Source organism: Alosa pseudoharengus, unplaced genomic scaffold (genome assembly GCF_046254945.1).
Source record: "Alosa pseudoharengus isolate Yale_2024_CS ecotype anadromous, Long Island Sound unplaced genomic scaffold, YU_APseudo_1.1 YU_APseudo_1.1_scf_16, whole genome shotgun sequence".
Lineage (NCBI taxonomy): Eukaryota > Metazoa > Chordata > Actinopteri > Clupeiformes > Clupeidae > Alosa > Alosa pseudoharengus.
In genome coordinates, this window is record NW_027468630.1 from 37,682,078 (window position 1) to 37,826,256 (window position 144,179).

Sequence of the window (144,179 nt, forward strand, 5' to 3'; positions counted from 1 at the left end):
TAGGAATACAATCAACTTCAACATCACTCAACAAGCCTGTGGAGAATAAACACACACACACAAATTCACACACACACACACACACACACACACACACACACACACACACACACACACACAGAGGAGGATAGGGAAAGGTGGGGTGGGGAACCTGAAGGTTGAACACATCCCCTTCTGCAGAATGCCAAATCTGACAGCAATTTTGTTTACCAATCAAACAAAGTCGCCTATACACTCCGGGGCTGTATGCTACTTTAGTTTTATTATGTTTTATTTTTTTAATTATTTTATTTTCTTTTTTTATTAAGTTTTTTATAACTAAGTCAACAATTGTTCTGTGGCTCCTGCTGTACAGTGATATGTACTTGATGGAAAGACAACAGAGTAGTAGCTGAAGGCGAGGCTGACATTTTTACGGAAATGCCTGCCAGCTGTAGTGATAGATTTTCTTCAAAGTTTTTCTGGCTGTAGCTACCAAACCTAGGTTCAACACCAGATTCTGCATTCACCAAACTTGAAATAATAAGAAACTACTGACAACAGCAATGTCAATGGCGAAACAGTGTTTTCCACCATCCTGCGTTTTTTGGAGTATACAATATGTACTTATTACAGTGCATGAAAATGCACTGTACTGTTCTTCCTAGGCAACTCCTTATTACAGTGCATGAAAATGCACTGTACTGTTCTTCCTAGGCAACTTCTTCTTCTTCTTCTTCTTATTACAGTGCATGAAAATGCACTGTACTGTTCTTCCTAGGCAACTTCTTCTTCTTATTACAGTGCATGAAAATGCACTGTACTGTTCTTCCTAGGCAACTTCTTATTATTATTCCGCTTACCACTTTTTCTATACGCAATTTCTCTTGAACAGTTTAACTTAGAAACTTCATTCAAACTTTGTAACGTAGGTCTTCAAACAGATCGGGTTGCTATGTCTTTTCAACTTTGAAACTTTTATACTTTTTAAACTATTAAAGAAAAACTTTTTAAAATTCCCCATAGACTTAACATTGCCGATTATGACATCATAATATGGGCATTAAGCAATTAGAATCCTATGGCTTTAAGCATACAATCTGGGTCAATTGACCGATCCCAAGCCCCACCTCCCATTGTCAGTCCCATAGTTACTGTTGCTAAGTCGGACAAGTTTGCAGGAAAGTGTGCGAGAACGCGTGTTCAACATGGGGACGCAGCACCCCCATTTAGCCGAGTGCAACAGTATATGCTGGATTTCTGGGTGTAAATTATATATTAAAAGAACAGAGGCTAGAAAGGCCTTCAATATGCGGAAGGACACATTCACAATGTCCACTGTTATCAACGAGGTGGAACACCACAAATTGAAGCCAATCCGGTGTTACGGATCTTAATGGGATGCATGTTAACTGGGGATAAGCACGTTATCACGAGCAGGTAGTTTACCTTATTTGCTACAGATGTGGTTCTGATTCAATAAACAGGTCTGTGCAAACATATGGTGTTGACGTGTCCATAACAAAATCTAACCATATTTCGAGGATTAATTGAAGACGGGACCAAGTGCTGCAGATCCAAAGTTCCCACGCAACTTGGGAGAGTTGCTAGCCTATAAGCAGCTCATGTTGGGGAGGTGGATATAGCTTCGCTTCGGTAGGCCGATAGCCTTTATTATTTTGAATGGCTGCTTTAGAAGGAAGAGTTCAAATAAACATGATACAAGTGTATTGAAAAGAAACCACTAGATCTATCCGAGTTTAAACCCCACGCACGACATATCTGCATGGCAGGCAGACGCTATCAAGAGCAATTGCAGACGTGATTTGTCTTGCACTAGACTTCATCAGTGCCCGCTTAGGCTGTACTTAATTTAAACGTGGGCAATGTAGTATGGCTAATATTGGCGATTTCGAGACTGCATAGTTTTGAATCGGCACATGATTTGATCTTTAGAAGACATTGCATGGCTATCTCGTTCAGCCATCATGCATCGCAGTAGGCTATTAGCCTATTGCGTTTGTTGAAAAAATAATCGTTATCTTATTTCTGTGAACAGTCTTCTATCCCAAGTTAAACATGGCAAGTTAGCCTGTGCCTAAAAGCTGGAAGTAGCCTATTCTTGTTGTGTGTAAGGTGATACGTGATTGAAGGTGTAGCCTATTTGCGCGTCTTCAATCGTATGAGTGTGCGAGTTCAGTTCCTGCAAGGTAGGTAGGCTTTTTTGCGTAGGCTTATGTTGCCGTTTCAACAGTGGAAACCAAGTTTAGTTATGTTTTTGTGTGTAGTTATGAACACAAATAAAGGGAACATTTTCGTACACACTCAGATTTCTTTACTGAAAATAGTTGTGCAAAGTTAGGCCTATGTGTGTTAACGTTTCACACGGTCAGGATATCGGATGTCACTTCTACAAGTTGCCAGGCATATATTTGAACCTTTTTGAGCTCTTTAGTTATTTAGTTACTTTGGCTACTCACAAAAGAAGCATTATAGCATTCGCATAACCGGTGTATTGTCATACAGAATGGACACTAGAAATTTCAAAATTGACCGCAACTCAACTGTTTCCTCTGCCCAAAACTGTTTCAAAATAAAAGTCCTCACTACAATAATCCACTGTTAAACAATGTAACCCATTAAACTACTGAACTTTTTACATTCAACTTTTAAACGGTCTACTTTTAAACTATCATTAAACTATCTATCTATTAAACTAGCTGTCTATCAACAACTTTTAAACTATCTACATTCAACTTTTAAACTTTTAAACTATATACATTTACTAGCTGTCTATCAACAACTTTTAACTTGTCATCAACTATGTCAACACTTTTCATCAACTATGACTCCTACCCACTGTAGGTAGTTAGCATGGTTATCAAAGTTAGCATGTTAGCATTGCTAACATTGTTAGCATTTTTAACAAAACTACTAAAAATGATTAGCTAGGTTAGCTAAGTAACATGGTTAACATAATTAACATGTTAGCATGCTAGTTAGCATAGTTAGCATAACTGCTAAAAATGATTAGCTAAGTTAGCTAAGTAACATGGTTAACATAGTTAACATGCTAGTTAGCATTTTTAGCAAAACTGCTAAAAATGATTAGCTAAGTTAGCTAAGTAACATGGTTAACATAGTTAGCATGCTAGTTAGCATTTTCAGCAAAACTGCTAAAAATGATTAGCTAGGTTAGCTAAGTAATATGGTTAGCATTGTTAGCATACTAGCATGTTAGCATGCTAGTTAAAATTTTTAGCAAAACTGCTAAAAATAATTAGCTAGGTTAGCTAAGTAACATGGTTAACATAGTTAGCATGCTAACATGTTAGCATGCTAGTTAACATAGTTAGCATAACTGCTAAAAATATTAGCTAAGTTAGCTAAGTCACATGGTTAATATAGTTAGCATGTTAGCATTGCTAGCATAGTTAGCATGTTTAACAAAACTGCTAGAAAATGTTAGTTAAGTTAGCTAAGTAGCATGGTTAGCATGTTAGCATTGCTAGCACTGCTATAAAACATTAGCTAAGTAGCATGGTTAGCAGAATTAAAAATCTTAGCATAACTGCTAGCAAACATTAGAGCCGTTCCAACTTTCAGTTATCGTCAAATATCTACCTATACACAGCCATTAAACTATTTGAATGTCAACATTCATTCAACTTCCAGTCTGTCAACAACTTTTAAACTACTTACCTTCAACTTTTAAACGGTCTACTTTTAACCCTTTCGTGCCCCTGCCGAACATTCCATTTTTGGTGCTGGATGACCTCCTCACACAAAAAACCTTATTTCTTGAGTATAATACATACCATCAATGGGAAAAACATACCATTGTAATCAGAAGGATCAGTTCTATGAAATGGTACATATGGTAATGTTGATATAGTAATGAACAGTATTTGAAAATCCAAATGTATATCCGGAATTTGTCAAAATTTAATTTCATTCACATAAAAATTAATTTTCATCATATTTCTCTACAAGATAGAGAAAAGTATAGAGTGTATGAAATGTTCAGCAAGTTGTGGGCTATTTAACAAACAAATTTAACTGTAATGGAATATCATTAACCTTTCAAAAGTTATGATAATTTTAGTGATCAGTGTAAAAAAATGCAGGAAACGGAATTTAGAATGTTGACAGAATTCACATTCACTTTCTCACCAACAACATAAAAGTATGCATAAAAACTAATAATCAAGTCAGAAACAATGGTTTAGATGTATTTGGTCTATAAGAATAAACCATTTATTTGTATATAAGCAAATGCTACAGTCAATAAGAATGACATTAAAAAAACATACTGTACCTTACCAGTAATACAGGAAGTAAGTATACTGTATTCATTGAAGACCATTTCGGAAAAGAGACATAAAATACATTTGATTCAACAAATACAACTTCCTTATATAAATCAGTATAATATGAAAATTATATACATATATAAAATTTATTATTATTCATGAAAAGCTAGGAATACAATCAACATCACTCAAAACTCAATGTGTTCTAAACATTTGAAAGTGGATTACATACTTAGAACAAGCCTGTGGAGAATAAACACATACACACATATACACACAAACTCATACCCACACACACACACACACTTACAGAGGAGGATAGGGAAAGGTGGGGTGGGGAACCTGAAGGTTGAACACAGAAGAGCTATGACTGATTACTAAACGCATCCCCTTTTGCAGAATGCCAAATCTGACAGCAATTTGTTTATCAATAAAGGGCCATACAAGCTACTTTAGTTTTATTATGTACGGGAACAGGAATTATGTATTATTTATTATGTACTGCTGTACAGGAATATGTACTTGATTGAAAGACGACAGAGTAGGAGCAGCTGAAGGTGAGGCTGAAATTTCAACGGAAATGCCTACCAGCTGTTGTGATAGATTTCCTCCAAATTCTTTCTGGTTGTAGCTACCAAACCTAGGTTCAACACCAGATTCTACACTGCATTGTCAAACTTGAAATAACAAGAAGCTACTGACAACTGCAATGTCAATGGAGAAAAAGTGCTTTCTGGTATTCTGCGTTTTTTGGAGTACACAATATGTATTCATCATTTGGTCAATGTCCCCTGATCCCTGCCAAGACTTGGATCCCCAGTAGCAATGGATATTAGGGAGGGAAGTGAACCCCATGTAAATGATCAATCCCAGAAACCTGTGAAACTCTTCTGGGGTCTTTGTCCCATGCCCCTGCACTGTTTGCATACGATGGCCTACTAAGCACAAGCTCCCATTCCTTCCGGTTGGTAAAACCACATATGCCTGGGACAACAATGTGAGTAAAAAAGAACATAACAAGTCTATTTCACACAGTTTTTTAGTCTGCACCATCCTACGCACGGCACATAAATCTATACCTTCTTCCTCCATCCCCTCATGGTCTTCAGCATTGTGAGCGCAAGCTCATGAGCAGTCAGCTACCTCTTCAGGCTTGCGAGAAGGTCTGTGTAGGTCTTGTCATCCTCCATCTGAAACAAGAGTGAAATCATACAAATACCTTTATTAATGCAAAAAATAAAATCACAAAACTACAGATTTGTGCATGTATGCACACAAAAGAAGAGGTAGCCTAAACTATTGAAGCATCCTCAGAATATAACTCGAAATATTTCTAAGTAGGCCTATGAAAAGTCATTGTATTACACATGGGTTTAGCTACCCTAAATCTGATTGCCTGGCTGGCATCAAGATAAAGACAGATTACATTTCACCTAGTAACAAACTGCTGAAATGCAATAATGACATTTCTGACAGAATATGTGATTTCACATCATGTTTTCTATAACTAAATATTGAGAGGAGTTGTGCTTTATCTATTTCAAGTCATGCCATCTTAGAAAATGTTGAGACAAGCACGTCTGATGTTTGTCATTTAGAAGTTAGCAAGCTAAACTAGAAATGCAATTCCAAGTAATTACCAGTGCATGAAAATGCTAAAGTTGTGATGTAAAATATCATGTATAGTTAAAACAGATAATAAAGAGATGGTTACTACGGTGATGCTAGGATAGACATGGTGGTTGCATAGCTTAATAAAAGTTGATAGTTTAAAAGTAGACTGTTTAAAAGTTGAATGTAGATAGTTTAAAAGTTGTTGATAGACAGTAGATAGTTTAAAAGTTGTTGATAGACAGCTAGTTTAATAGATAGTTTAATGATAGTTTAAAAGTAGACCGTTTAAAAGTTGAAGGTAAATAGTTTAAAAGTTGTTGACAGACTGGAAGTTGAATGAATGTTGATATTCAAATAGTTTAATGGCTGTGCATAGGTAGATATTTGACGATAACTGAAAGTTTGACCGGCTCTAATGTTTGCTAGCAGTTATGCTAAGATTTTTAATTCTGTTAACCATGTTACTTAGCTAATGTTTTATAGCAGTGCTAGCAATGCTAGCATGCTAACCATGCTACTTAGCTAACTTAACTAACATTTTCTAGCAGTTTTATTAAACATGCTAACTATGCTAACATGCTAACTATGCTAACCATGTGACTTAGCTAACTTAGCTAATCATTTTTAGTAATTTTGCTAAAAATGCTAACTAGCATGCTAACATGCTAACTTGCTAGCATGCTAACTATGTTAACCATGTGACTTAGCTAATCATTTTTAGCAGTTTTGTTAAAAATGCTAACTAGCATGTAACATGCTAGCATGCTAACTATGCTAACCATGTGACTTAGCTAACTTAGCTAATCATTTTTAGTAATTTTGCTAAAAATGCTAACTAGCATGCTAACATGCTAACTTGCTAGCATGCTAACCATGCTAACTAGCTACAGTGGGTAGGAGTCATAGTTGATGACAAGTAACAGTTACAATGGCTAAACAGTTAAAAAGTTCAGTAGTTTAAAGGGTTAAATTGTTTAACAGTGAAATATTGTAGTGAGGACTTTTATTTTGAAACAGTTTTTGGCAGAGGAAGCAGTTTAACAGGATGTGTAGTCTTAATAGGGCCAGTTTGTATGCTTAAAGCCTGAGACTGGCAGTTGAGATCCAGGTGGCCTGAACACCTGCCATAGGATTCTAATTGCTTAATGGCCGTATTATGATGTCATAATCGGCAATGTTAAGTCTATGGGGAATTTTAAAAAGTTTTTCTTTAATAGTTTAAAAAGTATAAAAGTTACAAAGATGAAAAATACATAGCAGCTTTGTCCGTTTGAATACCTACGTTACAAAGTTTGAATGAAGTTTCTAAGTTAAACTGTTCAAGAGAAATTGCGTCTAGAAAAAGTGGTAAGCGGAATAATAATAATAAGAAGAAGAAGTTGCCTAGGAAGAACAGTACAGTGCATTTTCATGCACTGTAATAAGAAGAAGTTGCCTAGGAAGAACAGTACAGTGCATTTTCATGCACTGTAAATAGTTCACTACAGACTGCACTACAGATAACAACCGGAGGAAAGGCAATAAGTTAATTACATTTCTGACAGAATATGTGATTTCACATCTTATTTTCTACAACTAACGTTACATATTGAGAGGAGTAAAAATATCGCTCAACTTATTTCATGTAAGAACGCAACTTAGAAACGCGGCGCCCATTGATTTATTCAGCTTTGGTTTGCTATACTGTCTTGCCAATATAATGCTTACCTAACAAGCAAATTGGAACTAGAAAACAAACTTACCTATAGGTTATATACTAACAGGTTTTTAAATGAAACTGTCAAATGAAAATAACTGACATCAAAAGCAAACGATAATATCGCAAGCAGTTCAGAATTATACAGTTAGCTAAAGTTACGTGGCGATGCACTAGCCCCCCGCTAAGCCATAATGTTGACGCTGATGAGAAAGCATATTACTGTCAAATAACATGATTTAAGGACTTCACATTAAGATAAACCATAACTAGAACCGATGTAAAAACAATATTACCTCAGTTTATCCAGCTGTGTGGTTTCCAGTCGAGGTAAACTCCAACTTAAGTGCAGGTGGTATCCGGCTGTCCACGTCAAATGCACCGACTCAAGTGAAAATATTTTTTCAAGACTCATCTTCAAGTATCCAAAACATTTCGCGCCATAAACCCCTTAACCAATCATATCAAATTGAAGCTTATGTTGTCAGCATTACGGGGAAGATTTCAGAAATAAAATCAGTCATTGGACAGCTGAGATATTAGACGATTGGCCATCGTTACTTTTGTAACGAAATTAGAACGGTCGGGCTCGTAAGGGTTAAACTATCATTAAACTATCTATTGAACTAGCTGTCTATCAACAACTTTTAAACTATCTACTGTCTATCAAAAACTTTTAAACTATCTACATTCAGCTTTTAAACAGTCTACTTTTAAACTATCAACTTTTATTAAGCTATGCAACCACCATGTCTATCCTAGCATCACCGTAGTAACCATCTCTGTATTATCTGTTTTAACTATACATGATATTTTACATCACAACTTTAGCATTTTCATGCACTGGTAATTCCTTGGAATTGCATTTCTAGTTTATGTATTACAATTATGTACTCATTTGGTCAACAGCCCCCCAATACAGTACCCTACAGTGTCCTTCCACTGACATTACCCTCAATTCTACGCCACCTCATGTCCCCTCATGACATATTTTTGAGGTGGTCCATTAAATAATGCATTTTCCTAAGACAATCTTGATTGTATTCTGTAGCTGGATCTACTACATGCAGAGCAGCCAAAGCCTTAAAACAATTACGCGACATAAACAATTTAGCCCATGATCCCTGCAGAGACTTGGTTCCCCAGTAGCAATGGATGTTAGGGAGGGAAGTGAACCCCATGTAAATGATGAATCCCAGAAACCTGTGAAACTCTTCTGGGGTCTCTTCGTCCCATGCCCCTGCACTGTTTGCATACGACAGCCTGCACAAGCTTCCACCCCTTCCGGTTGGTAAAACCACATATGCCTGAGACAATAACGTGAGTAAAAAACAACATAACAAGTCTATTTCACACAGTGTTTTAGTGGCAGTCTGCACCACCCTACACACGCCACCTAAATCTATACCTTCTTCTTTCATCCGCTCATGGTCTTCAGCATTGTGCAGCAGTCAGCTACCTCTTCCTCTTCAGGCTTGCAAGAAGGTCTGTGTAGGTCTTGTCATCCTCCATCTGAAACAACAGCAAAACCATACAAATGTAATACCTTTATTAATTTAAAAAATAAAATCACAAAACTACAGATGTGTGCAAGTATACACATACACAAAAGGAGGCCTAAACTATTGAAGCATTCTGAGTAACTCAAAATATTTAGAAGTATGAAAAGTCATTTTATTACACATGGGTTTAGCTACCCTAAATCTGATTGCCTGGCTGGCATCAAGATAAAGACAGATTACATTTAACCTAGTAACTAACTGCTGAAATGCAATAATGGAAATAATGATATTCCCAGGTGGCCTGTATGCACCATTTCCACAGACTGCACAAGCTGAAACCTGCCCTCATGACGTCATTGCAAAGACGTGATAGGGCAGTTTGGAAGGAATCTCCCCATGACGATTATGACAGGATTCTCATTCTGCTTCCTTATGTTGGAATGTGCAAAAATTCTTTCACACAAACATATGGGCATTTGTGGGTGTTTTTGGGCGGTAACCAACAGTGTTGGGCAAGTTACTTCAAAATCGTAATGTACTATGCATTACTTATTACTGTCATTTAAAAGTAATTTGTTACATTATAATATTAGTGTCTCTGAATTGTAAGGCATTACGCTACTATTGCATTACTTTCTTTAAGTTACTTTCACCAAAATATCTAGAAATATGGATTTGCCATTCTAAATGCAGTTTATTACGCTCAATGCAGCTTGCTCTTCCAATGGAGGGAGATGTGGTATAGCATAATGACTGAGCTAGGCTTAAGGCAACAGTAGAATGCAATAGGCGCAGTGCTCATAATGCAATACAAGGAACAATCATAGTCAGAATGTTAAAAACTGACAAAAGGTCAAAGTCTGGTAAATTGTGATAGAAAAACTGTAACTTTAAGGCCTAGGCCTACTCATTAAAACCAATAGAGAGCCTACTATATTGTAAATCAAAGCTTAAAGGAACCGTATGTAAGATTGTGGCCAAAACGGGTACTACAATCACTTTCAAATTACTGTAGAGCGGTGTATCCCCTTCCCCTCCCCTCTGACTGGCAGAGTTGGCAACCGGATGACGAAACACTACTGACTTTGTGATTAGTAGATAGGTGGAGGGTGGCGCATTAGGCCAAAACACAACATGACAACATCAACATCAGTTGAGGGCTGCAACTTCACTTTTTAAATGACAATATCCTGGCCAGACTACTGTTGTCAGTGATATAAGTATTTGAAATGAACATGATTTCTTAATGTCTATAGTGACATATCAGGGCAATTTTATGATTAATTGAAATACAATTTTTACATACGGTTCCTTTAATAAAGACATGTCAAGATGGTGGCCTGCTGGCCATTTCGGTGCCCTAAGTGAGTGGCTTTGAGTGAGTGACATTTAAATGATAACTCAAACACCTAAAGTAAAATAAAAGGCCTATTATTTACAGACCATTACTGTGTATTTTGAACATTAATTTCTGAAGAAATGCTGTTTTACTTATAAATGGTGCACTGTCACTTTAAGAGCATTGATCTTTACGTTGTCATAATGCCCTTTTGCCAGCTCTTGTTTACAAGCCTTATTTGTTTGAAATATGCACAATGTTAAGTTGTTTTAAGCAACCTTCATTGCTTTGGAAATGGAAGTATGCAATGACATGTTGCTTCACATTTCGTTTTGCGAATACAAGTGAATTATGAGCCTGGTATCCACCTAGCTATCTGAATGGAATGCGTTTCAGTGCTTCATGTGCATATGCGTTTCAGCATATCATGTGCTTCATGTAGCCTAAATGCTTGGAAAACGAATGATTGAAGACCCACCAATTCTATAAATGGTGATTGAGAGAACCCAAAAGGTATCAAACTTGCATGTAACATCGTGTTAGTGCATTTTGACATTGTAAACGTTATTGATGAAGAGTGAAACGCAGTTTGCAGTAAAGCTACTATTCATTGGTTACATTTGGGTGCCCCCTCTGTCCTTTGGTGCCCAACGCAAAGTGCGTGATGCGCGTGGTGGGAGCGGTGGCACTGCCAGGCTACACAATCCTTTTCTGCATTTCTATCCCTTTATTCTCTTCAATTTAAGTTCACAGCACAAAGCTGACATGCACAACAGCATAGTTTGTGTTTTATCAAGAATCAAAAAGATTAGCGTGGCACTACTTTAGATGTTTACTTGTGCTATTTCGCGAGCTGAGAGATCTTTCGGTTTCGCACACAAAGTGCACTAACTATTATGTTCTTCATAGCCTTGTCTCTGACAAGCTGAAAATAATGAGCGTAGGCTTATGTCCATCCCGCAAATAGAGTCCGCCTGCGAGTCTGCTGCAGCCACAGTCATATTCAACCAGTATCAGGAGATAACGTTCTACTATTATATTTTGCGCGGATTTTTTCTCTTCTGTTGTTCTCGCGTGGTGTTTGCGAATATGTATCAAAACAAAACAAGCGCTTAATTTTGGGTTAAACTGCATTGTAACGCGCGTTACTTAAGTTTGTACCGAGTAAATATTACCCGATTTTTTTTTTGTAATGCCTTAAATTACCGCGTTAACGCAAACAGCAATATATTACAGTAATTACATTACTTTTGTAACGCATTACTCCCAACACTGGTAACCAAGTACGCCATGCTGTTGGAGGTGCAAACAAACACTGCATCGCCATTGAGATCACATAGTAAGGAGCTGGCTTGAGGGTTATAAAGGTATTTTTACACATTTATTTTATAGCCATTAAAGCAATGGTTTGGAGTAATTTCACCATGAACTCAAGCCAAACACCCCCAGAAGCTTTTTCCCCTTGGTCGAACGTTGGTCGAGTTAGCGTTATCTCGTAAATTACCCCACTAATAATGCCCGGAATTGTTTTACTGTAGTACAAATGTTCTGTATTCATAAAATGAGGCATTGGAAAGTTTGTAAGGATACCAGGAGTTTATATATAAATAACACTTGCCTGATGGCTTCTACTCGCTGCTACTGCTACCGCTGCGTTGGCATTAGTTCTGTGTTTTGGGAAAAGCCCTTTCAATTTTGCCTGCCTGCAAGATGCACATGTATTGTTGTTGTTTTAAGACTCAGTGAAAAGCAGGGTAAGATCTAGCCTGACGTAGCCATACTCAATTCTAGTCAGAATATGAGTCTGATACTGCTCCATTGGGACGTAATTTTGGGGCGTGTTTGGGGCGTGTTTCAACCCTCCGTTTTTAAAAATAATTCTGTTGAACACTGATATGGTACAAACATGTTATAAACAGCTGGGAAAGGCTGTTGCAAATCACTCGAACAGGTGGTCAATCAGAGATTTCAAACAAACGAGGGAACAACATGTCACAATGCAACACGCTGTTTTCCCTTGATGAAAGTGAAACCATGAGTTTTCCCACATCTCAACTTTGGCCAAAGTTTTCAGAAATAATAATTTTCAGTGATAAAACCTCATTGAAATAATATGCATTTTCCATATGGGATCTTAGAAGCATCTGTCTCCTTCTAGCCACAGCGTTTTTGTTGCAAACATAATCAACCTAAGCGTGCTCAGATGCCGTGATAGACGACACGCTGTTGCTCACCTGTCCATCATCGTAAAGCCCGATTTGATTGGTCCGTCAGATTTGGGGCGAGCATAGTTGCTCCACAACGGAGCAATGCCAGACCTAACTTCCTGACCTCAAATGTTGTGGGCGGGACTAAGTTCGGCTGGCACCCAGGCTAGGTAAGATGATTACAGACAGTGTGTTTCCAAAACCATTTAGCTGATGTTGAAAAATAAACTAACATTTATCTCGTTTTGTAGTATAATTTTGAAGTAAATGTTTGCCAGCAAAAACTTAGCATAATTTTAAACTGAATTGACCAGTGAAAGTGGCTACCGCTCGGTTTGTTTTCTATACCAGCTAACTAGCAGCTATGTAGCTGAAATTGCAAAGGGAAAGCATGCATCGTTATATTGAATCATGTACAGTATACTGTTATTTAGTAACCTACTAGGCCACATGGGCAAATCCGTTTAATGTCCCCTCTGTCTCTGGCAGTAGGCTAGTTTACGCAAGCAACTCCTCGAGGCACTAGTAGAAGAAGGCAGGCAGGTAGGCTGTCATGAAATATGCTTCCTACTTCATCTTCCCGTATCCGTAGTGGTCCCTAATGTGATGTTTGTTGTCGCTTTAGGGCTGTCAAAGTTAAGGTGTCAGTGTTACAAATAAAATTAATGCAATTGCCGCTATTGAGATTAATCTGCTGTATCCTCTGTGTTGAGATCAATTCTAAGGCTTGGATGGTGACCAGGATATCAAATTAAACTAGAAGCTATCATACACATGTTAGTGTCATTCCTGACATCCTAGAATGAAAGCTCACCTCTCATCAACATTTCGTTTGAATATGTGTAATTCAGTATTTAAAACAAAGATGACATACAGTTAACAAACAAAGAACAAAATTATTCATTCCCCTGGCAAATATTGATTTAATGTTGATTATCTCTTTATCAATATGCTTGTTCTGACTGAAAATGACACTGCCACAGGTTTGTAAGACAATAATGAAACATGGAATCAAAAAAAGAAGCGTTTTCATCTATTATATATAAAAATTCGACATGCCATTATATATAATAACAATTTTCCAGTTCAGTTTTGAAAAACTAATGAATAAGTTATGACTTTTATTTTGAAAGATTAGCGAATGGCGACCATATTGGAATTTTCGTTACTGTCGCTAGTTTCACGTTGCTGCCTGGTTGCTGCTCTGCAGACAGCTATTCCAAAGATTGTCTACTAGCCGTCTCTGGCTAATCTGTTCGAAGCAACTGAAGGAGAGGATATTCAACTACAATATCTCACCGAGAGTAATGTTAGTGAATCTTTGGCACTGTTTGTGTACAACATACCAAGAGAAACAACAGAGTCGATCAGTAACTTGGATAGATGCTAATGTTAACATCAGCCGACTGGCGGCTACCGATATTAGTCACGTAACAGGATAACTTGGTGATGGTGAGAGGTTATTGAGGCTTTGAATCATTCCAGACAGATTTGTTAAAAACGTAGCCTATAATTCCTGACTCCAAATGCAAGGGACACCTACTCAATGGCAGAACTCCCGGTGCATATCACAAAGTTTTGCTACGGTTTTCCAGTTGAACTAGAACAGTGTCACCGGTATAGATAACGCGGGTAAGCTAGATCCCGCATTGTCCGTCGAGTTAAGGTGGCATACGTGAATGCAGCCGCCATTGCTGGGGCAAAACACCTTACTGTCTATGGGAAACACTTGCCTGTTTTTGTGCCCTCTGGTTTATCCTGGTTTCCTTGCGCGTGCATGCGCTCATAACCTAATACAGAGTTACAGAGTTCTGACATTCACAAACAAGTTGTTTTAGGCGGGTTGAAGTCGTTTTTCATACACCACGAGCGCTCCATTACAGACAAATGTTTTGCAAACTAGCATTAAACTGGATTCGATCCTGCTATAACAGAATCAATCCATGTCATTTCTCCTGGTGCGCGCCTCGCAGCCTATAGAGCAGTGGTCCCCAAACTTTTTCTTCCGAGGGCCAGCTCACTATGCCTGGCTCTAAGAGAGGGCCAGAGACTCGGAGTATATCAGTACCCATAAATAGCTTAGCACTGTGAACAAAGGCAGTCTACCTTAGTTAAATATTCCATTACATTTAGTCTATAGGCTATTGCAATTTAATACCATTGTTATCTGTGTTTATATTGCCATCTTACCATATCAGTGTAAAATGTAGCTCAAATGAAATAATACTAATAATAGCATTCTCAAAACTATAAGCAGGGAGTCCCAAAAGTATATTTTGAACTCTGAACTTTGCATACACAGCTGAAGTTGTGAACAAGCAATATCCTACAAATAATTTAAAGTTCTCAAACTATGAGTTTTATGAAGTGGTGGCAGAAACATCTGAAATGACCACCATTCTAACTTTCACTCACCTGATGAGAACTTTGTGAACTCTGTATGAATATTTGAACGAGTGAATAAAAAATATAAATAATTATACCAGAAAGTTCCAGAATTATGACTTGAATAGAAGTTAGTTAGTTATTAACAATTAATTGATAAACTTTTAGAATACTTTGAGCACTGATGCAGTCAGCAGAGGCCTCTTACATTGTTTGCAGGTAAAGTAGGCCTATAAGGGGCACCAACCTTGTTTTGAGATAAATGTCTTATATTCGCGATGTCTTGGATAAGTATTTCATTACCCATAATCATGAACAATCCCACAGTGATGCCTCTGATTGGTTGAAAGTGCGTAAACTTTCTCAGCGAATACCCAGAGTCTTTTACTGCGAAAATCTTAATGTGAATAAAAACTTTCTAGACGAACATTGGTACTTGTATCAACAAGGATTGTGGTTTATATATCACACAAACTTAGTCAGGGCCAATACACCATCAAATAGAACACTGTAAATGCTAGTTTAAACACTTAACTTTTCAGGTAGCCGATATCATTAGCCTTTCAGACATTAGAATGTCATTATAATGCTGCTAACATTAGCCTACATGCTGCAACACAAGTATGAAATATATGATGTTTTAGTGACCTTGTTGTTTCTATGAACATGAATTGTTGTTTATAGGCAACATCAACTTAGTCGAGGCATAAAAAGCCCTGTATGTCCTCATTAAAGGAGAATTCCGGTGTGATATTGACCTAAAGTGTGTTGAAACATGATACTGAGTGTGAACGTATGTCTCATAGCCCACCTCGGCTTGTCCCCTGCACTCCAAAATCTGGCGCTAGTTAGCCGATGCTACCAACAGCTTTTTCAATGGTGGTGCTTCGGCATCGGGCTAGCCATGCAAATAAATCACTGTTTTACACCATTTACAAGGGTCAATGTATCTCCACACTTCATTGGTAGACTTCCGAGGGCCCTGACATTTAAAACGAGACATTGAGAACTTTGAAAAAGCTCTGGTAGTTTACTTACTAGACGATTTATACAGACAGTATCTTCAAGAAGTTTAGCGTTTGCAGCCATCTTGAATTTAGTCACGATAAGTCGAGCGACGAGTAAGAATGAACAGGTATGATAAGGGATCAGATTCCAAAAATAATTCAGTGGAAATGCATGGATTCCAGTTTCTTCCAGTAGCAGCGACTGGAATCCATGCATTTCCACGGAATTATTTTTGGAATCTCTGTGGAAATCTCTGAGGAAACGAGACGTTGCCAAAAGTTTGACATTATCTTTGCTAAGTGAAGGCTATATTTTATTAGGCCTATGAGGTAAAAAGCAGAGAAAGCAACATGTGGTTTAGTCTGTAGCCTACTGCATCAAAATCTAAGCCTACACATTTCCTCTCTTTCTTACTCGACTTCTTTCTTATCTTCAAACGTGTTCTTAAGTGACACCGCGAAAAATTATTGCATGGTGCAACAATCTAATCTTAAAATAATTACAATTATTTATGTCTCTGTGTGGTATATAACCTACTTGGGATGCTTACATGCAGATGTCAAAGTGTTTCTATTTTCGTATTGATGTGAATTAATGTGTAGATCCGAAGTTTAAATGGTAGGCCTATAGCTGTGACGTGCAGTCACCTGACATCACCGTCAAATCAGAGGATATTTCAGAACTATTAACGTGGACAGCTCCCCTTAAGAGCATCTTAAGAGCAGTGCACGCGCGTTCACGCTACGAGCAAACCAAACAAACGATCGTAAGATGAATCGTAGAAAACCCTTGTAAGAGCGTGTCTCCGTCATTATCGGGAAAATGGGCACTGGCTTGTCAGGCTATAATTTTTATGTTTATCAGTGAACTACCACCATTAGCAAGCTGGTGTCTTGCAGATTCACGGGCTGTGCGTGAGTGAAATGACTCATAATGTAGCCTAGGCCTACTGTAAACAGAGAACAACGTGTGGAATTGGGTTAGTTAAACAACTACAGTAGCCTATGTCGTCGGCTTATGACATTTTTGGAAAAGGTTTGCCTACTCTGTTTTATGAACTAGGTCTACTACTATAACATAGTAACCTAAACAGAATATGAACGTTCAGCCTTAGATTTTCGAAGCTGCCAGGTTATTGAAATGAATGGACCATGACATGGTTAAAACGGGTTTGATAGCCTACTTCATTAAACATGAAACAACTTTAAACATTTTATTCTCTATCTCTAAGCTGAATACTATTGCATGTTCAGATAGGCTAACTGCCAAGTGACCTTACCGTGCTCCCAAACGTCTCCTGCAGCACTGTGCCTGCGTGCACCTTCTGAGAGTTCACTGAATGTATGACGTCACAGATTGGTGGCCGCAAGGCATTTCAATTAACACAGAAAATTGTTATATTTGTACATTTCTAATTTCACAAACTATTAATGAGACATTTTAGGGAATATTCACGTTGGAACTAGCGGAAGTATTACACATTTTAAAAAGTAAAAAACGGGTCTTGTGAAAAGGGCACTTGGACATCAAAGGGGCAAAAGGGCAGGTGCTAGAGCCCCTGTAGCCCCCCTTCTCTGCACGTGCCTGCCCGTGAATATTTCACTGTTTCAAGGACGAACTTAAGAGTGTCCAAAGGGGTGACAACAACTTTAAATCGGGTCACATTATTGACTGTTGTCAATAGGGGACTAAGGGATCAGTGGGGTATACTATGAAGCACGTTAGACATATCTAGGCTATGTAGACATAGCGAGGCTTCACAAAGCCTTGACTCAGGGGTATACGTTAAGTAAGGGATAATGTATAGAACGCCGGTCATTACTGGGAAAATAAGTCCCGACAGGGCGAACCGGACCCCGACGCGCAGCGGTCTTGTTCCGCCCTGAAGGTAATGACCGGCGTTCTATACATTATCCCGCTTATTATACGGCTACTTGCCAAAACGAAATAATAAACTCCCCGCGATAAGACTTTAGCCTACATAACCTAGCCTATTTGTTACCGTTCATCGTGGCATTTGCTGAGAAACAAATAGTTTTCAACAACACACGCTGCTGAACTTGAATCAAACATTCTTTAGAACACAACTGATCAACCGTCTGCTTTCACGTTTGAATGAAGTTCCAGTCCTTGCGTAGTGATATGAAAGACGTATCAGAAGCACAAAACCCGTTGCCATTGACAGCGGTAATTATATGTTTGCAGCGGTAATTACATGAATTTATTTACCACTAGAACTTTGGGAAATCCCATTCAAGTCAATGGAGCGTTTTACTAGCATTGTGAAGAGCCGTATAATAAGTGATACTACGATAGCAGTTATGTGATATATTTGTCAAACTAGGCTTTCAGCTCAGATCTGTGCGCGTTCTCGGTGTTGGGATGACGTTGGGCAATCGTTAACCGTGGAGACGCACAATACCGCCTCAATTTAAAAACAATTACTTCCGCATTCATGAGCGATAGCTTATTCTACACTGCGGTCATTTTTTGTGTCTAACCTATAACCTCAAATAAATCAATTGTCATCCGTTGTTGTATGGTATGCACATCCATAGTGGGATATTTGAACGCACAGCACTATTAAAGCGCATTCGAGATCCAAAATGTTATAGAGGCGGAGCTCCTCCTGTAAGATATATGACAGAATCCTACACGTGAGAGAACTTTGTTTTTCAACACAATTGATTGGTCAGTGGGCGGTAAATTACACGATTTGAGCTATAACTTAGCACATAACCTCCTCCCGACCAGGTTTGGTTGACAGCATAAGATACCATGGTGATATAGCTCTAAAACAGATCCACACAGCATACCCTGGCTTTTTTTGCTTAAAGCGCAACATACCTCGCTAACGCACTAATCGAGATTCGTAGTATACCCCACAAGGGGCCCTTGGGCCCAAGCCTTTGCATGGAATCATTGCCTCAATATCAACAAATCAGGATGTAGGCTATGAATCTGATTGAATTAAAGTATTGACCATCCCCAAAATGCACCAGAATACAGGAAATCACATCAAACAAATTAAAAATGTTCTGGGGGAGGACCCCACAATTAGTGGGGGGCCCTTAATGCATCTTGGCCCAGGGGCCCGAAAGTTCATAATACGTCCATGCACCAAGCATTGATTTACCTTTTCACTAGTTCCAAAGAATTTATGAAAATACAACTTAAAATAGCCTGAGGTATACTCAAATTCTAGTCAGAATATGAGCAGAGAATGTCTAATAAGGGAAGAACTTCCACTCTCGGAAAACTTCCGGTTTCTGAACTGGTTGCAGTTCCTTCTGTGGTTCCACATGAGGGCACTCGCAGGCGAGTCAAAAATGAATGGAGGTCTATGGAGCTGTACGCCTCAAAATTCACTTTTCTCGGGATATAATTTTTTTTCAAGTAATTTGAATATTGTATTCGAAAGGGGAGGCAAAGAAAATACACTTGGTTGAGTATTATATTTTTTAAATACAATGCTAGCGTGTTATGGGCAACAACGACCCAACCTGTAAGAAAACGAAAGGACATGACTCCCGGATTATTTCACTTTTGATTGATAATCCATATCCATTTTGCGAAAAATAAAATAAAACCTGAGGGTTTTTCGTTAAATAGGTGAAAACAATAAATTTAGCCATGTAGCTCCATAGGACCCCATGTATGTTGGACTCGCCCGCGATCGCCATCTAGGTGAACTGCAGCCAAATTCGGTATGTATAGGATTATCTCCGTAGACGGGCTCTGACATAGCCTAAGGGAGGGGGGGGTCACATGACACGCGGCATGCGCTATGAAACACATTACGGTGGGTTTCTACACAGCGAAACATCTCGAGAATTTCGACCAGCGAAATTTCGCCTCGGGGGCGTGACGGCCAAATCGCTAACCTTTTGACTGCAGTGTCTAGCCAGTGGTGGCAAGTAAGCTAATTAGGCTAATCAGCTAGTTCAAAAGTTTAAGTACTTAATGAAGATATCCAGGGGTCTTTATACCTCGACTAAGTTGATGTTGCCCATAAACAACAATTCATGTTCATATAAACAACAAGGTCAATAAGACATAATATATTTCGTACCTGTGTTGCAGCATGTAGCCTAGCTGTCTAGCTATGTTTACAATGCAATCCAATGTCCAAAAATACTACCAATTGGCCTTTCAGCTAGCTAAAAAGTTTGAGTGTTTAAACATATAGTGGTCTATTTAGTGGTGTATGTGCCCTGACTAAGTTCGTGTGGCATATACAATTCGTGTTGATACAAGTGCCAATGTTCGTGTAGAAACATTTTAATCACATACAAATTTTTGTGTTACAGCTCAGGATGCCATCTTGGTCAGACTTTTTTGTTATTCCCGCCTCCAAACACAAACATGCGAACCTAATTGGTTCTCGAATAGTCCTCATTTGAATAAAGTTAAACTTTCGCCAACTTTGTTTCGCCTGCCTCGGCGATTCACTCTCATTTCGCCCAACCAGGGCGAATTTCGTCTCCATTCAACCTCAATGAGAGCGACGCAAAATTTCGGTGTGTGGAAACCGACCATTAGGCCCGTTTCACACCGGGTGCGTGGCGTGAGCGTGTCAGTTTTTATTTCGGCTCTCATGTTAACAGGTTAGACCTTGCACACCGCCTGCGTGACACGCACGTCTCGAGCCGCGCCGAAAACGCGTGCAGGCTAGGAATAGGACTCACGCCTATTTTTCACGCCACACGCAAGTGTGTTGGAAGCGTTTCCATTTAAAACAGTGAAGAAAAAAGATTACGTGAGAGAGACGTTTTAATTGCCGTTGCAGCTCCACAGACACGCTTCTGGTAGGCAAACACATAGAAAACGCCACGCAGCCGCCATGCAACAGACACGTGGTGTTTGCAAACAATCACAAACAATCTGAGGAGGTAGTTCTCTGCGAACATATGGCCTTCATGACATGCCACATCGGAATTTACGACCTCCGATAAAGGAAAAATGCCCCGAGCCGACTTGACGTCACTATCATATTTTCCAACCACGGCGGCCTCCCTTGCAACAACACAAGGCGAATTTCACTCTCATTAGTAATACGCAAGGCGTCAACCACAACAATAATTTTTGGGATATTACCTCAACCAAGAGCAACCTAGCGAGCGCAGCGCATACCGTGTACGATGGGAGCAGAAAATAGTGTGTCGGGATGTGAATAACGTAACATTTTTGCAGCCTTATTTTAAACAGATGTTCGGGGAAAGCATATAGCCTGAAGTCTGATTGGACATCTTCAAGTCTCATGAGAAAGCATGGTGGACAAAATTATTTTGAAATTCTAAACAGACTTTAAAGTAAACAAAATCTAACTAAGAAAAGTTCAATGTATAGCCTAGTCTAAAGGTGAAAAACAAACCATCACTCACTGGACCGACATTTGGTTTTATTGAGGCTGCATAATTAATATATTATACATATATTATATGAATATTTCAAGTTTAATATGTGTGACAGACTATTATTTAGTTGAGGCAGGGAAAGGTTAGAAATAGGCTAAATTGTAGGCTACAAACATCACACAAAGACCCATTTGGCATGATTCAAAGTGATGGCTTATTTATTTTTGGCAAGGTGACAAACGCTGATCTGCGCATCTCTGTGCATGCTCTCTCCCAGCGTGCATGCAAACTGTTCAAATGTGGATGCAAACCTATTACTTTATAACTAAAAGTAGCCTATACAACAATCTCTGGATTATTTTGGACTATTCTGTGGACGATTCTGCATAGGTTTAGCCTTCAGTAGCCTAGCCTAATCCACACAATCTCTGCACCTTATTTAGCGACACTCACCTCCAAAATGAAGAGATCTCTTTTTATTTGGGATTTAATTGGCATTTGAACGGCAAGATTAATTCCTTTGAATCTTGGACTGATAGTTTTACTATTGGGGACAATTATTTATTTTTGCCTTGTTTAACATGTTTAGAATCCCAAAGTTTCCTGTTTGAAACAGCCAAGATGAGGCGTCGTCTCACTGATCAAGTTAGTTTCACATTGGTTAGTGCAGGGATATGCCCCATTCCTATTCATTATCATTGCAGGCTTATGGAAATATAAATACATATCCAACCCAAAACTAACTTTACCCTGTTGGACAGCCTACATTTTTATTTCAGTTTTTCAAAGATAAACATTTAAATGTGTTAACAAGCTAGAGAAAAGTAATTTCGCTTGTTATTGTTGATTCAGATTTTAGATTATGGGAGGTGATCCACAAAAGCCTATATGGTCGGAACAATGGGATGTCGGAGCAGAGCGGAGCTTTTTTCCAAACAAAGGGAAGTTGGACTAGTGGGCTATTATAGGAACAAAGGGAATTTTTCGGGTTATTGAGAGGACGGAACAATGGAGCGTCGGAGAAATGACATGGCACCACTGCTGCGCAGTCTCCTTGTGACAGCCTACTACCATGCAGCCTGCAACATTCTCTAAGATCAAGATAACATGACGTGTATTTGTATGTGATGTACTTCCCCATAGATAATGCTTGAATTGCCATGAACACAATCATCTAAGATGCACTAGAAACAAGGCTTGATTATTATTTATGGGACAGCCGTGGCCCACTGGTTAGCACTCTGGACTTGTAACCGGAGGGTTGCCGGTTCGAGCCCCGACCAGTGGGCCGCGGCTGAAGTGCCCTTGAGCAAGGCACCTAACCCCTCACTGCTCCCCGAGCGCCGCCTTTGTAGCAGGCAGCTCACTGCGCCGGGATTAGTGTGTGCTTCACCTCACTGTGTGTTTCACTGTGTGCTGTTTGTGTTTCACTAATTCACCAATTGGGTTAAATGCAGAGACCAAATTTCCCTCACGGGATCAAAAAAGTATATATACTTATACTATATACTATACTTGATTAATAACTCAAACTTGCCGAGAACCCAGACACCGCTTGATTACATTTAGACTTGAGCTGTTGCGCAGTTACATTCGGTCTCGTTCAGTAGCCTGATGCGCAAAGAGTCGCAGCCAGACTCAATAGATTTCTGTCAATAGATTTTGCTCCCGTCTTTATACCGATCATGTGGATATGCCTATTTTTCTCTAACAAAATTATGCAATAGGCTATGAACAGTCACTTTCATGGTTAAGACGAATGTGTTCAAATTAAGGTTAATAATGCAGACATTCAGGAATGCTCTTTTTTTTATCACTTTAGGCCTATACTTCAACCGGTGTATCGTCATAAAGAGAAATTTCTCTGCATCCCTTTTTAAGGGAACGCAAGCTAGCATTATATCATTGATTCTAATGGGAACGATAGCTAGTAGTCACACGTTACATCTAGTTCACAGGACATTCAATCCTTTTACTAACAAAACTGTTATGAAGAAATATGTAACTGACCCATGCCGAAACTGTACCACTGAAACTGTGGAACTTCAGTATAACATAGCCAATTATCTCACCTAGTTGTAAGAAATACGTTCGTATTTCAAGTGATAAAATGAAGGTGTGACTTATGTTTAGTTGACGTTATGACATAAAGTTAAACGTAGTTAAACAGTCAGCCATGGGCAGCTGGAAACACTCCTGTTAATAAACTGGAAAGAGCTAAAAATAGGAATGTAATGGTCACTTTAACCCCATGAACACACAGATATCTCTCACAACAACCTTATTCACGTATGTTCAAAGATTTAGTAAGTATAAGCCCTTTTTGCCCACTTTGATGCAGCTCCATAGGTTTCCATTCAATCCAAACAGTGATATTTCCACTAAAAAGGGGCGGGTGCATGCAGCACATGCAAAGTTCTTGGATGTGCCGGTTGTACGTATAGCCAAAAATCATTGGCTTGAATTTCTGATGAACAGTTTATTTTAATACAGATTGAAAGTGTGATTTGTCATTCTCTTCAGTGTTTCTTCTAGATTTATTTTTAACAGTGGGGGCAGGCCATCCCCCCACACATTTTATTAGAATAGAATATCTTTGTTAACCTCTATTTACACACAACACAATGGCTCATGCACTAATTAGGCTTTTTTACTATGGCTTAGACCAGTGTTTCTCAAAGTGTGGTCCGGGGCCGCAAGCTATCCCAAGTAGTCCGTGAACAAACGTGGTCAAATATATAGATGAGTTGTTTGCAATGTTGAACCAACTTGTATGTTAATCCAAACAGTTAAAGTAAGCTATGCCAGTTGAATCATATGAATCCTCTGACACAATAAGCAAGGTGCAAAGGCAATAAGCAAGGTGGTTCAGTGAGTAGGCCTATTGTGAATATACTGTTGAAGTAGGTCTACTCTTTTTTTGTGGTCCGTGAGTTTTTGTTTAATTGGGTAAGTGGTCCTTGGTCTGAAAAGTTTGAGAAACACTGGCTTAGACTCATAGGATCTATAGCCTATTAGTGTTGCACGGTGTATCGATACTAAAAAGGTATCACGATGCCTTCACGCAAAAAACGATACGATTTCCGACGTTTTTAGAATCGATACTTTATTAAAATAATAACGGTCTGTATGAACTGCTGCTCTCACTGCTTCTTGCACGCATCTAGGCAAGTGGGCGTGTCAAGCAGGCAGCTCTGAGTGAGTGAGTGCGCAGCAACGTCAACATAGTTTTTTGCCGACAGTCCTCGGCCTTGTGGATAAAACAAAAGGTGATGTGAAATCTGGAACTATTTCAGATACATCGCGAATAGTGAAGGCAAGCCATCAGGTACACAGAGGCCCGTTTGTAAAATATGTTTCAAAGTCATTTAAAAGCAGTATGCTACGCATGGAACTTGGCTAAACACCTCGCAGACATATCCCAACATTTTTAAAGAGTTCAAAGAACGACAGGTTAACGAATATGCTAGAAACACAACTACATGGTTAGTGGCAAGTTCTTCTCTTCTGTTTTGTGAAAGTGAAACGAGTATGGTTCTCTGGGATAAAGCGAACCTTCCTTCATCAATGAATTTTGACGAGACATAACAAGCTGTAATCATTTTGACGAGACATAACGAGCTGTAATCATAGGGTGCTAACATGATGAAAGCGCAATGTTCACGCCAGAATAACATTACCCAACCCTACCAAACAATCTATTTCATGTTCGGTCAGTACTACTGGTAATATTTGTCATGGCATGTAGACTGCAATTTGTTCAATAATTATTGCCCAGATGTAGGATAGGTTACCCGAAATGCGCTAATTAAAGCCCACAGCATATTACCATCAAAGCGTGTTGAGTCCTAATAATAATAGTGGCTTATTGTTACGTGGTAGCAAATCATGTTATCAAAGAAATAGACGTAATGTAATGCACACAGATATATTGCAACAGGTAACAGGTGTAAGCCTATCTGACGAAGACCTGAGTGGTTCAAACGTCGTACTTGTACACTGGGCGCAAAGAAGACTATCCTCACATTTTTCCCTTTGCAACTGTCAAAGAAATCCCATGAACACGGGAAGGCCTAGGGTAGCCTATACTGTACATCAGATGGCCTAAAGATTAGGCCCCTCTGCATAGCATTCAGTGATTTGCATGCAGTAATTTCAACACTGACCTTGATCTAGCCTAGTTTGGCTATTTAAAGCTACTTTATTGCCAAAACACAACACAACAAATGAACTATAACAAGGACTTAATCACACAAAGTAGGCCTACTATTTTACTGACTATAAAAAATAATAATTATGTAGGAAGTTTAGAAGTTTAGAACCCACAATTGACCTGCACACTACAAAAGTGCACCGAATTCAACACAAATGACTCAATACACTTGGAGGAGGTATGAGTCCTTTCTTTTCCAGATATCTTAGGATTTCGCCGTAGTATCGTTTCAGTATCGAGCATCGTGATATTTATGGCAGGTATCGTATCGAAGTCATAATTTTGGTATCGTGACAACACTATAGCCTATAGCGTAATTTGAATGGAACCTATAGCATAATAATAATAATAAATATAGCTGCAAGCAGCAATGAGGGGGCCAAGCAGAATAGGCCGGAGTAGCCACGGTGACAAGATAGAACTCAGCAGACACCCGGGATGAACAGGGCTGAAACAGGGCTGAGTATTGCCACCGCCTCCGCCAGCCAGCCCCCCCCACCTAATCACCTCAGCCCGTCCCACCCCGTCCTGCCCTGCCCTGCCCTTTCACGCACACATAAGAATTAACTGGATGGAACATGTTGTCATCAGTTTCACATCAGAAAATAAAAGATGAAGATCAAAATGCAATATTGCTAATTGCAGCACCCCCTACAGGTCAAAGGTCACCAAATGTTTTGAGCGTCCTCCTAATGGGGTCATGAATATATGTATTTAGTTTGGTTATGATACATGGCAGGGTTGCTGAGATATGAGCTCACTTCCTGTTTGGCGGCTTCGCCACCAATTTCAATTGGCTTTTACGGGTGAATGCTTTTGTCAATTGTTCCAGAGAGCAATATATTGATAGGATATGGTCTGAAGATGGTCTGTGCCAATGTTGGTGAAGATCAGATGAAATTTGCGACCTGTGAAAACTTTTTGATGTTTTTGATTAAATCTAACATGGCGGCCGAATAAATTACGATGACATCACAAGTTGGCTTGGGTCGGCCTAAGGACCTTCAGCAGTAGTACCAGACACCACTAGTGCGTTTTAATTCTAAGCACAACTGCTGCTACAGGCCAAAAGGCATGTTTCTTAATTACAGCGCCCCCTAGAGGTCAAAGGTCACCAGATTTATTGAGCGTCCCCCTGATTGGGTCCTGAGTCCATGGACTAAGTTTGGTTATGATAGATGAATGGGTTGCTGAGATATGAGCTCACTTCCTGTTTGGCGGCTTTGCCGCAAATTTCGATTGGCTGTTATGCGCGAACGGTTTTAGTTCCGAAGACAAAAAGCAATGCATTAATGAGGCATGGTCTGTAGATGATATCTGTGAAGTTTGGTGTCGATCGGACAAAATTTGTGACCTCTGATACGTTTTAAGTGATTTTGATGTAATTCAAAACGGCGGAAAATCCAAAATGGGCTGCCATTGACTTCAATGATGGAATAATAATAATAATAGGGAAGAAAACGTAGAAACACAATGGGTGCCTTCGCTGCTTGGCCCCCAATCATAGAAACACAATGGGTGCCTTCGCAGCTTCGCTGCTTGGCCCCCAATAATAACACGGGGGTCGTTACTTGAGAGGGACAGGATTCAGGATCTAAGGACAGGCCCATCTTCTGTCTGACATGCATTAAACCACATGTCACTGCTTGAACAAAGTTCACGTTGACAATAGAGAAAACGCTTAGCCTACTTAGTGTATGACAGAAATTAAGTTTTGTGCCAACATGTTGTAGAAACACAACCCACAACACAACCTATTTACCTTCTTTCCTACCAGTCATTACTTTTTTCCTGCGTCGAATCGCGATTGAGTGCACATCTAATGTAACAGCGGTGTCTCCCCGGAGACATCCACTCTCCATGTTTAATTTTTGCTGTTGTTGTGAGCGAGCTAATAGGCTACGATATGGGAAATACTTTCAATACGATTAGCTCCAGAAATGAATGGGTTTTCCTTAGCTTGTGCTACACCTTATCACCAAGTTGTGCGAAAATTCTTTTTTGCGATATTGACAAAAATGCATAGCACATGGAAGCTCTTGATAGCGCATGCCACTAACGTCTATAAAAACAATGTATGTATGGAATAAAACTAGACAGGTATAGGAACGTCACCTATTACCAACCGTCCCGTATTTCCAACCTCTTATGTATATGTGTCACTTAATATTTATTTCTATACAAACCAAGACGGCGGATTCTTAAAGAAATGCAAGCACCCACACCATAAGTGTATCTTAATTAGCTGTGTACCAAAAATTACATTTCACCCTGACTCGAAGAGCTGTAAACAGTGTTGTAAGGCTGCGTGTACAAATCCGCTTGGAGCTCCAGTGGAATTTTGATTTGCGACGAGAATTCTCGGTCTAACCGTTGATGTGCTGTGAGAAAGGTTGGAAATAGGCACCCACCAGCCCAGCACTAAACTCCGAGCGTGGGAAACAATATCGGGTATTTCAGGCAGTAAAATCCCCGGTAAAAACCAAACTAGATTTTGTTCAAATCTACACACCTATGGCTACTGAAAAATGTAAGGTTAATTTATCAAATGTTATTTTTAAGTATTAAAAAACATTGTTGTTTTAGAATTTTCGAACGAAAGGGTTGGTAATTGGTGGTTTTACGATACCTCAGATTAGAATTTCTGTTTATTGTTAAACTGCAATTTTCTGCAGCCAGCGGAGGGCATTTAGCCTACTATGCGTCCGGACAATATTTTGCGTCTGCCCTAATTCTGAAGCAGTGGCACCGCTACAAAATTAAGAGGAAACACTGAGAAGAAAGTTAATGTTTTAAATAGGCTACACCAATACAATATACTGTATAATATGTGAAGTGAAACTGGACGAGCCATAATAACCTCTGACTAGTTTTATTCATTGTTAAATTGCAATGTGAGCGGCAGCCAGCAGGGAGGATACATCGGCAGGATTATTTAAAAAGCAACTACATTGTGCGTCTGCCCTGATTCTGATACCATGGCGGTATTAATTTTGCTGTGGCGGGCCGCCATGCTAAAATCAACTTTGAAAAATGTATGGAGTAAATGAGCAGTTGGTTATGTTTACTGTATGAAGACATGTAGTCTAAAGTTAATGTTAAGGCTAACTGCATACCATCCTTCATTCATTCATTCAATCTTTATTTATTCTCGGAGGTTCATTGAGGGTAGTCCTCATTTTCAGTGAAGCTGAGATTACACAGTAACAATGGAATAACAAGAGATGTAGTATAATAATGGTGGAAAATAAAACAAAATATAACAAATAATAAGATAACCTACATAACATTATAAAGGAGGAAGGGGAAAATAAAGAAAATATTCATAATAAAATAATAACAATAATAAAATAACGTTTACATAAAACAGGTACAATTTGACATAGGAAGTTTTGTGATTACAGATCTGAATTGATTATAGGAAAGTAGAAAGTTCATTTTTATGTTACATTCAGGCTGTGTTCAGTTCAAAATAGCCTACTGTAGACGGCTTTCTTTTTGTAGCCCAAACAATCATTATAAGGCTTACCCCACAGTCACATTAGCTACCTTTGATTAATAGTCGACTAATTCTCGGGTCATTCCACGTCAGTTTAACCAGGGCCCACGCACTTAGGTCTCAAAAAATTCTGAAAAAATTACCAGGTGTACCTATGTTACCCAGGAGACACACTGTAAAATTATTCTTATGTAAGATCAATACTTTCCAAGATACAGCCAGTTTTACAGGGGGAGGGGGTGTCGGGTGTGTTTTGTTCAGCCTCTTTTTTTTGTCAAAGTTCGTCAAAGAAGCCTACAGCGCAAGAACTAAACCATGTAGGAGGCTCACATTTTGCATGCTGGTACATAAATAGGAATAGTATGTAGCAAAATCGTCACGTTTGGTCTGGATAATCCTGCGTGGTCATAGCTGTCCCTCAAAGTTGATACAAATTTTATTGGAGTTTTTGGCTGGGCTCTGTTTAAGCCTTCAGAAGACATATTTGTACTCAACATAGGCTCTTGATTTATTTTCCTTACTGAGATAAGTAGAAATACTCTCACAAAAAGCAATGAACAGAAAATAAATCCCTTCAGGGTCTGAACAGCAGACCTCACAAGTCTGAAAAATCATTTTGGTTATCATTTTCAGAGCACCTAAACACCTTGTGGGAATATACAAAGATTTTTTAAATATGTTTTTCTTTATTCTTCATGATGTCTTCTTTTTGAAAACACCAATTTGACTTGTCTTATGCAAATCTTTCTTTTTTATTTTCCACCCTGAACATGGGCAAAATGCCCCATTGACATCAATATGTTTTATATAGAGTCACCACACTGCCACCTGTGGTTGTATAGAGTAACCTGTTGTAGCTCTATACAAAACATATTGATGTCAAAAAGAGGCTGAACAAAATCGACACCCCCCTCCCCCTGTAAAACTGGCTGTATCTTGGGAAGTATTGATCTTACATAAGAGTAATTTTACAGTGTCTCTCCTGGGTAACATAGGTACACCTGGTAATTTTTTCAGAATTTTTTGAGACCTAAGTGCGTGGGCCCTGGTTGAATTGACGTGGAATGACCCTCTCTGTGATTATCAAATAGTATTTTGGCTTGAAATGCACATCCCCAGTGAAAAGTTCCCTCCCATTCCTGCATGTCGGTCAACTTTCGATTTAAAACAAGTTGATGGTGATTTATTAGCAACAATAAATTACTAGATAGGCCAATAAAAGATCTTCATATTCTGGAATCATCATGAAGTACCATGACAACTTTAACAAAAAGTTGATGCCTGTTTTGTTCATGCATCATATTTAATAAGAATTCATTCACGTCTCAAGAACTGTCAAATATGACCTTATTGGCCCCAGCCGTGGCGCAACTGGCTGGGGCACCTGCACTGTACGCCGGCGACCCGGGTTCGATTCCCGCCCCGTGGTCCTTTCCAGATCCCACCCCGACTCTCTCTCCCACTCACTTCCTGTCACTCTCCACTGTCTTGTTGCATAAAAGGCATAAAAGCCCCAAAAAATATATACTTTAAAAAAATATATGACCTCATTATCAGAGTCTATAAGTGTGAATATTCCACGTTCATATGATATTTTTAGGCCTTGGTATAAGTCAATAATGTCTGCAATTTGTGTGTATTTTCAGATATTTTCACTAATAAGCCAATTAGATGCCCCTTTACTGGTGAACACAAAAGCATGTTGTCTGTGGATTGATGGATGTTCTGCTGAGCTGGCAGTTTCTAAGCAATGAAGATCAATCAATCCACATGGAATACATAATTTGTGGCCATAGGTACCTGATTGGCTTGTTTGTAAAGATGTGGTCAGAATTGAGCATAACAAAATGTGGAAAAAGTAAAGTGCTGTGAATAGTTTGTATGTATGTGATACACCAATAGACCTCTGAAGTTTGCCTACAAAAAAGCTGCCATCTTTGAGATCCGTTATCTAGTGATTTTTCCTATGGGAAAATAACATGGGGGTTTTTGAATTATCGCACCTGTTTAACTTTCGCGGGGCAAAGAAGTATGAAATGCAGACGTTTGGCTCAACACACTTGTGATCTTTGGTACGCTAAGACGGCAAACTTAGATTTTTGAGCTTTAATTTACACCCGGATCTCCTTATATGGGCAAAGATGGCAGCTTTGGTTCTTTTTTGTAGGCGAACTTCAGAGTTCTATTGGTGGCAGTCAATTAAGTGTATTTTTGGCTTGAGTAGCATCGGCCATTGAAATGATTGGGGCAGTATATCCTCACTCTCTCCTGGTCTAATACCTCCATGGTGAGGACACAGCATAGATTGCATAGCTCTTGCTTTAGGGTTCAATTGAATTGAATTGATTGACATTTTCTAAACTTCTAATCTTTGTTCAGTTCAGTGATGGAGAGGATGGCACTGCATTTCTGCCCTCATTGTGGTACCCGGCTGCAACCAGACTTCAGATTCTGCCCATCATGTGGAATGAAACTGTCAGGAGATATTGATCCTGGAAGTCATGGATCTGCGGGATACACAGACAACAATGCTAAAATGGATGGTAACATACATATTTTTGTAAATTTCACCTGAATTCATTCTTCATTAAACCTACATTAATTCACAGAACGACATTACCCACATTATAGATATAATAGACTTAAAATCCATAATTCAAAGGACTTTTCGGGGGTTTAGTATCATGTGCATGTGTATTTAATTTGAATTGTTTAGGATCTACTGCTTATAGGTGTGAATAGCTAGTAGGCTAGTCAATGAATTTCTCACAGTGTTTATTTGGGAACCGGAGAAATCTGAGAGCTTGTGTTTGATTAACTCTGCAGATCCACCTGGCACTTCTCCCATTCCCAATTGTTTATCTGATATGGTGTGGTCTTTACACAATGATAGATAGAGGGAATACTGTCAAGGCACTTTAGTAAACAAGCACTGACTACTATTGATGTCAGTATTACAGCTTTGTTGCTTGACCTAAATAATGAGAAAAACGGTGGTAGTGTAGTGGCTGAGGAGCTGGGCTTGTATGCACTGAAAAGTTGTGGGTTCAATAACCAGATTCCAGCCTTGTGCCCTTGAGTAAGGCACTTAACCCCAAATTGCTCCGGGAACGATGGCCCTTGCAATATAATTGACATATAATTTAAACATACAATTTAGACATACATGGTCCGTGTATCGTTCGTTCATTTGATATTGCCATGGTGCCATGGTTAGACTATCGGCTGAGGAAAATGAGATTCTGTCGCTCTGTCCGAGTGGACATTTAAATAGGCTAGCCATTGTCTTTAGGTTAAATTGTGAGTGGTAAAGTTATAATCGGACTGGTAGTCTAATTTAACACTGCAAAACAGAAGCAGCAGCTGCATGGTGAAGTCAATAGCCTAGGGCTGTAACGATACACCAACCTCACGATTCGGTTTGTATCACGATTTTTGACCCACGGTTCGATACAAATCTCGATTTTTCTTTTTTTTTTTGGGGGGGGGGTAGACATTTTATTAAATAACATTTTAATAGCCTCCCTTAGAACACCAGAGGATTACAATATAATATATCTATTATTTTATATCCTGATATAAAAATATTTTTCTGAATGACTGATATTTATGACAGCACACTTTATGCAGATTAGCCTATAGCCTAGGCCTGCTATTTTTTTATTACAACTCTACCTCTTTAATTCAGCTGTCTGGTTGAAGCCTGGAAATATTGTAAACAAAGTAGCATAGTTGGCTAGCTTAGCCTATCATAGTCTACTGATTGGACTGTTCAGTTTTCCCATGTGTGTTTAAGTTTCAAGGTAATACTTGTTCTCCTTGGGACAGGCCCTTTTGGGAAACGTTGGTATTGAGATGATCAGTCAACTTCAATGCAAGAGTTTTATACAAATATGTGCAGCATGCTAATGATGCTAAGCGGATTTAATAGTAATTTAGCTAGTCGTCTTCTATGCGTCCTTGCTTTCACGATTGTGAATGTTTTATTTAAGTCGCGCGTGTTCATTGAGCAGGAGAGGGAGGGAGTGCGAGAGAGAGCGGGGCAAGGAGAGGGGGTTTACTTCTATACCAGGGGTGTCAAACTCATTTTGGTTCAGGTTTGGTTTGATACAGCCCATCTGATCTCAAGTGGGCCGGACCAGTGAAATAATTGCAAAATATCCTTTGACAACTCCAAATCTCCAGCTTAGTTTTTTTCAGTAGGCTATGCTTTACCCTTCAGCCTACATTTGTAGCCTACATAATCACAAGGGATATATAGATTATAACACATTTATTCAGAGAATCTATTCTATTCATCAATCTAATTAAACCATGTTAAAGCTACTGTTCATAAACAAATTACACAAATAATATAATAGTCAGTGTTTCCCACAGAATTTGATTGAATTTGTGGCGGTAGCATGACTTGGACAACACAGTTAAAAGGCTGCTGATGTGTGGATGCAATTCATAATGTTTTCTACGTAGTTAGTTAAAATAAAAGTTCGTACTTCTCCTTGGGACAAGCACTTTTGAGTCTTGAAAACACTTTTCCTTTCCATTGATAAGCAGCTGTAAGTAAGCATGCTAAACTCGACATCCAAACAGTATTCTAACGTTAGCTTTGAGATACTTGATTGCATAACTTTACTTAGTTTAGTCTCCTCAATGTACTATGTTGTGATAAAACCTTAGCAGAGTTAACTTTAATGCAGCAGTTTTGAACAAATTTGTGCAGCATTGATGCGGATTTTATAGCAATTTAGCCCGCCATCTTCTATGCAAGTTAATAGTACAACCCAGATTCCAAAAAAGTTGGTACAAGGTACAAATTGTAAATAAAAACGGAATGCAATAATTCGCTAATCTCAAAAACCTATGTTGTATTCAACAGAATAGAATATAGACAACATATCAAATGTTGAAAGTGAAACATTTTGAAATTTCCTGCCAAATATTGCCTCATTTAGAATTTCAACACATCTCAAAAAAGTTGGGACAGGGGCAATTAGAGGCTGGAAAAGTTAAAGGTACAAAAAAGGAACAGGTCAATTGGCAATAGGTCATTAACATGATTGGGTATAAAAAGAGCATCTTGGAGTAGCAGCGGCTCTCAGAAGTAAAGATGAGCAGAGGATCACCAATCACCAATGCTGCGCCGACAAATAGTGGAGCAATATCAGAAAGGAGTTCCACAGTGCAAAATTGCAAAGAGTTTCAACATATCATCATCTACAATGCATAATATCATCCAAAGATTCAGAGAATGTGTGGAAAAATCTCTGTGCGTAAGGGTCAAGGCCAGAAAACCATACTGGATGCCCGTGATCTTCGGGCTCTTAGACGGCACTGCATCAAATACAGGCATGCTTCTGTATTGGAAATCACAAAATAGGCTCAGGAATATTTCCAGAAAACATTGTCTGTGAACACAATTCACCGTTGCCAGCTAAAACTCTATAGTTCAAAGAAGAAGCCGTATCTAAACATGATCCAGAAGCACAGACGTCTTCTCTGGGCCAAGGCTCATTTAAAATGGACTGTGGCAAAATGGAAAACTGTTCTGTGGTCAGACGAATCAAAATTTGAAGTTCTTTTCGGAAATCAGGGACGCCGTTAGCCTAGAAATCTAGACGCGCCCCTACATTTGCTGCCAGGGCTAGTCTAGCAACTCTCCGTTGGCTTGTGAGCTCCAGAAATCGAAACTCAATCAGGCCAATGAAATCGTGTATAGAGTCGTTAGGTGGGCTTAACATAATGATTGATGGCAGAGTTGCAACGGTTTGGCTTGAATTTCCTGCTACTTGAAAACAAATAAGATGGATGTTGCTGTTGGCGAACAGTGTGACACGAGTTAAGCTTTTATTAAGTTGGCAAACGTTTGAACTAGCCAACTAGCTCCGCTGGTGGGAAACGCATGGGACTCATAGTGCTGCCGCTGTCCTATTGCGTGCAGAGGGAATTTGAAAGACAACTGATTATCCCGCCCCTCGGACTGAGCACTGCAAACGGTGAGTGCCCAGACCCTACATTTTAATGTGGGTCTGGCTCGTCAGGCTAGGACGCCGTGTCATACGGACTAAAGAGGAGAAGGACGACCCAAGTTGTTATCAGCGCTCAGTTCAGAAGCCTGCATCTCTGATGGTATGGGGCTGCATTGGCCTACTGGTTAGCGCTTCGGACTTGTAACTGGAGGGTTGCCGGTTCGAACCCCGACCAGTAGGCACGGCTGAAGTGCCCTTGAGCAAGGCACCTAACCCGAGCGCCGCTGTTGTTGCAGGCAGCTCACTGCGCCGGGATTAGTGTGTGCTTCACCTCACTGTGTGTTCACTGTGTGCTGAGTGTGTTTCACTAATTCACTGATTGGGATAAATGCAGAGACCAAATTTCCTTCACGGGATCAAAAGAGTATATATACTTATACTCATTAGTGCGTGTGGCATGGGCAGCTTACACATCTGGAAAGACACCATAAATGCTGAAAGGTATATTCAGGTTCTAGAGCAACATATGCTCCCATCCAGACGATGTCTCTTTCAGGGAAGACCTTGCATTTTCCAACATGACAATGCCAAACCACATACTGCATCAATTACAACATCATGGCTGCGTAGAAGAAGGGTCCGGGTACTGAACTGGCCAGCCTGCAGTCCAGATCTTTCACCCATAGAAAACATTTGGCGCATCATAAAACGTAAGATACGACAAAGAAGACCTTAGACCGTTGAACAACTAGAATCCTACATTAGACTAGAATGGGACAACATTCCTATCCCTAAACTTGAGCAACTAGTCTCCTCAGTCCCCAGACGTTTACAGACTGTTGTAAAGAGAAGAGGGGATGCCTCACAGTGGTAAGATGTGGAAACATGGCCTTGTCCCAACTTTTTTGAGATGTGTTGTTGCCATGAAATTTAAAATCACCTATTTTTTATCTTTTAAATGATACATTTTCTCAGTTTAAACATTTGATATGTCATCTATGTTCTGTTCTGAATAAACTATGGACTTTTGAAACATCCACATCATTGCATTCCGTTTTTATTTACAATTTGTACCTTGTCCCAACTTTTTTGGAATTGGGGTTGTAAAACTGGTTTACCGTGACCTCCCTAGTGTATATATATTTATGGCTGTATAATGTGTGCATGTTTGGATAGTTTGGCTACATGTGGTACTGTACAGTCCTTCAACTCCCTTTATTTAAGGTCCCCCCCTGTGTTTATTTACCCCTCCTTGGACTAATGCAACTGTGGCAGAAGAACTTCGCTCTACTAAAGTATATGTGACAGTAAAACTTGAAACTTGAACTTGAAACATATTAAATGTACCAGTAATGACCACGGCTGTCTATTTGGCTTGGTAGATCTAGGGACACTGTCAACTTTAAAAGCAGATCTTGACTCAAAAAAGGTTGACTGATGTAGACTGTGTTCTCTGGCTAATACCGCATCCTTTTATTACATTCAGATATGAAAAAGTTTGAACCCTGCTCACCTCACATACACTCACCAGTGAGGATGACTCGTCAGACTGCTCACAATGTTCAAAGCCACCCTGCAACTCCTCCATCTACAGGTATGAATGTATTGGGGGCCTAGCACTGAAGGTGCAGGGCCCAGTTGCACGAAGCACCTTAAGTTAAGATTTCCCCTTAAAACCTGATTTAGGGCCCCTTTAAATTAAAATCAGGTGTACAAACACTCTTAAGTATTCTTAAGGTTTCCTTAAAATGTTCCCTTAAGTATTTAAGGTTTTGTCCTTATTTTGTAAAAAATCTCTTAAACTGTTGCACAAATGACCTTAGCAGCCTTACTAAGGAGGAAAACCTAAGACACCTCTGACTCTACCTTAACCACATTATTAACGGAGATGATGCTGATAAATGAAGTATATTAAGTACTTTTGACAATTGAAAATAAAACCTCTCCACTAATATGCTTACTCTGTCAAATAGGCCTATCAGAAACATGCCATATTGTTATTGTGTGGTACATAACGTTATTGGTAGAGATTGTCTTGGTAGTGTATAGGTCTAATTGAGTGCCTGTCACTTTAAGACGTTCGTGAGGGAACCCTAACACAGTTAAAAGCCTGCTGATGTGTGGATGCAATTCATAACATTTTCTACGTAGTTAGTTAAAATAAAAGTTCATACTTCTCTTTGGGACAAGCACTTTTGAGGCTTGAAAACACTTTTCCATTTACATCGGGATTTTGCAAGCATTCAGTGTCACAGTCAATGAAATGAGACCTGCATGAGTAACAAAATTGACAAGCAGCAGTAAGTAAACAGTATTCTAACGTTAGCTGTGAGATACTTGATTGCATAACTTAACGAGTAATACAAGCAGCTGCAAGTAAGCATGCTAAACTTGACATCCAAACAGTATTCTAATGTTAGCTTTGAGATAGGGCTACTGCTTGATTGCATACTGTAACTTAACTTCGTTTAGTCTCCTCAATGTACAATGTTGTGATAAAACCTTAGCAGAGTTAACTTTGATGCAGCAGTTTTGAACACATTTGCGCAGCATTGTCACGATGCTAAGCGGATTTTATAGCAATTTAGCCCGCCGTCTTCTATGCAAGGCTTCTATGTGGCAACAACGATCCTTCAACAATCGTTAATGTTTTGTTAAATGCACATGCAGAGGAAGGGCAGCGGGCTCGTTACGAGAGAGAGTGGGGCGGGGCAAGAAAAGGCAGCTCAAGGATTTTATCTTATCTCTAATTTAAATAGTACAACATAGAACATTAATGTGTGACGGCCGGTTTTGATTTCGTGGCGCCCTTCCACTGATTAGTCAACTGATGGGAAACACTGATAATACAATTGCCACTTGAAATTACATACTCTTGGCCCTGAATCTGATCAAATTGGTCTCAAACAGAAATGAGTCAAATGTAGGGCTGGGATAAACGATTATTTTTTAAACGATTAATCTAGCGATTATTTTTTCGATGCATCGATTAATCTAACGATTCATTTTTTCAGTCCGATTCGATTTCGATTCGATTATCGATTATCTCCCCATTAATTCACTAATAGCAACTTGTTTATTTACATATCTGAATGAAAAAACATGAATTCTTTAACATTGCAATATATGTTTATTGCTCTTAAGATTCCAAAATAAAAGACTGAAGTGCAAGTAACTACAAGTGCAAAGTAATGCATTCTTAGTCAGAGGTAGCATTCAATAAAGTTCAGTAGGCTAGTGTATGTCTAATTGAGTGCCTGTCATTTTAAGACGTTTGTGTGGGAATCCTTGCAATTAACATTAACACAGTTAAAAGGCTGCTGATGTGTGTATGCAATTCATAACGTAGTTAGTTCAAATAACAGTTCGTACTTCTCCTTTGGACAAGCACTTTTGAGTCTTGGAAAACACTTTTCCATTTCCATCGGGATTTTGCAAACAGAGTCAATAAAATGAGCCCTGCACGAGTAATACAAGCAGCTGCAAGTAAGCATGCTAAACTTGACATCCAAACAGTATTCTAACGTTAGCTTTGAGGTAGGGCTACTGCTTGATTGCATACTGTAACTTAACTTCGTTTAGTCTCCTCAATGTACTATGTTGTGATAAGACCTTAGTAGAGCTTAAACTTTAATGCAGCGGTTTTGAACAAATTTGCGCAGCATGGTCACGATGCTAAGCGGATTTAATAGCAATTTAGCCCACTGTGTTCTATGCAGTGCTTCTATGTGGCAACAACAATCCTTCAACAATCGTGAATATTTTGTTAAATGCACATGCAGAGGAGGAGGCTGTGTGAGTAAAAAGTGCAGCTCAATGAAATTATGTTATCTTATCTTTAATTTAAATAGCAGGCCTACAACATAGAACATCAGTGTGTGGTGGCCGGTTTTGATTTCGTGGTGCCCAGCCACAGATTAGTCAACGTATGGAAAACACTGAAGGTGTAAAATTAAAAATATTTAGCAGCACATGTTATGCTTGACTAATCGACGCTTATATTTCTGCGTCGACGTCATCGATTACGTCGACGCGTTGTCCCAGCCCTAGTCAAATGGTGTAACCTGTTACACCATTTGACATTTCTATTTAAAATCAAAATTTGCAGGCATTATTAGGGACAACTATGTACACACTTCACCTTTATGTGAATATTCAAACACAGTTTTTTACATTAAATTCAATATTTGGTTACACTTTACTTGACAGTGTCGACGTAGAGTGACATGACACTGTCATGAACGTGTCATAAACAAGTCATATAATAAACGTTTATGACATAACACTTCTGTTATTAAGTGACATTTTTTGTCATAACAAGTTAAGGTTAGGATTAGGTTTAGGGTTAGAGTTAGGGTTGGGGTTAGGATTGGGGTTAGGATTAGGGTTAGAGTTAGAGGTTAGGATTAGGGTTTGGATTAGGGTTAGTCCAATATTTTATGATTTATGATTTATCAATATTTTAAGGAGGTCATACCATTTGACATGTAACCTAAGCTTGCCTGACCATGGCCTAAAAACACTTAATTATGTTACATTTTTAAGAGAGTTACTAACCTTGACTCATAGTAGTTGAGGTCTTCAAGAGGTCCTTCTATGTCACGTAATTTCCCCTCACATGATCCTCTGACATAATACTTACAAAATGGCTCCTTAAATTGACATTTCAAATGGTTGCTGTGACAGACATGAACAATGGGGTTTTGTTACTTTTATTAATTAGAACAGTTCATGTGCAAGATCATGCCAGATTATTTTAGAAGGGATTTTGGAGAGAATTACTCTTCTCTCTGCTTCCCTCTGACAAGTGCTTCTGGAGCATTACCACCCACACCACACGATTCAGAAACAGTTTTTTCCCACAAGCTGTCAGAATCCTAAATGGACTTGTCCCATGTACATGATGTTTTATTGATGCTTCGCATGCAAGTATAGTGGTTGTGTATGTGTGGGTGTATATTAGGGATGTCACGATTAGAGATTTCGGTGGTACGATAATTGTCTGAAGAATAATCACGATTTCACGATTATTACAATTATTTTGCGGGAATATTTTTCACAACAGTACTAATGTAGAAAATCACACAAACACATTCTTTAGAGGTTTTGATCTTTAACGGTTATTTATTGCTGTTTTTTCACAGTAAGACACCGCATAGTAATAATAAAATAATCACTCTGCTTTGTAAACTACAGTATATCCGCATTTCCCTTTTGGATAAAAAGTCAAAGGCTGTAGTAGAACACACCATTAGAAAGTGTTCTAGTATTTCCAGTTTGTGCATTGTTACAACATTTGTTTTGGAGGTAGATAATGGAAACATGGAATAAAAATTTAATTGAGAACATATAGAGAACATCCTAAATTCTGTTCCACCCTCCACACACACACACACACACACCGAGTGAAGATTATGGCTAAATGTCATGTTTCTATTTCATACATTTTGAAATTCATAAAGATGATATATTTTGTTAATGATTTATAGTATTTTATGATGTGCGTAATTACTAGTAGGTAAGAATATTTAGTAATTTGAATACTTCATATTGATTTTTAATCTATTACACTTAGGCATATCATTTATGTAATGTGGAGGTCTAATTGAGTGCACATTTGTGGTGTCTAGGTGTAATTGAGTGCCTGTCACTTTAAGAAATACGTGAAAGTATTTAGCCTTCAGGCTAACAGTTTTAGGCTAATGAAAAATAGTTGCGCATAGTACGTAAGGATATGTGGATGCAATTAATTGTTTTTTCTGTGTCATTAGATAAAATAAATGTTCAAAAAAAATAACAAGTCAAAGAAAATCTTTCTGGGATCATAGAAGAGATAAATGTTTCGCAATGTTCCTTTGTGATTTTGGTGAGCACTAGAAGCTACTTAAATGACATGACGTGAGCTAGCGAGATAGTTAGCAAGTAACTCCAGATGTCAAAGTTTGCCAATAGGTTGCGTAGCCTATTTCTGAAATGTCATTAAACCCAACCTAAATGAACTAAATCTTATAGCTTAGGCAGGTTAGCTATACAAACTTGACAGATGCAAGTGAGCAAATCAACTTAACATTCGCCTATTATTATTTGTTGCTGGGCAGCCTCAGCATCACTTAAACTAGCAGCCATGTATTGCTGTTTTTGGCATGACAGCTGCAGCTTGAAAGTGTGAGGAAAGACGCAGGCTTTACTAGGGGTGGGGAGGCACTAGAAACACACGCCTTGTTGCGAACACGCATCTTACTGCAAAACAACATTGTCATTCTTAAAAGTATCGATAATAAAATTAGGAATTGTGAGGGTATTGCTGTGCATCGTTTTTTTGGGCTGATATAAACTAGGGGTGTAAAGATTAACCGATACGTATCGGTATCCGTTTTTAACGTGTAAGATACGGCTACATTGATATGTGAAGCCCCGTATCGGAATAAAACTGAAATGAACCGGTCGTTATATCGATTTACTTGTTACAAATCGGTTCATAACCTTTTCTGCTCGCTCAGACTCTGATTTACGTTGCAAGCAGCGCGTTCATCCCACTTCCTGGTTTGAAACTACACGTGGCACGGATTTGTGGGGAATGAAGTTCGTTTTGGGCTACACTCATTGCCCAAAGTAGTCAAAGGACTTCATTACCCATACATCTACTGCAACTTAAGCACGTGACAACTCGCACTCTGTCGGTGTTTGACAGTTTTTACTCTTTTGTTTGTCAAAATCTAGCGCGAAATTAAACACTTACTATAGCATTCCTAAACGGCAACGATAGTCTGTAGAGTAGGCCTAGCCTTACGTTTGATGAAGGGATTTCCTTAAAGTTAAAGAATAATTTGACCCTTGCTGCTAAAACGATGTAGGCTACAAATTATTATTATTTTGCTCATATTCACTCAGACTTGATTTTATTTTGGTATTGTCTTACCTCAACAATAGGCTACAGCTCCTTGAAAACAATCAGATATAACTCTAGAAAATCTATAGTCTATAAAAATGTATTTTTATGTTGTATTTGACTGCTTTGTTTGGCTGAAATTACTATTCTTTTTTTCATTTCAATATGATACAAACCTCAGTTTAGATAATCATATTCACACATTTGTATTTGCCTAATTGACATGACCATGATAATTGATAATATAAAATGAATGTGCACCTTAAGCAAATGATAAAAAATCTTTCAGAATGCTTTCCATTCTTCAACTGCATCGAACTGCATCGAATCGCATCGCATCGAATCGTACTGAATCGTTTTTTATGAACATGTATCTTTTCTTGTATCGAATCGTGCCCATGTATCTAGATGTGAATCGTATCGTCTTTTACATGAGAGATTCACACCCCTAATATAAACCATTGTTGATAGTGTCTCGTTGTTCTTCTGCCAAGATGACGAGTAGCACTTTCTGTCAAGAGCAGCCAGGTCCCTCTCTTTTCTGTTCGAGTGCACCGTTGGTGTTACTTTGTTTTGGTTCTGTGCGAGTTGCGCTAATCTGTCTATGGTACCGGATGTACGTTTTTATGAGTGTCAACGGAAAGGCGGTGTAGGAGAGCCTTCACTATTTATTAACCGTGACATTTCACACCGTGGTTAATAGTAAAACTGGTTTACCGTGACATCCCTAGTGTATATACAGTATATTTATGGCTGTGTAATGTGTGCATGTTTGGAGAGTTTGGCTACATGTGGTACTGTACAGCCCTGCTTCAAATCCCTTTATTTAAGGTCCCCCCTGTGTTTATTTACCCCTCCTTGCACTAATGCAACTGTGGCGGAAGAATTTCGCTCTACTAAAGTATATGTGACAGTAACATATTAAATGTACCAGTAATGACCATGGCTATTTGGCTTGGTAGATCTAGGGACACTGTCAACTCTAAAAGCAGATCTTGACTCAAAAAAGGTTGACTGATGTAGACTGTGTTCTCTGGCTAATACCGCATCCTTTTATTACATTCAGATATGAAAAAGTTTGAACCCTGCTCACCTCAGATACACTCACCAGTGAAGATGACTCGTCAGACTGCTCACAATGTTCAAAGCCACCCTGCAACTCCTCCATCTACAGGTATGAATGTATTGGGGGCCTAGCACTGAAGGTGCAGGGCCCAGTTGCACGAAGCACCTTAAGTTAAGATTTTCCCTTAAAACCTGATTTAAGGCCCCCTTAAATTAAAATCAGTTGTACAAACAACTGACTGACTCTTAAGTATTCTTAAGGTTTCCTGAAAATGTTCCCTTAAGTATTTAAGTATTATTTTGTAAAAAATCTCTTAAACTGTTGCACAAATGACCTTAGCAGCCTAACTAAGGAGGAAAACCTAATATACCTCTGACTCTACCTCAACCATATTATTAACTGAGATGATGCTGATAAATGAAGTATATTAAGTACTTTTGACAATTGAAAATAAAACCTCTCCGCTAATATGCTTACTCTGTCAAATAGGCCTATCAGAAACATGCCATATTGTTATTGTGTGGTACATAACGTTAGTGGTAGGCTAACGTTAACAGAATTCATGTGGATGTCTTGTTAGCCTACCATGAGCTTTGGTTTGGTTTTGTATAGGGATGTACGATATTGGCTTTTTTGCCGATATCCGATATGCCGATATTGTCCAACTCTCAAATTTCGATTCCGATATCAGCCGATACCGATGTCGATATGTGGGTTATTTTTCCTCAAAACTAATTTAGGTAACATCACATATCTCCTGTTATGGAATTAACACAACATGCTTAATGTTATTGTGATGCCCCACTTGATGCATTCTTGAATGCAACAAGGCTTTCCAAATGTTAACATTGTCTGTGCAAAATAAGAAAAATACTTCAACTTAATTTAGGGAAAAAGTGCCATGTTTATTTTATTTTTTTTTAATTGTCTCAAACAACAGTTTGGATTACACTCTCCCTGAGATAATCTTGACAATGCCCACAACAAATAGGGCAAATTTGACTTCTTCACAAATGATAAAACATTGTACCTGAACAACTATGTGCAACATAGCAGAATGTAAAGCCAACTAAAATAACAGGCATAGTGTATGACAGGCTACCCTTTTTCTGTGTTAAATGAGCCTGCATTTGTAGGATGCTTCATGAACTGTTTCTTTAACTAAAACTCAATCACCTTAATTGAATGAATGCACAAATATGAGTCATGGGTGTCTGTTTTTACAGACAAGACAGACCCTCACTCTAAACCCGTCCTTCCTCATATACAGATATCTAGGCTATATTTAACATTTATTTTATATTTGGCCTGTTATGAAATCATGTATTGAACAATTTAAGCACAGCTCAGCTTTAAGAAACTCAAATAGCCTAGATGCATGCTTAGCATTTTGTGATCATGAAGGCTACTTTCACAAACTCTTATAGTCAGCTGTCCTCTGATTTACCGATATCTAGGCGACATTTGTAATATTTGTTTTGTATTTGGCCCGTTATGAAATAATGTGGAACAATTTAAACACAGTGTAAAACTTAAATCCCAAATTTGGAGACATCCACGTATGTTGAAATTTACTGCAAATTCAAAACGGGATTAGTCTGGAACGGCTAACTGTACAGGGGACTGCTTTACACCTTTCTGTTCGGTAAGGTCTGCTGTTTATTCTGATATATGGTTTGTCATGTGTTAAACGAAGGGTTCTGAAGTATTCCACCGAGATGAATGGGTAGGGAGATGGACGCAAAACCTTCAGTAGAATTTATGATTAAATTGAATGATATTATTTACTTTTCTCGCGAACCGTTCACCACAGCAATTAGCGGCTAACATCGATTAAAAGCTGAGAAAAAGCTCTTTCATGTGATACTTGTGATGTCTGTGTGATGAGTAGGATGGGTTAATTTGGACGCACTTTCTTTCTTGCGCTGTCACTTTCTCCACTGCGTAATTTGGCCATAGGCCATAGGCTAAATATATATCGCTATTAGTAGGACGTAAAGCAGAATATTTAAAGAAGGGGGCACCAAGCCACCGTGGCCTGTAAACCTCTGATTTTCAAAGGGGTGTCACGGCCAACGCAAGGGGTTACTACGGCCACGAGCAAGTTTGTTACTGCAGCCATCCACGCTTGTTTGTATGCTTCAAGACGCAGATTGATGAGGTCATCATCTGTGCGCCGGTAAACGCTTCAGGAGCGCATAGGCACTATTTGGGTGTAACGCAAGCATTATGTTATCGGTTTTAAGGCAAAAAAAATCCGATAACGATATTAACAGATATTACATTTTTATGCTAATATCGGGCCGATAATATCGGTTGGCCGATATTATCGGACATCTCTTGTTTTGTAGGATTCTCTGGTTGTTGCGTTGTGTTTTAGTTCTAATGGTTGTATTGAAGATGGTCAATAAAGCTTGACGGCGGAATCAGGATCGGCGATTAGATGATGATTTGTCTGATGTTCCTCGGATGTTCCCAAACATCGGCCTGTCTGACCTTCCTGCTGTTGCACAGGCCTAAGGCACAGTTATGTTATGTACAATAGTATGGACCTCTCCCCGTTGTATACTACACACAGAAGTAATATATGAACACATCAGAATACAGTAAGAATACCCCAGAATTCTACAGTCCCCCCTCTTGATCAATTAAAAAAACATAGATTTTTTATAGATCAAACAATCGTAAACAGAGTCTGATGTGTCCTAACAAAAAATAGGAAAATAATAAAACCAAGCATTACTTCTCAGGCACTTTAAGGAAAAGAAAAAAAGTGCAGGCACCTTGAAAGAAAACTTAAAAACTGATTATGTTGCTGATGATTATCTCACATTCTAAGGGTCAAAAGAAAAGGGAAACAAAGTCTTTTGGAAGTTCAGGAAACCGGCCGGCAACACTTCAGTTCAAAGGCAAAGTCTCTGTCCCAGATGTTGTCTGTGGTTCCCGGCAACCTCATAGGCACATGTGGAGTTAAAAATAAAGAGCAGTATCAGTTGAAGGATAGACATGAAAACAACAGTATATATATAGTCATCTATTATAGGGGTTTAGCATCCTCCCAACCCTGGTCCCCCATCATTCTCAAAAATCGGCAATTGTAATTGTATCCTCAGATTAAACATTCCACATATCAGTAATCACACATATTTAATCATAAAAACAAATATAGCTGCAAGCAGCAATGTGGGGGCCAAGCAGGCAGTTCAGCAGGCCAGATTTGCCATGTAAGTCAAAGCCGTTGCATCAGACATATAGCCTTAAGCAGTCACAGCAAGTTCCATGCCATACAACCCAAGATTGGCTGAGTTACAAGGTCAAGTTTCACATCAAAACATAACTGATTTTGTGGAGCTGAACCAGGGCTGAGTCTCGCCACCCCCTCCCCCAGCCAACCCACCGCCGCAACCGCCCCTGCCCGTCCCACCCCGCCCCACCCTTGCACGCACGCTTTAGAATGAACTGGATGGAACTTGCTGTCATCAGTTTCACGTCAAAAATAAAAGATTGACTGAGATATGATCACACTTGCTGTGATTTAAACAGAGAGGTCAAAAATTGACGTCATAGGGTGTGTTGAACTCGGCTTGGCCCAAGGATTCCAATGATGCCTCATTTTGCCATTCGGGTCAACAGGTCAAAAGTTACGTCCGTGAACACAAATCCAACTTTGGCCTGTTGGTGGCGCTAGAGCGCTTGAGGTGCCGGCATGAAACTTGGTGAAATGAATTATTGGACTGTCCCCAATTAGTGTGCAAAATTGTATAACTTTTTACCAGACGGTTCTATGGGCTGCCATTGACTTCCATTGCAAAATAATGTGCATCAGCAACTACTGGCCAAAATGCATTTTTGTCAATTACGGAGCCCCCTAGAGGTCAAATGTCACCAAATTTCTTGAGCGTCCTCCCGATGGGGTCGGAGGTACATGTACTAAGTTTGGTTTTGATACATGAAAGCGTTGCTGAGATATGAGCTCACTTCCTGTTTGGCGGCTTCGCCGCAAATTTCGATTGGCTGTTACAGGCGAACGCTTCTGTCAATTGTTCCAGAAAAAAATACACTGATAAGGCATGGTCTGAAGATGGTCTCTGCCAATTTTGGTGAGGATCAGCTGAAATTTGTGACCTGCGAAAATTCGTACGTGTTTTTGATTAAATCCAATATGGCGGCCGAATAAATTACGATGACATCACAAGTTGGCTTGTGTCGGCCTAAGGACCTCCAACAGTATTATCAGACACCACTAGTGAGTTATAATTCTAAGCACAACTGCAGCTACAGGCCAAAAGGCATGTTTCTTAATTACAGCGCCCCCTAGAGGTCAAAGGTCACCAGATTTCTTGAGCGTCCCCCTGATTGGGTCCTGAGTCCATGGACTAAGTTTGGTTATGATAGGTGAATGGGTTGCTGAGATATGAGCTCACTTCCTGTTTGGCGGCTTCGCCGCAAATTTCGATTGGCTGTTACACGCGAACGGTTTTAGTTCCGAAGACAAAAAGCAATGCATTAATGAGGCATGGTCTGTAGATGATATCTGTGAAGTTTGGTGTCGATCGGACAAAATTTGGGACCTCTGATACGTTTTAAGTGATTTTGATGAAATCCAAAATGGCGGAAAATCCATCATGGCGGAAAATGACGTCATAGGGTGCGTTGAACTCGGCTTAGTCCAAGGATTACAAGGATAACTCATTTTTCAAAATCGAGCCAACGGGTCAGAAGTTACGTGCGTAAATGCATGTCCAACTTTGGCCTGTTGGTGGCGCTAGAGCGCTGGGGGTGCGGACTTGAAACTTGGTGAAATTAATCATGGGGCACTGCCTAATTAGTGTGCCAAATTTTACAACTTTTCACCAGACGGTTCTATGGGCTGCCATAGACTCCAATGGCAGAGGAAAGATGTGTAATAATAATAGGAAAAGCTAGAAACACAATGGGTGCCTTCGCAGCTTCGCTGCTTGGCCCCCAATTATAAGACCTGTCCAAGTCTATCACTTTTCATAACATGAGTTTGTGTCAAGAAGAGTCCACTACCACAACACTCGGGCATGCTCGGGTTCTCGAAGGAAGATTCTACTCTCGGATCCCTAACCTTTCATTTTCCCTCTGACCTCCCCGTCAAAATGAAAGTATCCCATGAATCTTCCCCTCTCTAGTTCACACCTTACCCCAAAATGAAGATCGGCGGCAAATCAGATAGAACTCGTACCCTCCCCAAGCCCATCATGTTATCGGCGGGTCTACTAGCTTGCAATGGCTCGCATGTATCCACTTTTCTTTGCCCTGGACCTTCACTGCCGACTGTGTTATCAACAAAATTTGATACGGCCCGTCGTACTTTGCCTCTAGCGCTAACCCTTGGGGCTTGTGAATCATCACCCATTGTCCTGGCACTAGAGAGTGCCTACCTTCCGGGGGGGTCTCTCCAGGCTTTCTTCACTCGGTTAGCCGCTGTCTGGACCGCCTTCGTCAGTTGCACACAGTAAGTCAGCATCGCATCGGATGTCAGGTGGATGTCGGCTTTCCTCAAATCAATCGTTCCTGGTGCCGAGAAAGGCCTGCCAGTCACGATCTCGAATGGGCTGAGTCCAGTGTCTCTGTTGCTTGTAGCTCGCATGCTACACAAGACCGCTGGTAAGGCGTCAACCCAGGGAATGACTTCTTGATGTTTCTTGGCCAGCCGTTCCTTTAAGGTCCGGTTCGCTCTCTCCACCTGTCCCGACGATTCTGGATGGTAAGGGCAGTTCAGGGACCAGTGCACATTCAGCATGCGGGCCACCTCGGCGCAGACTGCTCCAGTGAAGTGTGTTCCGTTGTCCAAGCAGATCTGTTCCGGCAATCCGTATCGGGGAATGATGTCTTTCACGAGGACTTTGGCAGTGTGTAGTGCAGTTCCAGATCGTGCAGGGAATGCCTCAATCCACCTGGAGAACTTGCACAGGACGATCAGAACATCTCGGTAGCCTTTGCATTTGGGAAGAGTGATGTAATCTATTTGGAGAAATCTGAAGGGTCCTGGTGGAGCTGGTGTCTTCAGCATGGGCAACTTAACCTTCTTGTCGTGATTGTTTTGCCGACAGGTGACACCGCTTGACGACGTCTTTGGCCATTGCTGTGAACTTCGGTGACCACCAGACCTGTATGAATCTGTTCCTCATCTTCTCCACTCCCACGTGTCCAAGCGAATGAATTTGCGCCGCCAGATATGGCAGAAGACTTTCTGGAGCCACTTTTCGTGTTCCAAACCTCCACAAGTTGTCATCATGGAGCTTCGCCGCATTTTCAATCCAAGTCAACTTTTCCTCTCGGCTCGAGCTGTTCTGCATGTCCATGATGTTGGCCAAACTTTCCCGTTTTCCCTCTTCAGATGTTTCCTTGACCTTCTTTGTCCTTCTCATCATGCGTTTCTCGTCGTCATTTTCAAAAATTTTCCTGTTACCGTTAGATCCGTCCGTGTTTCCATTTCCGTGTCCATTCTCGTTAGTCGTTTCGTTATCCCCTCCATCTCTTTTTCTTGCGGCTGTTCTTGACGCCGCATCCGCCAATGCATTGCCTCTTGCTTCAATGGTGTCTTGCCTTGTATGTGCCTTTACTTTGATCATTGCCAGTTCCTCTGGCAGCTGCATTGCATCCAACAATTCTGTCACAAGCTGTCCATTCTTGATGGGACTTTGTTTCACACACGGAGGTGGTTTTCCAGTCAGTCTGACAGGTTCCATTTCCAACAGTCCACAGTCATTCTTTCCCTTAGCCCATGCAGGATGTTCCAGGAGATCCTCTCTTTTTAGCCTTCTCAGGTTCCACAAGACTTCTCCATCTCCTCCTCCAATGGCTATGGTGACTGGGGCTGTCTGCTTCAGACTGCATTTTTCTCCGGTTGGTCCACCAGCTGTCTTGATGACGCCTGACAGAGGTATTTTGTGTTTCTTCAACAGGCTGGATGAAAAGACTGTAAGTTCAGCACCAGTTTCAATAATGTGTTCTTCAAGCAAGGCAGTAGCATAGAGGGTGTTGTCTGTTCTCGCTGGTTGGTAAAGCACAGACACGCCATTGGCGGTGGCTACTGTGCACACAGGGCATATGAGTGCCTCGTCAGCTGACTCATCCCAGGCATCCCAGTCCTCCATCGCTGGCCTGGTTGTCTTTGTCTTTGGCCTTGTTACCGGAGCAGTCGCTCCCTGGGCAGCATCGGATGTAGATGCCCCGTCATTCACTGGTGTGGGTGGGGGTTGGGGAGGTGGGGGTGGTTGTGGTGGGGTAGGGAAAGAGTTGACAGGTGTGTAAGGTGGGTAAGGGCTTGTAGTCAGTGGCATTGGTAACAACAATGGGGGAGGAGGTGGTACTGAATCTATGGCTAGTGGCTGTGGATAGCCATACTGGAGTGGAGCAGTTTGATGATGGTTGGTTGCAGACGTTATTCCTTGTCTTTGTGGATTGTAGAAAGCAGTGGCTGCTGATGGGGCCAGAATGATTTGTTTTGTGTCACCTGCTGGCTGTCGATCAGGTCGGGTGCTGTTTCTTGGCCCATGTGGGGTTCCCATAACAGCAGCATTCTGTCCAATGAAGCTGCCTTTATCAATGTCCACTGCACTTGTATGTATGGGAGGAGTTGGCTCCTCCCCGTTGAGTGGGCCTCTGAGACTACTCCTCTTCGCCTCATTCCACTCTGTTCTGGCAACACATCCGCTTCCATGAGTTGCTCCTCCAAATCACGTCTCTCAGTCTCTGTTCTCCAAATCCTGTCTCGGATCTCTAATTCCAACTTCTCTAATTTCCTTTGTAATTTTTTCTCAAATTTGCCAAATTGTAATTTCACTGCCATCCAATCTGACAACTTAGTTTTCCTACCAAGACCCATATCTGGATTGTGCTAATATCAATTAATTAGATTTCAAATTGTACTATGTGTTTCGTGCAGTGACGTGATCCTTTTAAATATATTTTTTTTAATTTTTCCGTGATGTGGTAGTGATATAGTGAAAACTTTTTACTTTGAAAATTTGGTCAGTAATTTGTTCGCCTCTCAATTGTTCACACGTTGTCTCTCTTTTTCTTTTATTTTACACTCACACTCACACACTCTCGCTCTCTTAGTCCCCACAGAAGAAAAAGAAACGGGTCACGGCACCAAATGTAGGATTCTCTGGTTGTTGCGTTGTGTTTTAGTTCTAATGGTTGTATTGAAGATGGTCAATAAAGCTTGATGGCGGAATCAGGATCGGCGATTAGATGATGATTTATTGTAGATGGTACAATAATGAATAACAGAACACAGGCTAAGTCTCGAACAGTAAAACTGTGCAGAGTCTAACAGTTGTGGTTGTTATTAGAAGCGGCGGCTGAGCCTTCCGACAGAAGAAGCTCCTTGGTCGCTTCCTCGATCCGTCTCAGAGTCAAAACCTAGGACAAAGCCTGTTATACTAAAACATACAAACGAAAATCATGCCAACGTGGCAGATGCCCACAGGTGTACAAAACCAGGCTCTGGCCGGATGGATACCAGCCCGAATGGCCCATGTTATGTCTGATGTTCCTCGGATGTTCCCAAACATCGGCCTGTCTGACCTTCCTGCTGGTGCACAGGCCTAAGGCACAGTTATGTTATGTACAATAGTATGGACCTCTCCCCGTTGTATACTACACACAGAAGTAATATATGAACACATCAGAATACAGTAAGAATAGCCCAGAATTCTACAGTTTGCTAGGCAAAACGTTAACAGGCAAGGCATCCGTTAACAGGCTATGCATCCATGGCCTACTGGGTGGGCCATTCGTGGCCTACTGGTTAGGGAATCCGACTTGTGACCGAAGGGTGGCTGGTTCGATCCCTGGTAGGAAAAATAAATTGTGGGTGGGGAGTGATCAAACAGTGCTCTCCCACGTCCACATCCACATCCACGGATGAGGTGCCCTTGAGCAAGGCACCTAACCCCCAACTGCTCTCAGGGCGCCAGGATTAAGGCTCTGAGGGTGTGTGTGTGTGTTTGAATGGGTGTACTGTGTGTGTGGGTGTGTTGTACACTACCCCGGATAGGTAAAATGCAGAGAACAAATTCCTTGTATGCAAGTATACTTGGCCAATAAATCTGATTTACATTTACATTCATTTACATAAAAAAAGTTTGTTTTGGTGCACCGATGTCAGTCAGAATCATCTCTAACTAGCCATCTAGTATCAGTTCATGTCTATAACATGAGATAGATAGATAGATAGATAGATAGATAGATAGATAGATAGATAGATACTTTATTGATCCCCAAGGGGAAATTCAAGCAAGGGGAAATTCAATTTACTTGCTACCTAGATTATTTCAGCAAATATATTTAAGGTAAGTTTAATGATAAGATCATTAAGCTTTTCTGTGTTTGGTGGGTTGTTAACTAATGGCATTGCCTACTAACCAGCTAGTTACAGTTGTTGAACAATCTCGGAAACTATAGAATTTTTGTGCAGGAAAACCCCTTTCAATGTTAATCCCTTAACGTTTTTTTCCTTAACTAAGGAACCCATAAGGTATTCTGTGCAACACCCTTAACTCATTGAGTGCCAAAAACGTAATATTACGTTTTTCCTTCCCATGCGTTGAGTGCCAAAAACATAATATTACATTTTTAGCTTTTTTTTTTAAATTATGAAACTAGACACTCTAACACACCTTATATGTGATTTTGGGAACTCTGTGATGAATGGAAATGAAATATATGACGATCGAAAACTCATGAAAACGCACAATCTGGACATTTTATCTGGACATTTTATCATAACTCGGTTGCCGCTTTGGGTCGAATCAGTGACGCATGCACGTCAGGTCAAAACCAGGCCATTTCCGTGGGTCTATCACTAGGTGGCAGTCTCGCCAGGTCTCGCTGATCACTTCCCGGAAAGTTTACACAAGTAAGTAACAGGCAACACTTCATATTTCATGAAAGACGTTATATCTCCATTTCTAGAAAAAAACTGCGATTTTGATGAAAACTAGCCACTGTTTAGCTTGGGATTTCTCAGGAACAGAGGCGTGTAGAAATACACGGTTTGCAACCACCGAGAGCTTAAAGTCTCACCTCTAAACGAGCCATTGTATGTGTTCATAGCTATAACACAGAATATGCTGTGGCTGTACAAAAATCATCAACAATGGTCTAGCTTGAGCACTCTAGGACAAAGCTCCCGAAAACAGCTTGGCATTCAATGAGTTAACCCTTTCGTGCCCGTGCCGAACATTCCATTTTTGGTGCTGGATGACCTCCTCACACAAAAAACCTTATTTCTTGAGTATAATACATACCATCAATGGGATATACATACCATTGTAATCAGAAGGATCAGTTCTATGAAATGATGTAAAATACATATGGTAATGTTGATATAGTAATGAACAGTATTAGAAAATCCTCTCCAAATGTATATCCGGAATTTGTCAAAATTTAATTTCATTCACATAAAAATGAATTTTCATCATATTTCTCTACAAGATAGAGAAAAATATAGAGTGTATGAAATGTTCAGCAAGTTGTGGGCTATTTAACAAAAAAGACTGTATTGGAATATCATTAACCTTTCAAAAGTTATGATAATTTTAGTGATCAGTGTAAAAAAATGCACAAAACGAGATTTAGAATGTTGACAGAATTCACATTCACTTTCTCACCAACAACATAAAAATATGCATAAAAACTAATAATCAAGTCAGAAACAAAGGTTTAGATGTATTTGGTCTATAAGAATAAACCATTTATTTGTATATAAGCAAATGCTACAGTCAATAAGAATGACATTAAAAAAAACATACTTTACCTTACCAGTAATACAGGAAGTAAGTATACTGTATTCATTGAAGACCATTTCGGAAAAGAGACATAAAATACATTTGATTCAACAAATACAACTTCCTTATATAAATCAGTATAATATGAAAATTATATACATATATAAAATGTATTATTATTCATGAAAAGCTAGGAATACAATCAACATCACTCAAAACTCAATGTGTTCTAAACATTTGAAAGTGGATTACATACTTAGAACAAGCCTGTGGAGAATAAACACATACACACAAACTCATACCCACACACACACAAACTTACAGAGGAGGATAGGGAAAGGTGGGGTGGGGAACCTGAAGGTTGAACACAGAAGAGCTATGACTCATTACTAAACGCATCCCCTTTTGCAGAATGCCAAATCTGACAGCAATTTGTTTATCAATAAAAACAAATTCGCCTACCGTTACACTCCAGGGCCATACAAGCTACTTTAGTTTTATTATGTAAGTTTTTTATAACAAGCTCCTGCTGTACAGGAATATGTACTTGATGGAAAGACGACAGAGTAGTAGTTGGAGCAGCTGAAGGTGAGGCTGAAATTTCAACGGAAATGCCTACCAGCTGTTGTGATAGATTTCCTCCAAATTCTTTCTGGTTGAAGCTACCAAACCTAGGTTCAACACCAGATTCTGCATTGCATTGTCAAACTTGAAATAACAAGAAGCTACTAACAACGGCAATGTCAATGGAGAAAAAGTGCTTTCTGGTATTCTGCATTTTTTGGAGTACACGATATGTATTCATCATTTGGTCAATGTCCCCTGATCCCTGAAGACTTGGTTCCCCAGTAGCAATGGATATTAGGGAGGGAAGTGAACCCCATGTAAATGATCAATCCCAGAAACCTGTGAAACTCTTCTGGGGTCTTTGTCCCATGCCCCTGCACTGTCTGCATACGATGGCCTACTAAGCACAAGCTCCCATTCCTTCCGGTTGGTAAAACCACATATGCCTGGGACAACAATGTGAGTAAAAAAGAACATAACAAGTCTATTTCACACAGTTTTTTAGTCTGCACCATCCTACGCACGGCACATAAATCTATACCTTCTTCCTCCATCCCCTCATGGTCTTCAGCATTGTGAGCGCAAGCTCATGAGCAGTCAGCTACCTCTTCAGGCTTGCGAGAAGGTCTGTGTAGGTCTTGTCATCCTCCGTCTGAAACAAGAGCGAAATCATACAAATACCTTTATTAATGTAAAAAACTAAAATCACAAAACTAAAGATTTGTGCATGTATGCACACAAAAGAAGAGGTAGCCTAAACTATTGAAGCATCCTCAGAATATACTCGAAAAATTTCTAAGTAGGCCTATGAAAAGTCATTGTATTACACATGGGTTTAGCTACCCTAAATCTGATTGCCTGGCTGGCATCAAGATAAAGACAGATTACATTTCACCTAGTAACAAACTGCTGAAATGCAATAATGACATTTCTGACAGAATATGTGATTTCACATCATGTTTTCTATAACTAAATATTGAGAGGAGTTGTCCTTCATCTATTTCAAGTCATGCCATCTTAGAAAATGTTGAGACAAGCACGTCTGATGTTTGTCATTTAGAAGTTAGCAAGCTAAAATAGTTCACTACAGACTGCACTACAGATAACAACCGGAGGAAATGCAATAAGTTAATTACATTTCTGACAGAATATGTGATTTCACATCTTATTTTCTACAACTAACGTTACATATTGAGAGGAGTAAAAATATCGCTCAACTTATTTCATGTAAGAGAACGCAACTTAGAAACGCGGCGCCCATTGATTTATTCAGCTTTGATTTGCTATACTGTCTTGCCAATATAATGCTTACCTAACAAGCAAATTGGTACTAGAAAACAAACTTACCTACAGGTTATATACTAACAGGTTTTTAAATGAAACTCTCAAATGAAAATAACTGACATCAAAAGCAAACAATAATATTGCAAGCAGTTCAGAATTATACAGTTAGCTAAAGTTACGTGACGATGCACTAGCCCCCCGCTAAGCCATAATGTTGACGCTGATGAGAAAGCATATTACTGTCAAATAACATGATTTAAGGACTTCAAATTAAGATAAACCATAACTAGAACCGATGTAAAAACAATATTACCTCAGTTTATCCAGCTGTGTGGTTTCCAGTCGAGGTAAACTCCAACTTAAGTGCAGGTGGCATCCGGCTGTCCACGTCAAATGCACCGACTCAAGTGAAAATATTTTTTCAAGACTCATCTTCAAGTAATGAAGTAGCCATATTCAAGCTTCATTTCGCGCCATAAACCCCTTAACCAATCATATCAAATTGAAGCTTATGTTGTCAGCATTACGGGGAAGATTTCAGATGATTGGCCATCGTTACTTTTGTAACGAAATTAGAACGGTCGGGCTCGTAAGGGTTAAGTAAACCCCTTACCTAAGGACAAAGCCTTAAGGGAAAAAAACTTAAGGTGCTTTGTGCAACCAGGCCTAGGACCCCATTGTGTTTTCTTAATATTGGGGGCCAGGCAGCCATGTTGTGAAAGCATCTATTGTGTTTCTACTAGGGGTGTGAATCTCTCATGTAAAAGACGATACGATTCGCATCTAGATACATGGGCACGATTCGATACAAGAAAAGATACATGTTCATTAAAAACGATTCAGTACGATTCGATGCAATGCAATTCGGTGCAGTTCAAGAATGAAAAGCATTCTGAAAGATTTTTTATCATTTGCTCAAGGTGCACATTCATTTTATATTATCAATTATCATGGTCATGGTTGTCAATTAGGCAAAAAAAAAATGTGTGAATATTATTATCTAAACTGAGGTTTGTATCATATACTGTATTGAAAATGAAAAAATAATAGTCTACATTTCAGTCAAACACAGCAGCCAAATACAACCTAAAAATACACTTTTAGAGACTTTATAGATTTTATAGAGTTATATCTGATTGCTTTCAAGGAGCTGAAGCCTATTGTTGAGGTAAGACAATACCGACTTAAGACACTCTGGGCCTTTTCTCATATAGCCTACAAGAATAAAATAGGCCTACATGTCAATGAACTCTCTGGGCTTATTTTGTTCCAACGGTAGACCTAATATGCAGAAACCTATAATGCCACAAGTCTGAGTGAATATGAACAAAATAATAATAATTTGTGTTCGTTTTAGCAGCAAGGGCCAAATTATTCTTTAACATTAAGGAAATCCCTTCATCAAACATAAGGCTACTCTACAGACTATCATTGCTTTTTAGGAATGCTATAGTAAGTGTTTAATTTCGCGCTGGACTTGAAAAACAAAAGAGTAAAAATTGTCAAACAAACCACCGAGTGCGAGTTGTCACGTGCTTAAGTTGCATTAGATGTATGGGTAATGAGGTCCTTTGACAACTTTGGGCAATGAATGTAGCCAAAAACGAACTGCATTACCCACAAATCCGTGCCACGTGTAGCTTCAAAACAGGAAGTGGGATGAACGCGCTGCTTGCAACGTAAATGAGAGTCTGAGCGAGCAGAAAAGGTGAACCAATTTGTAACAAGTAAATCGATATAGCGACCGGTTCATTTCAGTTTTATTCCGATACGGGGCTTCACGTATCGATGTAGCCGTATCTTACACGTTAAAAACGGATACCGATACGTATCGGTTAATCTTTACACCCCTAGTTTCTACCATTTCTTATTATTATTCCTCTGCCATTGGAGTCTATGGCAGCCCATAACTGGTAAAAAGTTGTGAAAATGTTTTACACTGATATGGGACAGTCCCGTCATTCATTTCAGCAATTTTCATGTCAGCAGCTTGAGCACTCTAGTGCTCCAGCGCCATCAACAACTCAAAGGTGGACTTGCATTCACACGTAACCTTTCACCCGTTTGCCTGATTTTCAAAAATGAGGTATCCTTGGAATCGTTTGACCAAGCCGACGTCAACACACCCTATTACGTCAATTTCCACCATGATGGATTTTCTGCTCTATTGGATTTTATTGAAAGTGAAACTAAATTTTCACAGTTCATAAATTCTCCTATTGTCACCAAACTGGACACACATGATCTTCAGACTATGCTTCACAAATGCATTGCTTTTTGTAGCCATATTCAAAAGCGTTTGCCCATAACAGCCAATCGAAATCAGCGGCAAAGCCGCCAAATAGGAAGTGAACTTATATCTCAGAAACTCTTTCATGCATCAAAGCCAAACTTGGTAGATAGACTTCAGATCCCGTTAGGAGTATACTAAAAAAGTTTGGTGACCTTTGACCTCTTTGACCTATAGCACTATAGTTAGCAAAAATGCATTTTGGCGTGCATCTTGGATTTTGAGGAAAACACAAAAACATTTTCACAGGTCAAAGATTTAGTCAGTTTGTCACGAAACATGGAACACATGATCTTCAGATACATATGCCTTACATTAGATTAGATTAGAATAGAATAGAAGCAACTTTATTGTCATTTAGTAGAGTACAAGTACAGAGCCAATGAAATGCAGTTGACATCCAACAAGAAGTGCAAAAGAAGCATTACATACCAAAGTGCAGGTTGTGTACAGTATTCTGTGCAGTTATGTAGACGATAGAGATTAATCTAAATCTAAATAGTAAAAATAAAATAAATATTTTCAATGTCACGTTCCAATATTGTCCACCACATAAAACAAATCATTTAAAAATAACATACATACAAATCCAGTCCTTAAATACAACAATGTTAAAAAAAATACATTCAAATCATTTATAAACACATTTAGGCTAATAGTCATTCAGTGCCGAACCTGACAAAAGTAATGATAACAATATTCAAGAAGTTATTTAGTAATACATTCAGAGTCATTTTTGTCAAGTGTCAAAATATAATACAATAACGATATTCAATAAGCAAGACAGTCAGTAATAAATACATTGGCATTCAGTAAAGTGTCAAACCCATAAAAAGTAGAACTATTGTCCGCTTTACGTAAAAAAAATCACAGAGTGTGAGTATGAGATGTCAGAGTGTGTGTGTGTGTGTGAGAGAGAGAGAGAGAGAGAGAAAGAAAGAGAGTGTGTGAGAGAGTGAGGGTGATGTGTCAAGTCTGTAACAAGTAGGACCAATTTGTCCAACAAATATCCATGAAAAACATGCACTATTCAATAATGCATTCAATAGTGCAATACATTCAGTAAGGCATACAGTAAAGTATCGAACCTGTAAAACAGTACGACCATTGTCCGCTATACATAAAAAATCACATAGTTGTCTGTGTGTGAGATGTGCTTTGAGTGTGTGTGTGTGTGTGTGAGAGAGAGAGAGAGAGAGAGAGATCTTCATCACTTTAGCATAAAAAGTTACATTTCGGTTTGCACTAGTAGGCTATGCTGCTTTTCTTTGTCTCGTTTTTCCTATTGTTTAGAAAACTTTTTCAACTCAACTACTTGAACTGCTCTATTTCTTATCAAGGCAACAACCTAGTAATTATGTGAATGATAAAAAAAAAACTACAATGTTGAATGGCCAAAAAAGGACAAATCATGGAGGGTATACCACACCATTACCTTGGTGTTAGGGTAGCCTACTGCACATACAGTGGGCATCGCTTTCAAATGACCACTTCATTCGCGCATTACGAGGCGGTGCGTGAAGGTGCGTGAAGCTTTAGTACCACTTTCAGCCACTGTGCGTCGCTCTGCCACTGTACATCGATCTGCCTGCCGCCCCCCTTCTGAAAAAGCAGGATCTACCATTAAACATAATTGTTGCCGAGAGTAATCCCAGCCTACGAATTCAATAACTAAATAAATCATGCATAATTAAACATTACCTTGATTTAGGCTACTTGGTAGCTTAAGGCTTGACTACACGGTGGTAACGAAAATCGAAATTTGTTATCTACATTATTGTCAGTGTTTGGGTTAACGCAACTACGCAAATCAAAACAGTGGTGTGATAATTGAGCCAGTAGAGAAATAACTGTTCAGAATGAATCTGTAGCCTTGGGTAGGCTTCTGCAGAAAACAATGTTGTTGCCGATTTAATACTATCTGGCGACGTTTTTAGGCTACGCAATAGAGGCTTAGACAACTATGACCCACGTTTTGGTTTCGTAAATTAATTTGCCCTACTTCTTGACTGCAATGTAGTCAATTGACTGCTTGACATGTCATTTTTATTTTTCTGTACAATAAACAAATACATCTGCTTTATGCCGCAGAATTACATTCATATTTGGCTGACTTCTGCAGACGCGCCACTTCCCTCCCCATATTCTAAGATTGATATAGTAGCCTATACAAAAAGCACTTCATATTATCATAAAAAAATAGTTCAAACGAATAGCTATTTGCAATTTGACAAAACACTGGTCCTCATTTTGCGAATGCGAGGACGATATGAGCCTGTTGCATTTAGTTAGATGTCCGAGTCACGCATAATGTTTGAAAACGACTGGCTCGTAATCACAATAATTTAACGAGCACGAGCTTGACTGAAGTGACCACCTCGATTGGCTGACGATTGTAACGCGGGAATTCCAAACACCTCTCTTCCGATGATGACTGACAGGTGACAGGTCGGAGAATGCGTGCGCTACACAAGTAGTGCGAAGGATGGAAGATGATTAATAACTGAATAAAAAGGCCTAGCCTAAATGAATAAAGAGTAAGGCAAAACAAATAGCCTAGTAGCCTAATGAAACATAGGCCTATGGATTGATGCAGTAGCCTACCTTTGCAACATTATTAAATGAATCTGTCACCAAATCCCTAGGCTTCGTTTGCAAAGAGGAGAACATTTTAATTTGATTCACAATGAAAGGTTACATTTCATTTACATGTTAACAATGAGTAGTTTTGGTTGTTGTTGGTGGCGTTATTGCATCCCTTTTATGAATGCAAAATTGTTCCCTCGCGATGGGAAGCTCCTGTTGCGCATAGGCATTTCAAAACATCGCAACGTAAAATGCCACAAAAAAGCTGTTTATGAATAGGTCTTAGTGAGTTAGGAGTCCTCTCGACTTAAGCTGTCCCAGACTTAGGTGCTACTTTTAGGTCTAAAATGCTTCGTGAATTACTTTTTGTGAAAAAATTAGGAGTCCTAAAGTTAGGAGTGACACGCCCATTATTTTTAGGAGTTGCTCCTAAATTCGCCAGTTAGGAGCTACTTTTAGCCTTAAAATTCTTTGTGAATACGGCCCCTGAATAAAAAGGCCTAGCCTAAATGAATCAAGGCAAAACAAATAGCCTAGAAGCCTAATGAAACATATGGATTAATGTAGTATCTTTGTAACATTATTAAATTATTCTGTTACTATGCCTACGTTTGCATAAGAGAACATTTTATTTGATTCACAATAATGTTACATTTAGTTTACATGTTGACAATGATTAGCCTAGTTTTGGTTGTTGTTGGCGGCGTTATTGCATGTTAGTTATGCCTACAATGCAAAATTGCTTCACGGCAAAATGCCGCAGGTTTGTGATATAGGTCTGTGAGTAAGGAGTCCTCTTGACTTCTTTTAAGATGTCAGAGGTGGGAAGGTGTGATTTGTTGGGGGCAGGGCGGATTAACTGGGCACAATTGTCTGATGGCCCCCCTTCCCCCCAGCCAACGTGAATCGGGTGGTTAGTTAATAGGCCTATCGTGAAGATTTTTCCTGCCATCTAAGGCACGAGCGCATCTGTGAGGCCAAGCCTCACCAAGTAGCTCGTTTGTTTACAACTAACATTCCATTTAATTAAACTGCTTTATAGGCTATGCCGAAATAGTTTTCAACATTTTGAATATTAGTGTCGGGTGAATTGAAATGTTCTCAAAGTAGCCTTATGGCTGAAAGCTGCTTGGGATCCCCCCCGTCAAGCAATATAACCATACAAACGCGCTTCCTGCACTCATTGTTTCAAAAGGAGTAATTTTGGATTTGTCAGAACTGAAGAGCTGTGGACGGCACGGCACGGTATGCCCAATGAAAATAAATTAACGCAATGCAACACAACACAGACCCTCTTCTCTCGCGTCAGTCACTGACATGAACGAAACACAGAACCCGCTTCTCTCACGGCAGTCACTGACAGTAGGCTAACCTAGAATAAATGCATGGGGAAAAACACTTCCCCATGACAAAGACATCGTAAAACACTGAAAGTTAATATTTTGTCACTAGCAACATACATCTGTCCTTTGTCAAATGTATTATGTTCCAAGTAGCCTATTATTCTGCTTCATAAACGACAATCACGCCGTTAAACTTAAATACGACAATCACGCCGTTAAACTTAAATAGGTTAACATCACTCTAAGTTCGGCTTCAAGCAAGGAAAACGATGATTTGAAGACATCTGTTTCGTTGGAAGGGCAAGGGGTAGCAACAGGGCAACACAGAGACAGGCCCGATGGCAGGGCTGTTATGAGAGTATTAAAATATGGGATATTCTACGAGAAAACATTAAAACGGCAAGACAGCGGGGGAAAGTTAAAATAGGCCTAGGCCTACGTGATAAACACGGAAAAAGTTGGCATGCATTGTTTCGGTCCCCGTGCACAGGGATTATTTGTCATATTATTAATCACATATGATTATTTGTGAAATTGTGCAAACAGGCGCAACACATTTGAAAAGGATTGGGGATTGGGGAGAGCACTAAATGCTCTACTGAATAAGCACGAAGTCAAACCTTTAAATGAAAAACACTCTTTAATAATCCAAAAAAATAAACCGCTAATGAAGTAAACTTGTGACCATCAAAAATCGTTTATCGCCTGTAACTCCGTGATACCAGGACGTAACAGGAAGGCATTTGGCTGAGCAACGGAGGTTAATATGCTCCATGTTTTGTCCAAATGATGACTGTCTATCATCATTGCACTCGGAGAAAACCGGAATGTTTCATTCGTCCCCCGTTTCAATCGTCCCGGTTGTAGCCTACCTACTCAAAACGCAGATAGAACCTTATTATTCTAAGGCAGCGAAATAGCGTTCAGCATGATTCATGCCCAATTAATTCCCCCTGTTAAAGTGTTCGCCTTTGTAGTTTGGTTTCGTGATAGCCTATGATAAACGGCTTATGGCCAAATATGTGAAAACGTTAAAATACAGTAGGCTAGCCTACGTGATAAACCCGGAAAAAGTTGACAGTGATTTTTTCATAATCACTTTGGAGGGTCATAGAAAAATGTATTGCTGGCGAGGGAGGGTCACGTCTTTTTGGACTAATGCTCCCAAAACTCCTCCGGTAGCCCCTTAAATAAATAACGAACAGTCCTAATGAAGTAAACGTGTGACCATCAAAAATTGTTTATCGCCTGCAACTCCGTGATAACAGGACGTAACAGGAAGGCATTTGGCTGAGCAACGGAGGTTAATATGCTCTATATTTTGTCCAAATGATGTCTGTCTATCATCGTTGCACTCGGAGAAAACCAGAATGTTTAATTTGTCCTGCGTCTCTACGGCTGCAAACAGGATTCACTCGCAGTTAACCAAATATTTCTTTATTAGGGCAGGGCAGGCATATTTCTGGCTATTACATTATTTCTAAACCAGTCTGCTAAAGTCTGTAGTGAAGTCTGTGTAGGGTTTTCCAGGCTCCATTTCTTTTTACGAGACACCCTGCTCACTTGAGCCATCTACCGGTTGTTTGGGTTGTTGCAGCCTCTCACTGGAAAAATACAAATTACAGTCGCGTGATACCGCGTGATCCCACGCGCAGACCGCGAGTGAAGCTGGCCAAGTCGAAGCACTGCTCACTGTACCATTGACAGTGAGTGGAAACTTTAGTCATTGCATTGCATTTATCATGCAAAAAGTCTGACACCAGGCACTACGCTGATGCCTGCCCCAAAATAATAAAAGAGAGATGTTAAACTTTAAAGTCTATAATGTGGGTTAGGCTCTTCATTGATTCATTGCGGGCAGCCGTGGCCTACTGGTTAGCGCTTCGGACTTGTTACCGGAGGGTTGCCGGTCCGAACCCCGGCCAGTAGGCACGGCTGAAGTGCCCTTGAGCAAGGCACCTAACCCCTCACTGCTCCCCGAGCGCCACTGTTGTTGCAGGCAGCTCACTGCGCCGGGATTAGTGTGTGCTTCACCTCACTGTGTGCTGAGTGTGTTTCACTAATTCACGGATTGGGATAAATGCAGAGACCAAATTTCCCTCACGGGATCAAAAGAGTATATATACTTATACTATACTTATACATACTATACATACCTCTGCTAAAATTGTTTTTAAGATATGTTCATAGCAAAAACGGATGCATGCGATTAAATTAGATAAATTAATAACAGAAAATGTAATTAATTAGTTTTTAATCGATTGATAGCCCTAATACTTTGTTGATAAATTTCTCCACAGGTGAGAGAGCATTGCCTCGTAAACGTAAGGTGATTGTTCAAGAGGATTCAGAAATATGCTCTGGTTCTCTACTGAATATCTCCCCTCAAACATCTTCTGCAGGTGAGTACATAGACCCACCCATAGCCTGGTCACTACTTGTGAATAGTTTAAAGCTATTTTAAAGATAAATCAGGTGTGTGTGTGTTTGTGTGTTTATGTGTGTGTTTTTTTCTTGTAGTCAAAGGGAAAAATGCAAAGATCTTGTGTGTGGTACATCCTCTTCAGGAAGGAGTGGAACTAAATGATCAATCAGGGGTGAAATGGAAACTTTTGAAATTACTGAGTCAGAGTGATAATGAGATCATATATAAAGGTAAGATTCTTTGCCAAAGTTATGTTTTTTGCAGTCTCATGTTGTGTGGTTATGGATTAGGATTACACTTGATAAACAAGGGCCTGAGTCGCCGTAGAGGAAATTATGTGAGGGATGGTTATTTTTTCAGGGTTCCAATGGGTCATGGAATTTCTGGAATATCATGTAATTTTAAATCTATTCCAGACATGGAAAGTCTGGGATTTTTGTTTTCCTTTTGGGGGAAAAGTCATGGAATATCAGGGAATTTTGTTGTAGCAATTAAAATTTTACTTGCCGAATTGGGTAAGTGGGTTAAGGGCTTTGCCAAGGGACACCATGTGCATTGAGCACTGATCTTAATTGTAAGTAAAAGAAAAAGAAAGAAAGGACAGATTGAATGCATTTTGGATATCAGAAAAAGAGTCATGATCAGTCCATGATCATTAAAAATGTGTTTTAGATAGTAAACCCCCCTCTGTTCCCACTTTGTAGCTGAAACAGGCCTCCCGCCAATCAAAAGTGCTTTATTATTGAATACTGGAGAGTTGGTATGCCAATTATGTGAGAGGTGACGGTGTGCCTCAACCATTCTCCATGTCCATATAAGATGAGAGATGATGGGGCCAAAGCACAATTATCGGAACGTCACCTGTTTCCGTCCATGCCCTATTTCCGCCCTTTTACGTGTATGTGTCACTTAATATTTATTTCTATAAAAACCAAGATGGCGGATTCCTAAAGAAATGCAAACACCCATCCCATAAGTGTATTTAAATTAGCTATATACGAAAAATTAAATTTTACCGTGACTCAAAGAGCTGTAAACAGTGTTGTAAGGCTATGTGTACAAATCCGCACCAGCCCAGCACCAAACTCCAAGCACGGTAAACAAAATCGGATTATTAAGGCAGTAAATGCTTCCGTTAAGAACCAAACCAGATTTTGTTAAAATCTACACGCCTATGGCTACTGAAAAATGTAAGGTTAATTTTCAAATGTTATTTTGAAGTATTAAAAAAAATCTTTCTTTTAGAATTTTTGAACGAAAGGGGTGGAAATTGGTGCTTTTACGATAGAGATACTGACAAAAATGAAATCTTGTAGAGTCCAAGGTATGCTGCTCTCCAAAGAACGCCAGGAAACCTTGATTACTAACCAGATAAAGCAATTTATTTATGTATTTGTATTTATGTTAAGCAATGTAGTTTTTTACTATGGGAGCAAAACGGGACAGTTCCGGTCTGCATAAGTGGGAGTGTCACCTTACGTCACTAAACTTTCTCTCTTAACAAGCAATAAGAGCAGATAAACCTAATTGTGTTTACAGTATTATTGTTCATAATCATGTACCAATACCAATTAATCATTCTTTAAGACCTGGAATGAATAATTTCAGTAGTCTGTGAACCGAGCTAGCTTAAAACGCTATACAAGTGGATGGTAGAGGCTATGGCAATACAGTTATGTGCTAACAAGTGACTAGTAGTTGAGGAACTTCGATTAAACTTGAAATACTGCAAGTTCACTTGAGTGTAAACTATCCATTTTAACTAATGTCAGTAATGTAATTCAGCTAGTTGTCATTTCAAAGAAATTACACTTCTCCATTTAAAATGTTTAATGAGATGAAAATGAGTTCTCTGAAGAGCTGGGTCTTCAGAAGTGTTTTGAAGATGGAGAGGGATGTCCCTGCTTGAGTAGGAACTGATAGCGCGTTCCACCAACAAGGAACAACAGATGAAAAAAGTTTGGATTGGTAGATGCCTTCTTCACAACATTCACACACTACAATACAGAAAATCAGGACTTACTTGACTCAAGATGCTACCCAACTACAGTTACAGGCAATAGTTATCTCTCGACTTGACTGTAACGCCCTCCTGACAGGTCTCCTAGCTTGCACAGTGAAACACCTTCAGATGATCCAGAACGCGGCGACGCCCCTGGTATACAACCAACCCAAAAGGGCACATGTTACCCCGCTGCTCATCCAGCTACACTGGGTACCTATGGCCGCCCGCATCAAATTCAAGTCTAACGCTTGCCTACGAAGTAGTCTCCGGTTCTGCTCGCACCTACTTAAATGCCTTCATACAGGCATATGCTACCTACCGACCGTTGCACTCCTCAGACGAACGATGTCTAGCTCTGCCACTGGTACACTCAGCGCTAGGGTTGGGTATCGTTTGGGTTTTATCCGATACCGGTGCCTAATCAATACTTTTAAAATGGTGCCGGTGCCAAAACAGTGCCTGAACCGGTACTTTGTTTATAAGGCTTAGCCGACAAAAAGATACCCGCACACTGTTCTATAAGCTCCCAGAGTGGTTTATTAACAACGTTTCGACCAGAGGTCTTCGTCTATACCCAGCACCTGTTTAAATTTTGTAGATGTGCATGCACTTCACTCATTGACTACTATTTTCTTTGCACGGCACTCTTTTGTTTGACTCCCGTCTCCCTGAATATTGTGTTAAACCGCAGTTCAATATGAATGAAATTGCTGTGGGTTCAATTCCAGTTGGTCTACAGAGAACGTTTGAATATACAGTGGAGGATTACACTACAAAGGACTCCCTTTCGACGACGCGGCCATCCAAAGTGCTGATGCCGAGTCTCTGATCAAATCGTTCAAGAACCTAACTATACGGGAATGTAAGCAGTATCTACATGCTGTTACTCTCAGTGACTACTTAAGGAACAAGATAATTCCCGAGAGGCCTAAGAATACAGAAGACCCCGGCACTGAGCGTAAACAACCCGGTATTCTGTGACCGCTGGTGTGAGTTTTTAAACAAGTGCTCTTTTGATCTTATGACCTTAGTCATCCAAGAAACTAAAGATCAGCTGGCCAAAACTAAGGAAGAGACCGCAGAGATTACGAGGCAATTGAATTCTCATTACACGAACAAGACTCGACTTGCTGAAATCAACAAGGAAATGGACCAACTGAAAAATAATTTTCTTTTTCCTTAAACTGCTCACCTTTTTTGTGTGTTTTTAACCCGTAGCACTTTGAGATCTTCTGTATGATGAAAAGTGCATTATAAATAAAATGTATTATTATTTATTATTATAATTGTCTGACTGAAATCAAAGCCATCAAGCGTAAGAAGTTCGGACGCGACGTGAGAGACTACAAGAAAGAAAAGGTGTACTTTTGGAAAAGAACCACAGCAGATCCTACCCCACAACAATTACAGAGGGAACATGTAGGCCAACATCAGCCAAACGTACTACAAGAATGGCCGATTCCAACTCCAGCATTCAATCCAGGAATTATTTTTGAGGGAATCCCGAACGACGTCACCAACATGGAAGCACACGCCGGGGAGCACACAGAGGTGCGCGCGGGGGCGCACATCGAGGCCGAGGGAATCCCCAGCGAGGACGGAATCCTCAACGCGCCCAACGCCCCCAAAAAAGTGCAGGAGAGGCATGTGCAGGAGAGGATGAGGGTACAACACCAGGAACAAACAATGGTAATGAACTTTTCTTCAAAACCTCTGTCCGAGCCCTGTATCTCTGCCCTCAGCAAAGGACTATCGTTTGCTCCAACAACTTCGGCTTTGATACGGTTATAGATTTCCAAAAATTCTTTAGATCATTGAGACTAAAGGAAATATTCCATTCCAGTGGAGTAACTACTCCACAAGTACCACACAATGAGTATGGAAGCATATGTGTAGCTTAATTCAAATGAGAATGCAATCTGCAATATGCAATTCAAAAAGACATTACATTATGCAATTGCCAATTCATTATGTAATTTAATATTGCAATTTGCAATAATTTCCAACAAATTGTATTTTAATCTGCAAAGTGACAATGCAATCCTAAAATCAATTTGAATAATTTTGGTTAAAAAATAGAATAAACATGGATTGAATTGCATTCCATTTTGCCATGGTACTTCAGTCTCAAAATTTAAATGTCAATTCATTTTGCATTTCAATTTTCAATATTCAGTTTCATAATTTATTTGTCAATTCTTTTTGCAATTTAATATTCAAAGTGCAATGTAGGATTGCATTTTGAAAACTGGCAAAACTGACAATGCCAGCCTGAAAACAATTTGGATTATTTTGGGCCTAACGTTTTGCCGACGTTTTGAGGCATTTTATTATGGCGCCGCCAACTCCCCCCCCCACCATTAAAAAAAATCGTGCCCCCTTGAAAATCGCAAATGCTGGGTCTGTCGGCCAGAGACCTTAGTGCAGCTGCAAACTCCTCCATTGCAAACGCTAACTGGGTAAGACGTAAACACGGAAGTGACGTTGCCTAGTTCCCGCCTTGACGAGTGACTTGACAGATTACAGATCGAATTGCCATTTGAATTTTGCAACACAAAGAGCGTGGCAAAGTGCAATGCAATCACGGAGGGCGCTATTTCTTTTCCATTTGAATAAAATGCCTCAAAAGGATGGCAAAACGTTTTGCCCAAAATAATCCAAATTGTTTTCAGGCTGGCATTGTCAGGTTTGCCAAATATGTTTTCAAAATGCAATCCTACATTGCACTTTGAATATTAAATTGCAAAACGAATTGACAGTTAAATGATGAAACTGAATTTTGAAAATTGAAATGCAAAATGAATTGCCATTTGAATTTTGAGACTGAAGTACCATGGCAAAATGGAATGCAATTCAATCCATGTTTATTCTATTTTTTAACCAAAATTATTCAAATTGATTTTAGGATTGCATTGTCACTTTGCAGATTAAAATACAATTTGTTGGAAATTATTGCAAATTGCAACATTAAATTACATAATGAATTGGCAATTGCATAATGTAATGTCTTTTTGAATTGCATATTGCAGATTGCATTCTCATTTGAATTACCGTATTTTCCAGACTATAAGTCGCACTTTTTTTCATAGTTTGGCTGGTCCTGCGAATTATAGTCAGGTGCGACTTATATATGAAAAAAATTATATAATTGAACATGTTTTTAAATGTTAATTTATATTAACTGACATGAACCCGACATGAAACATTATCGTCTACAACCTTGAGAGAGCGCTCTCAAATGCACAAGTCGTGAAACACACGTGCATACTTAAATCCTGCAAATTACTGCCGGGATTCTATTTATAGCTGGGCCTCAGATTCGGACAAATAAAAGCCAGTATAATTTTGTTTCAATTTAACTCATAAAATAGCTCTTCTTAATAATTTATATTGTTGGTTGGTTTAATATTGTTGCCAACGAAGTCATTGTCCTACACCATGAGTCTCCAACACATTGCTCTCAAGCTACCAGTAGCACGCAGCCCCAGGTTAACCTACAATTAAACACAATTGTTGCTGCCAGGCATCAGCCTACGAATTTTATAAAAAAGTAAATCATGCATAATTTAAAAAATAACTAAATTTAGGCTATCTTAGACCTCTTTGGCTTAACGGAATAAGGTTTCCCTTGCAGCAAAGCACACGTTCCATGAATGAATGAATGAATGAAAGCGGATGCCTTATCTCGCAATAAGCGGATGGACATCCCGACACTCTTTCATACATGAAACTTAATAGTGACCCAATGCCATTGATAGCCTACCGGTATGCTGCTCCAAACGAAAAGTATAGGCCTATGTCTCACAGTAAAACGCAAGAAATGAAGGCCTATAGCTGACTCGAATAGCCTATTCGAGTCAGCTATAGGCCTTCATTTCTTTTCCAAATAAAGGTGCTGTGCTTTGCCCAGTCATAAATTAAGGATTCACGATAGTCTGTCCCCTAAACATTCCTCACCCGTTATCTGGACATGCATGAAAACATTTGAAAACAAAACTCACTGCCACGTAATATTTGATCGCTGTTTTGCTACTAATTATCTTTCACGTGAATACGCACAGAAAGTGAAAGTAGGCCTACTATGCGCTCCGTGTCTGTAGCTGTCTGTTCACGTCCGCAATCGATTATAACGTTCCTCAAATGGAGAACACATCCATGTTCTCTCGCGTTATATTATAGGCTGTCATGCTTCTGTGTTTTCGGTTCCTGATCGCTAAACGTTTGTTTTCCTTTCCTGTCGATAGCGGTTGATGTAGAAGCACGTAATAGGCTATAATAATTTGACTTTAGCGGTGACAAATCCTGCTGAGAGAGAGAGAGAGCAAAGAGAGAGAGGCACCCCCAAAGTGGTCCTGCGCGCGCGTGTGTGTGTCTCTGCATGGGGTTCAATTGAAGTCAGAGTTGGTCCGCTTTCAGGCCGCTCCATTATTAGATTAACGTCAGACAGCGCTGTAAAATGTGTGGGAATTTCTCGCATTATGATGGCTAGCGTTGCGGGACTTTTATTAGTATGCTCAATACTTAGTAATAATTTATGCGCAATCCCGCGCTGAAATTTAGGCCCTGTTTTTAAATGCGCATCTTTTTTTCTCTCGCTCTCTCGGCGAGCATTTGTTCTGCTGCCAGCTTGTGCCAATACGCTATATCGTCCAAAATGCTTGATTGCATTGCATTCTCCACATTTTTAGCTAAATTTTCATGTACCATATAAGCATTTATGTTCAGTGAATCTTTTGTAAATTGCTTTAGAATTACCGTCGGGCCTATATGCCTATTGCCTGGCTTGCCTCAGCTTCGGTCACGTCCTTTTAAAACCGTCTTTTTCTCTATCGTGAGCATTTAATCTGCTGCCAGCTTGTGACTCCACATCGCCCAAAATGCTTGATTGCATTGCATTCTCCACATTTTTAGCAAAATGTTCATGTATCATATCAGCATTTTTGTTCAGTGAATCTGAACAAATTGCTTTACAATTACCGTCGGGCCTATAGGCCTATCGCCTGGCTTGCTTCAGTCACGTCTAAAACGGCATCTTTTTCTCTCTTGTGAGCATTTAATCTGCTGCCAGCCTGTGACTCAACATCGCCCAAAATGCTTGATTGCATTGTATTCTCCACATTTTAGATACAATTTGGTGTACCACATGGTATTTTCTTTCAGTGAATCTTTTGCTTTGCAATGACCTTCCTGCCCTCCTCTTGGCTGCCTTCACTCCTTTGTCTTCATTAACATTAATCTTTTTGGCCTCAATAATCCAGTTACATAGTCTCTGTTTTTGGTTTTGGATTTTGTGGAATACATAACTAAATAAATGCGACTTATAGTCCGGTGCGACTTATATATGTTTTTTTCCTGTTCATGACGCATTTTTTGACTAATGCGACTTATACTCAGGAGCGACTTATAGTCCGGAAAATACGGTAAGCATTTTTTTTATGAGTCAAAAGTCTCCTGTTAGTACACCTAGTGTTGAATGTGTCACTGACCTGACCAAGATTGTACTTACCAACAATTACTTTCTTTTTAAGAATGATTACTTTTTACAAACAAAGGGTACTGCTATGGGCAGCATGATGGCTCCCAATTATGCCAATCTATACATGGGTTTGTTCGAAATTAATTTTGTCCTTAATCCAGAAGTAAATAGATATTTTCCAAATATCCTTCTGTACCAACTAGGGGTGTCACGATTTCGTTTTTATATCGAAATTACATCTCAATCTCGAACTTCAAACTCAAAAGTAGAATCGACGATGCAGCCACACCCCCAATGTCACATCCAGCATGTATCCCAAGACGCACAAACGCACACGCACGTGCTGAACTGCGGCGTCAGCTCCTCTAATTTTAGGCTGCAGCCAGTTAAAATATCACATCAACCGACCAAAATCAAAACCCATCTTGCTACTCTGAAATCACTGATGTGGAAGTTTTGTTGTTCATTCATGGCAATTAACACTAACTTAGCCTACTCTATTTAGCAAGTGAAAGGATGATCTAGTTACAAATTACTTTAAGGCTTAAAATGCACATTGATAAGTACATATTCCGTGAACACTAACCTTGGGTCTCTTCGGAGTGTGCTAAAACCATCAAATTATCATTCTGTGTTGTTTCATTTCACTATGTTCACGTCTGTGTTTAGCCTAATGTTTGTTCTGTTTACATTACAACCTCGCAGTTGGAACGGTTTCAAAGTAAAAAAGCGGATTCAAAATAAAAGCTAACCTCCCCCCCCCCCCCCCCGAAACAGAAAAGGAAAATGCCCAAAAAAAGTAAGTAGCATATAAGGAATGCATATATGTTATATGCAATTATATATAACAATTATTTATCAAAATAACAGTTGCAATGTGCAATTTTAACAAACTCCATATAATAGGCCTATACAACACTACAAATATTTACAAATATGTGTGTTAAAAAGTGCTAAACAACATAACAACTGAAACAAGAACAGTGAATTAATGTGTGCAACCTCACCTTGAAAGATGGAAGGACATCTATGGAGATTTTTAAGTATATATATACTCTTTGATCCCGTGAGGGAAATTTGGTCTCTGCATTTATCCCAATTCGTGAATTAGTGAAACACACTCAGCACACAGTGAACACACAGTGAGGTGAAGCACACACTAATCCCGACGCAGTGAGCTGCCTGCTACAACAGCGGCGCTCGGGGAGCAGTGAGGGGTTAGGTGCCTTGCTCAAGGGCACTTCAGGCGTTCCTACCGGTCGGGGTTTGAACCAGCAACCCTCCGGTTACAAGTCCGAAGCCCTAACCAGTAGGCCACGTTTGTTTCCTCTTTTTGTTTCTTTTATTTTCTTTGAATTCAGAGGCAGCATATGCAGTCACTTTTAGCATCCATTTAGCAGTTATTAACAGTCATTATCACCAGGTGAAAAACCTTCAAAAGACAGACAAAAGAAAAATGGAGAACAATATTATGTGAGATGAGGCTATACTGTACATCCAACAGCAGACCTTTAAAATAAGTGTAATATTCCATGAGAAATGCAGAAACCCACACATCTTTCACAGCATTTGATAATACAATAAATACTATTTCAAATTTTCATAGCGTAACATTAAAGGAACACGCCACCCAAAATCAGTAGTGATATATGTTCTTACCGTAACTTTCACGAGTTGAGTCGTACCTCTCCCGCGTCGGTAGGTGCACTCAAACGCTCTGTCGCGCGGCGCGAATGTGTTAGCATGTTGCTATGCTAGCGGGCTCTGCCGTGGCCGTAGAGAGAGGCACATAGCAGTATTCAAACACCTCCACGTTTTACCTACTTAAATACAGTTGCAGGAGTAGTTGATGAAAAATGTTAGGGCACACAACATGAAACGTGACGATTTTCCAAGCGAATAAACATGAGAACTACAATGTGTGGCGCAATAGCACTTGGGAGTACTTTGACCTAGCGTGGTAATATTATTAACACCTAATTGTAGATCCTATCCACCACAGAGTTTAGAATCCATGCTGGATCGACCCTCAGCCTCTCCCTCCCCTCTGAGCGAGAGAGGCACACACACTAGAGGTGGTGGCTGGTTGTTTTAATGTAGGCTATATGGGTGATGCAGCGCTGCTGACGTGAGGCTAGAAAGCCCTTGCCTGTTCTAGAAAGACTGATCTAATGCAGCAAATATATTAAAAGGCAAAATTGGCTAGGCCTATCCCCAGAATATCAGCAGCAAACTCAGTCTCTGTCGCGCAAAACAGTCTCCAAATAAAACGCACATCCGCCTGTTGCCTATTCTGCCAGCTTGTGACAATATATCGTCCAAAATGCTTGATTGCATTGCATTCTCCACATTTTTAGCTACATTTTCATGTACCACATCAGCATTTTTGTTCAGTGAATCTTTTGTAAATTGCTTTACAATTACCGTCGGGCCCTTGTCAGCAGACTTCGGCTTGCCTCTTGCCATATTCACTCCTTGTCTTCCGATGTCATTTCTGAATATAAAATCATCTTTTGGAAATTGATCTTAATGCCTTAAGTGAAAAATGAGGAAATATCTAACCTTTAAGGACACCAATTTTCTTAGTGAATGAATAATGTATCATAAATAAATAAATGTTCATCCTTAAAATACAGTGGTCATAAGTATTGACACCCCTATGTTAAATTCCCATAGAGACAGGCAGATTTTTATTTTTAAAGGCCAGTTATTTCATGGATCCAGAATACTGTGCATCCTGATAAAGTTACCTTGGCCTAAAATAGCCCCACATCATCACATACCCTTCACCATACCTAGAGATTGGCATGGGTGTTATTTCAGTGAGCCTATTAGCTGGTTTGATGCTCATTGAGCTCAATGCAAATCAAACCAGCTAATAGGCTTAAGGCATTAAGATAAATTTCCAAAAGATGATTTTATATTCCTCTTTTCAGTCAACTTTAGCATGGGTGCCAACACTTTTGGCCATCACTGTAAATACACACATGTAGATCATATTAAATTACATAGAACCCAACAAACATTTCAAAGCCAACTGTAGCTTAAATTTCACAGGCCCATTAGCACCCTCTATACAATACAGCTAGCCTCTATCCAGCAAACATTATTTAGCAAATATTTAGCAAACATTACTTAAATCGCTAGCCATGAAATAACAATCGGTGCATTTAATTAAAAACATGGGCAGCAGGTGGAACCGCAACTCCACAGACGTTCATGTCCCAAGCCAGTTAAGGCGTGCATTTGGTTCGAGCACCAACATTGTTCAAAAAGCGGTATAAATCCCTTACCTTATCAGTCTCTCCAGCTTTTAGATGTCCCAAATTGCACAGAACTTTGTGTACATACGCAGGTAATTCTTTGGCGTTTGCGTCAGCATTTGTTAGCGTCTGCTCTAGCGTTTACTGTCGTGCCTCCACTACTCACTCCCGCTTTGTACTTAATTAGCCACCTGTCTTGGAGACGCATCGCTCATGTGACGTTGCAGTCTGAATGCGATGGAAAGAGACTTGATTGACTTCAGCTGATTCCTCTGCTAACCCGTCAGAAAGTGAAATTGTGGCCCCAGCTGTGGCGCAACTGGCTGGGGCACCTGCACTGTACGCCGGCGACCCGGGTTCGATTCCCGCCCCGTGGTCCTTTCCAGGTCCCACCCCTGCTCTCTCTCCTATTCGCTTCCTGTCACTCTCCACTTTCACTATCATTAAAGGCATAAAAAGGCCAAAAAAATATACTTTAAAAAAAAAGAAAGTGAAATCGCCACCAAATCGCCACAATTTTGATAGATAGCGCGATGACATTCAACCAGCAGATGCTGCTGTTCGGACGCATCACACGATTCGTAAATCCTCAAATTATGGCCGGGATGATAACTGCCAGTAGACTATGGCTATCAGTCCACGAGCATTAAAAGACATTGTTTCGATTTAACTGAATGAAATTAAAGAGCTCTTCTTAATATTTTATATTGTAGGTTGGTTTAATAGCCTACTGTTGCCAATGAAAAGTCGTTGTCCTAATGGGTCTCAACACGTCACTCTCAAGCTACCAGTCGCTTGCCATCCCCTTCTGAGCTTGCCAGAGGCTGAAGCCACTACATTTAAGCACAATCGTTGCCGCTAGGCAGTCCAGTCTACGAATTTAATAAAATAAAATAAAAGTAGGCTAAATCATGCATAATTAAAAAAATAACTCAAGTTAGGCTACAGACCTACTTGGCTATACGCAGTAAGGTTTCCATTGCAGCACAGCGCAGTGCATGTTCAGTGACTGAATTAAAGCTGCCTGACTCGCAATAAACACAGCGGGTGGAATTCCCGACACTCTTTCAACTACATGAAACTTAGTGAACCATCAAATACCCCCCAGATTTCAGTGCCTATCAGTCCCAACATTTAGCAATATAATCAAAACAGTCTCTACCACCAAGTTAAGGAAGCCAGCACCAAGATTTAGAATTAGCAATCTGGCAGACTAGCAGACTGTTATTTATTTTATTGCAGTTAGGGCTGTCACTTTACGTTCGAAAATCGATTGCACAATCGATTGGACCAACCAACACAAGTTTTGAAAACTAAAATAGGGGATCGATTTTAACCAAATATGTACACTATTAATTTTAAACAAATTAAACCAATAAAAAAGATAGATGTAGCAAAACCATAGACTGAACAAAACTCACAAACAAGCAGAAAAAGGAAATAAAGAATTTCCGAAAGTGCAGTAGGTGTTGCGAAAGCTAAAAAGAAAATTCCCACCAATTTTACGCACCGGAAACAGCCGGTTTCAGCAGTTTCAATCGGCTGCTGTTTTGCCAAAAAATGGAGGACAACGGTGATCAACCTGTGCGACATGAGAGAGAGACGAGTGATAACCCCTAATAACTTGAGGAGTTCGATATGGAAGCACTTCGAGTTTTGGACTGTAGATCAAACTACTGTATGGAGTAATCGTAAACACAGCCATGTTGAAGCCAGCTGTAATGTTTTTCATTGATGTTATGGCAGTCCACTCTGCTTATTTTCTTTTTTCTTTTTTGAGAATGTTGGACTCCTGTTTGTCATTGTGCACGAAACTTTACGCCAATAAATCATCAGAAATATTGCTCACTTGTGCGTCTCAAGCGATCTTTTTACGTTCGTCTTAATGCCTAATGCCTAATGCAGTTAGACTGTCCGTGGATTGGCCTATATTTGGCGTTGAAAATGGAAACATCTTTAGATATAGAAAATCGATTTTACAATCGATTCAATGAACACTTCTGTCTCAGAAATCGAACAGGATTTTTTCACAAAAGTGACAGCCCTAGTTCCAGTCCAGTTTGTCTACCACCATAAGCAAGACAACTTGAGTCTAATGTGAAGCCGTCCTGGAGAATTTGTATATATTGTTTGGTAATGTTATTATCTTGTTCCAAGATTTAATGTGGCACAGCTTTTTTGTGTAAGCTGGCAAGAGCAGCCACCTTTTCTTCCTTTAACAGCTTAATATTTCGGTTCAACAACTTGTAAAAATGTATCTGGCTTCCATAATTTGGTGGTTATGCATAATGTCACACCGCAGCTTTTAGCTTATTTTTTTGTTTTGTTATATGTCACAAATGCACCTTCTTGCAATACAAAGTAAATGGAGACAGAGTGGCTGTTTTCCACTACAGCATGGGCCTAAATGCACTTGCACGTCACCTTTAATTATAAATGTTTGATGTAGATTCACATGATATGTCCATTTTTGTGAACTTTTAGGCCGAGAGCTCATATGTGCACAGTATAGCATGGTGTACATAGTGTTTAGAGGGTGTTACTTATGATGATAAGAAACAATAAGCCACTCTGAGCTTGTTTATATTGTCTATGTGTAAAAGAAAACTGAACTATAATTTCTTTTTACAGTGATGTTGAATGGATCAGTCCCTAGCTGCCTTGATCTGAACTACATTCTGAGACTGGTAAGTCAATCAGTATAGTAACATCAGTACATTTGTAAGTACTGATGATACACATACAGTCGGTCCCATTTAGAAGTGGCCACTTAATTTGCGCTTTCCGTGATTCACGCAGCTGTGTGAAATGTATTACAACTTTTCGCCATGAGGTGGCAGCTTAAGTCTGCTGTAGCTTTGCCGGTAAACAGGGCAGCGGACTGCATTCAGATGCGTTGCAAGCGGCAGTGTGATTGATACTGTAAGCCAGTGGTTCTTAAACTTTTTGTCTGGCGACCCCACAAAAAAGTATGGCGCGGTCTGGCAACCCCACTTTCCCCAAACCCATTCTAAGTCCTTACTCAAATACCCCCCTCAAACGTTAACAACTAAATCAAGCAAAAACTAGAAAGCAAAGTCATTTTTTTTATTTACTCCATATGAACAAGAACCGAGAAAACCAAACAATCACGATTAAACAAGTGTAGGCTGCCACCATATCAGATCAGAGCGCTATGTGCGTAGCGCGCGCGCACACACAAACACGCACACACACATACACATGCAGCATTAGGCCTACAACGTTACATTAATTATATTTATGGCGATAACAATAACAGTATTTTTTATTTCACTTTTCTGGTTTACTATCTTTAACAATTTCAATGGGAAGGGTGGGCATGCTTCCGTGAACATAGCAAGTTAATTCTAGGAGGAATGCTGCATACGGCGACACAGAGATTTTCCTCCACGGACTACGCAGGACTACGCTAGCCTGGCCACGCCTACCTAGATTTCCTTACAGGGAGATATTAGTCTGGAACACCATAATTCAATACCATTTCCATCGGTTGGCAGATTACCTGCCCAAACAGTGACGAGAGGGGATGATGCTATAGTTTCAAAATTGAATGTGGCTTTGGAAAACCCTATCTGGGGCCCTATTGTACACCCACTTTGCATATTAGTTCAAATAATAGGCTAGTGCAGATGCATGTAGGTTATACTCTGCTAGTCACAAACAGGTTTTAGAAAGGAAGGTTTCGTTGAATCCCTGTTCCATGCAAAATGCATCTCTAGTAAGAATGTTGCAATCTCAATAAGCAGTGGATCTGAGACATTTTTGCATTTTCTTTGTTCTGTATTATGTAACTGACAGAGTGACCCACACTGTCACTATGTTTATACTTAATTATGTTTTTTGGCATGTTTTTTCATTGTAGGTGGTATGTTCCTTTGGCAGAGTGCACAGATTCTGTTACTGTTATTTTTCTGCCAGAGATAGTGTTATGATTTCAACTGCAGGTTCTTTGATTTAGTTTGTGTATTTGCGCTGGAGGCGCAAGAAGGGGCGTGTGCCCCTGGGTACCCAAATTGGCTGATTAGCCTAATAAGTAGTAGGCCTGTTTTTTCAATTAGGGAGGTCACCTGATCACTTTTTATCCCTGTGGAGGGAAAAGTTGAGTTCTCTAGAATTTCACATGTTGTGCGTACCTGACACTGCTGTGAGTGGTTAGGATGATTGTGCGGCTTATTATAGTCCAATGTGTGACTCCGCTTCTTTTTTTGTATTTTGTCTAGTCTATGTATCTTTGTTTTTTTGTAATTAATAGTGGTTACTTGTCACGGGTGTTTTCGGATTATATCCGCCGATAAATAAAATAAATCAATAAACCTAGTTTACACTTAAACCTGTCAGCTTCTCCTGGACCACGAGGCTACATTATCACAGTAACATATTTGAGTGTGTAGACTACACAATACAGAAATATAAAAGGGTGGCCACCAAATTCACAGTCTAATGAAGGTCTGTCTTTGCATTGTTATTTATTCATTATTATATGAAACAGCCCCCAGAAATAAAGTGCATCAGGGGCATATTGTTAATATCAACCAACCAACATATGTTCCTCCTTTGCTTTCCAGGCAGCCAAAGACGGACAAATCTTCACTGAACAGAACTTTCTACAGAGAGCAGCCAAAACAGTCACAGGTCTGTCCCCAAACCCCACCCACACATTCATAGATTCAATTGTGCATAATAATTGGAATTGGTGAGACTAACAAGACTGAACTGAAATGAACTAATTGGCTGTGAGTGAAATGTGTCTATGTATTTTGTTTTAGTCGAAAAATGGGTAAAGCGCATGAAGTTGGACTACATAGGCATGCCCACTTGTTTGGGGTTTGGTCTCCATGAGAATTATAGGTCAGCAGTATTTCTTAATTCATTTACAACTGCATTGTTTTCATTGCAAATGAAAAAGTCAAGAAATTATTAAATTCAGACATTGCTGGATAGGTTTTTACATTTGTGTTGACCTATGTTTTTAGATTTTTGGTGTTTGAAGACATGGGACAGAGTCTTCACTCAATAATACAAAATGAGACCAAACCTTTGTCACAGAAAGTAGTCCTCATGCTTGCCTGTCGAATAGTAAGTGTGATGGATGGTAATATGTCAGAAGATATAGCTCAGTTTTGGGTCTTTCAAGAGGGTTGGCATATCTGTTCAATATGTACTTAGTTTATTAAGTAGAGATGGGCATTCGATTCAATTTTCTTAGTCGATCGTCGGGAGAATTAACGATCGACTATCGATTAATCACTAATATTTCTAGGCCTATATTAAAATTAATTATTTATTTAACTTTTTATAAATTTAAAAATGCAATGAAAATACAAAAATACAGCGCGTTTTTCCTCGATGAGATCTTTATCACAAGTAGAATAACTTGTGGCAGTTAAACTGGACGTTCGGTTAGGCTAAACTTGAAGATATTAAGCAATGCGCTGCGGTGCTCTAAAGCAGCGGAATGCGAGCCAGTGTTCAGATTAATCAGAGACAATGTTCCCTCTAAGCTGCGTGCGGCCGCGCAGACCAGTAGAAGTGGCCGCGCAATAGATTTTTCAGACCACGCACATTTTTCAGACCGCACAAACTATTTTTTTTCAGGGGTTAAAAATCTGAGCATCAACGGTGATGTAGGCTAGGTAATAAACATTTAAAATACTGACATGTCTGACAACCAAGCCGGATGTAGCCTAAGTTAGAATGTTTTCATACAAAGTATCCTTTAGGCTACTCTAGGCAGGCTCTGCTCCAGTTATGTAGTAGCCTAGGCTACCATGGCGAAAAGAAAAGCAGAGCAGATGCCCCAGCAAAGGTCAGCCTAACGTTTAAACATGAGTGGCTAGATGAAATACTCCAATCTGACACAAAAGATGGTCCAGGTAGGAAAAAACTTTCAGACATAATTACGAAAGGAGTGGCGTGATCTGCAAATTCTGCTCTGAGGCAAAAGCGAAAGGAGAGTTCGCTCGTAGGGAAACTTGGTCTGAGTGGAAGCTTGATTACCTAAAGCGTTATCTGACACACGCATTGAAAACATTACAACTTAGACATGGGAACTCTATCGATCCAATTCTCCCCGAAACTAATAAATCCCGAGGGAGACGAATTCAGAGAGCACGATCCGACCCTGAACAAATAAAATTATTTATAGACAATGTGATGGTAGCAATTAACACCAACATGTCCATGTTATCAGTTCAGGATACACGATCATATGGCACGATGCTTGTGCTTTACATTACGTTTCGGAAGCAAACTTTCAGTTACAAGACAGTTTTTTTCTGGAATTGTTCAGCTTTCAGGATGCCCTGCATAAAACATCCTTGATGCCATTACCAAGTTCTACGCAGACCATGTAAAATGGTATGTTTACTTCAGATGGTGCTTAAAGGCTGTATCAGCGATTACGGCTGAACGTCACATCTGTTGATGTTCAAACAAAACAGAGAGCTAGCTCGCTACTCCCTTCCCCTCCCTCCCGTGCAATTGAAACTCTCCTAAACGCGCATCTCGTCGGTTATGGGTTGGAACACTTTATTTTGCCTTTGAGTGGTTGCCAACACTTGTTGGTACTGTATTGTTTTTGTGTACAGATCTCGGAGCCTAGGCTGACTACAGAGACGCGTTTTTTTGACGGTCTGCTTATGGCAGATAGCTAGCAGATCATTAGGAAAGATTAGATGAATTTGATAATTTATGTTTGGGCCTTTTTTGCGCCTGAAAACCATTAATGTTGGGCAGACTTAAAGGAGTGGCTGCTTTACTGAAGCGTCAGGTACCGCACCTGACAAGACGAGCCACATAGCCAGATAGGCCTATCTCCCTCAATGAAATTCAAATGACATGTTTTGTAGCCTAGTTTGTTGCAAACCACTCCAGTTATAAAATTGTTTAGGCTACCTTGACACCATGTCAATTTAATAGACAATTTAATAAGCACTGCATTAGCATTTTTCTTTCACTGAAGTTCCACTTAAATGTTATATATATCAGTCATAACCAGTGAACCAGTCATTACCTCTCTAAACCTTATTGAAGTTCAACCAAAGATCCTTTAAGTTCAACTAAACTGACTGTGTCAGGGACCATGCAGTAAGGCAAGCGGGACAGAGAAATACAGTCTCAAAACTGAAGATTTATTTTTACAAAACTAATCATAGTTTGCGCATTTAAAGCAAATCTTTAAAGTGTGTATGTCAGGTTAAAAAACATTTTTGACAAATGAAGGGACATGAAGCAAGATAGTAGTGAGTAGTGATTTTTCTTGAAAAATCAACTTTAAATACAATAGAACAATATTTACAGTTATTTTTATAACTGAATTTATGAACATTCCAGACACAGTGATGACCTCATAAGAGGGAGTCCAGCAAAGTTGAGCATAGGGGAGAATGGGTTTTAACTGCATTTTCTTTTACACTGATAAGGCCAAAAATTTTCTCTATGACATACCAGTGGTTCATAAGCATGAGCCTGACTGGCAGGGACAAAGTAAAGACGAATAGGCTACAAAATTTTGGTAAATCATGGCCATCAAATCATCAGTGAGAAATTGATTAGGGGTGTGAGTAGGATCAGATCACTATTAGTATGTATCATGGCTCCAAAATGGCAGTTGTGTCATTTGCCATCACATAGGCTTTCATATACAACAAGTTAAGTAGAATCAGTAAGCAAATTAATAGTCTGTCTATAGCTAACATTAGTTGATAAGCAGATGCATATAAAGAGCAAAAGTGTGGTAGTACATATACACTGATGGTTTTATAGTCAAGTCTCTAAAGAAAAGCATATATGCCCATGGTTGGAACATAGAGTAATGAGTTGCTTACTGATTCTACTTAGTTTAGGCTATATAATGGCCTATATGTGATGGCAAGTGACACAACTGGCATTTTCAAGCATTGTTACTTACCCATATCCTCTTCATCACATTTTAAGATCAATAATGGTTGCCAGTAAAGATAAAAAGGTATCAGGATATTTTTATGTCAGGCAGGTAGTAAACTCTAGCATGACATACTGGAATGAAGTCATGTTTTTGGCCTCATCAGTGTAAAAAAACCTACTGTATGATCCCTTATCCCATGTGTTTTAATTGACCAATTTTGCTGGACTCCCTCTTATGAGGTCATCATTGTGTCTGGAATGTTTCCTGGAATGTTCATAAATTCAGTTATAAAAATAACTGTAAATATTGTTCTATTGTATTTATAGTTGATTTTTCAAGAAAATCACTACTCACTACTATCTTGCTTCATGTCCCTTCATTTGTCAAAAATGTTTTTTAACCTGACATACGCACTTTAACTAAAGTATAAATCAACAAAAAAGTTCTAAACTAGTGAGGTCAACTGAACAGAACTTAAACAACAGCAGAACTGAACTCAACCACTGACCTACCAGACTGAGACACAAAGGGAACATATATATCGGCTGATCAGACCAATAAAACACAGAAGGGAGAACCACAACAATGTACAATTGACAGGAGGACAACCACAAAGACAAGGCCAGTTTAACATAAACCACTAAAGTGAGTAACTAATATTCTATAACTATAAATAAATATAAATAATATCAACAAGGCGTGAATATAATAACTAAAATAAAGTTCCTCCTCTCCCCATGACGTCACAAGGCTGGTGGTTGCGGCCGAGGGACTCTTAAGTTGGCTTCCTTCCAACCTCGGGTCCTTTACCGGAACCAGGAAGTGATGCGCCCAGACACTCGCCACTCATCTCCTTCAAGCCGCCACGGTAACTTGTGAAACAAAGGAAAATGTAAGTAACGAAATACTGAAACAAGACTGCGTGCACTCAGACCTGCGACCGTAAAACGTAACTGTACAATGTGAAATGTTAAATAAAGTATCAAGTGCTGAACGAAGATAAACGTGTTGTGGTTTATGTAGCTTAATATTTGTAATAAATGTATTGCTACGGAAATGAAACAAACTAAACAAAGATGCTATAAGTAATGTTATGAATGGTAGATATTATAAGTGTGAATGGACAGAAAATAACAAAAGTGACAATCAGTGTAATGGAATGTTGGCATGTATGCGTGAGTGTTAGACTGTGGGTGTGTGTTTGAACTTGCCGCTCGTTGTGCCGTTCTCATGTGTGGCTGTGGAGCCAGCCTTCACAGACTGGTAAAACACCATCATTAAAATGTTCCACATTCCAACCATTATAAAGGATATTGAATAAATATCAACCTTTTTAGACATATTGATGCATTTGCGGTCATCTCTTTGAATTCCCTATGGCTAACGCAGGCTCGTGGTCATTTTCGGCAGGTTGTGTGGCTGCGAATCGCTCAGAAAACAAAATATTTGCTCAGTGCTGAAAAAAATTAGAGGGAACATTGATCAGAGACCCAAAAGTTCCAAAATAATAAATGATAAAAAAGAATCATGTTAAACAATAACTTAACCAAAAAAATTATAATGCTTAGATCTGACAGGTTTTATCAAAATGTAACTCAAAACTATCCAAGGCACGGAGTCGAGAAAGAGGGTGAGAGATTAGCGTATAACAATTAATTAGGCTATTTAACAAAGCCTCATAAAAAAAATAACTGCCGTAAATCCTCAAATTATGGCCGGGGTCTTTTATTTACTTAGGCTGTGCAAAGCACAGGGCTTTATTTGGGGCAGACGTAGGCTATATTGAGCAGGCCTTTATTATTATGTGTGTTTTATTGTGAGACGTGCATTTAATTTGGAGCGCATACCGCTATCAAAAGCAGAAGATTTTCCGTTTGGTTTCATTTAATTTACTTTTGGACAGTTTGATTATATTGCTCAATGTTGGGACTGATGAGCACTGAAATCTGGGAGGTATTTGATGGCTCACTATTACATTTCATGTAGTTGAAAGAGTCGAGATTTTCATCCTCTGTTTATTGCGAGACAAGGCAGCCGCTTTCATTCATTCATTCAAAACGTGCGCTGTGCTGTAATGGAAACCTTATTGCGTAACAAGTAGCCTAAATTGAGTTTGAATTGCATGATTTACTTAAATTCATAGGATAGCGTCAAATATTGTCCCCGGGTGGTATAATGTTTAATTGCTGCCACACAGTGATTAATGTAATTGCTTCAAGACACACTATGTAACGCAACCTGCATTAGTTTAATCGACAACAAATTAACATGATCGACGAAATTCTTAACTCATTGAATGCCAAGCTGTTTTCGGGAGCTTTGTCCTAGAGTGCCAGCAATCTAGACCATTGTTGATGATTTTTGTACAGCCACAGCATATTTTGTGTTATAGCTATGAACACATAAAATAGCTCGATTAAAAGGTGATACTTTCAGCTCTCGGTGGGTGCAAACCGTGTATTTCTACACGCCTCTGTTCCTGAGAAATCCCAAGCTAAACAGTGGCTAGTTTTCATCAAAATCGCTTTTTTAGAAATGGAGATATAACGTCTTCCATGAAATATGAAGTGTTGCCTGTTACTTACTTGTGTAAACTTTCCAGGAAGTGATCAGCGAGACCTGGCGAGCCTAGTGATAGACCCACGAAAATGGCCTGGTTTTGACCTGACGTGCATGCGTCACTGATTCGACCCAAAGCGGCAACCGAGTTATGATAAAATGTCCAGATAAAATGTCCAGATTGTGCGTTTTCATGAGTTTTCGATCGTCATATATTTAATTTCCGTTCATCACAGAGTTCCCAAAATCACATATAAGGTGTGTTAGAGTGTCTAGTTTCGTAATTAAAAAAAAAGCTAAAAACTTAATATTACGTTTTTGGCACTCAATGAGTTAATGATCAACTATCGATCGTCGATTAATTATGCCCATCCCTATTATTAAGCGCTTCTAATGCGTTATGGTTTGTATATTATAGTGTTTATTTTCATTAGGCTGTTGATTCTTTTGACATTGTTGTTTATTATTGATATTCTCTTTAATGTAGTCTTACCATGCTATTGTTATTGTTATTATATTATTGATTGAATGGACATTATTGTTTATTATTGCTATTTTCCTTCATTTTCATTGTTTATTTCATTGGGCTATTGATTTAATTGACATTTTTGTTTATTATTGCTATTTTCCTTAATATCTGACCAACTTTTTAAATTGTTCCCTGTTAAATTTAAGTATTATATTGTTTTGTATTTGTACTGTATGTTGCTTTGGACAAAAGCGTCTGCCAAATCCCATAACCATAACCATAACCATGAGATGGATTATTTATTTTTTGTGTCTCAGTTACAAATCTTATGTCTGTGTGTTTGTTTCAGCTGGATGTACTAGAGTTTGTCCATGTGAATGAGTACACACATGCCGACTTACATGCTGAAAACATCTACATCAACTCGGGCAGTCACCCGAAGGTATTTCCTAAAACACACTGGACCTTAATTATATTGACACAAAATCATTAAAGGTTTCCAATGCAGTTTTGTCGTAAATGCCACTCATGGCTAGCACCCTTCCCCCTAGACACTGTACATGAGGATTACACCGTGTTCCAAATTATTATGCAAATTTGATTTAAGTGTCATAAACATTTATTTTTTTGTTTTTTCAATTAAACTCATGGATGGTATTGTGTCTCAGGGCACTTTGGATCATTGAAATCAATCTCAGACACCTGTGTAGGGATGTAACGGTATGAAAATTTAACCCCACGGTTATAGTGACCAAAATGATCACGGTTTTCGGTATTATCAGTTAGTTTGTTATTTCTGTTATTTGGATGCAATGAGTGAGACCAAAGTAAGCGTTCAAAATAAAACTTTAGGCTACTGTATTCTCCTGATAACGTGAGTGGAATGGATTTAATGTGGACGCGAACATAAAAAGACGCAGAGTGGCTACATGATACAGTGCACATTTTGTGGTGAAAAAGTTCCGCTTTTTAAAATCAGGTGTAGCCTAATCCGAATCGTAGTTAAAACCATCAATTAGACAACAGAATCAGTAGGGTACCAGTTTTGTTCCATTGTACAAGGCCTACTGTATGTCAAAAGCAGGCTTGGATGAAGCTGGGAAGGATTAAACACACGGTTTCCGCACCGTGGTAATCAACAGTGATAATCATGATGTTTTGAAATGAAAACGGTAATTATTATCGTCAACATTTTTATCGCGGTTTACCATTATACCGGTAATTGTTACATCCCTACACCTGTGATAATTAGTTTGCCAGGTGAGCCCAATCAAAGGAAAACTACTTAAGAAGGATGTTCCACATTATTAAGCATGCCACAGGTTTCAAGCAATATAGGAAAGAAAAAAGATCTCTGCTGCTAAAAAGCATGAAATTTTGCACTACCTTGGACAAGGTATGAAAACATTGTCGTGATTATGCGTGATCATCGTACTCGTGCAGACAAAGGCATAATAAGGAAGGTTTCTGCCAGAAAAATTAATAAAATTAAGAAAGCAGCTGCTAAAATGGCACTGCAAAGCAGCAAACATGTATTTGAAGCTGCTGGTGCCTCTGGAGTCCCGCGAACCTCATGGTGTAGGATCATCAAGAAGTTCGCAAGTGTGCATAAACCTACTATTCGGCCACTCCTAAACAATGCTCACAAGTAGAAACGGTTGCAGTGGCCTCAGGAATACATGAAGACTAATTGTCAAACAGTTTTGTTTACGGATGATTGCCGTACAACCCTAGATGGTCCAGATGGATGGAGTAATGGATGGTTGGTGAATGGCCACCATTTCCCAACAAGGCTGAGACGTCAGCAAGGACGTGGCGGAATCCTGTTTTGGGCGGGAATCATGGGGATAGAGCTGCTAGGCACCTTTAGGGTCCCTGATGGTGTGAAAATTAACTCGGCACAGTATGTACAGTTTCTGACTGACCACTTTCTTCCGTGGCACAAAAAGAAGAACCGTGCCTTCCGTAGCAAAATCATCTTTATGAATGACAATGCACCATCTCATGCTGCAAAGAATATCTCTGGGTCATTGGCTGCTATGGGCATAAAAGTAGAGAAACTCATGGTATGGCCCCCATCTTCCCCTGACCTCAACCCTATTGAGAACCTTTGGAGCATCATCAAGCAAAAGATCTATGAGGGTGGGAGGCAGTGTAACGTAGAAACTTTGTTCAATTTTTTTTAACATAGGTATTGAAAAGGACAATTAGGCAATGTATCTTTCATTTTTGTAAACTTTATACTTTTTGAGATATTAATAAAAAACAAGCTTATTATTTTCCCATAGACTTTGCATTGGCACTATGACATCATAAAGGGCTAATTAAACTGATTTGCACCTGTATCAACTGCCCGCTGCTCAACTAAGCCCCCTCATAGAGCCAATTAAACTGATTGCACCTGCATCAACTGCTTTCTGCTCAACTAGGCCAACTCTCTGTGTCTCTCCATTCTACAAGGATATAAGGCACATTCCATCCAACTTTCTGTCCATCCATCTTCTTCAAACCATTTACTCATCCACCCATTAAACTATCTATCACCATCCATTAAACAGTCTGTCTATCAACATCCATTACACTATCTACATTAAACTTTTAAACTATCTACTCTGTCTCAGGTTCTCTGTCTCTCTTAAAGGAACACGCCACCCAAAATCAGTAGTGATATATGTTCTTACCGTAACTTTCACGAGTTGAGTCGTACCTCTCCCGCGTCGGTAGGTGCACTCAAACGCTCTGTCGCGCGGCGCGAATGTGTTAGCATGTTGCTATGCTAGCGGGCTCTGCCGTGGCCGTAGAGAGAGGCACATAGCAGTATTCAAACACCTCCACGTTTTACCTACTTAAATACAGTTGCACGAGTAGTTGATGAAAAATGTTAGGGCACACAACATGAAACGTGACGATTTTCCAAGCGAATAAACATGAGAACTACAATGTGTGGCGCAATAGCACTTGGGAGTACTTCGACCTAGCGTGGTAATATTATTAACACCTAATTGTAGATCCTATCCACCACAGAGTTTAGAATCCATGCTGGATCGACCCTCAGCCTCTCCCTCCCCTCTGAGCGAGAGAGGCACACACACTAGAGATGCGCTGATGGGCTATTATTTCAACCATAACTGCATAGCAAAACTATCATCCATCAGCCATCCATCAGCACCAAACTGCACCTGCCCACCATCCGCTGGTTGTTTTAATGTAGGCTATATGGGTGATGCAGCGCTGCTGACGTGAGGCTAGAAAGCCCTTGCCTGTTCTAGAAAGACTGATCTAATGCAGCAAATATATTAAAAGGCAAAATTGGCTAGGCCTATCCCCAGAATATCAGCAGCAAACTCAGTCTCTGTCACGCAAAACAGTCTCCAAATAAAACGCACATCGGCCTGTTGCCTATTCTGCCAGCTTGTGACAATATATCGTCCAAAATGCTTGATTGCATTGCATTCTCCACATTTTTAGCTACATTTTCATTTTTTGTAAATTGCTTTACAATTACCGTCGGGCCTATAGGCCTATTGCCTGGCTTGCCTCAGCTTCGGTCACGTCCTTTTACAATTTTATCATTGTAATAAAAAACGCAATTTGCCACATAATTTCAGCATGCTCCTGGCCTACTAATTAATGCCTATTGTTCTTTATTTTTTGCAAAAAGAAAGAAATCCTTGATAAAATAACAAGTCATTCACATTATAGGCTACTTTACACACTGTTATGTCAGGTTGACTGACAAGCCTGTTCTGAAGACTCCCATTCATTTTGACTGCACGAGCGCGTCTTTTTCAGACAGACATCGCAATTAATTTTATAGCAGGCCATCGGACAAATATGACGCCTCGATATTAAAGAAACTCCGACTCCATTCATTCTGAAAGTCCACCGCACAACAGTGCAACAGTGCAACGTGCATGTTCACATTTTTAGTAACAACCGCCAAACTTGCTTGCTTGCCTTACACATCTAAGTTTTCCGACTATTTTTCTTGCCTTTTTCCGCTGTGGATGTTATGGAGTTTGTAGAAGTTTTAGCTCTTACGTTCTGAACATCTCGCACTGCCATCGCCCGATGTCATTTCTGAGTCATATCACTCTCTGTCTCTGTTTTAAATGCCTATTCCCTGAATGGTAGGCTACAATTATGTGTTTTATATATAGGCTAATATCTAAACAAAATAACCCAGGCAGTCTCATCTAGGATATAACACAGGTTGAAGTTGGTTCTATTTAGGGAGGTGAACATCTGTAGATGACTCAGAAATGACATCGGAAGACAAGGAGTGAATATGGCAAGAGGCAAGCCGAAGTCTGCTGACAAGGGCCCGACGGTAATTGTAAAGCAATTTACAAAAGATTCACTGAACAAAAATGCTGATGTGGTACATGAAAATGTAGCTAAAAATGTGGAGAATGCAATGCAATCAAGCATTTTGGACGATATATTGTCACAAGCTGGCAGAATAGGCAACAGGCCGATGTGCGTTTTATTTGGAGACTGTTTTGCGCGACAGAGACTGAGTTTGCTGCTGATATTCTGGGGATAGGCCTTTGCCTTTTAATATATTTGCTGCATTAGATCGTCTTTCTAGAACAGGCAAGGGCTTTCTAGCCTCACGTCAGCAGCGCTGCATCACCCATATAGCCTACATTAAAACAACCAGCGGATGGTGGGCAGGTGCAGTTTTGAAAATTGGTCAACAAACTTTGGTGCTGATGGATGGCTGATGGATGATAAGTTTTGCTATGCAGTTATGGTTGAAATAATAGCCCAGCGCATCTCTAGTGTGTGTGCCTCTCTCGCTCAGAGGGGAGGGAGAGGCTGAGGGTCGATCCAGCATGGATTCTAAACTCTGTGGTGGATAGGATCTACAATTAGGTGTTAATAATATTACCACGCTAGGTCGAAGTACTCCCAAGTGCTATTGCGCCACACATTGTAGTTCTCATGTTTATTCGCTTGGAAAATCGTCACGTTCCATGTTGTGTGCCCTAACATTTTTCATCAACTACTTGTGCAACTGTAAGTAGGTAAAACGTGGAGGTGTTTGAATACTGCTATGTGCCTCTCTCTACGGCCACGGCAGAGCCCGCTAGCATAGCAACATGCTAACACATTCGCGCCGCGCGAGAGAGCGTTTGAGTGCACCTACCGACGCGGGCGAGGTACGACTCAACTCGTGAAAGTTACGGTAAGAACATATATCACTACTGATTTTGGGTGGCATGTTCCTTTAAGACTACAGATCCTTTTCAACTGTTTCCTCTGCCCACTCCCAACTGTTTCAAGTCCTCACTACTATAATTCACTATTAAATAATTTAACTATTTAAACTATCCAACTATTAAACTGTTCAGCCATTCCAACTGTCAGTTGTCATGACCTATATGACTCCTGCCAACTGCTTCCTCTTCCCACAACTGTTTCAAAATGAAAATCCTCACTATAATAATTCACTATTAACCCTTAAAGGTGTAGGTTTTTGAACATTCTAAGTTCCGCAACAATTGAAGGTTCTAAAATTCTATGTTGAATTCAATGAACCCAGATATTCTTTAGAACGTTAATTTCTCAACATTCCCGTCACACCGGTGTGACGCTACACCTTTAAGGGTTAAATAATTTAACAATTTAAACTACTCAACTATTTAACTGTTCACCCATTCCAACTGTCAGCTATCATCAACTATGCCTCCAGCCAACTATATTAAACCACCACCTACAGTACCTAGCAACCAACATAGCAACCATTGAAATAAAGCATCTATGTCAGTTTCCATAGCAACCAACATGATTACCCAAGCAACCATCATATAAACAGCTTTATTTAGCATTGCAACAACCATGTCTACCTAAGCAAAACCATTGTAACTATCTCTACATTATCTGTTTTAACGCTGTATATTTTACATCATATGTTTTGCATTTTCATGCACTGGTAATTCCTAGGAATTACATTTTCTAGTTTTCTCTTCTGATCTGCTGTATTTTTTCTTGTCTCTGTCCTGTCTTCTTTTTTATTTCCTGTTTTGGAACCTTTGCTCAAAGGTTCTTAGTCTTCATAATTCATGCAGTTAAATAGTATGTACATTTTTACATGACTGACTTGAAGAGAATGGATATAGACTTCTGAGTATGAATATTACTGTGCAGGTGACTTTGTCTGGCTTTGGTCGAGCATTCCGGTTTTGTCCGGGTGGGAAACATGTTGAATATCGGGAAGGTAGCAGAGCACCGCACCTCGGCCACCATGATTTCATCAGCCTTGATGTCCACCTTGGTGCAGGTGAGTTGTCCATCTACTTAGTTAGTAGTGCAGTGTATCCAAGTGAAAACTGAGACTTTAAATAATATCCATTTTAAGTCTTTGCGTAAAGTGTATGTGTATATGTTTCTTGTGTGCATGATAGCGCCATCAAGGCGAAGTGATTTGCAGTCACTTGGTTACTGTCTAATCCACTGGATGACAGGAGCGCTTCCATGGAGTTCCACAACTCACAAGCCCAATGATATTGCTGCAGAGAAACAGAGGTAATGTGAACTGAAAGCACACATATCCAGTCATATTGACACACACACACATACAGCCCTGTATCATATGGTGAGATTTTCAAGTGAATATGTGACCCTGCAAGGCGAAACCAGTCGTCTTGCGCACAGTGCTATTTTGAGAAAATCCACGATAAACGAACGTACGGGTTAAAATGTCGACAGTATACACTGTACAGTCTACACTTTCATATTGTGAACAAATTTCACGGATAAACATACGTTTTGACTGTTAACCCATTTACTCCTAAAATGCCTACTAAAAACGCCTACCAAAATGTAATATCTAAGCCTCTGTAGCACCTAGAAACATGAAATAAAAAGCATGCTGCGCTACGCAGCATCCAGCGGGAGGGTCAATGTTGCGCTACGCAGCATCCAGCGGGAGGGTCAATGTTGCGTCATGCAGCATCCAGCGCGAATGGGTTAAACCCTGACTTTATTTAGGTGAAGATAAAACACATTAGCAGTCATTCCATTTGTCCACGCCGCTATAAGGTTTTACGGTAGAGCTAAAATGTAGCCTACTCATTAGGCTACTCGTTACTCAATGTGTAAGCTCTCTATCGTTCTTGGCAGATGTAACCGAATATGAATGTGAAAGACTTGCCTTTCAGGGCACGAACGGTCAAAAGCACGAACATTTTACGGACCAGGAGAAGTTTTCCATTGACGTAGCAGTAGCACATTTTAAAAGTGGGCCTATAGCCTACACAATCTGTGTACATAGAACTTCTTCTCCCCTTACTTCCCCCGAAATACATTAATTATATTCTATAGTGACACCTTATGACCGTCCCAGGTATTAACTAGGGGGCAGAAAAAGACACTCACTCGGTTGATAAAACTGGACATAGTCAGTCATCCGCTTCAAAGTCACGCTACCATAAGGCTAGTAATAGCTGTGTTCTCACACTATCGCACGTGACAATTTACTTAAAAAGGTGATTTTCTCCTCTTCTGGCGTATCGTGACAGGAGAACCATGCCAATTTTGGATGTGGTTATCTTAGCGATACCCTCGATATACATATCGTTGGAAAGCTTAGTCAATGGCCGTTCATGTGAGCACATTAACTTAATTTTGTCAATTTGACCAAAACAACTGGTTTTGCCTTGCAGGGTCACATATTAGTTGAATCCTGACAGCAAGGGCCAAAATAAGCAGTGTGGTGCTCAAAATTTAAAGAGTACTGATTAATTTGGGAACTGCGGTAAAGGAAATTTCTTAATGATTCAGATACAATACCACTGTAAAATCCATGGTTTATTCACACATTTGACTGCAGTTTTAATTCCAGATTCAGTTTAACTCTATATTTAAATGTACAATCTATAAATGTAATCAAACACTCTTTGTCAAATTCAGGTAATTGTTCCTCCCAGTTTTCTAGCTATGGAGCTAAATTTGTCTCAATAATATTTGTATATGCGCAGAGGGGGATCCACAAATATTTCTTGATTTGCATGTGTGTTTTGATATCTACAAATAAAAAAATCATATTTGTAACTCGTATATTGATTTTTACAAATATAGATGTGCATTTGTAAATAAAATTGCATTTGTATAACCGAATATTTCATTTGTGAAACGTGATTCTACATTTGTGGATCACCAGCACACGCATTCTTCGCTTTCCAAAGTTACGTGTTTTTGAGACGTTCTTCGCATGAAAGTTGCACAAATTCACACGTAAATAGGCCTAATTTAATTCACCAGCACACAGAAATCGCAATCAAGTAGTTGGGGACATCCCAGTGGCGGATTTAGCAAATTGGGGGCCCAAGGTGAAGGTATGTATGGGGCCCCCCCATCCGATCTTTAAAAGAGATTGAAAAAAAATGTAGCCTACCGACTGAATGGTGGATAGGCAGGTAAAGCTAATCTACGGGAAAGTAAAGGTTGGAGAGGAGAAAAAAACCTTCCCCTTTAAACCCTGCTTTACTCCAAAATGAAGATGGAAAGCAGAGAACACACAAAGTGTAGCACTACACAAACTAATAGTCACGATAGCCCAACAGAGAGCCCGACCCCCGCCCCCCACCACCACCATCTAAAAAACCCCGGTGATGGCCCTTTAATTCCCCTTTACGCCTGTTTGCTTTTCTCCTATATTATAGGCAACTTCTTGAAATATAATTGTTTTAATACTTATATACAGTATTAATTGGTACACTTTACATTTATGTATACTATCTTATCCGGGGTTTTTTTCTGCCTACACCAGAACGAGCATCAGGTGGCTGAAATGCAGTCATTTCTAACCTATTCCCAACTGCTGCATCTGCTTTGCACTGCATGACATCTGATTATAACTTCACCATAGGGTAGCCTACACAATTTAACCGGCAATGGCTATATTTTGGATATAGGCTATAGGCTTAAATGTCACTCGGACAGACCGAGATAATTGTTTTTTTTTACTCCAGCCGACAGTCTGTCCTGCATTGACAACATGCTGCATAGCCTAAACAAATGTTATAGGTTTTTCTACTTTTTTTTTTACTTGTATGCTCGATTTTAAACTATCTACTTTGTGAATGAAGTTGTAGCCTACTTTCCTTTGTTCAATGTGCTTGTTGAACGATGCTGGCAAGCGTGTCCCTGTTTCCCTGTCATCATGTCATTGCTCTCGTCTCGTTGTTGCTGCACCTTCCAGTGAAGTTTTCTGAGCTGTTAGATTTATAGAACATCTACTTCCGTGTAATGACACGGGCTAATACCACATAAGCCAGTCGTAACTTTTATTATCGTGGGGCAACGCTTTGGGCGAATTCGCGATGTAGGCCTAATTCAATAACGAAACTGGCATGAGAGGGGAGATTTTCTGACGTTTCAACAACGAAACAGAGTTTGCCATCGTTGCAAGAAGTAAGCAAATTTGTCGCTAGTCGCTAGATGACATTTTTTCTTGCTAGGGATGGCCAAAAGTCACTTAATCTAGCGACAAAGTCGCTAAATTGGCAACACTTTCCCAGACGTCCTTTGTGTTTATCTTTCGCGCAACGCACCTTACAGACTAGGCCTAGTCCATTTCATTGTGGAAGTAGGGGGTGTATGTGTAGGGACATAACCATGAACTGGACATTTTACATTAATACACAGGATTAGTGGTAAATTGGTAAAAACACATTCAGAAGCCCCTGCTCAAGTTTAACTTTAAAAAGCACACTACCCACAAATCCGCCAACAAATGGTCCCAAGCACAATACAAATGGCCTGTCCAACAGCAGTAGCCTATATAGTATGCGGCATGTCATTGGGGTTATCAAGTGGGCACCCTCATTCACCGTTGTTTCGTTAAGTTAGGCCCACGACACCTCATGAAGGCTTAACAGTGAAACCAGCGTCCTGGAGACACTCCCCTCCATGCTGCCACCATATTACCACATTGAAATATCCAATACCCAAAATACTCTTAACCAGCCCAGGCATGGTCAAGGTTGGCTAGGTTGGTCCGTCCCGTTGATGTGGACTGAACCATAACCATAAAAACCTTGGCCAACCAACCATCACCATAGGCACAGCCAATCACAAACACAAAACAAATTAGCCAGTTAGCTTAGCCCGTTAGCTTAGGCCCCATCCCAAACACAAAACAAATTAGCCAGCAGTTAGCAGTTAGCTTACGCCCCATGCTGCCCCATATTACCACAACAAGCATCCAAATACCCTTAACCAACCTAGGCATGGTCTAAGTTGGCTAGGTCGGTCCGTCCCGTTGATGCGGACTGAACCATAAACCATAAAGAACCTTAGCCAAGTACCATCAACCTAGGCACAGTCCATCACAAACACAAAACAAACTAGAGGATGTAATTCCAGGGAATTACGAGTGCATGAAAATGACGCTAGGACAGACATGATGGTTGCACAGCTTAATAAAAGTTGATAGTTTAAAAGTTGAATGTAGATTGGAAGTTGATCACACTAGTTGACGGAAAAGCCCAGGTTGCCAAACAGTTGTGGGCAGAGGACACAATTGGCGGGAGTCATAGCTGATGACAACTGACAGTTGGATTGGTTCAAATATTTCATAGGGAATTATTGTAGTGAGGACTTTTATTTTGAAACAGCTTTGGGCATAGGAAACAGTTGACGGGAGTCATAGTTGATGACAACTGACAGTTGGAATAGTTGAACAGTTAAAACATTGGATAGTTTAAATGGTTAAATAATTTAATAGGGGATTAGCAGTGAATACTTTTATTTTGAAACAGTTGTGGGGAGAGGAAACAGTTGACGGGAGTCAAAGTTGATGACAACTGACTGTTGCTAGAGTAGTTATGGTGGTTGCTATGCTGGTTGCTAGGTTTTAACTGTGAATGTGGTTGCTAGGCTAGGGTACTTGAAGTCGTTGCTAGGTTGTTGCTAGGGTGTCCATGGTGGCTACTATCAGAAATAGAGGAGTTACTACAGTGGTTTGCTAGTATAATCATCTTGGTTGCTATGGAAACTGACATAGATGCTTAATTTCAATGGTTGCTAAATTGGTTGCTAGGTAGGTGGTGGTTTAATATAGTAGGCTAGAGGCATAGTTGATGATAACTGACAGTTGGAATAGTTGAACAGTTAAATAGTTGGATAGTTTAAATGGTTAAATTATTTAATAGGGAATTATTGTAGTGGAGACTTTTATTTTGAAACAGTTGTGGGCAGAGGAAACAGTTGAACAGGATCTGTAAGAGAGCCAGATTGTGTGCTTAAAGCCTGAGACAGACAGTTGCTGGAGGTGGCCGGAACCATATGGCTCTGGCCGGAACACTTGGCATAGGATTCTAAGTGCTCTATTGTGATGCCATAATCGGCAATGTTAAGTCTATGGGGAAAATTTTAATAGTTTTTAATTAATAGTTCAAAAAGTATAAAAGTTACAAATATGAAAAATACATTCCACACCTGTCCTAAGTAAGACATATGTAACACAGTTTGAATGAAGTTTCTACATTAAACGGTTGAAGCCGCATTAAACGCAGAAAAAGCGTTAGAAGAAGAATAATAACTAGAAAAGCATTTCCTGAAGGAAATACAGTGCATGAAAATGCAAAAATATGATAAGTTCATATGGTTAAATTATTTGCTTGGTAGATAAGGTTTACTATAGTTGGAATGACTGAACAGTTAAATAGGTTGATAATTGAAATGGTTAAATTATTTAGGCAGATAGTTGACGATAACTAACAATTGGAATGGCTCCAATGTTTGCTAGTAGTTATGCTAACTATGTTAAAGATAATAATGCTAACCAAGTAACTACGCTAACTAGCATGCTAACAATATTAAAATGTTAACTATGCTAACCATATGACTTAGCTAACCTAGCTAATCATTTGTATTAGTTATGATAACTATGCTAATTAGCATGCTAACATGCTAATTATGTTAACCATGTGACTTAGTTAACTTCGCTAATAATTTTTAATAGTAATGCTAACTAGCATGCTAACATGCTAGCATGCTAACTATGCTAACCATGTGACTTAGCTAACTTAGCTAATCATTTTTAGCAGTTTTGCAAAAATGCTAACTAGCATGCTAGCATGCTAACTATGCTAACCATGTGACTTAGCTAACTTAGCTAATCATTTTTAGCAGTTTTGCAAAAAATGCTAACTAGCATGCTAACATGCTAGCATGCTAACCATGTGACTTAGCTAACTTAGCTAATCATTTTTAGCAGTTTTATAAAAAATGCTAACTAGCATGCTAACATGCTAGCATGCTAACTATGCTAACCATGTGACTTAGCTAACTTAGCTAATCATTTTTAGCAGTTTTGCAAAAAATGCTAACTAGCATGCTAACATGCTAGCATGCTAACTATGCTAACCATGTGACTTAGCTAACTTAGCTAATCATTTTTAGCAGTTTTATAAAAAATGCTAACTAGCATGCTAACATGCTAGCATGCTAACTATGCTAACCAAGTTACTTAGCTAACTTAGCTAACTAGCTACAGTGGGTAGGAGTCATAGTTGATGACAAGTAACAGTTACAATGGCTGAACAGTTAAAAAGTTCAGTAGTTTAAAGGGTTAAATTGTTTAACAGTGAAATATTGTAGTGAGGACTTTTATTTTGAAACAGTTTTTGTCAGAGGAAGCAGTTGGACAGGATGTGTAGTCTTAATAGGGCCAGTTTCTATGCTTAAAGCCTGAGACTGGCAGTTGATGCAGCTGGCCCGAACACCTGCCATAGGATTCTAATTGCTTAACGGCAGTCTTAATAGAGCCATATTGTATGCTTAAAGCCTGAGACAGAGTATATAGTTTAAAAGTTAAATGTAGATAGTGTAATGGATGTTGATAGACAGAAAGTTGAATGGATGTTGATAGGCAGATTGTTTAATGGATGTTGATGGATAGTTTAATGGGTGGATGAGTGAATGGTTTGAAGAGGATGAATGGATAGAAAGTTGGAGGAAATGTGTCTTATATCCTTGTAGAATGGAGAGACAGAGAGAGTTGGTCTAGTTCAGTAGAAAGCAGTTGATACAGGTGCAATCAGTTGAACTGATTCTTTGATGGGGCCTAGATTAGCAGCTGGAAGATGATACCAGGTGCAAATCAAGTTAATTAGTCCATTGTGATGTCATCAGCCCATGTTAAGTCTATGGGGAAATTTTGAGCAGTTTTTAATTAATAGTTTAAAAAGTATAAAAGTTACAAAGATGAAAAATACAAAGCCCACATGTCATAAGTAAGACCTACGCAACGCAGTTTGAATGAAGTTTCTACGTTAAACGGTTGAAGCTGCATTAACTGCGTTAGAAGAAGAAAAATAACTAGAAAAGCATTTCCTGAAGGAAATACAGTGCGTGAAAATGCAAAAAATATGATGTAAAATATCATACAGAGTAAAAACAAACTATATTGGTTGCTAGGTAGATGAGGTTTAATATAGTTGGAGTGACTGAACAGTTAAATAGGTGGATAGTTTATATGGTTAAATGATTTGCTTGGTAGATAAGGTTTAATATAGTTGGAATGATTGAACGGTTAAATAGGTGGATAATACTTAACTTAGTTAACTTAGCTAATGTTTTCATTTTTAGTAGTTATGCTAACTAGCATGTTAGCAATGCTAACTATGTTAACCATGTGACTTAGCTAACCTAGCTAATCATTTTTAGCAGTTTTGCTAACTATGCTAATTAGCATGCTAACATGTTAGCATTCTAACTATGCTAACCATTTTACTTAGCTAACTTAGCTAATCGTTTTTAGCAGTTTTGCTAAAAATGCTAACTAGCATGCTAACTAGCATGCTAACATGCTAGCATGCTAACTATGCTAACCAAGTTACTTAGCTAACTTAGCTAACTAGCTACAGTGGGTAGGAGTCATAGTTGATGACAAGTAACAGTTACAATGGCTGAACCGTTAAAAAGTTCAGGAGTTTAAAGGGTTAAATTGTTTAACAGTGAAATATTGTAGTGAGGACTTTTATTTTGAAACAGTTTTTGGCAGAGGAAGCAGTTGAACAGGATGTGTAGTCTTAATAGGGCCAGTTTGTATGCTTAAAGCCTGAGACTGGCAGTTGATGCAGGTGGCCCGAACACCTGCCATAGGATTCAAATGGTTAAATTATTTGCTAGGTAGATGAGGTTTAATATAGTTGGAATGACAACTAGGTAGATGAGGTTTAATAGAGTTGGAATGACTGAACTAGGTAGATGAGGTTTAATATAGTTGGAATGACTGAACGGTTAACCCTCTATACCCCAGTGGAATTCTATAACAATGCCCCAGATTCCTGGGAATTCTAAGAGAAAAGGGCAATTTGAGAAACATTTCAAATAACCAAGAATAACTAAAAATCTAATGAAAAGTGTCAATTGTAAGTTTCTTTCAGTTTAAAGATTAGAAATGGCTCTTTCAAATGATATATGATCCATTAAGAATTATATATTCATGTTTCCCATAGACGGCCATAGGCCTACTCACTTACAGTCTCAAAGTCTTTCACTAACAAAAAGTTATAAATATGGTTCACATATTTATGTATTAGAAGCTGGGAAACAAGATACTATATGAGTACTGATTTCATTGAAATAGACTGGCATATCTTGCACTTATTTGGGATTTAGCTGGACAGTAAGCCTTAGGCTACAGCTAAAAAATGATGAGGATATGAACTAACGTAGGCCAGAAGCATAGCGCATGAAATCGTGACTCATTTGATAAGCATGTCACCAAGAACAGGGACTGTTAAACCTGACATGGATTTACGTTTTGTTTTACATGCACATCATGTTATATCATTTATCTAAACTTGATCAGTTGATGATAATGAACCTGTTGCACTCGTTCACTAACCTTCAACCTATCCTGTGCTAACGTTAACATTACGAGTCTCAGACTAACGTTACATCAGTGAAGGTAGCAAATTAGCAGGCTTTTTTGTAATCACAAAGATGACGAGACATTGGCCTACTTGTATACAAATACATTTTCCTAACATCCATAAGCAGAAAAGACAACGGTGGTTCCCGCTTTGGTTATTAGTCAACATAAAAACTCATTGAGAGAGACATACATAATAGTAGCCTAGTTTGCAATAACTATCTGTAAGTGGGATTTGATAATGTTAGCTTTACTGTACATGCCAGAAAGGGGTAATGTTAATGTTATGTGTTAAGATATAACTGCAAATAAACCTGGCATGGGTTTATCATAAACTTTATTGTTAATTAGGCCATGACCCATCACTGAATTATGCCTATATTTTGCTGGTGCTAGCTAAACTCAAACTCAAACTTTCACAGTGACAGCCATACGATTTTTTTTATGCCAGAGAGGGTAAAACTGAAAATTGCCTTTGTGAAATCTAATTTTGTGGATGTCCCCATCTACAGGATTGCGATTTCTGTGTGCTGGGGAATTAAATTAGGCCTATTTACATGTGGATTTGTGCGAGTTTCATGCGAAGAACTTCTCAAAAACACATAACTTTGGAAAGCAAAGAATGCGTGTGCTGGTGATCCACAAATGCAGAACCACATTTCATAAATGAAATTTTCGGTTTTACAAATGCCATTTTATTTACAAATGCACATCTATATTTGTAAAATTCAATATACGAGTTACAAATATGATTTTTCTATTTGTAGATATCAAAACACACATGCAAATCAATAAATAGTTGTGGATTCCCCCACTGCGCATATACAAATATTATTGAGACAAATTTAGCTCCATATCTAGCTCTCTATTCTGTATGTGTGCAAGTTCTGGCCCTGTAGATAGGAAACAAAGACAAATATTGAACTGTTTTATCCAATCAACACATTGCTTCACAGGGTGGTTGCCCTTTGCCAAAAGAAACATTCCAAAATAAGTGGATTGTAAAATAAGTGGATATTTTTGTTGGGATTTTTACCTGATCATTGCTCATTGCCAGGTTTTTCGTGTATATAACTATGACTAGGGTCAGAATCTGATGCATTGGTCATTGGTGATTCATCAGTCACACCTCTGCCCCAGAATCTGTCAGAAAGTAGTAGTTACTTATCATATTATCCTCTCTAAATAAATTATTTATTCAGGGTAAATAAATGAAAGAAGCATCTGTTAATAATGTAATGTTAATAACAATGGTAGATTGGGCTGTAACGATATGCGATTCGAAACCGAAATTGCGACATTCATATCCACGATCCCGTGTCACGGTGTGAAAAAGCAGAACCGTGACACACCCATTCTAGTGTTTCACACAGTGCTTTGCAGCTTACGCGGCAGCATAAGCAACACACATCTCCCACTTTACTTACCGGTAGCCTAGGCTATGTTGTCCAAACATAAATAAATAAATGTTGCTTTCATTGTAGACTATGTGTTCAACTTTACCAAACAGTATAGAAGTAAACCCCCTCTCCTTGCCCCGCTCTCTCTCGCTCTCCTTCCCTCGCTCAATGGACACGCGCGACTCGGCCAACACAATCCAAATAAAACATTCACTATCGTGAAAGCAAGGACGCATAGAAGACAACTAGCTAAATTATGCTACTTTGTTTACAATAGTTCCAGGCTTCAACCAGACAGCTGAATTAACGAGGTAGAGTTGTAATAGAAATAGTAGGCCTAGGCTATAGGCCAATCTGCATAAAGTTTGTTGTCATAAATATCAGACATTCAGTATTCTCTCCTTTATATCAGGATATAAAATAATACAGATATATTATATTATATATTATATTGTAATCCTCTGGTGTTTTAAGATAGGCTATTGAAATGTTATTTAATAAAATGTCTAGCCCCCCTCCAAAAAAAGACAAATCGAGGTTCGTATCGAACAGTAGGTCAAAAATCATGATACAAACCAAATCGTGAGGTTGGTGTATCGTTACAGCCCTAATGCTAGATTTCAACTGAAGTGCATGAGCATTCACCAAGGTAAATACACTACGACTCTTTGTGTGTGTCTGTAGGTGCTTAAAAGATCTCTCTCATCTTCTGCATCAGTGTTTTGGAACAGAAAAGGTGCCAGGTGAGTGCTTTTGCTCACAATACAATGAAAGAATATCTTTGCCAGAAACCATCGAAGCATACTTGGAAGTGTGTTTTTGAAAGTTGTATTCCACCTACATGTAAAGATGTGAACTGTGTGTACACAAACAATGTTCTCAATGCTCAAGTTCATGTGTAGAGACCCTGGTGATACTTCAAGCAAAGTTTGACGTTGTGTCGAGCCTTCTTTGGGCCAGATGTACTTAAGTTTTTGCGCCCACTGCAGGCGTATTTGATTTGCAACGTGCATGTTAAAACATGGCGAGGTATGTACAAACAGGCCGCACTGAGGAAAAAGCGCAGACTGCCTGTCACGGGAGGTGAGAATGGCTATTTGAGCTTTTCCGTGTCATGCATATGCATTCATAGGAGGGTCAGGGGAAAGTGGGAGTATCGCGTAAACACAGGGGAGAAGTGCTAATAGCGATTGATTAGGTATTCCGCCATATGTATGAAAACAGCAGAAAAAAGCTGTTAAAAGCAGGTGTAATCCAAATTGCAGTTAAATGCGTCAAGTAGAGAAACTTTTAGAGACAGTTGAATCAGTTCAGAGCATCGGTTTTCTTCATTGTACTATGTCAAAAGCAGCCTTAACTTTTGTTTGCCTTTCTAATATCATATTTCACTTTCACGACATACACTTCCCAATCTGCTGAACTTGGGTATTAAGTCATAGCCCTAGTCTACGTGCAGTAAATAGTATCATAAGTAGATTAGTAGAACTACTAGGCCTACTCTGTATGTTGCTGCTTGATGTCTTATTATCATGTATGATCGCTAAACTTTGATTTTTTTTATTGTTGCAATTGGTTAACTCTATTCAACTGCGCTTGTGGTTCAGCTGTGGGCATGCAATTAGAGTTGTAGAGGGGGCAGGGACGGACAGTGATGAGCGCTGTTTACGTAATGAAGTGAAGCTTGGTAAATTCCATGCAATATGGCAAAGCACAGCGTTTGCTTTCTGCACATAGAAAAACTCGGTATTAGCGCTTTCTCTGTACATCCGGGCCTTAGTGTTTTAAAAATGGCTCAACACCAGTCTTTCAAAAGACTTCTTGCTGCTCACCCCACCTAGATCTATTAATTATAAGAGTGCCAACCTTTTTACCTGCCGCGGGAGCTGACTTCATACTGGCAGTCTCGATACTGGCTGTCTATGTACCACCGAGCGCTGACGTCAAAGAAGCAATGTCAGAGCTCTACAACAACATTTGTGTGCTGCAGACAAAGCACCCCGACACAAAGCAGCCAGCAACTTCAACCAGGCAAGTCTCACATCTGTTCTGCCTAAATTTCACCAGCATGTGGACATTGCAACCAGGGGGGGAAACAATCGAGACCTGTACATAAACATTAAGGATGCATATGGAGCCCCTCTACTTGATACTATATACACTGGCAAAGAACGGTCCTGGGGAATCAAGAATGAAAAGAGGCTGTATGCACAAAAACTCAATAGCGACCACTGACTACAAGTCCCCGCCTCCTGTGTGGACAAACCATGATGACCCCTCTCTACCAGACAAGCTAAATGCCTTCTATGCTCACTTTGAGGCCAAACACACCACACAGGCACAGACATTCAAGCTACCAGTGAATGGATAGACTCTTTAACTGTCCACAGCTGTCAAAAAGGCCCTTGCAAATGTGAACCCACGCAAGGCTGCAGGCAGGGGCGCCTTAATACCACCTAAGGCCCCTGGGCTATGGAGGAGGTTTTTGAGGGACTGGCTTTTTTTGAAATTCTGTCTGCTAAACATAACATTTTAATGCAGTTTGGGAAGGGCCAAAATACCTTTCACGAAGAGCAAGCAGCTCTGGCTCATGTGACGTGAACATAGGATACCTTATGCAGGGTTTCCCGCAGAACTTTGCAGTCAAGGCGGCCGCCTTGGCAAAACAAGCCTGCCGCCTTAACTACGTCGTCAAAAAAAAAAAACCTGTTAGGCTACTTGTTAGGCTGTCCTGTTTTCTCCCTTTCATTCCAAACCGTGACCAACGCCAATCTCCCTTCTCCGCAGAACGCATTAAAAATAAGAAGAAACGTGTCATGAATCGAAAAATAATCAGATTTTATAATCTTTACATATGTGATATACCTCCGAATCAGAGCTAGTGAGCAGAGCTGAGCGGTGCAAATATCTCGCTCCTCGTTCTCAAGAATCAGTCAAATCGCGAACAGCCACAGCTCTGTTTAATTGTCAGGTGTGATGAAATGCGTTCATATTCCACTTTTTATGTCTTAAACATTGCAGGCCTATGGAAAGGTTTAGTGGTAGGGTTGTCCAATGATCAAGTTGTTGCTTCAATTTGTGTTTTAATTTATTATTCATTTTCGTTCTTTTGGCAATTAATCCCGACTGATCCCTTTAGTTGACGTTGCCAAGCTTGTTTGTTGTTGCACTATCAGTGTTGCAGTCTTTTAAAATAAATTCTGAGTGAAATATATTGCCGTTGCTCTTAGTTCTTTGGGACCAGGGAGCTAAATTGACCTGACGCGAATTTGAGCGGCCGAGTAAACAGCCACCTGCTCTCAGCACAGTGTTGACTAATCGGACGCGCAAGACTGACAATCCAGGCCCATCCGTGCCTACGCTTATGCTTTCTAAATTATTTAGCTAACTCCATCCCCATCAACGAACTTAGGCTATATGGCCAATATCTTTGAAATTTAACGGTCTTGGTTTTATTAGTGGGCATGCCTCAGACTCGTGGTGTGAGCGGTATGGGAGCGGAACAGAGCGGCCACTCCGGCCTCTAAATTAAAAAGCACTCCGCGCTCAAATTCCATCCATATTACACAAAACTATAAAATGATCTAAACTTCATTCACTCTCGGTGTATAGATCAGGACAGACTTGCGGAACAGGCTGCAGGTCAACAGTCTGACAGCCTGCATGAAGATAAGCATTAATGGTCCAATAGTAAAACAGTGCAATTACCAAAGGGCCCTTGAAATGATCTTTTTAAAGCCAAGGAGGATGGCTTGAAAAAATGGTAGTTGTCAGCTCTGCCATAAGTAGTGACTGATCACATTTGCACATTTTGTTGTTTTGCACTTTCTTTTGCACTTGTTCTGTAGTTTGTAATAGTCTTTGTTAAAATTGCACAAATTACACAAATATTTTGAAATATTTGTATACTGTTGTATAGTTTGTTTGGTGTTGTTACTTTGTTCTTTGTTAACTGTTATTTTGAGAAGCTGATTATTTATTTAATGTAGCGTTTAATAAATAATTGTTAAATATACAGTCTGTAGTGTATCGCACAAACAAGACACCAACCAACACCCACACCCCCCCACCGACACCGACGGCAACCGATTAGTGCTGCCGCACTTAGTCGACCTAAACCGACCATGAAAATTAGTCGACGGCAATTTTTTTAGTCGAAGAGTCGTTTTACTATTGACCGCCTATTTATTTTTGGTCTCACACGGCTGTAATGTTATATTAACTCTATGTTATTAACTCTTGAAAAGTACAATGACTGTCTTTGGATGCTAAACAGGCTACTAAGACTTTGGCATGTTTTAAACCCCACTATGCACGCAAGTGTTAACGCCAGCAGCAAAGCTGCGTGCCTGCCTGCTTTCAGCGCAATTAATTATTAGGCAGAGCTAAGTGGGGGGAGCTAAGCTAGTAGGTTACGCTAGTCCAGACTCTTACTAATATAGTAGCCTATTGTGGAAATTGAAATAAATGAAGTGAAGTGTCTCACGTTGACAACGCAACGGCGTGTCATTACTGTAATTCATTCAAAAACGTTAAACCGAACATGCCGCCGCCCGTGATATCAACAATCAAGGTGCGCGTCATTTCCCATGGTCAATAAGTCACGACGCATATTTTTTTAGCGTTCAAGCCAACTGATAAAGTCAAGTAACCTATGTGGTAAGACGCGCAAAGTGCGTGTAGCCTACTTGTTTTGAACATGCTGATGTTAGGCTCATTTGCAAAGTCCTCAACTCCTGTCGCCTTTCAAAGTCCAGCGTTTCTCAAACTATGGGCCGCGCGGACCAGCACCGGCCGTAACGTGGACATTGCTGGTCCGGAGCCGCGGAGTGAAATTATTCCCGGGGCTTCGTCTGATAATTTGCTGCGCAATTGATCAAGGAACCGCGGACCGACAGAAAAAGAAAACAAACTTTTCTGCAATCAGTATGAATTACTTGCTAATTTGGTGTCATCAAACATAGAGGCATACAATTAAGTGGTGGTATGAGCGTTCATTCAATGCGCGAGAGAAACTGAAACCACTTGATAATGTTGGTAGCAAATCTCCAATTCAACCTATTGGAAAGCTATTTAATTATGAAACTACATTTAATAGAACAATGTGGGTTTATGCAACTTCCATAAAAACAGAGCACAGACTGTAATACACTATATAGAGTATTGTATAGTCAAATTTGAATAATGTGGCCAAAAGCTTGTGGCATAATTAAATATGTAAATATTCTTTCCATTTGCCTACCAGTATATGATGCTTGCATGAGGGAAACATCCCAAAACGATGACACCCATATAATTGCTGTTGTTTTGAGAAGTATTTATCATGCAACCATGCAAAAGCAATGGAACTATTCTAATTATATTTTACATTAGTAAAGCAGTCCTCTGATGTGCATGTTTTCAAACTTTTTGTGAACAATGTTAGCACTTTAAACACTGGCTGCTTTGAAGTGCATGTATAACAATATAGCATAACAATAATAATTGTGATGTGATATAATGATAATTTGATGGGGGGTGGGTTCATGTAGGTGGGCCCTATGACCCCAAAGTATGCCATGACCAGGCCTCAGGTCAAAGAAGTTGTCTATGTCGATGGCAACACTGGCATGCAAATAAAGTCTATCAAAGGTCTGACATTACTGTAGATCTGAAGGTAGCATTTTAAATGGGTGTTTTTTTTTTAATACATAATGTTTTTGAACAGTTTACTTACAGTAATACAGCTTCTAACAAAAGTAGGGTGATATATATTTTACGTTTTCCCTTTAGTTGAGTTCAAAATAAAACGTACACAACAAAATAACAAACACTTGATTTAAAAAAAAAAAATAGTCGTTTAGATTAGTCGACTAATCGAAAAATTAGGCGAAAGATTAGTCGTTAGAAAATTAGTCGTATGTGGCAGCACTACAAACGATACAATTACCCCCCCCCCCCCCCCAAACACATTTCCTACGGGAAACCCTGCTTATGTATTATCACTTCACTGCCAGACACTACCCTACATGGAGAAATATCTCACGTTTACAATGGAGAAAACATATTATTTGTGCGAATGGGCTAGCACAAACATAGCTTTTGGTGAACGGAGATGCAGATCACTAATTCATTTCTTTGCGCAACAGCCCATGTTCTGCATTCACTCCAGTGAGACAAGTGAAATAACTGTTTTTCAAGCTGTTTCATTGCCAAGCTATTTGCTATGATATTATTTCATTGCCAAGCTATTTGCTATGATATTATTATTAATAGTCTTTGTTAAAATTGCACAAATTACACAAATATTTTGAAATATTTGTATACTGTTGTATAGTTTGTCTGGTGTTGTTACTTTGTTCTTTGTTAACTGTTATTTTGAGAAGCTGGTTATTTATTTAATGTAGTGTTTAATAAATAATTGTTAAATATACAGTCTGTAGTGTATCGCACAAACAAGACACCAACCAACACCCACACCCCCCCACCGACGGCAACCGATACAAGAACCCCCCACCCAACCCCCCCCCCCCCAAACACATTTCCTGCGGGAAACCCTGCTTAGTATGTATTATCACTTCACTGCCCGACACTACCCTACATGGAGAAATATCTCACGTTAACAATAGAGAAAACATATTATTTGTGCGAATGGGCTAGCACAAACATAGCTTTTGGTGAATGGAGATGCAGATCACTAATTCATTTCTTTGCGCAACAGCCCATGTTCTGCATTCATTCCAGTGAGACAAGTGAAATAACTGTTTTTCAAGCCAAGCTATTTGCTATGATATTTACCTGCTATGCCTTATGTTTTCATGGACAGTTGCAGGAATCCACGTCATTCATTATATTGTTGCTTCTAACCTACCCACGTTATCTCCAGAGGTTTTCAGTTTGTCAGTTTCAGCCTCTCCTCTACACCCGTTGAGATTTATTAGGATATTGTTACATTTGTTACACTTCAGAAGAGAAGACAAAGGGGGCCTCTGCACTGATGTCATTGTAGCAGTGTGATGTGCTCAGTTATTTGGTAGGCTAGCTCCAGAGTAATGACGCCGCAAATACGGACACTGCCGTTTATTTTCATTATTAATTATTATTATTATTATTATTATTATTATTAGTCAAGTCAAGTTTATTTATATAGCGCATTTCATACACAGAGGACATTCAATGTGCTTTACATAAACAAAACCAAACAATAATAACAAATAAAAGCATAGAAGGGCAATATGTAAGGGATAATGTATAGAACACCGGTCATTATTGGGAAAATAAGTCCCGACAGGGCGAACCGGACCCCGACGCACAGCAGAGGGGTCTTGTTCCGCCCTCAAGGGACTTATTTTTCCAATAATCACCGGCGTTCTATACATTATTCCACTTATTACACGGCTACTTGCCAAAACGCAATAATAAACTCCCCACGATATGACTTTAGCCTACATAGCCTAGCCTATTTGTTACCGTTCATCGCGGCATTTGCTGAAACAAATAGTTTGCAACAACACACGCTGAACTTGAATCAAACATTCTTTGGTCTGATCAACCGTTTGCCTTTACTTTTGAATGAAGTTCCAGTCCTTGCGTAGTGATATGAAATACCTGAATTAGAAGCACAAACTCCGTTGCCATTGACAGCGGTCATTATTTTTTTCAGAGGTCCTTTCCTCGGAAATAATGACCGCTAGAACTTTGGGAAATCCCATTCAAGTCAATGGAGCGTTCTCCTTGCCTTGTGAAGAGCCGTGTAATAAAGTCAAAGAATATTTCAAAAGGTAAAGATCATAATAAAAAGAAAATATAAAACACAAGGTAAAATCACTTAAACATAAAGAATAATTAGTAAGCAAAAACAAAGGCAAAAGTAGTAAAAAAAAGTAATAAAAGACAAGGTAGAATAATTATCAAGCATCTGAGAACAGTTTGGTCTTAAGTCTAGATTTAAAACTGGCTACAGTTGGGGCCTTTTTGTAGAAACACTCACAAAAAAGCAATGAACAAAAAAGAAATCCCTTCAGGGTCGTAACAGCCTGAAAAAACAGTAACAAGTCTGAAAAATCATTTTGGTTTTCATTTTCAGAGCAACCAAACACCTTGTGGGAATATACAAAGATTTTTTAAATATGTGTTTCTTTATTCTCCACGATCCCTTCTTTTTAAAAACACCAATTTACCAATTTGGTAACATAGGTACACCTAGTCATTTTTTCAGAATTTTTTGAGACCTAAGTGCGTGGGCCCTGGTTGAATTGACGTGGAATGACCCATCCAAAAGTTGGTCTACAGCTGAGCCGCATAGCAGCTAAAAGCTGCTTCACCATGTTTAGTTCTAACAGTAGGTTTTACTAACAGGTTCTTCACCTGGGACCTGAGAGGACAAGAAGGTGTGTACTGCTGAAGCATGTCTGATAGGTATTTAGGTCCTGCTCCATTTACTGATTTATAAACAAGCAATAGTGCTTTAAAGTCAATTCTGTGACTTACTGGAAGCCAGTGCAAGGACTTAAGAATTGGAGTAATGTGGTCAGTTCTTTTAGTTTTTGTTAGAATCCTAGCTGCTGCATGTTGTATCACCTGAAGCTGTTTAATAGTCTTTTTAGGAAGGCCTGTGAACAGTCCATTGCAGTAATCAACCCTGCTGGAGATAAATGCATGAATGAGTTTTTCTAAGTCATATTTTGACATCAGCCCTCTGAGTTTGGCAATATTTTTGAGGTGGTAAAAAGCTGATTTAGTTATCGCTTTCATGTGGCTGTTGAAATTTAGATCACTGTCAATTAATACAATTAATAAGATTTGTAATAGTATCCTTTGTCTTCAACCCTTTTGTTACAAGGAGAGTGGCAACCCTAAGTCTTTCCTCCTTTTTACCAAATATAATTCATTCATGAAACCTTGGAAGACTTAGTTTTTCACATGGCTACCCTGGATTCACAATTGACAGTGTAAACAAAGTGCGTGGGGGTATTGTTTCCATTGTATCATCTCCCTCTTTCTCACACATCCTTCTTACTATGTGTTGTTAGATGTCTTTAAATACTTTCAAGAGGCCCCTCATTGGTGGAGGCCCCTGGGCTGAAGCCCAGGTAATCCCCTGCATTAAGGCGCCAGTGACCAAGGAGACGATGATACAGTGGGCATTACTTTGAAATGGCCACTTCATTCGCACATTACGTGACATGAAGCTGCGTGAAACTTTAGTACCACTTTCAGCCACTGTGAGTCGCTCTCCCAGCCTATGAATTCAATAACAAAATAAATCATGCATAATTAAAAATTACCTCGATTTAGGCTACTTGGGTATGGCATAAGGCTTGGTTACACAGTGGTCACGCACAATGTCACGCACAAAGCCTATGGCAGGGCATTCAGGCCCTCACGGACTACAAGCCCGCGCCACAGAGCTGCGAGAGCAACATCCCTCTGCTCAACAACCTGAACCGCTTCTTTGCTCGCTTTGAAGCACAAAACAGCACCTGCCCACAGAAGACCCATCCCCCTCTACATGAGCAGCCCCTGTGCCTCTCTGCCGACAGTGTGAAGAGGACACTTTCTGCTATCAACACCCGTAAGGCAACAGGTCCAGACAACATCCCTGGTCGTGCGCTGAAGGACTGCGCAGGGGAGCTTAAGGATGTCTTCACAGACATCTTTAACACTTCCCTAAAGCAAGCCATCGTCCCATCTTGTTTCAAAGCTGCCACCATCATACCTGTGCCGAAGAAAACTGCTCCATCCTGCTTCAATGACTACCGCCCTGTGGCACTGACACGCATCATCATGAAGTGCTTTGAGCGGCTTGTCATGTCACATATCAAATCCATTCTCCCCCCCACCCTGGACCCCTTCCAGTTTGCATACCGAGCCAAACGGTCTACAGAGGATGCAATCTGCTCTGCCCTCCACCCAGCCCTCACCCACCTGGAAAAAAGAGACTCATATGTGAGATTGCTGTTTATAGACTTCAGTTCTGCATTCAACACCATAATACCACAACAACTCATCTGCAAACTTGACAAACTGGGACTCAGTACCTACCTCTGCAACTGGCTACTGGACTTCCTCTGTCAGAGGCCTCAAGTAGTACGTGTTGGCAACAATACCTCAAGCAGCATCACACTGAGCACAGGGGGCCCCCAAGGCTGCGTGCTCAGTCCGCTGCTCTTCACCCTGCTGACGCATGACTGCACTGCAACCTACAGCAACAATCACATAGTGAAATTTGCTGACGACACAACTCTGGTGGGTCTCATCACCAAGGGCGACGAGACTCAATACAGGTTGGAGGTCGACCATCTGACCACGTGGTGCAGGGACAACAACCTCCTGCTGAACGTCAGCAAGACCAAAGAAATTGTTGTTGACTTCCGGAGAGGTCACACCCAACACCTGCCACTGACCATCGACGGTGCTGTGGTGGAGAGAGCGAGCAGCACCAAATTCCTGGGGGTGCACATCAGTGAAGACCTCTCCTGGACCACCAACACAGCATCACTGGCGAAGAGAGCTCAGCGCCGCCTGTACTTCCTGCGGAAACTCAGGCGAGCAAGTGCTCCACCAGCCATCATGACCACATTCTACCGAGGCACCATTGAGAGCATCCTCTCCAGCTGTATCGCTGTGTGGGGCGGAAGCTGCACTGAATACAACAGGAAAGCCCTGCAGCGCATAGTGAACACAGCTGGAAGGATTATTGGTGCTTCACTCCCCTCCCTGAAGGACATTTACACCACCAACCTCACCCGCAAGGCGACCAAAATTGTGAGTGATGCAAGTCACCCCGCTCACAATCTGTTTGATCTACTGCCCTCTGGGAAGAGGTACAGAAGCCTGCGCTCCCGCACTACCAGACTCACCAACAGCTTCATACACCAAGCTGTTAGGATGCTGAACTCTCTCCCTCCTCTCCCCCCTCCACCCTCAGCTACATAACATCCTGGACATTGGAACCAAAATGGCCGCCTGCACCACTCCACTTGCACACTTGTACACTTTGCAACTTGTTGTTGTTGTCCTGAAAACACAACACTTCTGCTGCTCTTACATAACTTGCACCACTATGCCACTTTATTTCTTACTTAGGTCAAACAGAACTACCTCAGCCTCTTACTGGCCTGACTTTGCACTAGTATTTTATTTTATTGACTGTCTATGCACAATTTCAACCAAATTTTGCTGCTCTTATTTTTTCATTATTTTTTTTATCTTATTTACTTATTTACTTACTTTTTTGTTTACTTGAATGTTATGTTTGTCTGTGGACTTAAAATTGGTAAAATATGTCTTGTCTCCACCGTGGGATAGTGAGAAACGTAATTTCGATCTCTTTGTATGTCTGGAACATGTGAAGAAATTGACAATAAAGCTGACTTTGACTTTGACTTTGACTTTGGTTAACGAAAATCGAAATCTGCTTTTGATACCGTGCCGCTCCACAAAATGAAAAAATATCTTAATTTGCTGTCTACGTTATTGTCCATGAAGGCATATCTGGCAAGTTGTTATTTTATGAAGACGTAAATTGTTGCTTTGCTTTCATTAATGGTTTCGCTATAATCAAGTTTGCAAGGAGACATAACGTGTGAGCCAGAGGAGGCTCCTTCATTGAGGAAAGGGAGGAACACCCTCCCTAAAATTTCAGAGAAAAATAAAAAATATATAAAGTAAATTACTATTCTGATAAATTACTGTTAATATATTACTATTTGAACACTTTAAATGAACAAAATCGTTCCCCTAGGTCAAAATGCCAACAGCACCCCCTATCGAAATTGAAAATTACTGTATGGAGGAGCTTCCTCCTCAAGCCCCTCATTGAAGTCCATTATAAACGCCTCGGACCCCAGCGGCTCGTGAATCACATCGTTTTCAATGGCCAAGGGAGGTAGCTCCTCCGTACAGTAATTTTCAATTGCGATAGGGGGTGCTGTTTTTAGCGGCAACGGTGAACTAATGAGCAGGTAGCTGCTCTGCAAGCAAGAACGTTGTCTGCAGTCATACAACTAAGAATCTTGTGTTGAACGGAAAGCTTGTTTTTTTGCTCCTGAAATAAACAGTACAATGGAATCAGAGGGCAAAGTCCATCTTTTATACATTCAAATACAGTGCAAAAGTTAGGATCAAAGCAGGAAGACCAAAAATGAAGGATGGTAAAGGCTAGTGTAGGCAACTGAATGCTACGTAGGCTAGTATGACAAATAGCCTACTCGTGACTAACTGGTAACGTTAGCACTGGTCTGTCACAAACGTGGACAGTTCAGGGATTTGGTGATAAAAACATTTTCGGATAGTTATAGGTTGTTATAATCATCCAAGTTATGCCTCAACTAAACAATTTTTTAAATGATGTTCTTGTTGTTAATATGCTCTTGTTTTCACCGTTCTAACTGTATCTTTGGATGGTTACATTGTTAATGAATGTTTCAGACCATGATGCATTCCTTTAATGACGTCTTCAATAACATTTGCCTTTCGAGTATAAATTCCCACTTAGCTATTACAACCTGTCTTTAAATAATAGCAATTTGGCTTTAAAAACATTAGCATGTTACAAATAACCACTTTTAAGGTCTATTTTTAATGGTCAATAGTTACATGGTTTTATAAAACAAGTGTCTATTTTTAGTATTATAGACTTTTTTGCAAATGTATTACATTGAGCAAAACCTCCAGACTTTTCATAATTTTGCACATCAGGAAAACAGTGTTTCATAACTAGACCTACATATCTTCCCTGGCTTCCTAGACCTAAATTTACATTTATTTACATTTACATTTATTAATTTAGCACTATTATCCAAAGTGACTTGTATATTTAAATTATATTACAAAGTCTATTGTCCCTGGAGGAGTTTGGAGTTAAGTGCCTTGCTCAAATGCACAATGGTGGAAGCCAAGAATTGAACCCACAACTTTTCTGGCTACTGCATGCTAGCCTAGCTCCTTAGGTCAGACCCCCCCCCCCCCCCCCTAAGAATGTCAGAACAGCATTTATTGCACAACATTGCCAGTTAAAATGCTACATAGTACATTCTGCTGCTATAAATGTGTCTGGGTAGGTGGCCTATATATTCGTTCACATATGCCACCAACACCATCACAAACTTACATTTGCCACTAACACCAATCAAGCGGACATTTCTTCCTCCGTTATTTTTTTAACCACCGGCCGCCACTGGTGTGAGCATGCCACTATCCAGGGACGCGCTCACACAGCTGTTGTGGCGGGGGCAGGAGGACAACTGTTAGCGCAGGCTTTACATAAAATTCTTCAACAGAAGCCTTATGAAATAAAGGCCTGCCTCGAATGCATGCTTGCTCAAAATAAAGGCCTGTGGTTTGCGCAGCCTACAGTAAGTAGGCTAAATAACAGACCCGCCACAATATGCGGTATGATGATTTTTTACGAGCAAGATGTTTTTGGTGCCCTACGCGCACTGCATGTTCTTAAATAACAATGAAATATCATCAGTAATATTTAACCATTATTTTGTGATTTGGGAATAATGTATATATTCATTAAGCACAGAGAATCGCATGTCAGTCACCTCATATTTGGCTGACTTCTGCAGACGCACAAAAAAACACTGCCACTTCCCTCCTCATGAGTCTTCGTTGCTGTGGATGACGTCATTACTCATACACAAGCTTGACTGAAGTGTCCACCTTGATTGGCTGATGATTGTAACGTGGGAATGATTCCAAACACCTAATAGAAAGGCCTAGCCTAAATGAATAAGAAAAAAATAGCCTAGTAGCCTAATGAAACATACGGATTGATGCAGTATCTTTGCAACATTATTAGTCACCATATACCTATGCCTACGTTTGCAAAGAGGAGAACATTTAATTTAATTTACATGTTGACAATGAGTAGTTTTGGTTGTTGGTGGCGTTATTGCATCCCTTAGTTATGCGCAAAATTGTTCCCTCGCATTTGGAAGCTCCTGTAGCCGCATAGGATTTCAAAACATCGCGACGCGAAATGCCACAAAAAGTGGTTTGTGAATAGGTCCAGATATGCTTGAGTGGTTGTAGTTAGCCCTACCTGATTTTTTTTTTTTTTTTTTTTTCCCGATTGGTCATGGAAATTCAGGATTTTTGTCAAGGAAAAGTCATTGAATTTTACATTTGACTTAGACTGGGAACCCTGGTAAAGATGCAACAACAGAGCCTTTTTACAAGAGTCACTATTACCCTTTACAGTGGGAAAAAGGTTTATTGTGAATGTGTAATATTTTTTAGTTTATTTCAAGTTCATTGGTGAATAGAAGCAATATTAAAAATGCATTTGAGTATAGAAAATATTAAATTAATGCATGTTTAATAAACCGTACAGACATAGGCTAGGCCTACTGTATATATTTTTAATACTCCTGATTCCTGATATCCCACTGGTGGACGTGCGCGGTCACATCTGGCCCTCTGACAGCGACAAGAACATTTTGTGGCCCTCTCTATCATCAAAGTTGCCCATCCCTGGCATAGATATTCAAATATATTCGAATACATGTGTTTATCTATGAGGGAAAATTCGAATGTCATTTTTAATAAATTTTGGTGTTCCCTGTTGTTGTTACCCTGCCACTGAAAGTGCACTCTGAATGGAACGGTTAAGAACATCTGGTTTATTCTCCTGACTTCTGCTTCTCTAGTGTATCTCTTCAGACAGGTGGCCAGGGCTGTGAGTTTTTGCTTTGCAGTCTCCAAGTCCTCAAGTGTTGACAGCTTGTTGTACTTCTTAGGTAACCCTTCCTGCTTCACCCTTCTTCTGTCTGCACCCTTTCTCCATTTCTGACAGTTGGCTAACCTCCCTCCATGTTGCCTTAGCCTCCAACCTTCTTCTCCCTGGCGGTTACTGCTCCTTGTAGTTATTGGCCCTTATGTTCCGGCCCAGCATCTCAAGGATCACTGTTGCTGTGATGTATATCAGGTTGTTGGTCTCCGTGATAGTTTCTGTAGGGATATGCTGGATTGCTACATTCACATCTGCTAGTAGGCTTCCAGACGATATTTCCCTTAGTTTTGGCAACCGATTTTGGTGTTGTTCATTCCAGGTGTTTGGCTTCTCCATGATTTTCCATTTTAGGTCAGCTGCTATAAATGTAAACAGGCAGTCAAAAAAATCAGATAAATGCAAAAAAATTAGGAACTGTGCATCAAGCCCTGCAGTGTAAATGCACCCTTTGTTTAAGAAAAATCATAAGGCATAAAATGACAAATTAATGGTTATTTATGGAGTTTATTAACTCAAAAAACCCTGACGAATAACCATGGTCAAACGTTTTGCATGGGGGACGTGTAATACTGATAGCCGGTACCCCAAGAGGCTAGAAAACGGGGTATATTTTCATCAACAGTAGCCTACAGGACGTCTCTCGCGTTTGCAACAGCTCGACGTAATGTAGGCTAGCTACTAAGCCAACAACGTGGGCACAGGTTCCCTGTTAAATCCCAAGATGAAAATACTCATTAACCAACTACTATATTCTTACTACATCAAATATTAAAGTAACCTAACATATCTTAGTATCAATCTTCCACTAGCTAGCTAGCTAGCATTAACGTTAGTGGTTTTTGCACAGTGATTTGCACGGCTACTCGCCACAACTGCTTGTTACCTTGTATGTATTCTAAAGTTTTGAATACACCCCTCCATATAATAGCATAATTAAGTCCCTTTTGATAGCTTCTGGAGGAAAGTAAATATTTTATCGACCAAAACGTCCTCAAAGCCTGCTTTCATATACTGTCAGCTGCCATTGTCCACAATGTATTTCTAATCAAGTCTGGTTTGTTTGTCCGAGTTTTCACACGGTAACAATGGGGGGCGGAGCTTAGCGACAGGTCAATTCAGTTCTATTTTGTCTGCGCCACTCTATGAAATCCGTTGTTAATCCAGTGTTTGCCAGTTAAAAACTTCAGCGCTGATGTGCGTGGCAAGTGATAGTGCACTCATTTTGGCACCAGTGTTGGCTCAGTCCACATGGAATTGAAATATTACTGAAGCACTTCAAGTTTAAGCTATGATCTACTACGAGCTAAACATTGTTTACACTCCAACACTGTTACACGTGAACTGAACATAGTTAATGGACTAGGCTTTTTGTGTTTGCACTTCATTGAAATGTGCTGCAGGCCTACATTTTGCACATTCACTTTTGCATATTTCTCAATATGAAAAGTTCCTTATTTTCAACTGAACTCTATAATGAATATAGGCTATGTGGAGTATTTTTTGTTTATGCCCTTTATGTGTGCACATTTTATGCATGCACTTCTGCTGTAGCATTTATTTCAGTTTATATCAGCTATATTTCTGAAGAATACAATGTATTGCCTCAGGCCCGCTGCACATCTTTATTTGAAATAATCAAATGTCTTAAAGTTAAGTTCATAAAGTAACTTTCTTTGCTTTCATTTGATTCCTAATCAAGATGCATTGGTTAAATGGCTTTATATTGTTAACATGGACCTCTGGAATGTTTAATAGAATTTTAATCATGTAATAAAATATGCAATTAATCGCAATTAACTATAGAAATTCTGTGATTTATCACGATCATAAAAAAATAACAGTTTGACAGCCCTAGTAATATAGTTTTTATAGTAATACAATTTTAATGGTGCAAATGTTGGTTCAAAATGATTATTGATTTAAGGTATTTCTTTTTTTGTTCAACACTGCATGTGTGTTTTGTGCTTATAGGAGCATTACAGGAGTACCTGTGTCAGGTGATGAACCTTAAGTACTCAGAGATACCGGACTACACTCAACTGAAGGTTGGGCTTAGGAATGGATTGCAGCAAATGGGAGTAGCTTTAGAGGATCCTTTTGACCTCCATATGTAATCACCTTACATTGTATGTTTTGATATAAATAATATGTTGGATTTGCTCTCAGTTTTTAAGTTTTAAATGTATTTGTATGTTTGTATAGGTGTTTGGGTGGGTTTAAAATACTAGGTCTTCCCAGAGACAGGAAGTGGGTGGAGGCAATCAATGGGATGGTTTGAAATGTAACTCATATGGTTTCATGTTGAATAACTACTCTCATTTAATGCTATTATAGAAACTATGCTTTTATTTCTTGTGGTAAGAAAGCCATACTACACTATGTTGATTCACCAATTTGTGATTTATTTCCACAAAGGACTGGTAACATGAATGTTACTGTTTTTTTTACCCATTTTTACTTTTGCTTAGCCTATACAATCAGACATGGTAGCAATATTAAGCAAGTTATCTTTATCATAAGATAATTGTAACTAACTGTTCCCATCATTAAGCAGGGTGTCTGTTAAATGTTAAAACAAAAGTAGTAAAACATCTTAATCTTCAATTGAACGACTGCTGTGCACACTGGTGGTAGACTTATTCTCATATGACACCCAAACCTTTAATACATGCTCAGTAAAGGTTTTTTCACTGTAAAAGTAGGAAAGATGTAAGTGTATTTTCAGTGTTTCATTTTGCTCGTTTTTTACTTTCACTTTACCTTTCTTCAAGTTTTTGCCTTATGAATGGATGTTTTTTGTAATAAAACAGAATTTTCTTTCATTCCACTCCTTGTCAGTCCCTCCAGGATTTACTGGGCCTTTACAACATTAGGAAGATCAAACCTTATCTGACACAAGATTCCACACAACTTCTTCAGGCCATGGTCATCTCCAAGCTGGACTATTGTAATTCACTATTAGCTGGCCTACCTGCTTGTGTTGTAAGATCATTACAGCTGATTCAGAATGCTGCAGCATGCCTGGTCTTCAATCAGCCAAAAAGGACACATGTAACTCCTCTCCTAATTCAATAATCAAGATGTACATCCCCAACTGCCCACTGCGGTCTTCTGATGAGTGTCTATTGTGTCGACTAGCCATAACGCATAAACGCTCAAATTCAAGACTCATTTCCTCAGTGGTTCCATGTTAAAAATAGCGCAAAATAGTCAGAGAAATCAAATCTATTTTATCATACTTTTGCCTTTTCATTCATTCATTTCAATAGCATGTGGCCTAATAAATCATCCTCCTACGTGGAATGTTCACCCCCTGTCCCTATGTGTTACAGTAGGCCTAGCTTCTCTGCATTAGACAAGTGCACATCATATTAAATCATGTATGACTCCTGCGAGGCCGTAACCTACAACGGCGCTGTGCTGAGAACGAAAAAGGCGGACATTGTATTCCCCTCGCAGGACACATGTGGAAGTACACACTACGGCAAAACTTAACACGATCAATAATAAACCCCCCTCTCCCCTACATACACAGCACATTATTTCATCAGGAAGCTTCTCCAACACACATATTGCACACTGCCCTCTCCCCACATACACAGCACACTATCCCATCTCCCTTGTCATCCCCCCAACACACACACCAAGACCCCTGGCAGTTGGGTTAGCCCCTTGAGCCGTGGATCTGCCCAAGGTTTCTTCCTTGGTAAGGGAGTTTTTCCTTGCCCCTGTTGCTCTTGGGTGCTCCCCCCCCCCCCCCAATCCTCCCCCACATTTCTTATGCAGCCCTTGCCACTTAATCTACTAAACCCTTCTTCTACTGCACTTTTTAACCCCCCCCCCATAAATGCACAAATAGGCTGACACCAGACATAATTTCACTGCATTTCTTACTTCCATTAACTATATGCATGTGACAATAAACTTCCTTGTATCCTTGTACACCCAATAAACATACACGCAATAAACAGCGCTACGAGATTGGAATGTACAGAGCACGACGTTGTCTATCGACAGCATAGCAACCTACAACAGCATAGCACCATGGTGACGCCGTTGCAGTGCCAAGCACTGGTTAAATTATGTCAGTGAGACTGCCGGTTTGAATCCCACGTGAAAGCCTCAAAGCAGGCGCTGTTTTTTTGTTTTTTTTTGCCCCCTTTTATCACGGTATTTCCCGTTAAGCGATCACACAGGCAGACTTTCGCGATCTGCATGCGCAGATTTCTCGTTTCAGATCAATCGATTGCGTAGCATAATGGTGAAGCTGTTGCCCTGCCAAGCACTGGCCTAATTATGTCAGTGAGACTGCCAGTTCGAATCCCGTATCAAGCCTCAAAGTAGGCGATGGGGATTTTTGCCCCCTTTTATCGCAGTGTGCAATGCCCAATGCATTGCCCACGGTATTTCCCGTTAAGCGATCACACGGGCGGGCTTTCGCGATCTGCGGACGCAGATTTCTCGTTTCAGCTGAATCGATTGCATAGATTGTACACCATAGAGGGTGACACGGGAATCAATTGTCGCTCCCATCCCATCCCGAGCCCACACAAATACTCCCGTCATATATCCCGATCACGTGACTGCCCTGCCCCCCAAAAAAAATCCTGTCCTGCAAAATCCCGAGAGAAAGGCTCCCGAATCCCGTCCCGCTCCCGTTTAGTTCCCAAAGGTTGGGTCGTAGGAGATTTTATTTGGGTCGCCAGCATAATGACAATTTATGTTGTGTAATAGGCCTAGCTTATACCTTATATAGCTTAGGAACTCCCTTTGTGCATTTTAGCATTTAGAATCTCTGAACGGGAGCGAACACCGCCAGAGGGTGGATATCACTCTCAAAATGAAACAATATTCTGTCGGGCGCCTACCATGGACCTCACAGTTGCAAAATACAAGGGACATGAATCAGTCTATATGTGCACGAACAATAACGGACATCAGCTCTTCAACATGGCCCATTAAAATCTAGAAAGTATCATTTTAAATCGTAAAAAAAACCCTGCTGTCAACAATAGGCTAAAGCAGACATCCATAGACCGGACATAAGGCTTATTTGCGTCATAGGCTGCAGATATTGTCAATTGTAGGCCTCTTTACTGTTAATAGCAGTCTCCTCACATTCCATCTTATTTCGGATTTAAAACGCACAAAAGTGCGTTAGATTAGGCTATAATTTAAATGGACATGTAAACGCTATTTCCTCCTTCCAATCTCGCGAACTTCACTACAGTAAAGCTGCATTTACTAGCTAGATTCCCATAACAACCAGCCACATAGTCGAGGTGAAGAGGGTTATTAAGATCGACTTTGAACACAGTGAGCCATACAACTTGACAATTACACTGTATCATAGTGTTAATGTGTTGAGTAAAGCTACACATGTTTCGATTGATTTTGTTACCATGTGTGTTTATTCCTGCCGTTACAAAAACTAGCATCTCCGATAACGTTGATATTGCAATAGAAAACACCTTCAGTTTTCGGTGTAGACGCTGATTGATTGGCTTGTGAACAGGGCAGCTGCTTTGTATTGCTCTGATAGGCTACTCTGCGGCTAGCAGTAGCCAATCACAAACGTATTGTGAGTTGTAAGTGGTTCTCTTTTATAGAAATGCCTTGCAATCTTAGGGTGCACTCACCGCATGTTTTAATTTAATCTCCGGCTCCGTTCCCCTCCCGCCCGCTCCCGTTGATTTCTGCCCGTCCCATCCCTATCACGTTACTAACAGTGAAATTGACTCCCGTACCGCAGTCCCGAAAAATTGTCACCCTCTAGTACACCACTTTTGGACACTGAAATAAAAACTTGAATCCAACAAAGGTGCTTGCGCTGGTCCAGCACTAAGGAGCACCGGGTAGGGAGTGCCAGCACGCCAGGTATTTTGACCGCTTCTGAGGCTCCTGCCAAGCTGACACACATGGTTAGGACCTACTTACAAGTATGTGCACCACACGTAGGACTAACGTGTAGGGTAGCAGTTAGGTCTTTCTGTGTTTGTTTTCTGTTGGTTGCAAGTTTCGGTAGGCGTTTAGATTGATTTAACAACACCCCTAGACAACGAAGAGCTTGGGCCAGAACCGCCTCGTAACAATGACATTCTCCTTTCTACACTATCTGAACTAAAATTACTGGGAAAGCTCTTGACTGGTTTGAATCTTACATTAAAGGTAGTTCTTTCAACGTGTCTTGGCAGGGACAGGTATCAAAGTCTCATGAGTTCACCAAAGGTGTGCCTCAGGGATCATTATTAGGGCCCCTGCTTTTCTCTATTTACACCACTTTCTTAGGTGAGACCATTCGCTCCCATGGATTTGACTATCACTGCTATGCGGACCATCCATATAATTGTATCTTAACAATGTGGACTGACATAGTAAGTATTTATTTATATAGCCTAGATCAGGCATCACCAAATGGCGGACCGCGGTCCGGATCCGGACCGAGTGACGGTTCTGCCCGGACCCGTTAAAATCCGTCTAAACTCTTTGATATTAATAAAAAGATAAATCAGTCGTTCATGCGCAACTAATCTAGTTAGGCCTATTACGACAGGAGCATCATCAATAGCCAAGCCAATCAAATAGATAGATAGATAGATAGATAGATACTTTATTGATCCCCAGGGGAAATTCAAGATCGATTGTTTACCTTTCAGCAACAGAGCGTGTGTAAGAGAGAGAGAGGAGATGAGAGAAAATGGCTTGCTCAAAAGTGAGAAAAGTAGATGGTGAAAACCGAACTTTTAAAGATGAATGGACGGACCAATACATGTTTGTTTTGCCTGCAGCCAGTTCTAAACCTTTGTGTCTCATATGCTGTGAAACTGTGGCGTTAATAAAAAGTGGAAATGTTAAGCGTCACTATGAGACCAAACACGGGCCGTTTGAGGAAAGGTACCCGCAGAAGTCCGCAGTGAGGGCAAGTGAGATTATGGAATTAAAAGCGCAATATGACAGGTTTACTCGTGTCATCACGCATGCATTTACAAGCCAGCAACGTGCAAATGAGTGTTCGTTAAAGATTGCGTGGATTTTGGCGCAACACAAGAAAACATTCAGCAATGGGACAGTTGTGAACAGGCACGTGCAGAGAAGGGGGGCTACAGGGGCTCTAGCTCCTGCCCTTTTGCCCCTTTGATGTCCAAGTGCCCTTTTCACAAGACCCGTTTTTTACTTTTTAAAATTTGTAATACTTCCGCTAGTTCCAACGTGAATATTCCCTAAAATGTCTCATTAATAGTTTGTGAAATTAGAAATGTACAAAACAATTTTCTGTGTTAATTGAAATGCCTTGCGGCCACCAATCCGTGACGTCATACATTCAGTGAACTCTCAGAAGGTGCACGCAGGCACAGTGCTGCAGGAGACGTTTGGGAGCACGGTAAGGTCACTTGGCAGTTATCCTATCTGAATATGCAATAGTATTCAGCTTAGAGATAGAGAATAAAATGTTTAAAGTATCAAACCCGTTTTAACCATGTCATGGTCCATCCATTTCAATAACCTGGCAGCTTCGAAAATCTAAGGCTGAACGTTCATAACATATTCTGTTTAGGTTTTACTATGTTATAGTAGTAGACCTAGTTCATAAAACAGAGTAGGCAAACCTTTTCTAAATCGTCATAAGCCGACGACATAGGCTACTGTAGTTGTTTAACTAACCCAATTCCACACGTTGTTCTCTGTTTACAGTAGGCCTAGGCTACATTATGCGTCATTTCACTCACGCACAGCACGTGAATCTGCAAGACACCAGCTTGCTAATGGTGGTAGTTCACTGTGATAAACATAAAAATTATAGCCTGACAAGCCAGGGCCCAGTTTCCCGATAATGACGGAGACACGCTCTTACAAGGGTTTTCTACGATTCATCTTACGAGCGTTTGTTTGGTTTTCCCGACCATGCTCGTAGCGTGAACGCGCGTGCACTGCTCTTATGATGCTCTTAAGGGGAGCTGTCCACGTTAATAGTTCTGAAATATCCTCTGATTTTACAGTGATGTCAGGTGACTGCACGTCACAGCTATAGGCCTACTATTTAAACTTCGGATCTACACATTAATTCACATCAATACGAAAATAGAAACACTTTGACATCTGCATGTAAGCATCCCAAGTAGGTTATATACCACACAGAGACATAAATAATTGTAATTATTTTAAGATTAAATTGTTGCACCATGCACTATTTGGTAACACTTTATTTGAAGGGGTCTACATAAGGGTGACATGTAACCGTCATAAGAATGACATGACACATGTCATGTACATTAATGACACATTATTGATGTTTATGACTGTTGTCATAATGTGTCATTCGGTTTTTGGAATGTCAAGTTGACATTGTTTGGGTGTCATCATTATGACAACTTGACATTAGCCAAGATGACATTATTTGACGGGTCTTTGTCATGACAACTTGACATTAGCCAAGAAAATGTAACCCATTTACAATATTGTCATGACTATTTGACATAGCAAAGAAAGAAATGCAAGGTGTTTGGCATGATATTGTCATGACAACTTGACATATAACTGTGTTTGGCCTGACTTATCTGCTAGGTTTATAAAGTGATAGGTTTATCTTCTTGGTTTGTAAAGTGATGGGCCTGAACAATTGGCTGTCATGATGCCATTATAAATTGGTCATGAAAACTTTTCTTGACTTCAACTACAGTGGTACAGTTTTGACTCGTCATTAAGCTGTCACAAATAACTATTACACACGAAAATAGTTTCCTGACAGTGTCATGAATACTTACCTTTGACCTAAAGTACAGTGAACCATCTGAGATGTTTCCTGAACATGTCATTAAGTGTCATTACACTATCAAATAGGTCCTATTTCTGTACATTTTACATTTCTGGAACTGAGTCTAATTTCAACTATAATGACAACAAATACCATACTTAGTCATGACTTAAGAGTTTATTTCAGCAATGCATTTTGCAAAACCATAATACATGGACATGTTACCATGCCAGCTAACCTAACTGTGCATGTGGAACATGCATTCAACTATTCACATACTAGTCTTTAAGCACCATTTCATTGCCATCATTTCTGCAGATTTTTCAAATCATGCACGAGTCTACCCAACACACCATTACGATGACGGATTCCTAACCAGTAGTACCAATTAGTTCAATCATTTTAAGGTGTGTTTTGAGGGACTGAGGGGTTCGATTCCCCCTGAGACGCCATATTTGTCTGTGTAAGGGGCACTTATTTTAATGTAGAGTGAAGTGCTGCCTTTCTAAGGAACTTTTCACAAGAGGAGTAGACAAATGAAAGTACCAAAATAGTTTACCCAGAACATTTAGCCGGCATTTATTAAACATCAAATATCAAACAGTATGACCTTGTTTCTCTTTTCTGTCCCTTTAGTTGTGAAAATCAGTATTTCTCTTAGTTTTCAACCTTTTACCCAAAATAATAATAAGTCCATCTACCTGGGTAGTATGTTTTTTTTTTTTTAGTGGTGAGATCTCGCGCTTATCTGTAGGCTACGATGAAATGAAGAAATATTGAGTAGAAGCAGTTCATGTCGCAGGCAAGATTAGCAGCTATCATTCGCGCCCTCTGCTCTTCTGCCTCCCGTGTCCAATGGCACACTCTCTCAAATCATGCATCCAAACAAAAAAACAACCTGCATAGCAGGGCAACAATTCAATTCAATTACTCTCTCGATACATTTTAGCAGATCTGGAAATATAACTCATATTCATAAACTGTAGTAGCTTATTCTTATTTTTTATCTATACATTCACTACATAGCCTACATGAAACTTCAGCACTAGCATATCACGTTGTTAACATGGCTTCAACATAGCATGAAATAGCACTTCAAATCATTAAACTCATGTTCAACTCCGATTGGTTTTTAGCTTATGCAGTATCATCAATACATTTCCACACAATGCATTAAACAACTGAGTTACAGCAAAATAAAACTTTTACGTGCTTAACTCATTAACTCATTATCACGCCATGTCTGCTACTAACATAAATGACGAACACTTGTAAAACACTCACCGGAGAAAACTCATACAAGTAAGTAAACTCCTTGTCGTAATTTCGACCTTTTGCTGTTAGTCCTTCCTTAGAAGTAGGTTTGGTGGGAAAACCCCTTTTAACTAGCTCTTCAATGTTATTTTTAACTTTTCTTCTCAGTGTGGAAAATCTAAATATGGCTTCAGCTCACTATAGTCAGAGCCCGTCTATTAGACATTATTCTCTGCTATCGTTCAGCTGCTGTGCTGTTTGTGATTTCTGTCTTCTGTCTTCTTCTCTAAGAATCAGTGACAGTGTAGCAGTTTCCCCTCTATGCAGCGCCACCACTGCCACCTACTGGACAACTACGGTGTGCAGGGAAAACATAACTAAAAGTAATCAAGAAATTAGATATTAAACTAGAATAATGTAATCCTATTAGTAGGCTTTTTTCGAGTGGGTTACATCTGCAATGTTCACCTTCAATATGTTGAGTATATCTAATTTATAATGGTGTCATGACAGCCAATTGTTCAGGCTCATCACTTCATAAACCTAGAAGATAAGTCAGGCCAAACACAGTTATATGTCAAGTTGTCATGACAATATCATGCCAAGGAAAGTATTCATGACACAATTATAATGGTGTCATGTCAATCAATTATTCCGGCCCACCACTTCACGAACCTAGAAGATGAGTCAGGTCAAACACAGTTATATGTCAATTTTGCATTTCTTTCTTGGCTAATGTCAAGTTGTTATGACAACGGTTTACATTTTCTTGGCTAATGTCAAGTTGTCATGACAGAGACACCCTCAAATAATGACATCTTGCCTAATTTCAAGTTGTTATAATGATGACACCCAAACAATGTCAACTTGACATTCCAAAAACCGAATGACACTTAATGACAACAGTCATAAACATCAATACTATGTCATTAGTGTGCATGACATGTGTCATGAAATTCTTATGACGGTTACATGTCACCCTTGTGTAGACCCCTTCAAATAAAGTGTTACCCAATATTTTTTCGCGGTGTCACTTAAGAACACGTTTGAAGATAAGAAAGAAGTCAAGTAAGAAAGAGAGGAAATGTGTAGGCTTAGATTTTGATGCAGTAGGCTACAGACTAAACCACATGTTGCTTTCTCTGCTTTTTACCTCATAGGCCTAATAAAATATAGCCTTCACTTAGCAAAGATAATGTCAAACTATTCTGGCAACGTCTCGTTTCATAACTTGATTGCATTTTTGTCCGCTTTTCATCACATTATTATGACCATTAAATGTAGGCTATTTTACACGCTAAAATCTGATTCATCACAGGTAAACACAATAAAGAATGGGAACGTAAATTGGATTATGTATTCTAAGTTGTAATTCCTCTGTATGTCCTGTTGGTGACCTCAGTGAGAAGTACTGTTAAGACGCTCCCCAGATAGCAAAGGGGCGTTGAGGGGCGTTGAATCCACGTTTGTTTGAAGCGGCGGAGGTTGATTCAATGTGGATTCAACGCCCCTTTGCTATCTGGGTCTTAGCCGGTAACGAGTACTCTGGTGCACTCGTAGATCTACGAGTGTTTTCACGACGCTCTTAAGCTACGATGGTTTCGGGAAACAGTCGGCAAATCTTAAGACATTCGTAAGAGGGACTTTACGACGCTCTTAGGCTTAAGATGCTTTCGGGGAACTGGGCCCAGACTAGGCAATAACGTATTTGCTGCCGCTAGGGTGCATCTAGATTTCTAGGCTATTAAAATTAGCTTTGAATTTAATCAATAAGATGGAAGATGTTTCATTTTGATATAATTTGCATGTAGCCTATGTATTCTCTATTGGGTTGTAATCAAAATTAAGTTTTAAATAAAGTTAACACGTTTTCTGAAATGTTTATTCCATGTGCCCTTTTTTTAAATTTGAGCCCCTGCCCCTTCAAAGGTCTCTGCACGCCCCTGGTTGTGAAGGAGTGCTTAAATGCGGCTGCAGAAACTTTACTTGACGGTAAACAAAAAGACGACGTGTGAAAAAATCAAGCAAATCCCATTGTCAGCTTCAACAACAACTAGAAAATCTGAACTATTAGCAGAGGATGTACTGGCACAGCTTGATGCTGTTGTTCAGAACGCAGTATGCATATCCTTAGCCATTGATGAGTCCACAGATGTAACAGATAATGCCCAGCTTTTGGTGTATGTGAGATAACAAAGAGAAGAAAGAGATGTGTGAGGACATATTAGGTTCAACGCCACTTGAGACACACACACAAGAGGAGAGGATATATATGAGGGGATAAAGGAGATGCTCACAAAAAGAAAGATTAATCTGAAGCAAGTAGTCTCAGTCACCACAGATGGTGCACCTGCTATGGTTGGGAGAGAGAAGGGGGCTGTTGCACGGATGAAACAAGACAACCCTGATCTCATAGCCTACCACTGTATTATCCATCAGACTGTTCTCTGTGCCATTCTGTCTGAAGAGTTTGCTGAAGTAATGAATACCATGATGAAACTTATAAACTTCCTCAGGGCATCCTCATCCCATCAGCATCGACTGCTGAGAGAATTTCTGAAAGAAATGGAGGCAGATGCGAATGACCTACTACTCCACAACAACGTGAGATGGCTGAGCAAAGGCAATGCACTGGAGCGCTTCTGGTCCATCCGTAAGGAAATAGCTGCTTTCTTACAGCAGCTCAAGAGTCAAAAAGCAACACAGTTTGCAAACTTTTTGCAAGATAAGCACAAGATGGATGTCGTGGCTTTTTTGGTGGACATCACAAGACACCTTAATGAGCTCAATTTAAAGCTGCAGGGTCAGAAAAATTCTGTCTGCGATTTGATGAGCTCCTTCCAGATGAAGCTGGACATTTTCAAAGAAGATCTCCAAGGAGAGTGTGAGCACTTCCCACAAATGCGGGAACAAATTCAGGGTGAGAGAGACATTTCCCCTTATGTCGGCTTCATAGACAAGTTGATCAGAAACTTCTGTCAACGATTTGACTCCTTCAAACTTGGACACCAGCTCCTCCTGCTAATCGAGAATCCATTCCTTATCAGAGAAATCAGAGGATTTTCAAAGGAGGTGGCACAGACCTTCAAATGGGCACATCCTGGATCTTTACAGCTAGAGCTCACTGATCTGCAGTCAGATGTTGCTCTGAGAGGGCATTTTGAAACAACTCACTGTTACTTTCTGGTTACAGATTGTGCCAGAAACAATGTTCCCTGGTCTAACCAAAGTAGCACTGCACACCTTAACCATGTTTGGATCAACTTACAGCTGTGAGACAGCTTTCTCTACAATGAACATTATTAAAACAAAGTACCGTTCTAGGCTAACCAATGACCATCTTCACATGTGCATGAGACTGGCACTGACCCCATTTAAGCCTAGATTCAAACTGCTGGCAGGACAGTTACATGCCCATTTCTCTCACTAGGAAAGGAAGTTGGAAAGGGAGGAAGGAGAGGTGGAATGGACAGAGGAAAAAGGGAGCTGCTCAAAGCCCTGCACTTTTCTTTTATTCAGTAAATTCTTCCCTGTTCTATTTTATTTGAAATGTAGGCATTAGCCTAGGTTCCTTTGTTATTTTATTTGAAATGTAGTTAATGTTTAAAAAAGAGGGTGGGCAGCTCAAAGGTCTTTTTTTAAATAAAATCTTCAAGATGCACTTTTATTTTACTCAAAAGATTTTGTTTTACATTAGGCTACTTGAAATATAGGTCCTAAATTCAGGCTGCTCAAAGCTGGGTTTGCACTTTTTATTTATTTTATTCAGAAGAAATTCAGTGTCTGTTGCCTGTTACTTGAAATGTAGTAAAGACAACTACAATATTGTTTTCCATTCAAGTGACAGACAAGTTCAGTTTCAGTATGTTAAAACCATATTACTTTGAAAACACTTGAAATTTAACAATAAATAAATGATATAGAAATGTACATGCATTATTTATTTTATCAACATCAGGGTACACTATTTTGAGTGACAATATCAGATTTGGACCTTTGCCAGGAGGAAATTTTAGTAACTGGACCTCTTTGAATTTTAATTGAATACCCCTGGCCTAGATTCTTATGCATACGTCCCATTTTGAGTCCTACCATCAGGTCTTGTGAAGCTTTGTGCAAAAGTAGATGAAGTAGAATGAAAACTACTTACTTTACAGCATTATTTGCCAAATGCTCATGTGTTTTGTAAAATGCCCTATGGAAACTCCCCATAGAACTTTTGGTTATCCAAAATGCATACTGACAATCAAATGCTTACTGCTTATGAACCCCTTTGTGTAGAAGCATAATCTTGGTCTCAAATGAAAGGTAACACATTGAAGTTTCATGCTTGTATTTGGATTATACTGCAGGGGTTCTAATATGAAATGACTACACTAAATATGGAATAATTACAAAAAAAAAACTATAAATCTTCACAATTTCTATTTCAAATCAATTGGTGGACTATACATCTGCTTAACTAATGTTGGATAAAATTGCATGAATATTTCTATGGAGAGTCTTTATACTAATATCCCTCGTGAAGATGGCTTGGAGGCCATGAGCTTCTACCTTACAACTCAAAATGATTTATTTCAAAAGGAACTGTTAGTAATGATGACTAAGTTTATTCTCAAATCTAATTATTTCATTTTTAACAACAAGTACTACTTACAAATTCAAGGGACGAGTATGGGATCCCCATTTGCACCCAACTACGCAAATCTATTTATGGGTCTATGGGAGGATAGACACATATTTAACAATAATCCTTTTAGACAAAACATCCTGTTCTTTAAGCGGTTCATTGATGACATCCTTTTGATTTTCACTGGTTCTGAAGATGAATTGAGCCATTTTAATGAATACATAAATGGGACATATCCTACTTTGAGGTTCACTATGGAGTATAGCTCTAAAAGTGTCCATTTCCTAGATCTAGAAATGACAGTCAATAACCATAAATTAGAGACCTCTATTTATAGGAAAGAAACAGATAGGAATACTATACTTCATTCATCAAGTTTTCACCCTGACCATCTAATCAAGAATATTCCTTATGGTCAGTTTGTAAGGCTTAGAAGAATATGTAGCAATGATGAAGATTTTAAGGTTAAAGCCAAGGAAATGTCTCAAAGATTCATAGAACGAGGATACAACCAGGTAGTGATTAATCAGGCAATTGAAAAGGCAGGCCAGAAAAATAGGAATGAACTGTTGAATCCTACTCCTAAGAAATCAGAGAGTAGAGTAACTTTTGTAACCGAATACTCCACAAATTCCACACAGGTGAAAAGAATAATTAATAAACATTGGAAACTCCTTGAATGCGACCCGAGTCTGAGCCACTTACCAACTAAACCACGGTATTGCTTCAAACGGGGCAAGAATATCAAAGATTTAGTAGTCAGTTCTATGTACCAAGAACCTCCAGTTACAAATTGGCTGACTAAACAAGTGTATGGTAATTGTAGGTGTGGCCAGTGTGCACACTGCTCAAATACTGTTGACACCAAAACATTCACCCATCCACACTCGGGTGAAAAGTATGGCATCAAACAATTTATCAATTGTCTCTCTACACATGTAGTGTACATGTTAAAATGCCCTTGTGGCTTGATGTATATAGGCCAAACAAAAAGAAACTTGAAGTTAAGAATTGCTGAACACAAAGCTTCTATTAGAAACAACAATATGGATTACGCAATCGCTAGACACTAAAAGGACAGAAGTCATGGTTCAGCCACTACATTGAGATTCATTGGCATTGAGAGGGTTGAACCGAATGTAAGAGGTGGTGATTTGATTAAACAATTGCTTAAAAGGGAGGCTTACTGGATTCACAAATTGAATACAGTCGAACCATATGGACTTAATGAAAAACAAGACTTGAGTGGTCGCCAGACGATCGGGTTAAAAATGTTCTGCCTGGCCCTCCCCCCTGGTCATTTTTTTCCCCAGGGGCCTCCCCCCAGCTCAAAAAAATTCTCCTAGGCCCTCCCCCCTACGTGAATCAAATAAAACTGGTCGGAAAATGACGTTTACAAGGTTAAAACGGCCAGCAAATATCATAAGCACACTTACACACACACGGGTACACAGTGTTGCGCGAGTTTTGTCACAAGCGGCCCGCAGTCGCCCGATATTTTAATCAACCCGACCGCAACTCGGACCGCGAATATTAATTAGGACAAAATTATACCCGACCCGCGATCCGACCCGGGATTTACAAATGTGTGCTTTTGGTTATAGCCTGCATGCAGTGTGACAGTAGGCCATTTCTGTAAAACAAACTAATTTATTTGCGAAACTTTATGCAGTAGAACTACAGGCATAGGCATGCAGGACATAATGTTTGCGCAGGAGAGAGAATGAGAATAAGAGCGCAAGCACGCACGCAACCACCAAGGATTAGAACACTAGGATAAGATTTGAAGGCCATGGACATGGATATGGATATTTCTTTCGAAAACAGAAATGGTGAGGCAAGGTAGGCAAGAGAGATAGATTGCTGGTCAGAACTGGTTTATAATGCTGAATGAAGCACAAAGCTTTACTAAAGCACATCCACTGTTTAAAGTCACAAACACAACGAACTAATAACTTTCATGCATGCGCGAACCTATAGCCTACCGGTAGATATGGCTGTGTAGCCTAGTCTGTGCCATAACATTTATTCCTGCAGGCTGCCCGTTTTGGCTGTCATACTTTTAAATGGCTTCGCAAGAAGTAGGCCTACATACGGTAGACCATAACTTGTACTACGGTCATCTTCTTTAAGAACTATTCCCAATATTTCCCATATCGCTTTTCCTGAAGGGGTGTCTTTTATTATTTTAACTCGCGTCTTCAGCTTCTTTACTGTTGATTTTACTGTATTGATGCTTTACTGTATTGATGCTTGCCTTTTCGTGATATTTTAAGTAGGCCTATTTGTAGAAAATATATATTTAATTAATTTTAACTGACCCGCCCGCAAATGACCCGAATATCATTAAAATATTTTGTTTATGACTCATAACCGCGGGTGACCTGCAAGCTTAGGGGTTGTGGGAGATTCAGGTACACTCTAAAAAATAATGGGGCCAGTACCGGTTCTTCAGAGCGATGCCATAGAAGAACCTTTTTCAGTGCTTCAAAGAACCATCGAGGCAACAGTTCTTTAAAGAACCATTTAATGAATGGTTCTTCAAAGAACTTGTTTTAGTTCTATGTAGCACCTTTTCAAAAGGTTCTTCCAAGCTCCTATTCCCAAAAGGATCTTCAAAGAACCCTCAAACAAGGATCTTCAAAGAACCAGTTGATCTAGTTCTTCAAAGAACCACTATAGGTTCATTGTATACACCTCTTGATTTTATGATGGTTGCTTGGTTATGATTTTTTTTACAACTAAATGATGCATCTATGCTTTCAGAGGAAGAATACAGACAATACTTCACACTTTTGGTCATTTTTATGTTTATTAAAAATCTTTATGTTTACAAGTTCATTAGTGATCATCAACTATACCATTGCGCGCACACATACACATATAAAGCGTTATAATCAACTGATTAAAACAGCAATCAAAATAGCAATAGCAAAAGCAAGGTGTGATCACTCACACACACAATAGCAATGTCTTGTTATTAAATTAACTGATCATTTAGACAGAAACACACATACACACACATCAAAATAGCAATGTCTGTGTTATTAAATTAACTGATCATTTAGACACACAGGTGCAATCTCTCACTCACACACACACAACACACACATCAGTGAAGGGAATTGAACAGCTTCTGCACTGTCAGAGGAACAGCACTTTTCATCTGAAAGACAAAGGCCTCAAGAAAGGCCAGTGTCTTTCGGAGAGGTTTGGGATATTGAACTTGATAGACATGGAAAAGAGAAAAAGACACAGCTAAGGCCAAACTGACATCAATGCTACCATCATCTAAAATCATGTTACAACCATCCATCTTCACAGCTACTTCCGTGCTGGACAGGGGGTTGGAGCCAGTCATCACGATGGTGGGTGTGGGAGAAATGGGTTCCTATAAAAATCACACTGCATGTTACAAAATATTACAAACTGTTCAACCAAATACAAGCATGCAAACCAACAAACAATGAACCAGCTTTCTTGTAATATCAAATTCTATCATGTGATCTACCAGTTGTAGCATTTGTGGCCACTGTATTCTAGACAAGGTGGAAATAAAAGTATTCCATGACAATGCCACATTAAAGCGATACAGTAACAAAATGCTACAGACTATTTTCTAAGGAGGCCTTACCTGGTCGTTGACAAAAAGGAATGCAGGATTTTCTTTGAAAAATGATGGCAGCAAGACAATGGCTGCATTGACCATTTGAGCTATAACAAAACAAAATAAAAAACAGACAACCTTTCAATTCCAGAACCCCATATTGTTTAGTGACTAAATGGTATTCTGCTAAATAGCACTCATTTTTACTTTACACATGACATGGGTGACCGTTAACATACCAAGTTTTTTTTGCTAATTATTGTATACATTTAGGAATATGTTTCATCTGCATACTTGTACATAACATCAGAAAACTTGCAATACAAAAGATGTCAAGAATAATCAGATGACGAAGTTTTGTGGGGATATCTATTAGTTGAGGTTTATAATCTATTCCCCTGTAATGTAGCTCTCCATAGGTATACTGTATTATAGACATAAACATCCTGATAAAACACTAAAGCTACCCTGAATGCAATGCTTGAGTGGTACAGATGGGCCAAATTTGGGCATCTAGTTCAAAGACTAGTAGTAGGTGACAGGGGGAAAGCATGGCTTAATGAAAAAACATACACACCTTTTCTTTCTTGTTCATCCTCACATGACTGCAGTGTCTGCAGGCAGGTGTCTTTTAAAGTACCTGTAGAAAATCAGTAATACCAAAATGTAATTACTATATTCATATTGTTCTACATATCATTAACGTAAATCTCAAAAAATAAACTGTATTTTGCATTAGAAATCAGCAATGCTAAATTGTTTGAAAACAAGCATAATTTATTTCAGGCCCCATTTACACGTACATGGTTATTTTGAAAATATTTGTATTCGTTTGCGCCCTTCGTTTACACGCAAAAGGAGAATTCACATCTGAAAGCGATTCTTTTTAAAATCTCCAGCCAGAGTGGAGATTTTGGAAAACTTCGGTTGCACGTTTGCATGTAAACTTGTAATGTAATCTTGAATTTCCCCTTGGGGATCAATGAAGTATCCATCTATCGATCTATCTAAACGGACAAAAACGGAGGTTTAGGCAGCCAACGTCACAGTAGGCCTATGCGCCAGAACTTGCACCTGCGCCAAAAGTGCAACCTATGTTTAGCCTACATTTTCATTTGGCTATGGTGATCATGGATGCATTCAGAGTAGCAGTCACATTTTATGTTGGTGCAAACTATTTTCATCCGTTTGCAATTGCAAATACAGTTTAAAAGAGAAAGAGGAAGTGATTTGTTGCTGTTGTTGCTATTTTCGGGATTCTGATTGGCTAACGTGGGCTTGAGCTTCTCGTTACACTGCCACCTACAGTCAATTGCACTGAGCCCTCACAGATACAAGCTCTTTTCCTGTATTGCAGCACCCCCTATAGAGGCCAAATTATGCCAATTTCCTAGTAGGTCATCGCGATCAGGTACCAAGTTTCTATACCAAGTTTGGACATCGTACATCAAAGCATTGCTGAGATGATATACCTCAATGTTCAATATCTGGTATACAGTTCAAACGTTCTAGTTTAATTCGGAGTCTGCAAAGGCAGAAATTCAGACTGGGCCAATGTCTCCTCATGATCCATAAGAAATTTAAAGTAACATTATCATGCATCACTGACTGCACCTGTAAAAAAAAAAAACTCTACCTTTAGGTGCCTTTTCTAACAACTTTGGCGCAAGTTCTCCCATTTTTGTTAGGATGGTTTTATCAGCGTCGATCTGGTAGATTCTTTTCATCTCTCCAAGGAGCTGTGGTAAACACAGAGGAAAATTGATGGCTGCATAAACAAAGTTGGTTGTTCTTGCACTAGACAAACAGCAGATTTATTGTAGGGAGAAGTGGTAGTGTAATCTAGTGTAAGGATTAGCAAGCCATAGCCAGAAAAGTTGTGAAGATGCCATCACTTGCTACCCTTGAGCAAGGCACTTAACACCAAGGCGGGGTCCTAAAGCAATTTACAAATCTAAATCACTTTGGATAAAATGGATAAATGCATAAATAAATAAAATGTATTTATATTCTCCAACACATATACTTACAATATTTGGTCTCATGAGACAGGGAAATTCTTTAAGGACTTCAGCAGTGGTGTGGTTTTGAATGTAGTGCTGCCGATAGGTCTTGGTTCTGTCGAGCCGCTGTAGAATTATATCAAAACTTGGCCTCGCCTTATGGTGCTCCTGCTGCAAAACCTCAATGTGCTGAAGGATGGATCGATCTCAAGTCTTCTGCAGAATCCAAGGAAACCTACAGTGCAGAACACCCCACCCCCCGCAAAAAAAGCCAAATGGTCACCTGTCGTCATCATAAAGACTGATTTTACATGCCAGCGGAGCAGAGGGATGCAGTGTGCTGGGTTCCATACACGTGTTTAACCTGCCTCAACAAATGCTGGTGCTCCATTTCTTACCTCCTGTTCGCAGCTCCTCTTCTGCAGGCAAACCTCCTCAGTCTCAACCCCCCGCTTTCGTCCTGAATGGCGTGCCGAGTACTTCTCTTTCATTTTGGAAACTTCTTCCAAGTTCACTAGTGGTCTTCTTTCTTTCTTAAATTTGTTTCTAAGTGATTCGAGCAAGGCATCCTAGGGAAAAAACAGAGTGGTAGATTTACTAATTATGTAAGTGGCATAAGTATAAGTATATATACTCTTTTGATCCTGTGAGGGAAATTGTGGTCTCGCCATTTATCCCAAGCCGTGAATTAGTGAAACCCACTAAACACACAGTGAGGTGAAGCACACACTAATCCCGACACAGTGAGCTGCCTGCTACAACAGCGGTGCTCGGGGAGCAGTGAGGGGTTATGTGCCTTGCTCAAAGGCACTTCAGTCGCTTCCTACTGGTGGGGTTCGAACCGGCAACCCTCCGGTTACAAGTCTGAAGCTCTAACCAGTAGGCCACGGCTGCTCCAAGACAAGATATTGGAGTTGTCACCACAAAGCCCTCATACTATCAAACATTTGTGGACAGTACTGAAAAGGGTGTGTGTAGGCTCTTTTTATTCTGATATTTAACAAATACAAAAAATATGTTAATATTAACTGACCTAAAACAGAAAACTTTTACTCTGATTTAATGATTAAAAGTCAGGGAAAAAACTTCTGGTTCCCACTGTATTTTGACCTTATAACCCTAAAATAATTTTGTTACTTACGTATCCAGAGCCATATTTCTCCCTGAGAAAAGGGAAGCGAATCAAGGTTGATCTCAATGTAAGAACATATTGAGTGTGAGAGGGATACCTAAGGACATTGACAAAACAAACAAACGAAACTATTGCAAGTATTCAGTGTTTCCCATACATTGAGTTAAACTATTTATTGGCTACTGGCTTCTTCAGAAGATCATGTAGGGAAATTAAGCTACACAGGAACTGAACCTACATAAATAATTTTGTAATTATAAAAAAGAATGAAGGATGAGTGACACTTACATGTTTTTTTGACTGAGGTGGTCAAACAAAGCCTGAATGAGGGCATTTTTCAGTTTGTTCTTCCCCTGAGACTTGAACTGTGGATCCTGTGAACTTAAAGCACTACTGAGAAAAGGTGGGAGGATGACATCAGAGGAAACTGGCGAAACTGGCATCACTGACGTCTCCGCTCTCACTTCAGCATCATGGCTGTCTCCCCTATCAATTAGAAAACAGAAATGTTTGCACATTTATAATAATCTTCATATAACACATTTCAGTAAACATATTGAACTTTGCTTAATTACTTACAACTTCAATTTATCTAGAGCAGCCATGAACTGAACATTCTCTCACTCATACGTTCTGTCATTTTTGTGAGTGTAAGGCCATCAACTTCATTTTCTGGAGGTGTGTGAGGTGAGGAAGAACTGAATTTAATCAACATGACATATGGACATTTTTATTCTCAATTAAAAAAAACCCATCAATTTGTATTATTACCTCACCACTAAGCAATTGCTTTGTACGGCCGATGGAAAAGAGTAATGAACTGTCTGCCAGATAGTTCATAGCAGTCCAGCCTGTGGTAGTCCAACTCTTCACCAGGCTTAAACACAATCTGATTTGCTGTTGGGCTCACTTGATAAGCATGAAGATGGGTGTCAAAGACCAAGGTTGTGAGGAATTCAGCAACAATGAACCAACTTGCTCTTGCGTTCACAATCTGTGTCACCTTTACAAACAGAGGAATTTCATCCTGGTACAAATCCAAGATGACAGTCACCAACAGAGTATTTCAGTGTCTATATCGACCTCTGAGCAGGTCCAGAATGTCTCCTCTTCAGACACATGAGCAAGTCTGAGCTTTTCCTGAACAGCAATATTAAGTTCCTGATACTTCAAAGGTGAGACTGCTGAGCTTTTCTCTCTCTCAAATTTGATGCCCAGCCAGTCCCAACACTGCCTGAACTGGTTTCTTGTAGCGAGAGAGAGACAGATATTCTTGAAGTTACAGTTTCTGTCAGAAACTTTTTTGAAGTAGAGGTGCTTTGCCTCGTATCGCATGCACCAATGTGCTCTTGGTGGACCAAACTCCTGAATCAGGCGAGGGTAATGAAGCAAGAAATGTACTTTTGGAGTGATTTTATCAGGATACAACCTCCTGAAATCTGTCAAAAAGGAGGAAATTAAAAACTCCAAATAACTGATCCAACTAGCACTTATAGTAGGTGCCAATATTATTTCTCCTATTTCCCTAAGGCACAGGAAAAGTTGCCATTCCTTGTTGTCTTTTGGAATTTTGTCTCCAATAATAAAGGGAAGTGTCCTGAATAATGTCCACTTTTCAACTGCTTTCCCTGCAAGTCTACCATCTAAAACAAGTCTTTCAGAAATTGGAGCAGGCTTACTAGAAGAATCATTCCGTCCAAAAGTGAAGCCTGCCAGAGCAACAGAAACATTTTGCACACCAACAATTTTTTCTCTGTGAAGACTTCTTACAAGTAATTTTATGACATGAGGAACAACTCCTTCAAGGAAGTCGTGCATAACATCTGGTGGAAATGCATTAGTTACACTGAAGTTTGGTATCTCACTAAAAGCACACGGACCGGTCACTCCATATAATGAGCTTGTATTGGGGTCCTCAGCTACACACTGTAGGTGGTAACTGTGTATATCTGGTGTCCGCACAACACATTCATCTTCATTTGTTTTTTCTGATAGGTCCTTATAGTGACATAAACAATACCTGCAAACACGTCCACTGCTAAAGGAACCACGAAAACCTGCAAGGGAGTGTGCAGAAAGGTTGTCTGCTGATACTGTAAATATTGTGCCTTTAAAGCGAAGGGGTCTTCCCTCATATATCACTTCAATGCCATCAGTTTGTAACTTCTGTACATCAGAAATAAGGGGCTCCAAAATTCTGGATGCCCCATACTGTTTGAACAAGCTATGGTAAACAAGGATTGAAAGATGGATATGCTTTAAATTACTCCTGTATTTTGGGTGAATGTTCCCCAGAGTGAAGTAAAAAGCAGAAACTTTATGCACTGTTTTTCTAGATCCTAATGGGTTAACAATCTCAAATTCATCATTATAAAAGTGAAGTCTCAAAAAAAAATCCCCACTATCCCAATTAGAACCCTTAAATATAGTCCCATCACAGAAATCTTCCAAACATCCATCATCAACTACTGTCCGATTGATTATGTGCTCTAGAGTGGACTGCTCTCCTAGTATTAATTTTAGTGTATCTAACAAGGGAGTATACTGATAAGTATCCTTTTTACCATCTTCTTGAATATTAAGAGTGCACTCAACAGATTCAATCAAGTTTAGATTTTCAATGCAGTATTTTTCTAGTTTGTAGGGAGTATTCACTGCGCTAAAACATTGTTCAAATAAACGATCCTCACTGAACATAGACAGGGGCAAAGTACTAACATCAATTCCACGTTCTTCTAAGAACTTTTCAAATATTTCTGTGAAACAACTTTGGAAAAAGATTAGCAGTGTTTCAAACCCATAAATAACATCTGTTTGTACACATTTTTGAAGAACATACTTTTCCTGAAGATACAAAGCAAATGTTGCCAACCGTCTTTGAAGTGATTCAGTTAGTGCATTTAAAAGTTCTGATATAGATACTTGAGAAGTCTGTTCAATTCCACCACTGGGAGGAGTCTCTGTTGCTTCCACAAATCCTTGACAGTTTCTGTGCTTTTGGCGGATGTGGTTTTGTAATGATTTCACTCTTGAAAATGTACGTGGGCAGCCATCAAGTCCACATGTAACTGAAAATGCCTCTAGGTTTTCATGAAAAAGCTGCTGGTGCTTTAAAAGTTTGTTGTGTGTTGGTTTTTTGATTGGACAAAATGTACACTGAAAATTCATGTCCGTTCATATGGACCTACCAATGAAAGTGTCCTTGGCATGCCCTAGTCCAGCTTCTTCAAGCCATTCACAAACTTGTGACACTGACCATAGATGTGCCATACCTGATGAAAAATATAAACATTAATTAGAAAAATCATTCAATTTACTTATGAACACCAAAAAACAAATTGCATACTACAGTGAAATGCATTTTCTATTAAATTGCTTGCATTTTTAAGCATCTTGCACCAAATATGCTGACTTGACTGAGATACAAATGTGTATTTTTCAAACATACCCCCCCCCCCCCAGAATGCTTGCCTTGTGCTGTGCAAGCCGCTACCTGCCTCAACGAAAACGCCATCATGCTTAAAAAATATTCCAGCATGATAGCTATGCCTATGTTGAGGTCTCAAGTACGAATATTCTGTGAAATTATCAATTAAACGTCAGATGTGTGACATTTTGGTCTAGAAAAATCATAATCAACATACATCGACCTCGTGTGCGTCTCAAGGTGGAACGTACAGGAACATTTCTAGAAATTCAAACCGTATTTTTTTCTGTCTGAAACTGCATTTTGCCGTTTGCATTTTGGAAACATCCAAAGGGGAAGCCCAAACCCGTTAACGTTACATATACGTGATCGTACCATTTTAAGTTTGGCTAGCTGCTAAGCTAGTTAACGTTCAGTAACATATAACACTCCACCCACACGAAATTAAAGACAGAGACAATATTCACATTCAAAATTGACATTCAATCAAAAAACGTCAAACTGACCGTTGAACATGTAAGCAGCAATAACTTAAAAAAACGTTGATAAAGTTTCAAGACGCAGCTATATAGAAGCTGCTAGCTACTCATAAAATGGCGCCCGACCTGATTGCTATCTAACGTTAACTGTTAACGTTAGTTAATGTTAAAGTTAACTAAGGATTTTCAACTTTTCTTTTGTAAAATTGGGATATAGACTTCGTTTCGTCAACCCCACAAATCGCTAATGTATTTGCTTGATAATGAGATTAAGCTGGTGTACAACAAGCACTCTTAGAAACACTTACCGAAAGGTTTATATAATCTTCTGGCAGCTTCAACGAGATGTGACCTCCAGCAGAAGTTCAGGCGAAGAGAAAAGACTGAGGATTAACAACGTTCGTGAGATGGCGGTTGCGCGCTAGAATGTTCGCAAAGATTCTGGAATCTTTGGATCTGAGGCTCGTGTTGACAGACTGAAAATTATCTTTTTGGAGGAAAGTGATCGAAGACACAAAGTATATCTATTTTTCAAACAATTTCACGCACACAGGCTTTCCCAAACCATTCAGCCTAGCTAGCACTTTCCCTTCTCATTCCACCCTCCCAAACGAATGATGACCAAGGCTGTAAGGTTATTCAATGCACACACAATCCGCTGCGATCAAACATGTCATTCAAACATGTGACAAGTCACAAAACAACCTTGTTGTGCCCGAGAGGTTGAGGCGAGCCTAGCCCAAGTGTAGTCTGCCTATGCCAGTGGGGTCAGTGGATTGTAGGGTTACAATAAATTAACAATGAACATGAAATTATCGTACATTATGAGATGTTTTGTTTTCATTATTGATCGGTATTGAGGTCAAAATTATCATACAAATACGATAATATCTGGCAACACTGGCGAGGCTGCTGCATGCCTACTTGGCTCTAACCATGGAAATAATATGTATATCCCATATTTGTGAAAGGAAAATGATGCACAAACTGTTTTAGAAATATTAACAACTATATCTGGTGACCTGATCACAATGTCCCAATGCCTAATTTGTGCATAGGCTAGTGTTCAGTGTGTGCATCATAACACCACAAGTAGGCTAGGGCATTGCTCGGCTATGGAATCTCTCCGAATGGAATGGCATAGGCCTAGGCTATTTGATGGACTCGATGTAGACAGGCAACAGTCAATGTGACAACCTGGCTGTCACTCGCAGCTGGGACACGGCCAGGCTACTTAATTTGATCCAAATAACTCGAAATTTGTTGTTTGAGCAGTCAAGATAGATTTGTGTAAACATTTGTGCTGTGCAGCCTTCATTGACCACCAAATGGCAAATGTCCTAGCCCGTTATGGTCTCTGAAGAACCATTTCCAATGTGAAGAACCTTTTGCCTGATGTAATGGTTCAACACAGAATTTTGACTCTCCGTGGAACCATCCAGAAATGTAAAGAACCATTTAAGCACCTTTATTTTTTAGAGTGTAGAGTTGCGACTTTTTGGACTCACCCACTCTGTCAAAGAGACGTGAATCATGTTTTGGCCTTTTAAAATATCGAAAACGGATCATTGATCAGGGAAAAAAAATATCATGGATCAGGAAAAAATTATTTTCCTCAGCCCTCCCCCCAGGCCAAAAAAATTCTCCTGGGCCTTCCCCTAAGGCTTAAAAAATTCTTAGGCCCTCCCCCCCCCTGACGATCGCCCCCCCCCCCCCCCCCCCGTAAATATCGTACAGTCCCTTAACGTTGGAAGGGTTGGCGCAACAAAGTAGCCTACTTTATTCACGCCTAACAGCCTATATCCATTTGGTCAACTTTATCCAGCCCTAAAAAAGCTAAATTTAACTTTGGTTTACTTGTAGTTTACCGTGTAGCCTAACTTTAAACAGTGTGCATGCTTAACACAA

At 39.7% G+C, this 144,179-nt stretch overlaps 1 protein-coding gene across 4 annotated transcripts; it reads left to right on the forward strand.

The window, feature by feature from the left end:
- The first annotated feature begins 1,340 nt into the window (after positions 1-1,340).
- Positions 1,341-119,814, forward strand: vrk3 (VRK serine/threonine kinase 3). Of its 4 annotated transcripts, none has more exons than XM_076287940.1 (15): positions 1,341-1,419; positions 31,492-31,655; positions 36,565-36,672; positions 43,034-43,141; positions 64,173-64,274; positions 64,393-64,527; positions 77,673-77,728; positions 79,628-79,694; positions 79,829-79,910; positions 80,036-80,138; positions 86,325-86,417; positions 92,129-92,261; positions 92,386-92,506; positions 102,953-103,011; positions 118,959-119,814. In XM_076287940.1, exons 1-15 carry the CDS (start codon positions 1,376-1,378, stop codon positions 119,099-119,101), a joined length of 1,518 nt encoding a protein of 505 aa, XP_076144055.1. In that variant the 5' UTR covers positions 1,341-1,375; the 3' UTR covers positions 119,102-119,814. The 4 variants fall into 4 exon arrangements, with proteins under 4 accessions (XP_076144055.1, XP_076144056.1, XP_076144057.1 ...); XM_076287941.1 differs by lacking the exon at positions 1,341-1,419 and adding an exon at positions 13,835-13,959; XM_076287942.1 differs by lacking the exon at positions 1,341-1,419 and adding an exon at positions 13,969-14,102.
- The last annotated feature ends 24,365 nt before the right edge of the window (positions 119,815-144,179 follow it).

Excerpts from the sequence above, each read along its gene's own strand:
- vrk3 (XM_076287940.1), top strand. The coding sequence starts at position 1,376 with ATGGGATGCATGTTAACTGGGGATAAGCACGTTATCACGAGCAG. Across the intron at positions 1,420-31,491 it reads AAGCACGTTATCACGAGCAG|TTCAGTGATGGAGAGGATGG; the intron begins GTAGTTTACCTT and ends ATCTTTGTTCAG. Across the intron at positions 79,695-79,828 it reads AGCAGCCAAAACAGTCACAG|TCGAAAAATGGGTAAAGCGC; the intron begins GTCTGTCCCCAA and ends ATTTTGTTTTAG.